The sequence below is a fragment of the Serinus canaria genome, chromosome 8 (assembly GCF_022539315.1).
Source record: "Serinus canaria isolate serCan28SL12 chromosome 8, serCan2020, whole genome shotgun sequence".
NCBI lineage: Eukaryota > Metazoa > Chordata > Aves > Passeriformes > Fringillidae > Serinus > Serinus canaria.
In genome coordinates, this window is record NC_066322.1 from 19697164 (window position 1) to 19841342 (window position 144179).

The following is a 144179-nucleotide window of genomic DNA, read 5'->3' on the forward strand; positions in this document are numbered from 1 at the left end:
GAGTACAAGACTAACACGTGTATCTGTCAACAAAATGGGTCACCTCTATACTCCTCTATATTTTCTTTAGTTGAAATCAATAAAGAAGAAATCAGTAGCATCAGACACTGGAGGGCAGGAATGACGAAGTGTTTAACATTTCTCCCTGATGTCTGTATCACAAGACACATGGCTGCTTCCCAACTATTTTATCAGTACTCACATTTTACCTGTTTGTGCATCCTCTGGCCCTTCTAATTCTTTTGCCTGCTAAGACTTTCTCGTCTTTGTCACAAGAATATGAAAAATAATAATGAAACATATTATAAATTTAATTTTTCATGCTTTGCATAAAATTAATATGCAAAACACACAGCTACAGATTACATCTCCCTCGGTATCACAAACACAGAAATCACAGTGCAGGAAAAAACCAAACATGTAAACAATGCAGAGTTAATCCTGTTGTAACTAATGTGTATTGTTTTCATTGACACATAAATGAGGGATGGGTTATAATTACTGCACTGTGAAACTAATCATTATAAACAATTTCTATTTTTCTAATAATTTAAAAGAGACTGCTTTGTGACCTAGAGTGAAAGCCAGCATCAGCATCAGATGGGTGAAGGAATATAGAGGAGTGAAGTATAAATCAGTATTAATACAAGGTAGACACAGCAGCATCAAATCACAAAACCAGTAAAGGATACAAATTTCCACCCGTTCAGAATGCATCTCCTGAGTGTGCCTTGGCTGCAAGGTCATCAACTCCAGCTATAAAACCTGGGACTATTACTCACTGGCAGAGATGTCACTACAGATGATTAGCCTGGTAACTGATTATGACACCTAGTAAGGCACAGAGGAAAGTTTCAGATTTTCTAGGTGACTAAAATAGAATATTTATGGGAGCTGGTCAGAAATCCAGCAGAAAACTGCTCGTAGTAAGATTCTTTATTAAAATGAGAACAATGGAATGTATACAGAGAGCATGTTCTGGCTTACTATCAGTTTTGTCCTGAGTTTTTCCCATAGGAGAAAACCCACATGGAAGTAACAGGACGGTCCTGCCAGAGAGGCAAGTTCATATTATACCCAAAATCTATATATCAAGTACCTATCAAAATAGATCTTTTGAAAAAATACATATTCAAGATCAAAATCTCCTAATTCCAAAATATGGTCTTGGATTTCAAAGCAGTTCAAACATCAGAGGGATTGAGATATATGCATTTTGATTTAGAGTCATCTCAATGAATGCTGAAACACTCTTAGATGGCCTGGAGAGGTTGTGGATGTCCCATCCCTGGCAGTGCTCAAGGCCAGGTTGGATGGGGCTCTGAGCAGCCTGGCCTAGTGAAGTGTCCCTGTCCCTGGCATGGGATTGCAACCACACCATTTTAAGGTCCCAAACCACTCCATGATCCATATACATGCACACCTCATTCTTTCTCCAACAAATTAACACATGGACAGCACCCACAGCATCCATCAGAATCACCCAATGTTTTTTACTGCAATGTTTTTCCTCTGAGACAGAAATAAAGAGGCACAGGGTAAGCTGCTTTCCTCAGTACTATCTGTCTGCACAGGGCTTTGGAGAGCAGAAGAGCATTGCTGGGCTGCCCTGAACTTCTAATGAAATATATGAAAACTCTTCAAAAATTGTATTTAACTGCTGAATCTTTGTTCTTAATACCTCAACATCAGTCTGAATTGAAAATATCCATAAGAAAACCTTTATGTCTCTGAATCATGTCTCAATTTAGGTGGAAATTTTCATATGTAAAGGGAAACAACCCCTTTAGCAGATCCATATTGGTACTGCTCATCACCAGCTACCAGGAGATCCAAGGAGAAAACACAGAGAGCCCCAAGGGAGAGTGTTTATTAGCTTTAAAATTTGTTTAGTCTAGTGGGACTTTTGACACTGAAGTACAGAATTCCCACCTGCTCAGATTTATTGAAAATCCTTACAAGGGTTTAGAACTAAGTACTTACATGACTTTAAATAGTTCAGTTTAAGCCCTGGAAACCTCAGCACGCTGAACCTTCCCCTCCTGACTGGAAACATAGTGCAGTGCACCTCTCATCTGACAAGAAAAGTGGCTAAAATATCTCCAAAAGATGCAGATGTCAAGCATTAATCATAAGCAGTGCACACTGCTATGGCCCAGTACCTGCTGGTACTTAATTTCAACAAAATCTCAATACTCTCTCAACCTTTTCTATGCGGCTGTGTAAACATGACAGCAACTTTAAATCTTGTTGACAGTGACTTCCCTACCTGTCAGCAGGCAGGCAGCTGCAGTTCCAACAGTGCTGCACACAAAAGCACTTCTGAATTCCCCCCCCGAGCTCCAAGCTCAACAATGCACTCTGGGACATGGTGGAATGCTAAGGCAAAAGTGTCCCTGCTTTACAAGCAGTTAAACAATTTAAAAGTATGTGTATGAAGCAGGGAGCAAAGGTTAATTAGACAGGAAGATCAACAAGAATTTGAAACAGGACAGAAAACTTTTTCAGGGATAATTAAATCAAACTTGTAACGCCATAAATATAAAGAAATTATATCTTCAGCAGTATACCCAGATTATCACAATAATTCGGGACATGATAGACAAGTAAGTACTTTTATGTAGATAAAAGCTGCTATCTAAACCCCCCATTAGTAATTGAACTGCAATTGAACCATGATTTCCACTCCCTTTACTAACAGATTAATTTGAGAAGTCTGAGTAGAGTCAAAGAATAGAAATAAATTCATTAGTCATCCTACAAAATTCTGTTGCTTGATCTTTTTTAAATGATTTATCTTAGCTTGTTTCTCTGAGTATGTGTTTCCTTTATTTAGCACCATTCTGTTGATTCAGGTAACTCCAAACAGCAACACACACACTGATGGGTTCAAATATAGAATGACTTTAATGACTTCTGGATTGTTTGTAGGCAGAACATGATTATCTGATAAAAGATCTTATGAGAAATGTCAGATAAAATGTCTCTTAAGCAGGTCTAAACAACATATTTAAGCTTACATTCTCTGTATATTTTTGGGCTTGGGTTTTTAATATATCACCATATGAATTACATGAAAGATCAAACTGAAGTTGTAGTAGGGCTGTTTGTCTTTAATACCTCAAATCTGCTGTATTTTAAGACATCTATCCCTAGAATAATTTTAGTCACCAAAAGTGCCAGTGCCTGCAGACTTCTGGTTTACAGAATTTTTGTTGTAAATAGTAAATTCTAATTATTTTTCAGTGCTCTGCAGAGAATCCCTGCACATTGTAAATGCAGCCTGACATTTGTTTCTTGTACTAAATAGAGAAACCATTACCAATTTGCTCAGTAGAACCCAACTGCTTTCCCTTTCTCATTTACAGTTTGTTAAATGAGAAGCTGCATAAAACAAATAAATGAAGCAGGTGCATGTCAGGTTCTGGTTTGGAAGACTGCCAGCTGATCAACTCCACCAAGGTTTTATTATCTAACCAGAAACATTTTCTTGGTGCTCAGATTTCTCCCTCAAGAATACCCTCTGCCAACTTGAAACAGCTCAATGAACAAAATGCTGTAACTGCTGAGGATTCAGGTAAATGCTCTGTAGCAATCATTGTGCCCAACAGGCTCTTACCCCTCTGTGTATGCATATTGACACACATATATGCAGGCTAGTCTGAAAACGTATTCCAAATTTTCTGTCAGAAAGCCACAGAAATAACAGCAGGCCATCAAAAAGAGAGACCATGTTTTTCCACAGACCTTGTGATAAACATTAAAACAATGATTGAACAGAAAATCTCATTTTTGGTAATTTGGAGGGCATATTTTCCAGCTGGAGAGCTTCCTTTGGACCCCAGTAAACAGCTGGAGGGGATGGCTAGAATATGTGGTAATACTGTCCATTTAGCCTTTCTTCTGCTTTCATCAAACTTTTAACTGGTTTGCAGTGGAAAAGCAGGATTGTGGCACCTTGTACTGGTGCCCAGTGCATGTAATTTGGAGCAAAGTCAGACAGTGATCTGCCATGCCATGAATGCTAACAGCTGTAACCCAGGCTGTAATGCCACCCCCAGCTCCTGTTAAGTAGGTGTTGCAGCATTGTTCAAGTCCTCACTTGCACTGAATTTCAGCCCCTGGGCACTGTTTTTAGCCCTCCTCCCAGCTTAGGTGGGAAAATGTAAATCCTGCAGCTAACACAGATGCTCAAGAATTTGCCATCCTAACAGGAGCTTCAGATTTGTAGAGGAGTGTATTTTTAAAGCATCAGGATTGCTACTTTCAGGAGTATTTAAATCAGTTCAGACACTAAGGCATTTCTTCCACTCCGCATTATAAAACATTTCAACCTATTTATTGCTCCTCTTCTCAGCTCAAGGAAAGTACTCATGGCATGGGAACACATAATAGTGTGCTCTCCCTTGGGAAAACGTTCTATGAATAATGTTTAAAGTTATTTACTTTGCATACTTTTAAATATATATGTATCACTAAAGGGAAAATCTTAAAAAGCATGGTTATGGTAGAAGTCTAAATTGAATTGTTCTTCAGCAAGGTATATGTACTTTTGCAAACTGCATGTCAAATTTAAAAGTAGAACCCATGTATTTTTATTATTGCAAAACAGTTTATAAAAAGGAAACCTATAACCTTTCAGAGAAAAAAAAGTTTAGTCCTGATTGTTTTCTGAATATATGGACAATGCGTGTGGAAAATAATTGAAAAAATAGTTGGAAGAGATGTCAAGCAGTCCTCTACTCTCAGACTCCTACCACAACAAAGGATTAAAAATATCTAACCTATATTTGGCAGATGGTTGTACATCCTGTTCATATAATCCCTTGGTGATGGAGATTTCATTGTATTCTATGAAAGTTGTGTGAGAGAATATCTCCCACTGTCCTTACTTTGGGAAGGTTTTATTAAGGCTATATATAAATCTCACTTTCTGCAACAGAAGCTCAGCTTCTGTTGAGCTGGGAGAGCTTCTTGGATTTTTGTTCAGTTTGCTTTAAATCATTTGAAGACCTGCCATGCCTCAAGTCCTGTCCTCTCCATTCTTAATGCCAACAATAACCTATTTCTTTTTTAGAAGTTACATTTGCTACACTTTGGATCCTTCCTTCTCTGCGTCACTCAATCCTCCCCAATTTGTCCTCACATTTCTTGAAGTTTATGGCAAAAAATAGAAAAAAGACTCCAACAGAGGCTTTATTCACACTGAGTGGAGCAGAATGATTATTTCCTATTTTTGAATACACTCACACTTTCACATCCCAGAATAAGGGCTGCCTGCCTGTTTCCACAATAGAAAAACAACAGTGATTCATGTTCAGTTGATGATTTGCAAAGGGGCATTTCTAAATCACTAGGCTTGTGACCAAGATACTGCTATCTAATGGGCCAGTCTCAAACTTTTACACATTAATTCTTTACTTAAGAAGAGTACCTTGAAATCTCCTTAATCAACTATAGCTTTTCACATTAGACCAACTTTTTCAGTTCTTCAAAATGTTTTGAATTGCAATTCTGCCTTACAAAGTGCATGGATCCCCTCCCAGCTTGGTACCGTCTGAAAATTTAGCAAATGATCCTCTGTGCCTTCAAATATCCGTGGGACAACAATCCCTTTCCATCTATATCTATCTATCTATATATCTCTATCTATCTATCTGATGGCAGCACTGAAAGGCCCACGGTGACAGAACATTCCCCAGTCTAACAGGACCAAGGTTTTCTTGTTTTGCAGAATTCCAGTTTGACGTTTCTGTACTGATGGCCCTCACTGCCCACCACGGCACAGCTCTACCCACAGTCTGCACCAAGACAAGAGTCACTGTCAGAAATGCCAGGGACTGTGTTGTACCCCAGACACCCCTCAGCTGGGAAGATTTGTTCATGATATTTACTGTGGGGTGGGGGAAGAAACCCAATAATTTTCTCACTTTCTGAAGCACTAAATTCATAAGAAGGGAAACTGTTCCAAAGACAATGTCCTGGGGTGTCCATCTGAAAACTGCCCTAGAAAATCAGTCCCAGTGGCCTGGACTGCTGAACCAGCACGAGGCCTTGAGCAGCTGCCTTTCCTCTGTCACATCATTTTCTGGCTGGCAGCCTGTTTTGAAAATGCAAGAAATGCAGTCAACACCCACTGCTAACATTTTGAAGCTACTGCTTACAATAGATTATGCTTTCACAAGGAGACAGTGCTGTAACACCTGTAGATAAAAGGTGCCTGCCCTGCCTCAGCTCACTGCCCTACACAGCTGGAGAGGAGCTTGCTCACCTAAACTTTCTGCTCTTGAAATCAAGCAAGATGCTTTCACTTTAAACTGCAAACCAATTTTATAAAAGGATGGCACAAATTGTGCCTTCAGCCACGAGGTAGGGCTTGGATGTAGCTGTGTTCCAAAGCTTTCAATTTCCCTTCAAGAAGAAGGGAGAGACTCATGCAACAAGTGTATGACTCAAAGTGAACTGGGAGGTGAAGAATGTGATGTGCGAGTGAGCTCAACAGGGAAGTTAGGAAGGATCCATAACAAAGGATCTTTCTCATAACCCAAGTTGTAACAGGGACATAACTTCCTTGTGGGAGTCAGATTTCCCTGTTACACTTGGGTATTCATTCAGGGCTGTAGCCACACTCCTTATTTTACTGTTCTAAGGAGAGGAAAAGAAAACATGGGGAAAGAAAATCTCTACCTTAGATTTATTATAAAATACTTAAAAACTTCACTTTCTAGATCAGGATAGATAATTTCTGAGACCCTTTCTGAAATGAAACTTTTCAAACTGTTGGAAAGAGAAATTCTGCTGAAAACTAATTTCCTTTGGCTTAATAAAAAAAAAAAAAATCATAGTTTTGGAACAGAACACTGTGGACACATGGGGTGGACTCAAATAGCAACTCATATGTTTCTGGTGTGATCCCTGACCAGACAGACCAAGCAAAAGGAATTCAGAGTTCACAATTTGTCTAAAATCTATAGGATGGAAAATTCACCTCCAACAAAAGTCATTACTGTTTAACTGAAGGGCACACAAACTTTTGCATGCACAAAAATGTAAAAGATCAAAGGGATGAGAGGCAAAAACTATTTAAAAAAAAAAGAGTCTCTAATTATTTACTACAAAACTACAGTAACAATTAAAGTGGCTTTTTCAAAGACATTTTCCTTCAATATTCTGGCTAGCAGTTTCCTCAACATGAATCTGATTCAGGACATGAATATGTTATTTTCAGCCATTGTAATGATCTAGTGGCTGCTAGCCTTACCTTAGTCTTTCTTTCAGAGGTGCCCCAAGCTCAGTTTTTTATAAAATTTCCTCTACCTGGGATGGAATATACCAACTGGTAGACAACAAAACCAAAGAAGCCCTTCTTCATCCTCCTCTTCTTCACAGGTCATCCCCAGGGTGTAGGACACCACCTGAGAGACCCTTTCTGACAGGCCCCAGTCAGTAATGAAATCAAGCCAGCCATGATTCCCACGGGAAGTCACAGAGCATCAACAGGGCTCAGCCTGGAGAAGTTTGCCTGCTGTTTTTTGTCATCTTATTTCAAAAGCTCCATGCCTTCTCGGTCTTTTCTCGTGGGCAGTTCCTGACAGCACTGACTCCTCCTTCACAGCCTCCAACTCTCTCCACAGCACAGCCAACAAGCCCCATCTCTCTCCTCAACCACCTAGCCCACTCTTTTATAGCACTTATCCTTATTGGACACAGCTGTGGCCTATAAAGGGCAGGCCCATTCCTAATCTTTGGGGATTAGTACAGCTGCAACTCCTCAGGTGTGAGACTGCCTTCTGCACTACCTTTATTTCCTTACATTCTATCCCCCCCACAGGTTTTGGGATGTCAGATGGAATTTTGAACTGCCTCCTTCCATCCCTCCCACTCACCCTCCCTTGCACCCCAAGAGAACACAACTAACTCTGATCTGCAGTGGCTCCATGTGGTCCCTGCCACAGCTCCTTTGCCATCTCAAACACAAAACTGGGTAAGGCCACTGGTTCTGTGCTGCCTCTGAAAGGATCAATCTGTCTGATCAATCAAACCCCAGTTTTCTGCAGGAAGAAGAGCAAGAGTCACAGACATTGCTGCTTCTCCTCCCTTTTCTATTCATGGCACTGACAATATGACATTACCTGTTCTGCATAATCAAACAATTTATGCTCAAGTGGCCCCATCGTAGCAAAAAATAAAAAAACAACCAAAACAACAAAAAAGGGATCTGGGCTTGTGAAGATAGTGGTTTGTTTAGTAACCTGCTTAGCTGTGGTTCATTTTAAGACCCATTAAAGCACCTAGGAAGGGTTGCTTTTCAAACAGAGCTTATTCCCAGAGTGCATTCATAATGCATGGTTTCATTTGGGATTTTAGCCCCCAGAGTGGCTTTAGCCAAGAAAAGCAAAGGGCAACTCAAAAACAGGCATTTATTAAGGAGCAAAAATTGCAGTGAGCAGAAACATCTTGCTACAGATTACAAGAAAATCTAATGTTCAGGAAACAAACAAATTTCTGAAGATAAGGATGAAATTAGGATGCTCACGGGAGAAGAGCTTGACAATAAACCTAACTGGCAAACAGGACAAACACACTGGTCCTCTCACACAAGTTCAGAAGAAAAGATGTGTTCTATGCTTTACAATCACAGTGAAGCAGATCAGGACTGGGATGATATTCTAAAAAAGGACTGCCCACTGTTTCTGTCACAAAAGCACATGCATTAACCCATGAATCCACAGAGAACAATGCAAGTGTGTTTCTGATGGTTTTATATTTACAAAGACACTTTTATCTATGAATCATTTACACTTGAAAACTGTCAGCCCCATAAAAGTAAGAACTTGGCCAATATGCAGGGCTGGTTTAATCCATGAGCAAACAAATGGCAAGCCTTGCTGCTCCTCCCTCAGGGGGGCCAAAAGCAAGAAAATATGAAAGAAACCAGGTGTCTGACTGAGAGGAAGGAAAGGAAATAATCTACTTTTTGTATTAGAGGCACACACCCCTATCCTAAAAATGAAAATCTGATACACATTTGTACATCAAACTGAGATCTCCTGAGTCACTTCTGCCCCAGTTTCTTGCAGATACTACATCACACAGGGCATTGAAAAAGCTTCTGTAAACTTTTGCTAAAACCACATGCTCTGCAACATTTCTTTAGATAGTCAAGTTTCAACTTCTATGTTATATAACTATTTCCTTGTGTAATCTTGGGAATGAGAGATGTTAATTGCAGGGAATGAAATGAGCAATGTAACTATTTTTAAAATTACTGTCCAGGGGCTTGGCTGTGGCACTGAAAATTGCTTGTTGATAAAAGAACTGGATAAATCTATTTACAAACACATTATCATGATTCCTGCAGTGTAGGAAACCTGCCTCCTGAAGCAAAAAAACCCCTGTTAACTGTTGGGACTTGAACAAACCAAACCCCTCCTCAAAAATTTACAGTAAGAATATCAAAAGGGAGAACAAATTAGAAGCTCATGATTAGTTTTTCTCTTCTGCTTTTCCCTTATGAAAACTCCACTGCACTTTATAAAGAATCAGAATAGCTCTGGGGCTGTTCCACCTGTACCAGTTTGTTAACAGGAGGCAGGACAGAAAAGTGGAAAGCAGGGACAGGAGCTCAACTTGTTTGCCAGATGCAGCAGAGATCCTCTTTGCCACCCCACTCTGTCTTTTGGTCAGTACAGAAATGTTTGGCTGCTGCCAAGCCCCTGCACACATTGCAAGTCCCTCTTTCCAGACTTGGTGCAGCACAGCTCTGCCCACTTGGAGCATGACAAAAACAAAAACCAGGCTCCCTGAAACTGTAAGAGTATATAAACCAGGGACTTATCACAAACACCACCATCTAGGCTTCTTTTTGTTCCTAAGCATGAAGAGAAACCTCTGATTTCTGGGTATAAAGAGAATTCTTGTTTTTTTTCTAGACAATGTTTTTATGTAGTAATGTATTCACATGGCACCAGAAACCTGATTTCTTTTTACAATCATGTCCTGTCATTCAAAAAAAGTAAATTCACTAATAGTGAGAACTGGGAATTTTCAAGCACTTCCAAGTTTGCAGGTTTTGATTAAAAACACTGTCCCTCCTGAAGGAAAAGGAGGTTCACTTCATTCAAAGGGGGAGAAAAAAGATGGAATGAACAAAAACCAACTTTATTTTCTCATTTCTAATTATGTAATTTAAAGAGAGGTGTTCAGGGGATGAGATCTAACAGTTCTATAGCTCTGATCTGAGTAGCTCAGCATAACTCTGCTAGAAAACTCCTGCAAAACAAATCAGTTTTAGCATAAACTTGTTACATTTTATCAAACTTAACTCTACATACACATCTAGATTTGTTTAACTAATAAAACAAAGCACAAAATAATTCTATAATTCCATCTCACTTTCCATTCAAATACCAATAAAAGGCAAATTAAAGAGGATTTCCATGAACAGCAAACAGCAGGAAATTAAAACATATATAAAGGCAAATTTGCTTTAAAAGATGAAAACCAAAGTATTGCAGCCTCCTGAGTAGGAAAAAAACTTCTGTTTTCTGCAAATATCCACTAAAAATTTATGTATTGGAAAGTTCTAACAAATGAGAACCTAAAATTACTTCAGAGAAGGCAAAAATAAAGCAAGCTACCATCAAAGAAAAAGGTCAAGTGAATTATTAAAAATCAAATTCCACACCACTGCTGTAATACATGATTAGATCTGAAGATTTAAAATAATCCACAGTTTACTACATATTTATTGCTTTTAAGGGACAATTAGTGGACAACTGAACACTCTAAGACTACTAAATACTTCTGTACATGAGGAGAAACAGATATGTGAATGCTGTGACATAATATTTAAACTTTCAGTACCAAAGGCAAGACATTGCCAGCCTGAAGATTCAATGCATAATCTAGAAAGTAATTAAGCATACAACAGAGATTTGTAGTCTGTTGCACAATTGAGCAATAGTCATTCTTTTCTGGAAACTCTAAGAACTAAAAAAAGCACTGCTCAGTACACAATCAATGTAAAGATGTGCAAATCCTTGCTGGAGTTCTTCCTCAGCTAAACCAGGTTTGAACTTTAAAAATATCAATTAAATCAGAAAAATTATAAAAACTTCATCTGACCTGCTTCTCTACTGGCTTTAACATTGGAAATAATTTATGTCTGCTACAAATGAGTTCAGAATACTACCATCCTCCTGGGGTAATGATTTATGGAGTGTTAGCACACAGGTGAATGTGTGCAGTGCAAGAACTTGCAGATTCAAACCCTTTGTTTCCCTTTGTTGTTATTTAATTATGAGTGAAGGGGAAGCAAAGAGTTTAAATAAACCCAGTCCAGTGTACACTGCCAAAGAAGCACCAGGGGATTCAACATCTCAGTATAACTTTCCATGTGCTCAGACTTTATTGCTTTTTACATTTGGGTACAGCCCAGATCATGCAACTTTGCCCACGCTCCCTTCACTTTGCTCCTTTCCCTGTCAGATTATTCCCTATTTATTTTGCAGTTCCACTTCCACACTCTCCCCCAGAATGAATTTCTTGCTAACACATTTCTGAAGGCAGGCTCAGAATCTGAGGGGTTTTGTCTCCCTTAGCAAAAACTGCTGCCCTGCCTTGGTTTTCAGCCTTCCCTGCAAACCTCATCTTGGAAGAGCATTCAGTGAGGCATCAAGAAGCCAAACAACCTGAAGACAACTTCTGTCTTGTCCAGATCCTGTTGGTCTCTAGATTAATAAAACTGCTGCCTTATCCTGTTGAAATAATGGGACGTGCACCACTTCTCTGCTAAGCTAATAGTCAAAATTTACTGGTATTTATCCTATAACTAACCAATTATAGATATCTCAAACTTTCAGTAAGATTTTCATATATGTCAAAAAAATTCCATTTTGAAAACCATAGAGACCAGATTTTAATAAAAAAACAACTGAACATGACAAACAACATGGGTGGTGTCATTTCATGCTTTTTTCCTGCAAGCTAAAGGGTTTGCATTTTAGATGATTTGTCTTTAAAATGTTAGGGTGAAAAATAAACCTAAATCACATTTGCTTTAAAAAGAATAAATTAATTGTTACCATCAGTATAGAAAATCATATCAATGAATCAATCCAAATTCTCTATTCCATTGCATTATCTAGGATATAAAACTGTTTTCATGTTAGCCTATAATTTTATATTCCAACAAATGTTATTTGGGAACTAAGATTGAAAGATGAAGCATGGAAGAAAATGACATTTTGTGTACCATCTAATTACCAATTATCTGCCAGTGGAACTAATCAAATTGTATAAATTTAGACAGCAGATTCATCAGCCAATTACCTTAGAGAACATGTTATACCCCTCATCAGTGATTCAACCAACAGCCCAAGTATCAAACAACTTGCTATGGATATTATAGGGACCTATTTTATACTGAGAAACACATCCCCAAGCACAGTAATTAAAAGCTGCTGCAAGTTATAATATTTCTAAAATACTAGCACTGATTTAAATGTATTTAAAATGTGCCTAATATTAATTTAAGCTTGTAACTTAACTTACAAAGAAAAGGAGTGTTTACTGTACTGGACTAAAGTGAGATTGAATTTGATGTACTATATTATACAAAATCACACCTTTCATAACTTCTGCTTTTTACAAAGTCAATGAAATGATGAAATCCAGGTCTGGCTTCTAAATAACCATTCATGCATTAATTGAGGTGCTTCATTTAGATTTAGAAGGAATTGTTTGGAAATACAACATGCCAGCTCTTATCTGTGAATATGAACTTTTCTTTACATATGAAAGTTAACAATTAAGTGTAATTCTATTTTTATACCTCCAAAATTTAACTTGAATTATCTGCAGACATTAATTTGAAAACACACCAGCTGCTGGTGAATGTCTTTCAGGATATATTTCAAAAGAAGAAAGAGAGCAGTATATTTTCTTTCTTTTCATCAAAAGACTCAAGTCCATAAAGATACTCTGGTTAAAAGCACTAGGACACCTACTTCTGCTAACACAATCTCAGCTTTCTGTTATTTTGCCTGAGCATTCTTCTGGAATTAATTTCTAATTATGTTTACAGCACTATCCCCAACTTTACTAGGAATTACTATTTCAACATCACTGAAAATATTAATACCCTCTTGAGACTCAAACAAACAACTGGAAATTTGGCTCAGAAAATAAGGTTTTAACTCACACTTCTCCTCACAAGCAATGTGAATAATTCAAAAATTTCTTATTCGATAATTTAATATGACACAAAGTATATTAAAAAAATGGCTCATGTTCAGTTTTTATTTTATTTTTGTTAAAAAGTTTTAGGTGTTTCCCAGTTGCTGCCATGCAGCTCTGCAGACTGCAGTAGGGAAGAGCATCCCACGTGCTCAAATCACAGCTTCCCCCAGGCAGGACCATTCCCTTGAATCTCATCCACAGGCCCAGGACTATCAACAGTGACAGATGAAAATTACTCAGATCAGTCATAGGGGCAAGAGAAAGGACATGGAACAGGTACTGGGCGCACACAAATGAATCCCAAAGCAGCTCAAAGGTGAAGCTGCAGCCCCATGAAGAGCAAGGTGTAGAATCCTTCATAAAACACAGAAATGACCAAGCCTTTGGAGAGGAGCATAAACCTCAGCATGATTGTCCCAGCAAAGGGGACAAAGAAACCTCCATCAGCAACATGGAATTCCTTGCAGGACCCCTGCAAGCTGCTGGCAATGCACTGCAATCCCAAAAGGACCTCTGCACCTGGAAGGGCAGCAGCAGGTTGAGCATAACACCCAAAAGCAGAAAGGTTCAGCATCCAAGAGCTCTTTTAATTTTTAAATGTAGCTAAAATGCCTACTACAATGCTGTAAATAGGAGTACCACTGTAACTGAACCAGTAATCACCATTGCATTTTGATCCTACTCCCAATTAAACTGACAATAAATTCTGGGCTTTGTATACCTGATGCATTCCCCTTCTTGCACAAAGGCAGTTTTTGAGCACAGGAATATATAGATGTGGAAAGGATATTTGTCCTGTCCCATTTTCATGTTCTAAATTTCACTATGCTGCATATAAATAAGTCCATATGTTCCCAGAATCCATTTGGAAATCATTGCTTCCTCAGAGTGCTCATTATACCCAGACAGACTGCTTCCTATAAGCATCCTAATCAGGCAGTGGTTATTCAGCTCCCTGATGCCTCCCAAAATACCACTCCTACTTCCAGTAGACCAGCTGAACTACAGCAAAGTTAGGTCTAAATTTCCTAAATCTAGGGATACAATCAAGGAATTAGATTTCTAAATATTTGTTCTGCTTTCAGTGGAAAAGCTCACTTTAAATATAATTTTTTCTCTTTTTCCTTTAAAAAAATGTGGGCTCTTTCTGGTAACAAGCAGTGCTGATGCAGCTAGTCAGCAGATATTGGCCCCCATGGCCTCAGACTGAAGGTTGCATTTGTGTTTTCCACAGAGCTGATTTAGAGAAGGTTTGGGGCTGCTAAGAAATCAGATTAAATTAACACCCACTGTCATTCCCTTTACCCAAAAGAAGAATTGAGCTCTGATTCCTTCTTTCTGAATGGGAATGGCATGCATGATAGAAGCCAGCTTTGGGAATTCCTTTCCTGTTATTACCATGAACATAATATCTTCACATCTCCCTTCAGACAATATTGTCAGTAATTCTTTGCCTAGCTATAATTCTCCCTTTGGGAGCCAAGTACACAAGGACGACAGCTTTACAATTTAATTAAAGGCAACAATGGAAAAGTATAATAATAAAGTGAGCCTAACATTTCATGAGAGTCAGACATAAAGGAAGAGATTGCTGAGCATCTCATTGATAAAGCACTGAAACCATTTTACATTTAATAAAAGAGAGAAGCAGTCACAGGAGTTCATGCTGAAATGTTGAAGGACCCAGCTTGTAGGGTGCCTTTAGAGTCTCAAACTGTATTTAGAGAGAGAGGAAAAGGAGATAAAACCAATGCTTTAAAGCTAAAAAGAGCATGAGATGCATCCTATTTGTAGCTAAGTATTAGAGATAAGACAGGGTCTATCTAGATGAGAAATTTCTCAATAACACCTATGTACTAAGAGTTTCTGAAGTTTGACTGCAATGCCAGCCAGAACACAGGATTTTAAGGAAAGGTGCTTGGTCTTGAATGTATATACTCTAACTTTACAGCTTTGTTGTGGTTAAAGAAAGTATATCATAGATAGTAATATGTGCATTCTTTAACTACTGCTGAGAGACTCTGGGCTGTGTACACTGCTCCTTTAAGAATTACTCAGGAAGCCAATTCCCTGTCATAGGTCTAGTTTCTGAGTGGGAGGCTTGGCAAAGTGAGATGTGCAAAATAGAGTAACAAGACAGATCCAAAGGGCAACAGACAACTTAGGCTAGGGCATTCTACAGGGAAAGGAGCTTAGTTCTGGGATGCAGCCTGAACAGGACAGTGATTTTCAATAAAACAAACAAGGACAGGTTAGAGAAGGCGACTGCACCATGGGCTCTCTCACAAGTAAGCAGGCAGTGCATTTTCCTGCCATGCAGCTACCTCTCCTACCTCCCTCTCCCTGGGGGCACTCCATGCAGAGCCTTCAGACAGCTTGTTTCAATGTCTTGAGAACTCTATCACAATAAACTGATTTATCTTTACTGGATTCTCTGCTATTCCTCTCCTGATCACTTCTTTGCACAAATCTTCCCCTCTGCCTATTGGTCTTGGAGGCAGAAAGAGAACTCCTTACTTTTTCTTTTCATAGGGAAGAGGTGATTTAGTGTCTTCTTCCAAGTCAGATTATCTCACTAAATAGAGTTTTTTAGCTCCTCCTTGTCAGGTGAGCAAGGACTCAGAGTGGGTCCAGCACCATCTGTGACCCTGTGTCAGCAGGACACAGGATTTCACAGTGCACTCTGGGTGGGGAATGTGGAGAGCAGCGCAAACCCACACAGCCTGACTGTGGGCTTGGAGACACTCAGAGTGGCACAGCCAAGATTTAGAGAGAAGAGATATCTGTCAAGAAATAGAATTTCTACAAGAGTGAAGTTTTACACTGTAAATAGTAAGAAGGTAAACAGAGTGTCCACAATTCCTTTTGTAATGCCTTATGATGCCTTCTATCTCTCACTACAGGCACTTACACATGACCACATCAAAAAGCTCATCCAACATTACCACTATGACATTGATCATGGAAATAGCAGCAGCTGAGGAGAGCATCCTCAGAATATAAATAGTGTCTTAATTCTGTTTGTTTAGGTTTTTTTTTTTAATCTGTGGATAATATCTGCCTGAGACCCCAGGAAATATGGCAATCAATTAAAAATTATACAAATATGTGTGATTGAAATGAGTATTTGCCAAATCCAGTATTTTCACACACCTGTTCTTTCCCAGATATGAGATGCAGCAGTTGGCAGCAAAAGCAAGTAGAGAGAGGGAAAAAATCCTCCTGTGTAATAGAAAGAATGTCCATTAGCTAAATAGAAAAAAACCCAGGATGACAAAGGGGAAATAACAGACTAGAAAGTTCAAGAATCCAAATTAGTGTTAACAGTTCAATTTATCTTGCATAATATTCCAGTAATTGGATTGTGTCTATCATACTGCTGTTGTGACACACTTGGTTTGCTCTCTTTGTTCCCACAGTTTCCCACAGAGACTGCTGTTAGATGAGATCACCTTTGCAAACTCCAGCATCTCTGTTCTCCCTGCTGCCAGGGCTGAAATGCACGTGGCAAGCTGGGCTTCCAGCACCCCAAAGTCCTGCAGACCTGTGTGACCTGGACTGCCCCTCTTCACTACAGCAACAAGACACACACAAGGTGAAAAAGTTCTCACAGAGTTATACCTTAAGACTAACTTAATGTGGGTATTAAGAATGTCAAAGCATATTTCTTGTCTTGGTGGTTTAGTCATCAGCAGTGAAAGGTAAAGGAGTAATTTTCATCAGGCACAGAAGACTGAATATAGGTCATGGTGAGTTCAAAGACAAATAATTTAAGAATCAAAGTCTCAGTGGAATGCATCAGAGGTAATGCCAAGTAAATCACTGTGTCAGTATGACTGATTAAATATTAGAAAAGAATGTGAATTGATCTTTAAAAAGAAGAAAAAAAAGAGCTTTTGTATCTATTATGCTGTAAATATTTTTTCTTCCATGCTACCATTACATTCTCCATTTTATTGTATTGACCTATGATAAAACTATAATGTTTGCCTCAATAAGGTTAAGCATTTTAATTTAAAATCCATAAATGTGAATCTCAACTAGAAACAATGCAAAGCTAGTCAACATTGTATAACACTCATTCAGAACACTGTAGTGTTTTCACATAGCTCTCACTGAATAAATGCTGCAATTCATCTTAAATCTCAAAAATAAGCACTGAATTTCATGTGACTAATGTTCAAGCAAATTGTCATATTTCATGTGTAACAACACAATCTTCAGTCTCAGTGTTACAATATTACAGATCAGCCAAAAAAAATTAATTAAGAATGTGTCCTGAAAAAAAGTGAATAGATAATGTTGATATAGTAAAAAATCCTAAACAAAATCATCCCTTATCATTTAATGCACTTCTGGATTAATATATTTTTCAAAATTCTAAAACACCCATTCTACACATTGAAGCTCAGTAAGGAATGTGTTTGAAAGTTAGCAATTTAAATTGTAAATGCACTGGGTTTTATTAGAAATGTCATCTTGTAAGGGGATGATAAGAGAAACAATCCAAATTGTAACTAGGATAACAACACCAGTCATCCCAGAAACTGGTTAAAGGGAAAAAAAAATAAATGGCAAACACTAAAATGCTTTTGGGATGTATTCTATTTGGAAAAGAAGATGTTTCTAAGCATGTCATGCATACATAAGAGAATAAGAGGGGAAAAGAAGGGCAGTAGTGGACAAGCTTTGTTAGATTTGTTTATCAGGCATTTCAAACCCTCCAGGAGGAGGATTGCTCCTCACCATGTATGCACAGCAGTCCTGGCTTTTCTTCTTTTGAAAGAACAGACAGGCTGGCCATTTATAAGTTATGACCTGTTCACTGTATAAAATTGCTTGTTCTTTACTTGCATCTCCATAGTTAAACAAATAATTCAAAGAGGATATTACCAGAAGACATCCTTCTGTGAATTTCTACAGGTTACAAAATAAGAGGTTTAGACAGACTCCTCTTCCTATAGGAAACCAAAAGATATTTAGACACCCAGAAATAATAAAGCTCATCAGCTACAGATAGAAGCCATTTTACTCTCCAAGTAAATGTGAAGTCCTTTTGTTCAGTGCTAGTAGAGCATCAAAATTCCTCTCACTCTTTGGCCATCTCATGAGATTTCTCCAGCCTCAGGGCTGAAGGAGCTAACTCTGTGCTTGAAGGTGGAGCTGCACATTAAAAACGCAAGCTGAACAATGAGAGCCCTGGCAAACTCACCTGAGCTGCTCTCAAAGCTGTTCTGGAACTCCCACATCTCTGTTCATGGTTTATTTATAGGGGCTGACCTGATTGGTTACAGCAAGGAAAATGTCCTCTGGACATTCATCAATACACCCAAGCTGAACTATTAACCTGAGCTATCCTGACAAACCAGACTTCTAAAGTCTAGTTCCATATACAATGTTTTAGTAATGAGAGAGTCACAAATTTCACCAAGACTTCACAGTGTCAACCCATGTCATAGGTCATATAAATCATATAACTGTACTTCCCAATGATTTCACCTTCCAATGTTATTCTTTTGGCATTAAAATTAAAACACATTCAGTTACAACATTTGTATTGCAATTATTTCACCTTGGATAAGTGAAAATTCTGAGCTCTTATTTAATTGCACATGTTAGTCCTCTAAATCTCATAAATAGTATGAAGACATCTTTTTTTTTATTCTAATATTTTTTCCCTGTGCTATGTTTAATCTCTGTTTCCTGTTTTTCTCTTTTTCCTTTAAAACACTGAAGCATTTGATAGCTCTATATCCTGGGGGAATAAAAAAAGTGTATACAAAGGAATATTTTTATCTAACCATAAAATGATGCCAGAAACCCAACAGGGACCAAACACCATGTTGGAACAAAAATAGTCCAGAGATACACTTTCAAAGTTGAGCACCTGCTGTAAAATAACCATCTGTGTTTAACTGTAATTTAATTATAGGTTCATTCCTTTTGTGTACACTGGAAGGATCTCATAGGTCTTCCCTAGTTGGTCTGCAATCAATTTCTGGCAGTTTGCAAAAGCAACAGACATGTTCTCTTAATAACACCTGCTAACTTTTTATATTCCTGTTGCAGCAAAAGTCTTGTGGGATTTTACAATGCTGTTGAGAAACAAAATAAAAATTATTACTAAATCTGAAATAAAAACCTGCAATAATTAATCACCTGCCCTAAAAAGTCAATATTATTGGCTATTAGATTACCATTTCCCTTTCCACAAAAGTAAATCAAGAATCAAAGAGGTAGAAGATTGTTTATTATTATTTTTGAGGGGGAAAGAAAATCAGTATTCTCCAAAGATCCAAGCTACCATGGCAATCTATATTAATTGAAAGCTGCAGCATTCTGCACAATACCTCAAAGCAAAATAAAGTTCATAGACATTAATACTTTCTGCAACTAAGCCAGTCTATTTGAATTTATTGGAATTAGAACAAAAAACAACCCAGCAACTTCTCACAGGTAGAAGGATCCAGTCAGAAACCCGAAATTTCATCTTAGTATGACCAACTCCTTAGGACAAATGATTCAAATATTAATGGCCAAAGTTAGCCATATAATAAAAAGCTTGATGTCAGAAGAATTTTTTCCTAAGACTATTTAATTGACTACTTAATTAATTACAAGATAAAGGATTGAAATGTCCTATGCTTTCAAGTGTACCTTTATATATTACTCATATATACACAAATAAATTGTTAGCTGCTGAATCCAAGTCCTGTGGATCAAACTGCCAAAAGCAGTGTTAAAGCCCTGAAGGCTTGTAGTAAAAGTTCTAATAATGCAAAGTAGCAACTTCAGAAAAAAGTGGAATTAGAACTGAATTCAGCACTGGCTCATAATAAACCAAATCTTGAAATACATAAATCTATCTATAAACTAGCTTCCCTGAATGTTCAGCCACTATCTGCCCCATTACCAAGCATTTCTATAGCTAAGAATAATGAGAAAGGTTTTCTTGTGAACAGTGGCTGAGAAATATCAACACCAGCAGGATAAAGAAACTTCCACACAAACTTAACTGTTAAAAACTCCAACACAATCAGCAAAGAAGATGCCTACTCAGACTTAGATAAAGCAGGATTTTCCCCAAGACCCTAAATCCTATCTCTACACTTCTCTGCCATTATTGCTGGTTTTTAATATCTTTGCAAATCCCTAGGTACTTTAAGCTCATACACTCATTAAACAAACTCCTGCAAGGGACAACATACTTTTTAGGTAACCTAACAGTCCCAGTCACCACTTACAGCCAGACCCACATTCTTTCCTGACAGCAAATCAATGCAATCTTCTAATGCTGAAGTAGACTTGAGGTAGTGGAGAAGAGTGGCCAAACCCACATTTGTTTGTAAACCAAGGTGTCATTGAAAAACTCCTGCACTTGGCTCGCTGAGCTGGAGCACAATTGTTGAATTCTATCCCATTCTGTGTGAAGCAAAAACATTTCATCAAGTGATATTCTCCCTTTTGGTGAACTACCTGCAAAGAAAACTAATGGAAATGACACTGAAATTAAAGTACTCAACAAGTCCTGTTCTGTCAAACTTTCTCAGTGCCACACTGATATAAATCAAGCACAAACCACCTGTGGCCTCAGATTTCTGTTTGTGCTCCCACCCCATCCAGATCCATAGGAATCTTTCAAACACCCTTCAGGAAATGCCATTCCAGTAGCACCTTACAGGCAGACAGGGTTTTCCTGCTGGAATTGGTAGCAACAGCAGAGACCATTCCATGCAGTGCAAGCTCAGACAGGATGCTCATGGAAAAAATGGGCACCTTGACTTAGATTCTGCCATGAGATGAACAAAGTGAGCAGGTAGATGCATCCTTCCAAGTGGACAAGGTTTCTTCCTTCTTTCTTTTCTTTCAGCATCTGTGAACAAACAGCTCTAGACTCACTCAACAGGAATTTCCCACCCACAAGCAGCTGTATGCATGCTTTAGTCCAGCTGCTAAACTAAATATAAAACAGGTGTTTCATTGCAAGTCTGACTGAATGATTGAGTAAAAAATTCTCTAAATAATCACTATTTCTAAAAGAAAAAATATAAAAACCTGAAAAAAAACCTTCATAAGTTTATGAAAGGTGGTTTTACCCCATTCTTTGTGGCACCCTTTTACCCATGGCTGCACAGCACAGCTCTGAGCTGTGTATCCTGAGAGCTGCAGCTCTTCCAGGGTGCCAGTGGCTGATGGAGCCCTAAGCTGACAAAACTGGAAAAGTCTCTTTGGGAAAGATCCCAGCAATGGCCAGCCCTGCAGCCTTCCCTCACCTCTGATCACCCAGGCTCTCAGGCCAGTCCCTGAATTCCCCAGCTCCACTGTCTCAGTCCAGAGAGGGTGGGGATTTCTGGGACTCAGGTCATTCCTTCAGGAGGATAATTTTGCCTCTCTCTGTTACAGAACGTGGTGGCAGATCAGTTAAAGGTCTGCTCCTGCAGGCTTAAAGGAAGAAGTATAAAATCAGAGTCCAAATGACTGCAGAGAGACAACAGCATAGACAGGGATGGCAGGAATGCCACATGAGTAATAAATTCAGAAGACATCAAAGGAGCACACACGAGAGCATCCACTGCTCTGCAGAGGTGTCTGAAATGCTGGGTTTGACCCTAATCACTGAATTCCTTCCCAAGGAGCCTTTTTTTTTTTTGCTCTGTTGAGACTTATTAATGCTGAACAGTGTAAAGAAAAGGTGCAGGGGAAAAATCATTCACAACTTTACAAATTACGCAGTAAATGAGAAACTGAAATTGCAGTTTTAGGCCCGCAGTACCCTAAATAGCACCCAAAAATATAGTTACAGAATTTTACAAAGCAGAGGTGACACTTAAACTGTTTTTCCTCTCCTAATTTATAATTACAGTCTCTTCAGATTCTGGAGGCCCAGCAAACACCACCTGGGCTAAATGGACAGTCATTCTAGATGGAGTGCTTAGTTTCATAATGTAATTTTCAATTTTTCTACTCAATTAAAGGGCTGGAGGCCTTTTTGTCTGTAAAAAATATTGCTCATAAATCACTTTTTCCTGCTTCCCTCTCAGCTCCAGAAAAAGAACTTTCTTCAAGCCTCCTAAAAGCTCAGTTATTTGTAAATCTCTCTTTTTGCCTTTAAGAAAGATCAGAGTTTTCTTCTGTTTACACCATTCCCTTAATTTGCTTACAGCTAGGATTGATTAAACACATAATAACTAAACCTTCTCTTGAAAGGCAATTTGCAGTGGCCCTGCTGCTGTGCATTCTAGATTATATTTTTAAAATAACTGTTTCCTCAAGGGTATTACCTAACCTCTAATACCACTAAACATTTAAAGGTTTGCATTTAAGAATCCAATTTCATATACAAAAATAACCCTGTTCACCACAAACCCAGTCTTCTCATCTCAGTCAAACCTGCTCAAACTCTGCCTCTAACACATATTCCTCACTCTCTGTGAAGTTATTTTTTAGCATCAGGGCCTTTGATGAAATATCAGATTAAATAAGACCTCCTGAAGTCTTTTAAAGACCATTTCTAAACCTTTTATCAAAACTTTTTAATACTGTTCATTGACCACAGGTGGAATTCTCATTACTGATAACTAATCCCATTGCTTCCATGGATATAATCTGTCGTTTGCTGCACATGCTACTCTTGCTTCCAGTGACAGCCTCAGCTAAATAACTTTTATTTACATTGTGCCTGAATGTTCAAACATATAATTTTTAATTTTAAAAAAGGGTGAAAATCTGAAGAATGAGAATAAATAAATCCCTGTAACAACACAGATGACTAACTAGCTGAATTGAAAATTCAAAAAATACATGTATTTTATTAAATGCAATACATGCATTGGGAATGTATTTTTTTTTTTGGCTTTTGCACAGTTTCTGGTGAATATTAATTACTAGAGCAATTAACAACACAGAGAATACTTATAATGGGCTGAAGTCATATGCTTTACTGTCACCCTGGAGTTTTAAAGCACCTGCCATATGTTCTCCTAATAATTGCTACTTTTGCTTTCTGAATACAGAAAGGGAATTTATTAACTTGTGAAGTTCTGAGATATATACACTTGTGACTGGAAATGGGGAAAGAATGCCAAAATGTTAGTTCATTCTTCTGTAGTCTGATTTAATATGAGGATAGACCTAAGGACTAAGGCTACATTGATGTATTTTCATGGAAAAGCAAATAGCCAGTGAAAAATTATCCTTTTGAAAGCATATGAAAAACTAGGGAGACTCTTCTGCGTTTAGCAGTCAAGGGGATTTTCAGATCAAGTCTGTCTGACTGGGTTGCATTCTACCTGTAATGCATTTCTCAGTTGTGTTCTGTTTATTACTATTTTATTTCTATCCATTTTCATTATTAACATGCCGTGCATGAAGTCCCCCATTCACTCATTAAACAATAAAGTGTTGGCTATGCTTGACATTTGCTTGTTGTAACAAGCTGTACACAAACACATGGAAATTGATACTATTTGTGAGCAGAATTTCTATCAATTTGATACCTGATGTTTAAAACATCTCAAACTCTTACCAGGAAACATTAAAAATTAATATAGCTTACAAAGCAGACCTTTACAAAAAAGACCCCTACATTTTATATATGCTAAATTTCTTCTGGTAAAGAAAAAATGAAAAGTAGTCATATTGCAAATAAAGGAACTCTAGCACCCTTAGGAAGGAAGCAGTTGATTATTTAAACTACCCTATACAACTCTCTTTCACCACATGAAAGAGCTTTATTGTTTTGTATAATTAAATATGTAATTTACTGCAGGTCCTGTCATCCAAAACTAGAACCTTAGAGACACTGGTCCTAAATTAATTGCTAATATAGCAATTTCCTTTTACTTCATTGCCAATAAATGCAGCAAACAAAGTTTTAAATTCATCACCTCTTGATATTTTGGAGTTGAAAATGGCATGAGCTATTCATTTTAAAGCCATGATATATATTTCAGCAAAACTACATGCTTTTTCTTGTGCTGAAATCTAGGTTGTATTGAAGCAAATGAAGGATTCACTATTTACCTCAGTGGAGCTGAAATCTCATACTAACATTCAAAGAAAAGAAACCATCAGTCACAAAAAAGACATATTAAAAAGATAAGTCCAACATATCAACATTTTTCTCATCAGAGGCTTCATACCAGAGTTTGTTGAGGAAATTTGCTTTAAATGGTTTTAAATCCTGCTCTTCTTCAGGAGCTGTCCTGACTAGAAACATTCAGAATACCTTAGCATTGCTGGAAAAGCACCAGGCACAGCTGCCCTTGATAAATACAAAGCAGGGGTTAACAACAGATCAGCCATGGATCTATATCTCTAATCTGCATTTTTATGTACACCTATTTGTCTTTGTGCCTCTTTATGCAGAAATATCTGAGGCCAACAGCAGAAGAGTATTCCTTTGTAGAAAGTTTAAAGTTTTCTTCAGTGAAAATTGCCAGAGCCCATTCCTTCTGAAAAACACCTGAATATTAAACAGGACATTTCCTTCAGCAAGGCACAAGTGTTCCACCCCACCCACGCCAAAACTTGAGAGCAGCAGCATTTCTGGCATCTTCATATTGCTGTGTTTAAAATATTCTTTTAGCTTGATGTTATAATAGGCAGTCCAATTCCCAGGGCTTTGATACTTGCACTCTTAGCAAACCTTTGCCCAATGTTTTTATTAACTCAATTTAATGGAACCTTTTTTATGGTGACCTTAAGAATTTAATAACTCTGCAATGCAAGGACAATACCACCTGCAGGCTCTTCTGGGATTAAACTGTGGTAGCTCAATATGTCTGCAGGAACACATAAAAGAAAAGCAGAAAAAAATGTCAGGAGCTGCACAAATCAGTCACTCATTGTTGAGGTTGGGAATTATGCCTGGTTATGGTGTCCTGCTCTGAGATGTGACATAAAACTCTGCATCTGATACATGCTGCAGCCTACTTAACGCTGCTTAATGGTATTAATCTAGCTTTGATCATGTCAGATATGGTGGCAATTTTCAATTCCAGAGTGTCTTCCTTTCTGACAGACACTCTGCATATCTTACAGATACAATCAATATGTTATTAGTCAACAACCTGAGAAGAGGCACATAAATTAATCCTTTTCTGTCAACCCAGCAGTTTGGACTTGAGTGAAACCTCACCCTTGTGGTATGTGTGAGACTGATCTTAATCCAATTAGGGTAAAATGAACTTTTTTTTTCTATGGCACTCTCCATCTATGTTAACTCAACCCCCTGAAGAGAGCTGCTCTGAGGAAATATCTTTATGCTTGACCTTTTATGGGCAAGGTTAAAATCAGTATAGATACAACTATATGCAAGGAAAGTCAATAAGTTTGCTCTCTCTCCATTCCTCCTTTAACCTCCCCTAGCACCTGTGAAATCATGCCAGGGAACACTGCTGATTTCAAAGTGACAGGGATGTATTTATTTTACTTGCATAAAGGACTCTGTCACTTCAGCTTTACACTGAGTACAGCATGTACCTTTGTTTTGCTGAGGGGCAAATTAATACAGAGTGACAGCCCTGTCTGTAGTACCATAGAATTTGACAAGTAGAGGATGTTAACAGCCTACAATATGCAAAACAAATCATTTCTTCTCTTTGTGATAGTTATCAGATATAATGACAACAGCCATTAAGGAAACAGGACTTGCTTGGTGCTATGATTTCTCCAGTAGGAACTCCAGGAGAGAGGATGGAGCTGGAGTGCATTTGAGCCCATTTTGATGGCAGTGGAATAGGGTGCAGTTCTGTACTAACGATGCAGTGCCTGCTGGATGGGGTCCTTACTCATTTAACTGATTCCTTCTTCCCAGTTTTTTTCACAACAATGTGGAATATCATGGCTATGATTGCTCTTCTTTCATTAAACTTCCTCTAAGTATCTCCCTGGAGCACACCTAACTTCCCTGTGTTAAAATGAGCTGGCTGAACCCCAGCCCATCCTGCTGACTAGGCAGGGCAAGGTGGGTTCCTGGAAGCAGGTTACAACCACAGTGTTGCACCCCTGTGGCAGGATTCCTGTGCTGCTCCCTCAGCCTGAGCTCTTGATTGCAGCCAGGAACAGAAAATAACACAGAAAAAAGGCTGCTGCCCACTGCACACACAGCAGCCTGCTCCTGGGAATCCCTGGGTGTGTCCCTTTCCCTGCCTGGCCGGTCCATGCATGCCTTGAGACAGGGAGCAGCTGGGTGACACTGCCTCTGTCCCTCAGCCCTGCCTACACCAGCTGGGCACTCACAGCAAGTGCCAGCATGTCAGAAAACAGCCAAAGAAAAAAAAGAATCAAAACCTTTACTTTGGGCATTAGTCCCTTTTCCAGTCTGGACTCCTTACATATAACATATAACATATAACATTATCCCACTAACAGACAAAAAAAAAAAAAAAACCAAACAAACAAAAAAAAACCCAACCAAAAAAAAAAGGCACAAAAATCTTGGGCTCTGAAAACTTTCCAAGGCAAAAAAGATGAAGAAGATGAAGAGAAGACTGCTATTTCTCTATGTAGAAACATGTCATTTTTAATGTCATTAATGGGCTCTGCAGTAGAGATAGCACAGTCTAAAAATCCACCCAACATGTTTCTGAACCACTGCTCTTAGCCTCTGCTTAGCCATAGGTAATTCTAACAATCATTTTGCCTTGCTTAAAACTTCAGCATTTTTATTCCAACTAAGATTTTAGTCCTGAGGTTAGTTCTACTTGATTTTTTTTGTTGCTATCTAAAACAAGTAACTCCATTAATTCAGGAAAGCCTTATTTTTCAGTATAATCAGAAGTGATAAAATTTATCAAACTCTCAAAAGTAAAAAAAGCTTTGAATAAGACGAAGCAAACAAATCTGTAGGGCTAAAGTCCTGAGGAGTTATGGATGAATAACACACTCAGAACAGTGTAAACTCTCATCCCATCACAGCATCTTGTTACTCAGTTCCAAACCTTTAAATCACCAGTGCATGCCTGTGCTGTGACAGAATAAGAACAGCATGCCAGGTTTGAGCATACTATTTGTCCAGCTCATAAGTATTTTCATTCCCTCATTAACAGTATTCCTACATGTATAACTATGTCAGATGCTGTCTGCACTGCTCCTTCCCTAAACAAAACTCTGTTGTCAAATTCAGTTCTCAAAAATACCTGCCTGGAAAAGACTCACATCCCCCTGGCACTAAGTGTCACACCATGAGGGCAGGCAAACACAGAGATGAGATGAAAGGAAGTGTCTTTGAAGAAACATTTCCTAAAGGTAAAATTGCATGTCTCTCTTTTTCCTGAACTTCCTAATCCCAATAAACTTCTTGGCAAGTTGCTCTGTGGATGTTCTCAGGCAAGAAGAAGCAAGTTCACCATCAAAGCAAAGTTCTACCTATCCCCAATGTCAAAAGGCTTTCCATGCCCAGAGAATACAACTTCAAGGAAGAAATTATTGTTTGGCAATGTTCTAGACAGCTTAAAAGGAGAGAGGAGCTGCATAACTAAAGGCTTTGTGTAGAACAAACTGACAGAAGGGGTGCTGAATGTCTGATTCTAATCAATGGTGGCAGTGATCCCTGCCTGACTGGGTGGATTTTTCAGTTCAGACATATTCAATCATACTCACCAATATGTCCTGCAACCATGGAACCAAACTATTGTTTCCAAGAGTCTCATGGCACAAAAATACTGCCTGCATAGAGATTTTCACATACAGATTGATAGTAACATTTGATTTTACACATAAACACACCTAGGCACCTTAATTTATCAAGCCACAGCTCCCAAACAGCAGCAGTCAGCAGCTCACAAGGAGATGGAGAATAATTAGGAATACTTACACATACAGGAAGATGTTTCTTCAGAACACCTTTTCCTGCTGGTGGGATGCCAGTGAAATATATGATAAAAGTAGTGTTGATACTTCAAAATAGCATGTAAGTGAGCACAATGAAATTAAGAAATCAAAACAAACCTAACTGCAGTAAGGCCAAATGATTAATTCTCTAACCTGGAGCACAGGCCCTTCCAATCAAGGATCATGTGGCAAGGTGTAAAGTTTGGTTGCAAGATCATATTTTTTATTGCAATATATTCCTGCTTATTGTTTGAAGAAAGACTGACTTTAGTATGTTGGTACAACAGAGTTACTCACTCTCTCATCCCCAAAATGCTGTGCTCCTGTCATAGCAGGAAACTCGCTGAAATATTTGTTCAGTATCAAAAACCTGTTTGGTATACACAAGATACTTTACCCCTTTTATCTTGAAATGCACCTCAGACTAGAACTGGGAGTCTTTTGTAACTGGAATAAAGACTCTGAGAAGTACTATCATGCACTGAAAAAAACCAAGAATCTGAAGTACTTTAAAGTCAAAAGCAGATTTTAATAACATATAAATTAAAATACTCTACAAGCAATAACGGGGAATTAAATGATGGAGGGCAAAGAGTAGTCATGAAATGAACTTCAGATACTGGTTATTTCTTACCTAACAAATGGAATGACAAGCAACACAGTGAGCAATGTATTGTAACAGTTTCATAGTTGTATTTTTGAAAGCACTATTCACAATGGCAGAACTCTTGCAAATCTTAAAAGATTTCAGCAATCCTGGGTTTCTCCCCAGATACTTTTTCTGTCTCACAGATGAAAAAGTTAAGTATTCCAAATCTTAGAAAAGGCAATTTTTGCCCATTTACACTTGAGGAGCATTAAATACAACACTTAGTAGAGGAAAAAGAAGACACACAGAGCCATGCCTACATCTCCTTGGAGATGGCCAAGGCACAAGAGACCAGGTCTCAGAAAGGGCAACTATCACATTTCTGCAAGCTTCAAAACACAACAATGACTTTTTTATTAATAATTTCCAACCTTGTCTTAGGTTTTTCATCAAGAATGAAGAAAAAATAAACTCTATCTTTTCCCTAATGGCATTTGGAACTTTTACTGAAAATTTCTGATTTTGCTCTGTGCCCAGTAAAAAAAAACAACTAAAAAAACCCCAAAGAAATATGTTTAACCTTTTCTTTCATTTCAGTTCACATCTGCTCTAACAAGGTTACTGGAAGCATTCTAATATCTGAGCCTATGCCTCTGACATGCAATAATGAAGTATTTTGTTTATATACTACTTGAACACAAGCAGCTGCATAGAAGAACTCACAGTTCAGGAAGATGCTCTATTTTCTTATATTTAATTTAGTTTGATCAAATTCTCATGAAACTTCTGACTCCTCCAATGGGGCAGCATTGGGTAGATGCAATCTGAAGATTACCACACTTATTTTTACAGGGACTGATAATCACAGTTGCAAGCAATGACTTGGTCTTAATTCTTAGGGTGTTTTTACTTCACTGCAAAGAAATACTATTTGAATTGTGGTTCTCTCTCCCATTTCCTCTTGTCTCTCTTTCATTTAAAAGAGACTGATAGACAATATAATGAAATATTGACAAGAAAGTAAAAAAAAAAACATAGCAAGGGGCAGGGGTGGGTGAAGAAAAACACACAGGGCTCAAGAAAAGCAAATTCTTTAACATGGGAAATCTTACTTATATTTGCTTTGCTTGTGTGCATGGCTTTTGCTTTCCCTATTAAACCATCTTTATTGCAACACATGGGTTTTCTCACTTTTCCCCTTCTGATTCTCCTCCCCATCCCACGGGCAGGGCAGGGAGTGAGCAGCTCTGGGGTGTTTAGCTGCCAGCTGGGCTTGAACCATGAGACCTACTCAGGACCTAACCAAACCACACTTGTTGAAAGCTCAGCTCACACTGAAACCAAGCCTAGCTGCCAACAATCAAATGTGCAGCCTCATTGCACAAAGAAGAAAAAAGCCCCAAATCCAAATATTGGTATGTGTCTGTCTCTCCCACTCAGTCCTAATTAAATATAATCTTGATAAAGAAAAAAATTTGAATCACAGAATAGAGCATTTCAGAAAACAATATTATTGTTTCATATAAAATGCAGTGACACTGCCTCAAGCCAAAGCAAAATCTATTTCCAATCACAAGTTTAAAGGAGAAGATAATCACTCTATGTCAGCAGCACTCAATTAATTCCTCCTCAATAGTAGCATTTCGAGAAGCTTAAGTGAACTATTTGCTAAAGAATAACAAACTGATACCTGGTATCTACCCTCCCTCATGAGTTGTGCTAACTGCATTAAAAAGGAATAAATAACCCCTGGAAACCTTGAAGGACAGAACAAAACCATGTCAAGCAATTTAATAATCAGCAATTAACCCAGTTCTCAATTTTGTTGAAAACATTAATGTTTTTCCATAGTGTGCTCTGAAATGGCCCTACCACCTTTTTTGTTGGTAATAAAAATTCTTCAAAAAAACCCAGAGAGCCACCAGAGAAGTTTCTCTGATAGGAGTTACAGGTGAGAGCATATTCTGGACAGCTGAGAACTCATCTGCCAAGAGCAGAGCCTGGACAGCTGCTGAGGTCTGGCCTTCCTCAGCGTTGGAGTGCTCATGTAACGAGTCTCAGCAACGGTGCTGGATGAAGCCTTGCCACTGAAAGAGCTCTTCATCTTTCATTCTGCCTTCAGAAGTTATTTTCCCTTTATAAAGACCAGCTCAAATACCACCAGTACCTTAGAAATTGCTGGGAATAATGATAGAGCATTCTGTAATGAAAAACCAGTTTGTTGTCTGGGACACCGGGGCAGAGTTTGTGTCACTGTTCAACCAAGACAGACAGAAACAAGACCTACTAGGGCTCAGGGCTCCCAAATGGAGTCTGAGCATGTAAAACAATGTGCTGTGTCTTGGGATCCCATTTTAACCTCAAGTCAATATTAAAAAACATTTTAGCTTAATTTAGAGTCAGGTTTTTGCTTATCCAGATGAGCTATTGGTATGAGCATTCCCTTAGTTGCCTATGTGTAAAAAGGGCAGAAGGATCCACCTCACCCCACCTCTGAGCACTGCCCCCTGTGCTGTTCATTCCCTGGCAGCTCATGGAGAGACTAGGCAGCTGATCTGTGTCAGACTTTAATTTTGAATAAAATGAATAGTTGCATGGGAGACTAAAACCCAAACCTGATGTACAGATGCCTTTGCTTAGACTGATGGGTCCTACCTTGCTCACCCAAATAAACCTGAGATTTTGGGAACACAGCACTAAGGTACAGAAGGTCACCTAAGATACAATTTGAATAAAAAAAGTTCTGTTTTGTTTTGCTGTAACTCTGTAATTCTCATAATTTTTGGGATTACTAAAATTGAAAATCAAGAGACAAACTAATGGCAACTATCCAAGTTAAACCACAATAAAACACTTGCTAGAAACTGAAGTGCAAGAAGATGCAGATCAATCCAAAATGGATGGCAGAAGGAAAGAAAGAAGGCCCAGTGGTCTTCTCCATCTGTATTGGCAGCATAAGGTCGAGAAGGTCAGAAAACAGGCAAGAACAAGCAATTTTTCTCTTTCTCTTCCACTCATCTCTTTCCCTTCTACTGCACAGGATCATACTTCATCTTCTGAGGCTAACAAAATTTCAGTTTTTGTGTACTCCTAATGAATTTAACATGACATCATCACACCAGAACTTCAACATTTTCTGCTGTAGTGAGCACTTTTCCCAGGAGTGATTCTCAAGGATAGGTCAAACCCACAAGATTTCAGCAAGTTCTCTCAGCAGAAATGTCAGCATATTATTACTGACCAGGAAAATTTATAGCAAAATAAATATCTCAAGGGTAATTTCTTGTTCTATTAAGCAAGAGAATAATATTTTCAACAAGAAGGCTGATGTGACAAAATGCAGTTACAGAATTATAAAATGAATGAAGTCTCCAAAAATATGTTTAAAGAAGTGACCCAACTATCAGTGTTCTTGACATGCCAGAGAAAATTCCAGAGCAAGTATTTGATATGCTAACATGTTTAAAATGATTGTTTTTATGGTTTATGTTATTACTGACAACTTGAAACCAATTAGCAATGAATAATTGAGAAACAAAATGCCATCTTCCTGGTAAAATAAATTGATTACTTTGCTAAATTCCTTTCTAGGAAAGATAATGATTTCTGAATTCAAAAGTGCAGTTCAGAGCATTCTGTAACAAACTGTGGACTACAAGATGTCTCCAAAAAAATACTTTATCATCGAAATAAAATAACAGAAAAGTTTAAATTCCTTCCTTATACATGTAAATCATGCTAATATATGCCTGGCAGGGAAAAAAAAAAAGGTATTATTTTACATGTAATACAGACTTATCATAAAGATTTCCCACAGTGTTTTCTAGGTGCTATGAAGACACACAGAAATAAGCATCCTTTGCTCAGGGTACCTGTCAGCCATCTGTGGAACTGCCCCTGTGCAGCAGCAGCTCAGGCACAGCCCCTTGCTCAGAACCCCCTACACACACCGAGAAACTCAGAAAGGAAGCACTGCTCAAAAGGTTGAAGCCAGATTTGGTTCTTCAATTGAACAGAAGAGTTAGAGCTTTGCACATCTGGCCTGCAAAGACCAGCTTCAAAGTGTGATCAGGTTACTCAAGGCCTTGCTCAGGCAAGATTTTGAGATTTTTCAATCAACTCAAGATTTTGACAACTGCAGGGTTGGAGTTTTCACATTCTCTCTGGGCAACCTGTCCCAGGGCGTGACCTAATCGGCATCTTACCTTACAGTTTAAAAAAACTCTAATTTCTAATGGTTTTCCTTTATTTCCACCTATGCATTTTACAATTTTCTAGCGCTACTGGAAAAGAATATGAAAAAGGTGGCAATAAAAGCTATCATGACACCACAGATAAGTGTGAAAAGCTTAAGTATAAAATGCACATCAGAACACCCATGTTTATTAATTTCATTTCAACATGCCATTGTATCAGCGGCCTACACTGATCTTCACCAAGCCTTTCACTTGCTTCAAATGTCAGATACTACACTGCAAGGAATTTGGTTTGTTTGGTTTGACAGACACTGGAAAGAGACTCAGCAAACAGACAGCTGACTATTTGCAAAGAACAAAAAAAGCCTCCCATCCTTATCTGACTGAAAGTTTCTCTGATGACCAAAGTTTAGGAGGGTAATACAAACAATTTCTCTGACAGTGACCTAGTAACACATCCAAGTCTGCTGTGAGATATTGCTCCCAGGAGTGTGGTCAGCACACAACTTGAAATGTTCCTTCAGTAGCCCCATGCCCAGGTGCCATCTTGAAGGTCTCTTCCAACCTAAAGATTCTGTAATCTTCTAACTGCTTCTGTGCTATTGCTAATGCAAACTGACTGCCAAAGCCCACATCAACATTCTCACTCTTTTCCCCTGACTCTTCTTTAAGAGTTTCATATTATTGCTTTATTTGACACTGATTTTTCAAGAGCCTTTAGCTCATTCCCTTGGATATAATGCTCACATTTGGCCAACAGTCAATAAACATTGACACAGAACTGCTTTCAAACCAGAAAGGGCTTACCAGGCTGAAGGGATGGCTATGTGGTTGGATTTCCTGGTTTTCCAGCCAATTTCCATAACTAGAATATTACAAACTGGCTGCTTCTCCTCCTGCTTACCCTCCTCCATATCTAAGATAAGAGAAGAGCATACATCATTCTCTCCTGATAATAGCAAGACTGTTGTTTCTCTGGGGGTTAAATACTTGAGTATTTTGGATTTCTTTAGTCAGAAACTTCATTCCTTTAAAGCTCTTGGATATGTCAGACTTTCTGACTATAAACCTGTCAGGTGCAGACTTATCCAGGCACAAGTGACTAAGAAGCTGTTCTTTATTCTCTTCTACCTGCTGTATTACTTAGCACAAATAAAAAGACAAGTGACCACACAGTAGGTCTGCAAGCTGAACTAATGTGCTTCACTGCCTCTAATCTCCCCAATTACTGCTGAATTTTCAGTTAAGAACCATGACTGATTTTATAACTCAAATACCATTTTATTTTCTTTAGGTCTTGTATAACTGTGGTTATTTATTCTTTAGTACTTGAGAGTCATTTTTCCATAAAATCAAAAGAGCAAACTGAACATATTGCCAGTAATCCAGTGCAAAAAATCATAGCATTAATTTAATGAGAGCCCTGCTATTCATTTGGCAAATGAGAGAGTGGAGTGGCACTGACATTATGTAGAGCAGGGCCCAGTCTGAGATGAAGTGGCAAAGAGCAGCTTAATGTAACTGGCTGATAAAACTGCCACTGATCTTGCTCTCTATCTAGGATTCCAAGAGAAAATGATGGGAAAGACATTCTGTGCCATTAATGATAACTGAGTAAAATGTGCCAATGAGAGATAATAATACACCTACATGACACAGACCATTAAGCAGCCAGTTACAACTGTCTCAAATAACACAAACAAATGAAAATAATACTTACGGTTAAACCCTTGTCCTCTTTAGCAGTTGAATGGTTTTCAGAATAATTATTATGACCTGGAACTTATAATTCAAAAATTTAAACTACTGCTCTGTTTTCCCTGAGTTAATAATTATTTAATCCAGCAATGTCAAGACGTGCAACAGTGACAAGCAGAACTGTGCTGAAGGAAAGGCTTTTGGCTGTAATTCCATCTGCAGAAATAAACAGAAAGGAATTCCACCCATGAAAAGCCACTGCCAGTGTCTTGTCCCTGGTATGTAAGTAAAATTTCCTTTGAGGTTAAAAGCAAAGATGAGTAAAATTGAAAAGCACAAGAGTGAGAAATCTCCACAGCATCCTATTTATCCTCTTCCCACTGCACTGGAGAGGTACATGGATATTTTTTGCTCTATTTTTGATTTCTTTAAATATGTGAATTATGGGGTACACTTGTCCTTTCTGCACACATAGGGCTGATGCAAGATGTGGCTGAAGGAATTTAGAGGTACCACTCCCATGGTACTGATCACCTTTCTTATGTCCTTATGGGAATGTCATGTTCACTCACAGGAAGGGAAAAGATAAAGGGTCCTTAAGATATCCTCAAAGGCCACTTACACATGCAAACCCAAATGGGAGCTGTGTGCACAACTATTGCATCCTCATATATTATACCTTTTATGGACACTCAGATGAGAGTGTTGGCAGGACCCCAAGAGCCCTCCTCCTCCAGCTCCCTGCCCTGCCTTGGCCACACAAAGGACACTGCTGCTCCCTTACCAGTGAAGGGTTACCAGCTGCTGCTGGTCCCATCCCAGGGCTGGGAACATCAGGCTGGTAACCCTGGATCAGTCTCAGCATCCAGAGCAATGAAGGCAATACACAGCTGACACCATCAAAACAATATGGATTTAACAACTCTGGAACGCTGGGGACTGAAGGGAGCTGGGTCACAAATGTTTTCTCAGATGTGAGACCCAAGCTAATACTGTAACAAAACAAGGAAAACCCCCTAAACTAAATGAAATTATATTCTTTCAAGGATTTTAAACATCATTGCAAATATGTTCAATCTTGCCCTGTAATATTTTTTGATTTCTTTTTGCATAACTCTGTTCATACTTATTAATATCCAATATCTTCTTGCAGCAGACACCATTTATAAACCAGAAGTGGGGATAACTAAATGCCCAATTTTAATATTTCCTGCCCTGAAATTTAGTGCACAGTTTTTAAACACAGTTTAATTTCAACACTTCTAATTATTTTTTTTTTGTGAGTAATGATAAAAGATTTTTATTAGGAAAGCCTAGATCTTATTTCATGCCAAAGCAGATCAGGCACAGTAATGCAATGTTGTTTCTTTAAGTAAAAAACTTAAAAGTCTTTATTAAAACACTTTACTGGTTACCTTTTAATTAGGAAAAAAAGTTTGAATCAGAGCTATATAAATTTCTGCAATAATTTCTTAATAAGAATAGTCGTTTTGCTTCTTATTGAGGCAAGCTAGGTTGGTGAGTGTCTAGATTCTGGAATAAAGCAACCAGAGAACAAATCTTGCACATGTTCCTTAAAACAAGGAGATAAAATTCAGATATCTTTTACTGTGCAGATTCCTACAAAACATAACCTACTGGATTCCCACTTTTCCCTTTTTCATCATTACCAAAGTAATCTGTTAAGTGAGAGACACTCTGAACAACTCTCTTCTTCCACTGTGATGTCATCTACTTAACTTTGTTTAGTTCAATCTTTACCATTCTACTTAAATGCAGTGGCCTTGGTTTTTTCCCTTGACTTGTTGCCTTTTTTTTTGCTTTTGTCAGTCTGGTTGCAGATTCTCTCAGGCAATGACCAGCTGTTAATATGCACAGCATCTCTCTCTGTAATCAGGACTTCTGAAAGGTTGTTGCTAATGTTCTTGGAGAACTACCACTAACCATGAATAAACAGGATGCTTACACCTTGCTTATTTGGTCACATCCTTTTCTTTTCCTCTCTTTGCACATCACTTCATAGACTAGTGACAAAACCAAACCTTGGGCACATATACACCATTTAACCCAAGGATGTTCAACCACCCCGTCCTTTGATTCAAATGGGTATTTTTTCCTTAATGTTGTGCTCAAATCACTGCATTCTGCAAAATGAAAATGAGCTCATCTTGCTTACCTACTTGTCCCCTTCAGGGACACATCTCATTAGAAGCCTTTTTGGTGCAGGGTACCCTTTCACAATCCCTCCAAGAAAATGTAAAACTTATCTGATACTGCAGCTTCTGCACTGTCTCAAAAATCAGTACCAGGATTCCTGATATTACCTGACACGGAAGTAAATCCTTTTATTGTGCCAAGTATTTTATGAATTATTAATTGGTCCATTAAACTTTTGCCTGCAACGGGAATAAATTTAAAAAAAGGACAAAAGTACTTTGAAAGGTGAAACTTCAAGTGGTCCTGCCTGCTAAGCCAAATTCCTAGAGCTGCATTTGTGCTTACAACCTCTCTGCTAGTTTTAGGTTTGAAAGTTTATGGTATCAGTACAATGCATAGCTCAGTGAGGAGATTCAAGCAGCAAGAGGAAGAAGAGGGTAGACACATTTTGATGAAGCATAGCTGCAGTGTCTAAAAATATCTCTGCATAATGCTGTTAATGGCTTACTGAATTGATCTGTTCAATTTGTGCTACTTAATGAAGCAGGGCACCTGACACTTTATCATAAGCTTGTACTGGTTAAAAGTGTTTAGCTAAATGTCTGGATTGCTAATGGTGTTTCCATGCCATATTTCACTTTGCAGGTTTGCAAAAATAATACTCTGGATAAATTCTAGGTATTTCAGACTTTGGAAAGCACACTTTGGGAGGCAAAAGGCAGACTAGTAAAGAAAAGGCCGAGCAGCTACTCACAAAGAGTGTGAGTAGCAAATAATTGTGCCATAATTAAAGAAAATAAACCATATTATACCTTTAGGTGGAAAAAGCTGCAAACCAATCACATCTGGCTTTAACAGCTCCAGTGCTCTTGTGTAGTAGAAATCTAGCAAAGTAGAAATAAAGGCTAGAGTTCCAGAAAGAAAACATTTAGGTGTTCACATTGAGACATTGCTTCATTCTACTCATCATTTTTTAAAATTTAGATAGACCTTTAACAGTCTTGTAAAAAAGCATTTTTCAGTTCAGTGTTCACTAGATTGTATTTGTCTTTAGTAAGATCCATACATTGTGTTTATAAGGAGAAAATTAACTTTCCCAGTTCTTGGTGGCAATGAATAAAAACAACTGTAGGAACAGAACACATTTTGTACAATTAATAATCTGAAGTTGGCATTGGACACAATTAGAAAGATATCTTAAAAATTGTCAGCAACTTTTTTGCCCAGTTGGGTCCTCTGGAGTTTTAAGCAGTTTAATTTGTAAATGAATCAAGAAGGTCAAGGCCAAAACCACATTTCACTAAACACAACACATTGTGAAACATATGTTCATCAGGTGGGCTGGTTCTTGGTTTATGTCTTCTGTATAAAATATACCTTGAGACTTTCACTCTGGTTTAATTTGGACAAACTTTTAATTATTCTTAGCGAAATAGACAGGGTCAAAAAATTCAAGGTTAGCCTAGTATATGATCCCACTCAGATGGTAAAGAAGTAATTCAGAAAAAAACATTAAATAAAGCATATTTACCAATGAGAGATTAAGCCCTACAAATTGCTACATAAATGCTACAGAAATTCATGGTTTAAATGATTCTTTTTCACTGGTGTACCATCCTGCCTTTTAAATATTTCTAAAAGTCTGGGAGTAGAGAAGTGCTTGATAGCAATGTGATCCCAGTAAGCTGTTCTTTGGGGTTAGTATTTCTGAGACTGGTTTACTGGAGCCACCAGAACTGACTCAGTTTGCATCAAGGCCCATGGGTAGCTCAACAGCTCAAGAATGCTGCCTTAAGCCTTTAGCCTTCCACGAGCCTTATCATGGAAAAGCACTTAATGAACACCAATAATCCATCCTATATCACATAACTCAGTCCATATTATATGGATTATATTATACTGATCACAGCCAGGCTGAAAAGATTTTCAGTGGGAACATTCCCTCACCTCTCAAGCTGTTTTTTTTTTGTTTTTTTTTTTTTTTTTTTTTGTTGTTGTTGAGGAATTTTAAAATCTGCAGTCTGGAGTAAGAAAGGACAGGAAAAAGTTGTTTCCCTCAACTAGAAAGGGCATCATGCTTACAACACTAATTCCTGACATGTTCAGTTCCCAAGATGCCCATCTTGAGGAACTGAAGCACTTGCACAGAATGATACACTGTAAGAGTGGCATGGCTTAGCCCAGGTTAAACAGAGAAGTAACCCTATTTCTTCCCTTAAGCACCAAACAAGGGAAAGCCACCACTTAATCTTTGGCATTTGCTATTTACCTTGTAAATCATGGCTCAGCAGGGACACTTGCTGCTTCTCCCCTGTAAAGGTAACTTGGTTGGAGCAGAATGAGCTCATGGTTGTCCTCTCTCTATAAAACTGGTAGAAAAGGACTAAAAAATTCTGAATTTTTTTATAAATACATAAAGATCCCAAAGGACATTGACTAAATAAAATACCATTTAAAAAACACAATAATTTCAAACACTCTCCCTTTGAAGTAATTGATCAAGTTTTTGCCTTTACATTTCTCGTGGAGTAGGTTTCAGAACTGAAACAAGCTTTTGCAAACTAATTCAATTCCTCTACCTGGTGTATGAAAGAAATATTTAGTATGGTCCTGCCCCAATCAGGGGCACTGTGTAGCTATTCCTTAGCCATTTTGTGTGCACCTGTACTCACCAAACCAACATGGATTTTACACTTTACAGTTACTGTCGTTCCTCATCCATAATCCCATGCTGTTGCCAAGGGCAGCCAAAGCCCTGTTTTCTCAATGAGCAGTTTTTGGACATTTTTACAGGTTCCAGTGTCCTTCTTCTCCCACTAGGAATAATAAAAAAAAGAAAAAAATCTTTCAACAAGTGTTGGAAGAGAACTATGCAGGAAACAGCAGGCACAGTTACATTTGTGCATATTTTCAAATAGTTCAGTTAAAATGTATTAAATGGAGTTTAAAATATTCCCAGTGGCTTCTGTGAGGGTGTGACAACATTACAAACATTACTGGTTTTTTTCTGTTGTTTGTTTTTTTTTAAGCAGGCACCAGATTTTCAACCAAAGTTTGTCTGCCAAAACAATACAGCCAAAAACCCCAAAAGATCTCAACTTAGAAATGTTGCCACAACACAGCAACATTATTTTATTGATCATTTTCTCCTAGTGGAAGAATCCAGTACTTTTTAAAGGATGCAACCTGGCTCAGAGATGAAGCTACTAAGCTGCAGTGATTGAGAAACAGGACAAAGAAAGTGAAATGTATTCTTTTTCAGAAACATCTTTGACCAATTCATTTTTATATGGCAAACTATTCAAAATTAATCACAAGGAGATTATTCTAGGTGTACACTATGACAAAAATTTTTACTTGTGTTCAGAGTATGTTTGCTATTCTTTAAAAAGCTGCAGTGAGTGCTGAAGATAAATTATACCTTAACAATTCCTAACATGTTTTTAAAAAAGTTGTCCTATAGCTTCTATGTCTAGGAGCCATGAACTAACTAGTAAAGCTTCCAGTCAGCTGCACTTCATGTAACTCTAAATAAATTTTTAGACTAAAGTGGAAATCATCTCCTGGAAGTCTTTCTTACCCATGCCACGCAGAGAGGTCTGGGTTGGCAATGCTGCAGGTGTCAGCCCAGAGAAGTGACCAGGGGCCCTGGAATGAGCTCTCTCTGAGCTACACTCAGAGCCCAGCAAGGAGGATCAGGCAAGGCAGGGTCTGGCAACCCAGCTATAAAAAGTGCTGCTGCTGGGACCAGATATGCCTAAACTGCACTGGCAGTTTTACTACAACTAATAAAACTTTTATTAGCTTTATTTCCCTAATTTATTTCCCATGATTTAAACCACTGGTCTGTGCTAGGACTCTGGAAGAGATCATTGCAGTTCATCTGAAGAGAGCCTTCCCATCTGCAGTACCATGGCAGTTCCCAAATATCCAAACCAGCATTCTAAAATCTCAACACAAAGAACCTACATGCCTTTGAGTCCCTCTTTTAAAATTTACCATTAGAGAAAATTTCTTTTGAAAACTTTTGACTTTCGAGCATAAACAATTTAGGATGTTCTAGGTAAGCATTCTAGCAAATATTGCAAATTCAGCTTTCACCAAAAAAACGATGGCCACTCTTTCTCCCTTTGGTACAGTTTGATGCATCTCTCAATCCCCTGACATGGAGAGAAAGTTAGTTACTGGCATGGATGAATCAGTGACATCAGAAGATACAAAGCTGTTATTACAGCATTTAGCCTTAACTCAGCCATTATGCAACCATTAGGGACACAATGCCCTTAACAGAATTAGCTCATTTTCACAAATGCCAGCACATAAAGCAGATTGCAACTTTTCTTAAGCTCTGCAATAAAATCAGCTGAATTCACATACAGGATTCTTTTCTTCTGGATCTGGCCATTAGGGGCTGTACCTACCATTTAGATCCTTGTTCTTATAAGAAATGCCTTAATGTCAAGAGATACAAGGGACTTGGAAAATTATTATTATTATTATTATTATTATTATTATTATTATTATTATTATTATTATTATTATTATTATTATTATCTTATTGATTTACTTTGGAAAACTTTTCAAGAAGTTGCACTCACTGCCTAAAAAAATTAATATTTTATTACCATCTCCAAGTGGTTTTGGTGGTTTTTTATCATATCTTTCTGAAGATAAGGCTTCATAGATCTGGAGGAGCAAGATTTGGGATTTTTCTAACTTATCTCTGAAGTATTTTAAGGTTTTTTTCCCCTCATTTAAATTAATACCCCCTTTAAATTTAAATTCTAAATGGAAAATGGCTACAAAACCAAAAAAAATTAATGAAAATTAATTAGTTGTGTTTGCAATTACTTGAGAACACCCCAAGTCAGAAAGTTACATTAAATAATGTAATCAATTTGCATGTAACTTAATCTAATTAAATTAATGTAATTAAAAATGTTAGCACTTAAGTAAAGAGTGACAGATCACAAATGTATTTATAAGTTCAATAATTACTCTCACTTCTAAAACAAGCAGCAGTTCATTTGGGGGTGCTGCAACTGTAAAGTCAAGCCACTGAAAGCAGAAATTCAGCCTTGGATTCTCACCTCTTGCCCCCAAGGATAACACTTGAGGGCTCCATTTCCCTCAGCCCTCTCCTGTTCCCAGGCAGATTGTCATTCAGCAGAAATGCTGAGCTGCTTCAGGTCACACATTTCACTGAGAGAATTCTCAGGAAAAGAACCATACATTTTATTTGGAAAGGCTAAGAACCAAGGTCATCCTGATCACAGATGGCACAAGTTAAGAACTGCAAGTACTTGACTAGCACATCAACTACCAGTGTGCATCTCTTTAAAGTACAAGCAAATCACCATGAGCCCATGGAACCTTTGACTCTGAAGAACCTTCATAACTCCAGCTAAAACCACCTCGGAATGATGGGAAAACATTCTCTTCCCATTTATCCATCCTCTGTTACTGCAAAAGTATATCCATGGGCTTGAGCAAGCAACTGACTTTGCACCTGGGCTTGGTGTTTAACTGGGACAAATGAGAATAATTTCCCCCTGGGGCAAGAGTTATGGAATTTGGAAGTCCTTTTGTTATAGTTGCATAAGTGGATGACAGAGCAGTGCCTGGGTGCCTGCTGAGTTCCCTGGATGGCCCAGAAACTCCCCAGCAGTCACGGGATAGCCCAGCTGGAGCCAGGAGTGAACTCCCAGCGATCCCCAGGCACAGGATAAATCCCTGCTGCAGGGGGCTCTGCAGGAGGCACCTCTGCTGTGTGCTCATTACTGTCCCTTATGCTAAACCCCCAACAAACTGGGGGGTTCTTAAAACAATCACTCTGCCCAAGAGTGTCTAACATGACTCAGAAGGGCAAAGTGAGTCATTCCCATGTTTGTGTGTCTGCAGCAAAGGAAAATAGAATAAAACCTTCTCACTGAGGTGATGCCAAAAGCTTTCAGTGTCCTCCAAAATAGCTTGCCAGTTCTCTCAATATTGTTGTTTGCCAGGAAGCACAGTATGGCTCTGAACAAGGGCTATGAAGGGTTTGCATGTTAAAAAATATTTAGATATTGGCAACATGTTTCCTAAGGAACAATGGCCAAAAATGCACTTTGATTAATTCTTCTCTTTATGTAAGGCTAGAACATAGCAAGTAAATATCTATTTGAGATGACACCATTTGATATAATAATGAACTACAGAAAAAGAAAGGTATTTATAGAACTTGAATTTCTCTTAAAATAAAAAAAAACCAACAAAGTAAAACAAAACAAAAATACCCACCTGTTTTCCTCTTCATTTTACAAATAGATGTCAAATGCTGTTAACCTTCACTGAACTCATCTAAAAAAGATTAAGTGTAAACAAAGGTTAACAAAAAAAATGCACAGAAGGGAACACAAGCATTAGCACACTAGAAGTAACAAAGAGAAGCAGGGACTGAATAAACTGAAAAATTAGTACCTCATTAGACTCTTTTATTTCTATTTTATTTCCATTCTACTAATAAACAATTTAAAGAATTTTAATATAAAACTTAGGAAGCAAAACTACATAACTTAGGTTTCAGGGATATTTTAAAAATCCATCAATCTGCTAAAAATGAAAAATAAAGTTTAATAGCACTTGAAAACCCTCTGTTTCTACAGATCCTTATAGTCCTTCATGAAGTAAAAATATTTTTATGTAATGGTAAGAGACCACATTCTTGGAAGGTAATTTTCAAAAGTTACAATATGATACTACTAGAAGAGTAAATTTACTGTGCTGAATACTTGGAGAGAAAAACAATACCCTGGTTTCAGATTTAGTGAGCCTCTTGCTCCAGTAGTTCTCATTTGCAATTCCCACATGAATTAAAACAATCATATTTCCAAAAGTCTAATTGGAACACAAATCCTGAAACTTGACTTATTGTCCTATGCATTTTCCACTCCTTTGATAAAACTCTGGAAAACACTTTTACAAATTGATAATTTTTATTTAAGGCCACTTGAAGAACTGTCACACTGAATTTAAATTTCCTGGGCATGCTGCAGCAGCTGTAGCACACCAAATGCCAGTGCTACCAGCAGTGCAGGATGAAGTTCCTTCAGGATTATCTCAGCCAGAGAACACCATGCCTTGCTGTATCCACCACGTTTGCCAGAACAAGTTTCTTATCTCAGTCTAAACTGGACTTCTGAACACCAACACACCTTTTCAAAACCAACATTTTTAGTTCCAATTGTCCCACAAGATCAGGCCCAGATTAATATTTCTAAGAAACATTCATCTTCCTCCACAACTCTATTTTTATCAAACTATCTGAATGCTTTCCATCAGATGCATATATCCTCTACTGTGCAAATGCAGTGTCTTTTGTCCCCTGATTTCAGGAAGGGACAGAGAAGTTAAGCAGTAGGTGTAATAAAAGTGCCTATAAAACAAAGAATTAAATAAAGATATGCAAACAAAACCTGGAGCCCTGAACATGGGGCTGAGGCTCTCAGCAGACAGCAATGTAAGAATGTGGCAAAATTCACTTTGGGTTGCCCTGCAGATGCTGAGCTGCTCAAACACTCTATTTTCTTCAACAAGCAGCAAATAAATACAGAGTGCTGCCAAGTGTCCTGCCCCTGAGGAGGAGCATCTCTTAGTTCTTCATGTCCACATTTCCTCTAACATGAGGTGCCTACTTGCTTCTCATCTTTTAAAAAACTGAAGGAAGTTCAGTCTGCCTTTTGTCTCTTTCCAGCTGACAGTACCTAATGGTTAGAACACCCATGCAGGAAATAGGAGCATGAGGACTCATTTCCTCTGTTTTTCTAAGAAAATACAGTAGTAAATATCTTCCTGTCATCTAGCATAGCTTGGGTGAGGGAGTTGCAGTTTTTTCTGCTGAACTGAAAAAGCAGATGACAAGTTGTAAAATGTAAAATTGTTTTCATATCCTGAAATGCATTCATTCTCATATGCAGGGCTGGTTTGTTCTTGTAGTATTGTTTGGGTGATTATAGAAAAGTAGGAGAAGGACAAAAATACATCTATGTTTTTTTCCACAGAGCCTCTGCCCAGCAAACATGAAAAAATACCTACTGAGAGTCTCCTGCTTTAGCCAAAAAGCATATCTCATCTTCTCTGGAGCTGAGTGGTCCTAAAGGAACACATTCGAACAGAGAGTGTTATATTTAGCTCCTTAATACCAGATCTGAGGTAAGGGTGGTTGAAGGAAGCACCCAGGTTCTCACACTGAGGCTGCCAGACAGGATAGTTGGTTTAATTTTCAGAGTGTCCTTGCTGATGCCAATCGTTCTCTCACAGCCAGCATAAATATGACTTGAGTTGTCTTGTTCATACGACCTCTGCCATGGCCAGAGGAGGTCACAGGTTTGCACTGTCCTGGAGAGCAGAGCCCCAGGAGCTCTCTGGGCTCGTGCTGGGCAGAGCTGACTGGGACTTGTCCCATCTCTGGTGGCCCTGTGCCCTTGGGCTCCCTGGCTTTGGCTCTGCCTGGGCTGGGAGGCAGCTGTGGGTGTTGAGTGACAACCCACAGCCCACTGCCAGCTCAGCCAGGGATCCACTGGGAGGGCAAATAGTGATAAATAAAAATGTGGGAAAACACATAGCCATGACTGAAGGAGATCTCCACCCTTCCCAAGGTACATTATGCACTTTTAACAGAATAATGCTTTTGAAAATGTACATTTTTGTATTGGGAAAGCAGTGAAAGTGAGTTAAGAACATTTTGGGTTGATTTTCCCATGTCTCCTGGGAACAGAAAGGAGGAAAAGAGGTGAGTTTGTTTAAATGTCAGATCTGTGTTCAGAGTCTATTTTCTGTTCAAGAACACCAACTGCAAGAAGCAAAGGGGAAGATCTTCAAAATGCCTTTGCATCAACTTGGTTTCAAAACTTACTGGAGAGGAAAGCTTCAGTTCCCAATTGCCCATGACATCACTGTTGAAATGGGCCATCCCCCTTCCCAACATACCAGAGCAACTACAAACTTCTAAGTCGGTCTTTTAAAAGTTTCTGTAGCAAAACACCAGAGTGGCTGGAAAGAGATGCTGTCCAAATTGCCAAAAGACTGGTCAGAGCTGGTGTTGCCTGGACTTTGGGGCAGGAGTTCACCCTTTGAAGGCAGGGAGTGCCATGCAGAGCTGCTGTCTTCTCAGCACTGCCTCAGGTGCTAAGGTCTATCTGACACAGCAATTCCTGGGTCTCTAGAGGATTCTTAGGTTACCACAACAAAAGTAAGAATTATGGTATGGCTTGTATCCTAATGGTAGGTTAAAATGATACAAAAGTCTTTTTCACAAGATGTGACAATCATCTTTATCACATACTCTGAACACAATGGCATTTCTGTCATTTTGATAACGAGGTGCCTCATTACCACTGAGTGTTGAAAAACTCTGGTAACACTGCAGAAAAGCTTTAAACAAGGAATTTTCATCCAAATTAAGCTGTCTTACTAAGCTTTTGAAAGCTGCACTGCTATGACTCTGCAAAGACAGTTAATTATGAGATGCTTTTAACCATAAAATATGCCTACTGAATTTTACAAATGTGACATAATTATTCCTGCAACTTCTTCTGACACTTGAAAGATTTGTCAGGTTTTAACCTGAGAGCACAAGCTGCCTTTGGAGAGGTAGGACAGAGGAGATAAGTTTCTATATTTTAATCCAGGGTGGCCTGGCTGGCAGTGGCCCAGGCAGCCTCCAGGCCCTTCCTGAAGGAGCTGCCCTTGCAGCCAGGGGGAAGAAGTGTTGTAGCTGTCTCTTCATGCATGAGAGCTGCTTATGTGGTTGGCAGCAATGAACTGTGCTGCTAAATCAAGTATTTGGGATGTGGAATTGAGTTGTCACTCTAATGACTTATGTGCAATGTTATCTTAAATTTAATAGATTTTAAATTCCTTGTGAACTTAAAATGCAGCGTACCTCAAATTACTCAAAAGCCTGTTCTGTTAATTAAGAGCTACAGACCAATATAATGTGCTAACTTAGGGCTGGACAATTAGCTTTACATTATTATACAAGTGGAGTGCTGCTAAATGAGAGAGAAGAGCCCAGTATTTTGTGCTACATTGACACCCCAATCTATTTTCAGTGATCCTGCTGTAATACTGCATTCAGTGATTTTACTGTAGATTTACACTGGTGTTAATTAAGATCAGAATTTGGACTTTGAGATTTAATCTACCTTGGTTTGTGTGCATGTCTCATTATAACTGAGAATAAACTGTTACTAAGTTATTTCTATTATACAGCACTGGTTAAAATGTTTGCAGCTTAGGTACAGATTTTCACTGTGCTGCATTCCTCTGAAAGTATTAAACAATGATTGAATATTTTATTTTTACTCACACTTGAAAAAACTGTCCAAAAAACAAGAGAAGAAGCACTTAGAGAGGGGTAATTTCTCACTCTAAGGTTCTTGGTTTCATTTCCTGGAGCTCAATCCTATCCCTATTAACACAAACTGAGAATCCTTGAAAGTAGAACTAATGGCATCTTTTCAATATTTAAAAATGTTACACAAATATTTTGCTCTCTTTTTCTCCCATTGAAAATAAAAATCAAGTTCTGTCATGACTTTTAAGTGAATTGAAACTTAGAAAACAAAATAAGATTTAGTATTATACACTAATTTGGCATGCTAGTTTGAACTTGCCAAATGCAAGATCAAGCTTTTAAAATCACATTAGTGTAATTTTATAAGCTTTCAACTACCACTATGAAAAAGATCTTTATGCTACACAATAAGTTTAAATAGTTTCCAACCATGAGTTGGGATTTTTATGGAAGTAAAAAGCTCATTCTGAGGAAGCAGAGGCAAGGCATGTTTCATTTCACAACGTTGCAAGTCTCTGGCAAGTACTTCTGACCTAAAATGTGGTAGTTTGGATAAAAATACAGACAGTAAGCAACACCTCTATCCTTGCAACCTTTAGGAGAGCAGCTGGCATGACTTCCTGGGCAGATTCTTCGTTGGTTCCATGTCTCAGGATCCAGGCCAAGGCTGGAAAGTGATGGTCTGGGAGGCTGCTCACAGGCACCCAGGGGCAGCACTGCAGCTTGGCTTCCCAAGCAACATCCCAGGTCCCACATTTTCACTTGGCCTCAAATGCTCACAGCACAGACTGAATTTCCTTACAAAAGAGCAAACAAAAGGAAGAACTAGCACCTAAGGTTTAACTTAGTATTGGCCACATAAGCAAACTAGCAGGTATCAAACTATTGATATGAGGAGACACTGAGCTACTCACAGAGCATTCAAACCATCCATGATCACTGCCTGCAGGGCTGTAGTGAGGAAGGGAGCAGTTCAGGCTGCACCCAGAACATTATTCAAACAATATTGCTGAAACTGGAGGAAAAGGATTTAATTTCTTTCCTTAGATAAAAGAAAGCACACAATATAGATACAGTCAGAAACACCAACAGGAACGTGTACTCACATTTCCCTTTAAACTGAGTTTAGAAAACAGGCTAAAACAAAACTTGCTCAGTTAAAAGCCTAGAAATTCTCTTTTCTGTGAGGATATCAATAGAGATAAATGTACATTGCTTCTAAAAGCTTGAAGAGCACAAAAGTGCTGTGATTACAATGATGACTTTCCCTGTGATGTGGAGGGCAAAGGTCATGCAAAGGTCCCACCTGCACAGGTACTGCTGTGACTGCACATGGCCCTGGCCACTGCACAGCACACACAGACTGAGGCTGACTCACAAAGAGCAATTTCTAGCAGTGCCTGCTCCTTTCACACAGTGCAGAGCAGAATTCAGCCTTGGCTTAGAAGCTCTGTCAGAACTTTGTACCACTGTGAGCTGCCATGGGGCCTTTAAACAACCTTACCATCCAAGGATTTGGACATCCTCAGAGCACAACTTGGAGGCATGTGCTGCAAATGTTTGCTCAGCCCAGGAGATATTATTAAAGATATCATATAAGGATGTTGATTGTGTATTATTAGATGATACTGAGATAGTATTACACTTATTAATCATTCCCTCAAAATCTATGGAGATATAAATGTGAAATAACACAACTTACTTTAGACCATATATTATGCTTTGGGATGCAGTTTCAAAGCCACAGATCAGTAATTTGAAAACCAACCAATCAATGAACTAAAAAACAGTCCTTCAAGAAAAATATGATTTCTAGGAATCAGGGCTCAGTTGCCCTGGGTAATCAGCCCTACCCAAATGAGCAATATTATGTGCTGAATCGAGTTTACCCTGAAAAGATAAATTTTTAAAAAACTGCTTCTAAAAAAATAACATCCAACTTTTGAAAACTGATGAAAAAACCAAAATCAAAATCCAAACACAACTTTTTTTCCCCCACTTAACCAATCAGAAAAAATAATCTCTCATAAATTTGATGCAGTTGTCTTACAGAATATATGAGATAATTTTCCTTAAACAAAGAAAAACCAGCAAGATTTTTCCTAATACTGTGTGCCTGAGAGTCAGCATTAAGCCTCAAAACAGCCTCCTTCTTTTCCATCTTGCTTTGAAACATGGCACTGCTGCTGTTAATTCCCCATTACTCTATCAGCCTCTCAGAACTCCCTGCTGTTTTCCCCCATAAACACATACATCTTTAATCAGCACCTAAATCTCATGTTTATTTTATCAGCCTCCAGACCCTGCAGTTCAGCCTCAGTTCAACCCTCACACTTTGTGTTCTGGACAAGTCTGATGAGAGTTTTCAGCTGTGTTTGCAGAAATGGATGGGTATCCCTGGGCTCACCCAGCACATGACAGCAACCCACATACCCACCCCCCTTCTCTGCTGATGCTCATTCTATTGCCACGTCTTTCCAGCCAGTGCAGCTGGGGTTTCAGAAGCATGCAGGGATCCAGGCAGTTCAAGGAGTCACATTTTCCATCTGCCATCCCTACCAGGGGATGCTGTTCCTTCATTCATGCCCTGCCCTCAGTGACTCCACAACTGACAGGGTACCACAAAGACACAAGCCAGCAGTCAGAGATCAGGGAAGGGACAGAGAGGAGAGCCAGCAGTGGGAGATCCTCAGTTTGACACTGCTGCCAAAGGCTCCCAGCTACAGCCTGCAGCATGAGCAGCATGCTGCACACCTTGACTAGAGGAAAAAGGCATTGCACTTCCCACCACAGAGATACAAAATCCAACTTCATAGCAGCTCATTTAGCTTCAGGTCATTTTGATGTTCTAAACTAGACCAGGTAGCAAAAGGCATGCTAAGGTCAAGCCCACAGAAGAGCAGTTTCCTGCCTCACATCCCTGATAGTCCCTCCTCACCTGCTGAGGACTCCCCACACTGGGAAACTTTAAAGTAATGAACCAGTTCCTTGCTGATCCTCATGAATCAGTACAACAGGCTACATAGCAGAATATGGATTTTTAAGTCCATATGCACACCTAGATCAAAGCCAAGAGAACACTCACCTCACAAGTTTTAATTTAATGTCTTAACTCTTAGGGGTGAAGCACTGTCAAGGTGATTTCAGCTAGACTATGCAATACCTCCTCTTCTACATCAAGGTTGTTTTTCATATTAACTGAAGTGATAAAAACCATAAAGCAAACCAAACTCTGTAACAAATTAGTAATGAACTTCAAGCTTACAAAGAGCTTAAAATAACTAGAGGTTGTTCTTCCTTCCTGCCCAATACACTTCACTAGCAAGCAAAAAGGAAAATTAAATCTATGTAAATGTGCACAGCTTTCAAAAACAACAGCAAAAAGATATTGTTCCCTCTTCTGTTTGTGTGTGTGAGGGATATGTACTGACTTCATGGAGCTACTCCAGCAAGCTGTGAATGATGATGCATGAAATGAAAAAATCTCAGTCCAGTGCACAGGAAGAATACAGAGAACAGCAGGCTGTCAACAATATACTTTTTGGAGGAGAATGGATATACACCACATCCTCCTTGGATGCAACTGCTGCATTCATTCAACTCATGGTATCATATGATATGGGGGGGCACTTCCAGGTTCCATTGGACACATGCCAGTTCTGCAAGACAGCACTGTCTTAAATAATTAATAATTAATTAAAAATTAATTTTTTATCTAATTGAGCAATATTTTCTGTCTCAATTGCAGGCAATTGTAAACAGAGTCAGAGGAGACAAATGACAGTCTGACATTAGATTACTGGTCAGAACAAAATATATATTTATGATCTATATTCTCCACATCTCTATTTTACTCATCTGTTTGATTGCACTAACAAATTTTAGATAACTGAGACAAATTAATAAACCCTTTTTGCAAACCTCCAGCCACTGACTACAGTCTCAGTCAGGATACAAAGCTCCAGTTCACCTAAAAAAATTAATTCATAGAGAAGATTAAACTTTGCAGCAGCCAGACATCACACAGAGCTTCAGATTCCAAGATACAGTGCATTCCCTCCTACTAGTCCACTCTTCAAGAAGCAAGATTACTCATAACTAAAGTCCTGCCAAAACCAAGGTAGGCTACTTTAAATTCATTGAGTTAAAAAAAAAAAAAAAAGGCAAAAAAGCCAGCCCTGCCTATGTAAGATGACAGATTCCAGAGCAATGACACTGAAAGAGGCACACCAGTGTTTTCATTCAGAAAGAGAAGAGTTGTCACCCTTTGCCTCCTTTGGGGTGTAATGTTTTCTGGAGATAGAGCTGCCTCTGATGGAACAGGGCTTCAGCACAGCTGATCTTTGTGCAGCCTAAGGGGTCAATAAAAGGTTCCCTGTATGTCCATGTAACTGGTACACAGGGAGTGCTGGATGTGGAAATTGTGAGATTAGATGCAGGTTTAGAGCAGCTGACAGCAGAGGTACTTTTCCCCTTTGCTTTGGAAGGCAGTACACGGGAATGCTCACTGACTAAATATAAACATTCATTTTAGGAGAAAAAATACTGTCTCTTACTACTTAAGCATTCAGAAATTACACAGCCTTCCAGGAAAGGTTCAAATATATATATATGTATATGTATTGTATATATATATAGATATATATATATATATATATAGATAGTTATATATATATATATTATGTATATATATATATATGTTTTTATATATATATGTTTTATATATATATGTTTTATATATATATGTTTTATATATATGTTTTCATAGTACTATGTGTATTATATATATATCATAGTCATATATGTATATATCTATATATATATATATATATACACACATATATATATAAATGCCAAGTACAGCCTTGGACACCACGAGGGCACAGAGGGCACAACTGTAGCTGCAGGTCCAGCTGCCCTGGGTAAGGGGTACAGAGCTAAATCAGCATTTCAGTGTCCAACCCTCTGCTGGGGATGTGCAGTGAGACACAGATAAATAGCACTGCTTGAAAAGCCAAGCAGATTATTTCCACCACAAAAATGTTTCCTATTATTTCCATGCAGTACATAAAGAACAAGTTGAAGTAATTTAAAAAGAAAAAGTAACATGTTTTTAACTTGCGTAAAAGCAACACAGAGAATAACAACGGCAAAGGGCTCTAACTTCTAAAATTGTTTGTTTCTTTATCCTATATAATAATCACTGTCCGAAATTTCCACACCGTTTTGCCATGCTTGCAAATCAGGCAATCACCTCTCAGGAAATCTGCTAACAAATTTCAAAGGCACAAAACTGTTTATTTAGAACCAGCCCAGTGCAAACTTTGTGTGAGAAGAAAATTAGCTATTGGTTACAGGTCCTGTTTAGGACAAAACCTGGAGGACGGAGAAGCTCAAAATAAATGAAAAAATGCATATCTAAACAAACAAGCTCTAGACTGGAGTCTTTTAAAATATTATTAAAGGGAAATTATTCCCCTGAGATGTTTCAATATATACTAGTAAATAAGATGTGTGTAGAATCCCACTAAGCACCCCATTAAAAATGTTTCTACTGCATTAAAATAGCAGTCCTTTCTCTCCTGGCTGAGATGGATGAGAAAGTATTCTGCCTGATGATGGTGGTCATTACTGTGCAACTCCTCCAGGGCTCCTGTGACATCATCCATCAGCTTGTTTTTACAGACCTGTCCAAGATGCTAGAGGAGGGCCAGGAGTTGAAATTTGTCTGCTGCATTTTTTTCCCCTAAAAACACTGTGACAGAGCATCTGTCAGAAGGCAGAATTTGCTAAAAGTTTTATCAAATGAGCTGAGCAAATACCACCCATGAGTTTCCCATATCAAGTGAGTATGAGATCACTGAACAAGCAGAAGACAGGCAGTGGAGAGTCAACACCCACCTTGGTCAGACTAAGGAAATATACCTAGGACCAAAGGAACAAGGCCTGAAATATGGCCTGAGTTTTTTTGTACACTTTGTAGAACAATTTTTATAAAAATATAGAAAAACAAGCACCAGATGGGGAGGTGTCACTCTAATGCCAGCTTTTTGATCAACCCCTCACATGCCTTGAGAGAGGAGCACTGTTCATTTCCAGTGACCACTGAGAAAGTGAGAGGATAAATCCTGTTTAGTACATAATCTGCTTCAGAAAAGAAAATGTCATTTAAGCCAGTTAAGTAAGGGTTAAACACCGTTAGCAAAGACTCATTATCACTGCACCAAGAGTAACTGTAATGCTCAGATTAGGCCTCAGCTGACACCTGTTCCTGTATAAGGATGCAGATATGTTCTCTGAAAGCATTCTCTCCCTGGGGAACTTCTCCTTGCTTGATGATCAGGAGATAGTGACACCAGAGAAAAGGGATTGGGACACCCTTCAGCCACATCTCAGTGAAGAGTTGTGTATTTAACCTTACATAAGCATTAGAAGCAGCAGATAACAGCTTATATATAATTAATTAATTGAACAAAATAGAATATTCTACTGTGCTTCTTATTTGGGGCTATAATCTATGTTTGTCTTTTTTCTTTGGTTGGCACTAGTTAAGGCACAAGTTTGTGAAGTCCTGGGAAGCTGCCACAGATTTCCAGCAGGGAGATGATCTCCAAGCATCTTCTGAAGCCAAAGCAGCTGCAGGGCTGTAAGGATGTGGCCGAGGGCCCTGCTCTGTCCCCCTGGGCCAGGCTGCCCTGGGACTGCTCTCTGAGCAGACAGCTCCTGGCAGGAGCAGACACCTCCCTGGCTGTGCCCCCAGAGCCACCCAAGGGAAGCCTTCTCACCACTGCCACTGACTCTGGACAGGCTCCCAGGGCACTTCAGGAGCCTGTCAAGGAGGATTGGGGTCATGGCCAAAGGCAAAAATCTAGGTTTCCAAAACTATCCTGGCACAAATATGGCAACCTTCAAAGTCTGGCACATGCTTTCTTTTTTCTTTTTCTTTTTTTGCATAAATTTGAATTACTTAAATGTTGTACTTGTCTTCTTGCACTGCTTTTGCCCAGGCTCTTTTAGAGGAATGTTTTCTGCAGTATTAATGAAAAGGGCTGGCTTATTTTATTTTCCCATAAAAGTAAGAGGAACACATTTAGCTAAAAAGAAAAGTGGATAAGTGAGAGGTAATAGAGGATGTGAAGGCTAACTGAAAGATTGCTTTGCATCACCTTGTTTTAAAAAATAACTTTTTTTCTGTACTACCAAGCAGGAAAAATTTCAAATAAACCCCGACAGCTCCATCTGTTTTTTCTCCTGTTTCCTCTTCACTGCATGCCCCACAACACCTCTGACATGATCATTATACCTGGAGGTAGGTGAAGAGCAGAGCAGAAGTAGATGGGACAGCAGAAAGTGGCCCAGTTGTGCTCCCCAAATTATCATCACCTGCTGCTGCAAGCACAGGCTGGGTTAGACTGATAATTTATCTGACCTGTGTAGCAGAGAAAGGAAATTAAACAAAAGAAGCTGAATGGTCAGTCCTACCTCTAATGTTATTAAAACTTCATGGAGTTACAGGAATTCCTTCCATTCCACAATAACTGAGAAGTTCCAAGTTCAGCAGAGCCATGCAATTTCTACTGAGCAAAGTTTACAGCAAAAAAGCAAACCTGGTAAATGCAAGCTAGGATTTTCCTCAAGCATGCTGTAGCCCAGAAAAAATAAACCCAAACATTTCCACCACTGTGATCTTTTCCAGTGGAATCTTGTGACCTTCCACATGCAGCAAAATAAAATAGAGCTTTTGGGGTTGGTTTTTTTTTGTATTTTTCTCTAGTGAGTTCTTAGAGAGTTTCAGAGTACCTAAATTGCAATTTGTGAGATGCCATTATAAGTTACTGACAGAAAGACTTGTTTCCTCTGCATTCTCAGGATTCTGGTTAATCAGTTATTGATCCATTTAGATTTCCTATTCAACATCTGAAATGAATGAAAAACATACTGTTTCAACTGCCTAGTATATGAAAATAATTCCAATACACCTAATCATTAAAGAGAAAATTGCAAAATAATTTCCATATTTATTTCTGGAGCAATAAATATAATTACTTGAATGTTTAGAAATACCAGATATACTAAATTTTGTATCAATGTTTTAACCCAACATGGCATTGACACTGCAATACAATAGTGCCACAAATTACTTTGCTAAGCAATTAAATACATGTGAAATATATGTGTTTTCTAGAACTAAGAAATCAAGGCTATGCATACTTAAATTAAAAAAAAAATCTTCCAGACCAAGATGTTAGCCAAATATAAAGTGGAGCAATGTATTTATCATCTTTTATAGCATTTCTCCTCTCAGAGCCTGCCATGTGTAACAATCTGTCCTAAAAGGCTTCTTGCTTTTAAAAAGAGGTACTGATAAGCTGGAATCTCAGAAATTTTTCATTAGAATATAGAATATTTTGGGTTGGAAGGGTCTTGCAAAGATCTCCAATCACACACACCCAGCTCTGCAATGAGCCAAGACATCTTTAGCTGGACTGGGGGGCTCAGGGCCCTGTCCAGCCTGGCCTTGGATGTTTCCAGGCATGAGGCATCCACCATCTCCCTGGACACCCTGTGCCAGTAATTCACCACCCTGATCACAAAAAGAATGTAACCTAGTCTAAATATATCCTTTTCTAGCTTAAAACTGTTACCCTCTGTCCTATTGCACCAGGTCCTGCTAAAGGCTGTCTCCATCATTCCCATAGGGCTGCATTAACCATTGGAAGGCTGAGCTAAGGTCTCCCCAGAGCCTTTGCTTTTGATTCATTGTAATTACACGGGAATCACTGGGATAAAGTCCTAATGACAGCAGAGAATTTAGAGAAGAATAACCTGAAAAGTTAACATGATTAAATTTCCAAAGATCAATCCTAACCCTGGTCATGTCACAATCAAAACTATTACCATCAAATCTGAATTTCACCCTTACTGTTTCCCAGCTCTGCAATATGGACTAAGGGCATCCACAAACACCCTTTGTCTTTTATAATGTCAAATCTGCATCAGTCACTAATACTAATTTGAGCAAAAGGAATCTTTTTGTTTTGTTTTGAGAGGTTTCTCCAAAATGTTTCTCCCTAGCAGTTTTTTTTCTAGATTTCTTCAGTCAACAGTGTTTCCCTGAATTCTCTCAGCTTTGGATCAACTATTTAGTAACCTACATCTCATCTACTGCAACTAAATCATCAAACTCATGACTACTATTAGATAATCAAAATAGGTAGATGCTGATTAGAATAACCCTCACACACACTGAGCTTTCTGCAGCATCAACAGTGGTGCAAAACCTATGATACAAACCAAATTTTAACATCAAAGCAGCCCCCACATGTAGAAGATATTAAAAATGTAAACCAGGAGTGGAATGGGGTGTTGAAAACACTCAGCAAACATTTAGTTTCTCCAAGGTAAAGCATGTAGGGAGGTAAAGTGACAGAACAGGTCACATAGCTCACAGAGAGAGGAATTCTACAAGAAAGGGTCAAATGGAAAGATCAAGCTGTTGTTCAGTAAACACAGACTAATCAAAAGCAAACTATACTGAATGTGACATTTCACCAGTTCCAGTGTTTGAATTGCATCCCCACCCTGCAATATGACCTCTAAATAAAAAAAAACAAAAAAACCCAAAGAAATCAGAAATATGAACTAATAAAATCTTCTAAAGTGCAACAATATATCTATTTCTTTATAAGTCACTGAATATTGTGAACCACACACTACAGATAAACTGGATAGTTTGTAACAGCAGGGTGTTCAGATATGGCCATTCATGTTCCTCCTTTAACTTTTAAAGCAGATTCTGCATAGATGTCTTACATTGCAGACAGGCTGAAAACAGTGCTGACCATCCTCTCAAACCCCTACAACTTCCCATGAAAGCTTCCCTGCCTGTTTGAGCTAGATAACTGCCTCTGTAGTAATGAAGGGGGAGGAAGTTTGAAAACTCTCTCTCCCTTGGGGCATTCAGGTTCTGGCTAAAAGTCAGCAGGTACTACACCTACAGGAGAAATAAGGAGAAAAAGAGAAGAGATATTAACTAGAAAATCCTGTACTGCAATCACATTCTGGACTTGACTTCAAAGAGACTGTTCTAATGGAATTACCAGCAGTTAGACTCTTCTACAGAAAAATGTCATTACTTCTTGATATGCCTTTTACATGCAAGACATCTCATTTTCTGATGTAGACTTGCATTTCTATATATGTATATCAGATTCAAGGGTAGGCAGTGATGAGTAAAAAAGTGCTCTCTAGAGCTGCAGGAAGTTGGAGGCCAGTCTCTGTCTGCAGAGAGGCTGCAGGGAAGCAGCTCAGACCTGAGCTTTTTGTTAGGAATTTAAGAACAAAAATTCTCCCTGTTTTTTTCCCTACACTTCTTTTAGCTCTACCTTCCCAAGTCCCATGATTTGACATTCCACTTCTAGCTGATATCTGAATAACTGAAGTAGTATTAGTTTCTTTTTTCTGTAACTAAGGTCAAACATGGGCTACAGTTATGGAACTAAACTATGGAACTAGAAACATCTCTAGGTTAAACATTGTCTTCTTTCTGACAGTTACTGAGGTACAAAAATTTTGCAGGAACACATCCCTAAGGGCTTGGAAAAACCAAGCAGCAGAAGGAAGACACTAGTCTAAGAATCTCTGTGTTTTTAGTGAGTTTCTGAAATGGGCCCAGGTGGCTCCTGAGCAAGTCTGTCCTGGAGAAATGTCCCTCAGAGCAGGGTGGTGCTCAGGGAAACACAGGGAGAGGTCAACTTGCCAGAGTGACTTGTTGGCATCATCTTTAGCCCTACCACTGTTCTAGCAGGGTGCAATGCTCTGCACTTGTGCTAGATGGGTCCTTGTTCCCTCTGGAGTTCAGAATTCAGCAGGGCCCAAGGAGTTGGGGCTGGCACATTTAACCTCCAGCATTTCCCACGTTTCTTGGATGCCTTCTGCATTAATTCCCAGGGGGTTTTGACAGGTGGTTCATTTAGTGTGGAGTGGCAGTATTCAGATTATCACCTACTAGGACCAAACTGACAGAGATTAAAACAGAGATCAACAGGATTAAGACTGTAAATCATGCCAACTTTCCATTAACTGTAAAACCTCACATATGAATAGTGAAAGGAAGAAATATAGAAACTCAGAACAAGAGGCAGATTGAGGCAATTAAACACCAAAGCAAAAACTACTGCCATGCTTATTAAAAAAAATCAATATTTTTTCTCTACTTTAGTGAACTACTTCAAATTACTTTAAAGTGTCTGAATTAGGTTTTTAAGTTATTAAGAAAACAAAGCAACAAACCACCAAATCCCAAACTTTCAATTTCAACAAATTTGAGGACTGGAGATTTAAAATGAGTTTATATAAGCAATGAATTGGAAACTTACTCCTTTTAAAATTTACATATAGAATTTACATTATTATTCATATGACAAACAGTGACATTAATTCATCATGCCAGAAATGCATGTCCTCAAATAAAAACCAGCCTTATAACATCACATTGCACTGTTTATTTGTTTGGTTTTGTTTGAACACAGTGCCTGTTTCTCCTCCAAAAAACCCATTGAACTTTGATTAGGTTCAAGACAATAGGAAAAAACAGCAGATTGCATCATTTTAATTAAATCTGAGCACAAGGATTTAGGTCAGGAAATAGCTGTTTCAGTTACCAGAATCTTGGAGTGATAGCAATTAATTTTGCAGGTATCCCACACCTTTTCAATGGGATCAGGTCACAGCATATCGGGTGGCAGAGCCAAAGGCAATAAAAACAGGGACAGCATAACAAGTACAAATTGAAATCCTATTTGCTAATCTACCTATTAGAACACCAAACCAAAAGCAAGTCACCTATATAGAAGCTGTAAAAAATGCTTATATAAGTCATTACAACTGCAGCTTTAAAGATGTCACTCCTTACTTCTAACTCAGGGAAAAAATGACAAAATAATTGGTTTCAGTTCAAGCCTCTTTAAATGAATTAAAAACCTCATAGAACTCAAAAGTCTGTAAAATTGTTCACAAGTCCATGAGAGGGATGCAAAATAGAATACTAAGTAGATTGGGCCATAATGAAGCCTGTTGATTTTTTGACCTCCAGCAAATTGCATTGTTCTTTGATTGTATGTGCCCATTCCCTGTGGAACTGAGTTCCTGGTCAATGACAATTATTTGTTCAAATACTGAGAGATGCAAGTGATGTGGTCCTAAATTCCATCTCATGGATATATAATGTATAATGGAGTACCCAGCAAACTTTCAATGAGCATCCCACAATCACAGGGTTCACACTGGTTCATTGCATTAGTAGTACTTTCCCAGAAAGTTAAAGAATATGATTAAAATCCACTTCCCTGGGAAGTGGAGTAGGAATGATATTAGGTAAAATGCTGAGTAGGAATCAATTATTATATGTGTATGATATTAGGTAAAATGCTGAGTAGGAATCAATTATTCCTACTCAGCATTTTACCTAATATCATACACAGCTGCCTTGAATTACTAAATTAATGCTTACATGGAATCAAAATCTCCTGCAATTAAATATCCTCTTAAGGTAGAAATATTTGCATTGAAAAACAAATGCAATGGCACAGCATGTAAAGAAAACTAGGCTGGGATGGGATGGGGGCTGGCAGGGAAAAGAAACTTACAGCAATAATTTGATTATTTTCACCTGCAAGGATTTAAAAAAAAAATAGTGTGACTTCTAGGTTTTCTTAGTGTTACTATGACAACTTTCTCTATGTTCAATGAAAGTGTTCCATGGATGCAAAAAAGCTCCTTGACCTTTGGCAAAACTTTAAATTCTCCAGAAGTGCTCTCCCTGTAGTATCCTAAGGCTCACATGAAACTTAAATAGATGAAATTCTGCCTTTTCAGTTATTTCTGTTGAATTTCATTTGGCTCACTACTACTACAGGCAGGAACAAAAAGTCCTTGTCCAGCAGTACTTAATATGAGTAAACCTCAAGTTTATTTATATATACTTAAGTGGCTTAGCATTGTCATTAGAAAAATGTAATTTCCAACACAAATTAATTTTGACACTGAGGAGCCTTGCAGTTGGCAATGCCTTTATCCCTGGAGCTAATTTTCACTGATTCTACTGCCCCTCTGAAAGTACACACTCAAATATGAACATGACCGCTGTCCTCCAAAAAAAAAAAACCCAAATAAACAACAAAACCCCCAAAAATTCACTGTGCAACAGATTGTCTTCAAGAGCATGCAACGCTCTAATTAAAGACTTAGATGAACCTGGAAAACAAGGTGCAGCTCAATGTGATTTTGCCAGCTATGGATCACACTAGACTAACTTGACAGCTTTTCTTCAATAGATTTTCAATACAACACAAGTGAGGTACAAAAAAAAATCTTATCTAACAGGATTCCAGGAACACATTACAGATGGTGCCACATCAGAGCTTGCATTAAAGTCAGAAAGCCAGGATTAGCAGCTGGATTTAAAACATACAAGGAATTTAGGAGTTGAAGGGAAGGGAAATGACAGCAGTGAAAGGGAACACATCTGGTCAGAAATAGGTAATTTCAAATTTCCCCAGGGTTACTCTCATTAGGTATTTCATTTAGTACTCCTATCAATGGCATGGACACAAATAGGTGTGAGAAAGTAACATTATCTTTAATAAAGATGAAGTTATCAGAGAAATGGAAATCTCGATGACTGAAGTAGGAGAAGCATCAAAATTAAATTGCATAAAAAGAAAGTAATTTTCTTAGCTAGCCTGGAATTGAGGCCTAGAAAGCACCTGAAGAAAGCACAAGAAGGAAAGGAAAGATGATCATGAAGCTGTGATACAGACCCAAGAGATTATATTATGGCCTTAGGACACACCAAGTAAGAAAAATAGAATTCTACAAGATATTCTCTGAATCAATGCATAATACACTCATCAACTGTCTTCAGGAAAGAGCTATTTAAACTAGAATTGGTACACAATGAGACCCTCAGATTGAACAGGAAAACAATGAGCTGAAAGTAAAGGGGTTTTGGGTTGGTTGGTTGGTGTTAAATCCAAATATCTAAACAATAGAATTGCAACAAGTAGAGCCAAAACTCTGAAGAACTACTTTGATGCTAGAGGATAAGGTTAACAAAACAAAAACCAGAACAAAACCAACCCAAAAAACCAAGCAATTCCCTGCTGTGAGTAAATGTAGACTAAAAATGCGAAAAATCCAAACCATTAGATCAATGATGTTTTTCACAATTTTCCTGATTGCTTTAAACATAAAACTCACTAAATTAATGAAAGGAATTATTGGACATGGAATCTGCAGCATTAGGAACAAAACTTGACATTAAAAGTTCTCTCCAGTTTGGAAGGAACCTTACCTCCATCAACTTACATCATTTTATGAAAGATGGGTAACCTTTTTTTACACCTAGAAATCAGAAAGCAGCAGATGTAGCTGATTTACATTTAAAACCTGCCTTCTGCAGTAGAGGTCAATCTTTCTGTCCATAACAGTGACCTCAGGGAAAAAGCTTGTCATGACACGCAAGGAAAACACACTGTTCAGACACAAACCCTTTGAATTGGCTGCATATTTTCAGCCTCATCAGTTCCTCATTATTTTGAGACTACTTGTAGACATCTTTTAGACTCTATCTATGGCAAGAAAAAGTCATGGGAAATACAAAATAAAACTTTTCCTGATGAGAGTTGCTGACCTAAAATTTCATAGTCTGTAGCATACTGAGCCTTCCTAATTCACAATCCATTATCTACAGTATATTCCACAGTGTCAAGTAAATACAGTAAAACAATGACTTACTGAATGAATTACAGTTCTTGCTCTGCAAAAGGAAGATGTTGGAGATAGATTAGCAACATCATGCAGAGATATTAGCACTCAGCAATAATCCCAGGAGTATAATTGAATGTGTTTTTAATGGATACATCACCTGATCATTTCAGGGAAAAATAGATGCTCAAAAGAAATTTTTCCCTGTTTCCTGTCACTATTTCTTTATTTAACTCTTAGCCTCCTCTTCTGCTGCTATTCACAGTTCTCTGTCCTCAGTGCTCATAGCTCTCCTTCTCCCAGCCCATTCCACTCTGCATTTATGCATGTACTATTAGACAATATTTTAAATGCCACACACACTCTGCACCCACCCACCCTGCAGCTCATCCTTCTCAACAGGGTCCATATATACACGCATATGTCACTGTTAAATTGCCCTCCCCTGATTCTGTGACACATACAGACCTTGGAGCTTAAACAATAAAGAGTTTACATCAGAATTTATAAAAACATTGCAGGCAGACCCACTGCTGTCACTACCAACAAACTCCAAGCCACAGTGAAGTAAGGCAACCATGAAGATTTCCACACCAGCAAGAGCCTTTCCCAGGAAGCCTTTCCCATTCCATACAGGCAGGAATGACACTGCATGTGCAGCTGCCATCTCTGCCCCAAATGCCACTGAACACGTGCAGGAGGGCTCTGCTGTAGAAAATGTTCCCTTCTCTCACCAGACCCCGAGGCCTGGAATCAGCCTGGCTCTCTGAGGGTTGTTTCCACACTAGCATTTCCCTTACCAGGGCCCAGGCTTTCACTGGGAACACTTTGCAAAGCAATCATGCTGTCCATGGCAAAGAAACAGCCAATCCACTGGTCTGCAAAGTGAAAAGCTGTCCCTGGGTCTCTATCTTAGCCTATGCAAGCAAACATTGCAAACAGAATGGGTCTCCATTCAAAAAAATAAAAAAAAAAAGAATAAAATACTGCCTCATTTGGAGGTTAACTTTCAGCTGGAAAAAGCATTCACCATTATGTTCAACCTAAGAAATAATTCATTAAGTGTATACCTTGCTCCAAAATATGGAACTTTCTGGTACAGAAGCACAGACCTCCTGTTTCAGATGCTGCAGTGACACTGTAGGGCAGAGCCAAGCAAAGCAAACAAACCAACAGGGCAGCTTTGCAGAGCATGTTTTCACATTCATGCTCTCATTCCAGGTCCACATCACAATCCTAGCTGATTTTAAGCAGCGCTTTACGACTAAACTCATTTAATAAACAAATAACTTAAAATCATTTACCAAGACCTAAATTGCTAAAATGCCTTCTATTGGCTTTCTGAGAACACTTGATGTAAAGGCTGCCTGAGAAATGAAAAGTGCTGAGCCTCTAATTTGGAAATTTTGTTCCTCTTGAGCTGATGCACTACCCTTAATTTCAACTGCTGGCAGTAAACAACTTCAATGTGAGGGCTATTAAGAAATAATCATTCTGAGTGAGCCTCATGGGTGACAGAGCCTGTGTTTCCCAGATTCAGTTTAAAACAGAACAGACACAAATATGGAGAAAATGCAACTCAGTGGAATAGATGGATGAGCCAGAAATAAAATCTGGGTAACAAAACTTCATATTCTGATTTAGGTGTGTGTGATTTTAACAAGTGTGCGTTGTGAAACTTGTGAGTAACCTGTTAGAGACCCCTACGACACATGGACACATTCCTGAACTTTAAAATCATTCCTAAACTGTTTTTAAGTCCTACTCCTAAAATGTTCTAGTATTAAAATGGATGTGTTCTTTTCACCCACCATCCCAGTCTCTATCTTTTCATCCCTATTTCTTTTATAAAAACCCAAAGAGATTTTGTAAAAGAAAAACGAAACCGGTTTAGATATGGTAATGATGGAATGCCTTTTATCCTATATGTATGCAGAAATACCAGAAGTCAAACACTTCTAAGCCTTCCCCCCTACTCCCCCCAATACTCCCATAACAATTCTTTAAAACTCTGCTGTGGATTTTGAGGCAGACTAATGCAGTGGCTGTTTCATGGCATAGCCTGAGGCTACAAATGCTCCCAGCCCTCAAATGTTATCCTTCAAAGTTTTTAGAAGTTTCTCAATTCTTTGTTTAGCTATCACATGGAGTCTCAAACACAAGTTTCACACAAGCTAACACTGAAAAAAATTAAAAATCCCTCTGCCTTTATAAATAATTCAATACAGGAAATACAACATATATCATATACTGACTTCATTTCATTGTCAAATCAGAGGTGTGCATTTTGCTCATGGGGAGCAAAAGCTTGTTTCACAATGAGTGCATAATCACTTGACTTCAAAAAAAGATATTCAACTCTGATTTATCCCATGTCAGTTTATAATTTTGGACAAACCAATTAAAAGTTTACAGTAGGGTTCCACTTCATTACATTTCTGCATTCTCCTTAAATATTTAGAGAAAAAGTAAGGAAAATTAACACAGCTTTCATAAAAGTCAGGAAATTGATATTTTTGACATAGGAGCTACTTGATATTAAGGGCGAATGAGAGTCCACCAGTATTCTGGGAACAGCTATCTGCCTGTAAAGACACTTTTTTTTTTTTGCACAGAACAGTTATTTCTCTAAATTCAGAGCAAAAATGTAGCATGAGAGTTAGAGAAGGAATTAGTTATAAGACACATCAACTATTGATGAGAACAATAATTTTCAAAATAAATATATGATTTTCAAAGTTTTCATGTTCTAAAAGCATAATTATCTAACAGATATGAAATACTTATATTTAGAAGCACGCTTTGAAAGCAAGCTTGGTGTGTAGCTGGACAGCAAAACAAAAAATCTATTACAAAGAACTAACCAAAAACCTTACATGCAAAATTAAGCAAGCAAGCAAATAACCTGCACATTTTCTTTCTACTGCACACTGTTTCTGAGTTAGGGGTTGTCATGACACAGGGTGGACTCATTCTGCTGACCTGCAGCACCAAAAGAAACTTCTCCAACTTCAAGGGTTTCAAACCCTCAATGCTGCTCACAATACAGGCTTGGAGAAGGATCTCTAATAGTGCAGATTGATAATGAGTGCTTCTGATAGTGCTTCTACATTTCAATATAAGAGCAGAATGAATCCAGTGACATGGGTCTGTTTTATTATTGCCATTCAGAGCTCTGAGAGCAGTAAAACCCTTAAGAATTGTATCAGTTCCAGGCTGCTACTCTGAAAGGCTACCAACAACAAAGGAAGACTGAGATATAGATTAAAAATATTATGTTTCCCCCTCACTTCAAGGCAATGAGGATAAAATATCTTAAATAGGGTGCATCCCCTTCTCACAATAGTCAGAAGAAATAGACAAAAGAAGTAAGAAAATATCTCAGTAAAATGCCTCCCTTGAAGTTTGAATGCAGGCAGACATGAAAGTGGGCAGAGACAGCAGATAAAGGAGGGCGTGTGCAGAGCTGTCCCCATCCACACTCTGCCTGAGATGTCCCACTCTGGCCTGGAGCACAGCCACTGCCTGGCCACAGCCCTCACCTAAGGGGATGCTCTGCAGCAGCTGATAAACAAGCAAAAGCTCTGCCTCCAGCCTTGTATCTAGGACCATGGATAGTTCTGGCTGTCAACCTGCCTATGGAAGGAGAATTTCCAATTGTCTCAACTCTAAAAAAGTCACCATTTTGTGCAAAGTAACCTTCACAACCAAAGTCCTACCAGCAAAATTAAATGTGGCTCATCAGGGACACACCATGCCAAGTGAAACAATAGCCAGGGCAGATTTTAACCTCAGTTATTATGGAATGATTCAGCTCTAATTTCACTGTCTTACACAGTCTCAGAATCATTCATTAGATTCCTGTGGTTGTGTTCCAGCATAACCAAGGTTAGATTCAGGGTCACCCAAACAGGGTATAACAAGTCTTTCACAGGGCTATGGTAGTAACCATGCTGATTCCCTCTGAGTTACTCGAAACTCTACATTTTGACTTGGATATATGTGCACCCTATAGAGTCCTGCTTGCTTTTGTAGGATTGGAAAATTAAATTCTTTTTCAAAGACCTTCCTTTTGAGCAGAAGTAATGTTTTAGCTTTCACTAATCTTAAGCTTTCAGTTGTGATTAAGGAGATCAGCATCAAAACCAAATGAAAAATTGAGCAATTTTACTTCCTTGAGCTTAATAACTTCTTAATTTAAGATAGGGTATTTATTTTCACATAAAGTATGGACAATTTTTTGGCTTTGAATACCTTTCCTTTTAAAAATGAGGGAAAAAGCACTTCACTTGTGATTGCTTTGATGTTATATTACCCCATCACATAGAATAACTCAAGCTCTCCAGACCCATGCTGACATTTAGAAAGCCAAATGATCAAGCCACATCAGTAACTTAAGCTCAGTTTCTAAACATTTGGGTATTCTGCTTCCTTCTGTGTTTTTAATTGGACACAAAGACCATGAAACCTTTCCTCATTCTTTTTCTGCTTTACCATTTCAAAGAGAACTTCTTCACATTTCTAATTATGATTGTCCAAAATGTTAATTAAATGATGGAGTCCAGGAATTATAAAATTATCATAACATTGATTCAAGAAAAAACCAGCTGTGAAAGGAAGCAATTCCAGTGTCATGGGATGAAAAGAAATGATTGAAAATGTGATGCTGAAGGATGATATGTTGCTAAGCAGCCTCCCTGGCCCAGCAGCACTGGTGAGGCTACAGAGAGTGCTGTGCTCAGTTCTGGGCCCCTCACTACAGGCAAGACACTGAGGGGCTGGAGTGAGTCCAGGGAAGAGTCTGGAGCACAGGTCTGACCAGGAGCAGCTGAGGGAGCTGGGGCTGTTTAGCAAGAAAAGGAGGCTCAGGGTAGACTCATCGCTCTCCAGGACCACCTGGGAGGAGGGTGTGGCCAGGTGGGGGTTGGTCTCTTCTAACTAATCAATATCAAAGCTGTGCCTTGATTTGTTACTGCAGATGCTTCATTTAAATAAAGTTCTTATAGTCTTATTACTGTGGCTAAGAAAATGAGAAGCAGTCCTTCTGAGAGCCTTTGTCAGGTTTCATTCTCATCACAAGCCAGCTGGTGCTTAAAATTAATTACAATTGGTTACCTTAGTAACACTAAATCATGCTTGAAAGTTTCAATATTGTTTACCCTTATAGGTTACCACAGCAATTTCAGCTGTGCTAAGAGATTGAGGCCCAAAGTTCAGCAGAAAAAGCAATCTAAACTGACCCCACCACTGAACCAGCACCCCTTTCTCTCTCCACCTCTCAAAAATGCATTTATAGTTTGTTGCATTCTGTTTTAAAACATCTGATCTTTGAGTATCTGGCCTTAAAAGGCTGTTCATAAAATGCCTACTGTTCACATCAGATACCTACTGCTCAAGCCATAGATTCTTAGATCTCTGCTAAATTGATATTGATTTGTGATCAATTAAAAGCATAAGGTAACTGTGCTGAAAGCAGAGACTGAGAAGCTTGTTTTGCTGTTTTCAAATAGAGGAGAATAAAGCTCCTTTCATACACATCAGGCCACTCTCAGCAGTTCAAATTCTCTCTATACTTAGGATCAAGAAGTGTCAGAAAAAAATTAAGTCTTACTCAGTTGCCTAGGCTTGAAAATGAAATTACATTTTACTGGTAAGATGGGCTTTGCACTGGACAGATTTTGCTGCAGGGTGAGGGGTGGGGGGCTGTAAACTCACCACCTAAGTGCTTGGGTATATTTTGATAACCTGTACTTTTCTACCTTAGGTTATAAAAGTTTTGAAGATAAAGATCCTACTTGCAATGCAATTGCCAATTTTTTACCTTAATGTTCTGCTCACTACTGACCTAGTTTGAGACTTTCCTCAAGCTCTGTACAGTATAAAACACTAACAGCTAGGAGTTCTGAACAAAGCTTCTTCATATTACTGCAAACTGATGACTTTGATCAGAGAAGTATCCATCTCCCTGCAAAGCACCAGCTGATGCAGTCATACCCTTACCTGAATTTTATCCTCTCCACCATGATACATGCCTCCTTCTCTGAAGTACAAGGAAAAAGTAGTCTTTTGGGGGTAAAGAACTGCATTTGTCCTTCTACAGCCAAGGCAATCCTAACTCCCTCACCCTGCAAGTTAGTGTTCCACAGTTACTTCTCTCTCTACAGCTTTTATCACAAGAGCTCAGGGATGAGAAATTACACTAGTTTAACATAAACTCTCTCCTTGCAGGTTTTCAGGACAAAACTGGGAAACAAAGCCCACGGTCTGAGCAAATGATGAGTCCTGAGAGCTCAGATACATGGCAGGAGAGCACAGAGCTAAGGCTCAAAGCAAGAAGAAAATCAGTGGTTAACTTGTCAATAACAAACCTTTCAACTCTCTCTTCTGTGTCTCCCTGTGACACTGCCTGTCAGTCTCCTCTTCCACACTGCTACCAGCTAAAGCATTCCCAGGGAGATGCCTGCTGTCTTTGCCTGATCCACGTGCCAACCACCCAATGCTGGACACCTGGAGTGGGAGCCACCACTTTTGTGTGCTGGGGAGAGCGCTTGGCAGAGCTCACACACTCAGAACAGCAGAGCTTCTCCTCCAGATCCTCTGCATGGCCTAACTTGGACTCACATGCCCACATCATAAATACCCAAACTGGGCATTGCCCTGCTAATGGGATCCAACACAGGCAGGGTATGCCTTGCCTCTCCAGAAAACTGTGACAGAATTTCACTGAGCTCTCTTCATGTAGGGCCTGGGGTGAGACTGTAGAGAGAAAATTGACAACTGCTGAGCTGAAGAATACAGTGACCTCCCTTGGAATACCAGCATATCAACTGATGCAAAATAATGTCTATTCAGAAGGTGCAGAACGTGGTGCAATTAACCTCTCTTTGCAATGGAGGCATGGGCACAAGCACAGCTCTGGCACCCATGACCAAAGCAAGTCAAAGGCATTCCTTGAAAAGTACTATTTAAAACATATCCCCTCTTTCACAGCAACAAAGGAAAATGTGCTCTTTTCACTTTTCCAGTGGCACAGAGGATTAGCACCACAGAGACACAGGGGTCCTGATTGGTCTAGAGCAGCACATGAAGCACATGAAAATTCCTTTCTTTTCATGCATGATATAGAAGTTTTCTTCTTTACAGAAGGTATTTCTTTTGCAACTAATATGACAAGTGCAACCAGAAGGCGTGACTATGAAAAACTGTGCATTGAAGGGCAAATGTAGAGTAGCTGAGCACTGACCTCTCCCTGCTCCTAGTGCTGCTCTGACTGGCACAGCCATGGAGAAAAGAAAGTAGGCTGGTCAGCACAGAGCTGTAAGAACAAACCCAAGATGCTCAGGGATAGAAAGCCCTCTATGGTCCTGCAGGAGGAGGAAGAGGGGAAGAAAAGTGTACAGGTGAAATAATGGATTGCTCCTGAGCAGAGACAGAACCACAGGAGTACCCAGTGGGTGGTTTTGGGTGCACCTTTTCTTTGAGAGTTCTATCCATACAGCAGCCTGCTGCTGGCTCATTAACTTTGCAGCTCTGGGGCTGAGATGTACAGCACTGCTTTGCCCCTTGGATGCTGCTCCATTCCAAGGCAATCATCTGCCACAATTAATATTAGTTAAGAACCAATCAAGAAGAATAAAGATTGAAGAACTGACTCATTGGAATTCACATACTGTGATTCTGCAGGTTTCAAAGGTTGACACAATTTGTCAAATCCCATGGAGTTAATTAATTAAGTTCAAACCCAGGCCTTTACCTAAAATTTTTCTAACGCCTTTCTTTTCCTTATCTCATATTGTCCCCTCACATCTTCTCTTGGCTAAACACAGCTTAAAGGAGTCAGGAAAGCAACAGGAATGCAGAGTTTTACCCCTACAATACCTGGGCCAGTGCAGGGCTTACAAACAGAAGTAAATAAACAATGTTTAAAAGCTGGTCAATGTTTCCCACAGCTCTTATGCACTGATAGAATCCACCAGCTGCATTGCTATTTCAGCCAGAGACCATTCTGGAGGAGAAACCACCAATCAAGCTCAAATTTCTACTGAGGGGGATGACATCTCAAAAAATTTGTCCCTGCTAACAAACTTCAAAAGTGCAGCTTGTGCTCAGATGTTCTGTGTGACAGGCTAATGCAGCACCTCAGTGGTCTACCTGGCTCTCTTTTTTTTTGTTCTTAATCTTATGCTGCAGGTATGGCTATCTGCCCTCTGTGTGCACTGCTCATCAGATAACACTGGGTTGCTATAGTGATTGCTTAAAAAAAGAGAAAAAAGTGAAAGCTGAATTGTGGAGAACCCTGAGGCTAAAAGATGGATAAATTACCAATCCTGAAAATGAAACTTAAGTATCATTTTTCCTGAATTTTGCTGGAACTGTTTGTAAGGGAGTATATTCTCCTTTATGAAATAAAACCAATTTGTTTCTTCTACTAAATCTTTCTGATTGGTACCTGTGTTAAAGTCACATCTCACAAAAGGTTAAGTAAAGTGAAGTGATGAAAAAAAAAATCTGTATATTAATTTAGTACTTACCCAAGATTTTGGTTTCAGGATCAAATGGAGTTAAAATTATCTTTATGTAACACAAAATGATATGAATCACAGGGAAGTTAAATAAGATGCCTAAGGCTGAAAAGGGTCATTACGTCCTGAAACCTGAACTCAATCATTCTACTGTTTCAGGTAAAGATTTATATATTAAAGTCCTTAACAAAAATGTGGATGCATAAAGACTAACACACTTCCTTAGGCAAGGAAGATTTATATCCTCACAGAGTTTAGAGAGAGAACACAAAATTAGAACCAAATATCTAATCAAAATGAGCATTTAAGCCTTACAATCCTTAGGTTTAAAGCCTAAACTGACTCTCTCCAGTGAGGCTGAAGAGCCCAACCTGCCCTGGAGTCAGGCTGTGTACAGCTCCTACACAGCTCTCCTTCACTGCCCAGCCCTCTGCCCCACCACAGCCCAGGAGAAAGGAAAGAGCCTTCCTCTGACAGACCCTTGGGAAGAATTGAGAGTCCCACAGTGTTCAAAACAAATCAGTAAAATCTCAGGACAGCAAGCCTCTACTCAACAAGAGAGGGAATAGAAACACAAGCTGGGACCCAAAGTCACTGACATAAAAGGCAGCACCAGCATCCCCTCAGGGAACCCTGTGGCTTTAGAGAGTCCAAGAGTTAAAACAATCACTTGAAAGCCATGACTCAAACTAACTGGCTTGCTGCAAGTGCAATAATTAAGAGTCTAGTAAAATCAAACACAGAGACAGACATGAGAAGTAGCACCTACTTATAACATTTTATGCTTGTTTTAGTCAAACATTCACTAGTGCTCTGAACTTTCAGAGACATAGCTATCTCTATATCTCTACAACACCAGGTGGGTGAATTATTTCAGGAATACAGGCATATTTGAAGCGAGTTCCATGGACAAATATGGGAAACTAATGCCTTCATTACTGACCTCATTGCTGTTCAGTTCCATATACCAGAGGATTTAGCTGCATGTCACTAGCACCTTCCTCAGTGATCTTCATAGCTCTAATTTTAGTGGATTTAATCATCACACTAAGATTCTTTTTGCTTTAGAATTTCATCCACTGGGATATGTCAATGCTGGAAGAAAGTGATAAACACTCCAGCATCTGAAATTTATACCAAAAGATCAAAACACTTAAATGGTGTGCTTGGAAACTGCTGGATGTTTTTGGAACTTCTTTAGTCCTCATTGGCAGGAAATTAAAGAGGAGAGTTCCTGCTTTCTGGGAGATGGGAAATCTGCAGCAGCTTTCACTTCATCCTTCTGTTTTCCTAATTAATATTTAATGGTGGGTACTCTGTCTCTCAAGATACAGAGCCTTGGTCCTGATCTTTGGCTGAAAGAAGCAGCTCTAAGATAATGCATAAATTATCTGATAAATAGCCATCCCCTCCCTGTCTGTAAGGCTAAACCAGCACTGATTTAACCAGGGCATTCACACAAAATTGTGCTCCTTGGGAGAATATTCAAATACAAGCACTTTCTCAGATACTGAGAAAAGCCATTGAAATTTCTCCTTTAGATCACACAAGAAGCCTGCCAGCCACTGGGAAATAAAAACTGTAATGAAATGAAGGAACCTAGTCTGAAAGATATTTAGGTAAAGTTTCAGGTAAATGACAAGTTTTTGTCATTTTCTCATTAGCTAATTTCAAAGCTTAAAAAAAGGTGACCATTTAATTTTACTACTTTATCTGAGTGGGGAAAAAAAAAATCAGTCTCTTCATTCTGTGAAGGCTTAAAAGCCTGAAACAGGGCAGGTGAGAAGGCAAAAGGAAGAAAAGATACTGGAAATGAGTGAAGACTGTGAAGTCAGTTACAATTCCAAGACAAAAACTGCTACATTTTAAGCAGATGCCTTAAGGTACCTTGTGTAATTTTTGGGAGAGAAGTTTAGAAGCATGTATGACAGCCACAGAATTCCCTTCCTATAATGAAGTTAACTAAAGGCATTTAAAATGTAATTTCTTAATCTAAAACTGAATAAAAGCCATAATTTCTCTTATGGGTATTTACACATTTGAGATAAAGTGATTACACAATGGAAATTCTGAAAGTAATTACTTCCCACACATTTATATTCCAGCCCAGAGATCAAGTACCTGTTGGCTGCCTTTCCTACAGAGAATTACTTGAAAGTTTTTGCATTCCCTCCTAGGGCTGAAATACAATAGGAATCCACAGAGAACATCAATTTTCTTTGCTTTTCTAATGTTTACGGCTTCCCTGTAGTATTTATCAAGAAATATACAACTCCCCATAGTTAGAGCTGTGCAAGCTAACAGTAGGAATTCTTGGTGCTGATGGGCCTATTGATCATCCAAACATTAAAATTATGTCTCCTGCAGTAAATGCCAATAAAGCAGAGGTACATTAATCAGGAAATCAATAGGCTTGTCAATAGAAGGGCTAACTCTGACAATGTAATGCAGCAGGCAGGCTGACTGGATGGTGGACCCAAACACAAGTAACCCAGGCAGTGACCTTTTTGTTTGACTCCTGGCTGTGCTGAAGTAGTGTAGGAGTAACTGGAATGCACAGAATGAAAGGAGAGAAGTAAGGAGTTAGCTGTTTAAATTGTTCCATAGAAACAAAATTTATTGCTACAGTGACCTTTAGTTGTTCACTTAGAAAAAGAAAGAAAAAGAAAAAGGAAAAAGGGGGGAAGGGGAGAAGGAAAGAACTGCAACACCACAAACTGAAGGAAAAAGTCACCAACACCACCACCACCAAAAGCAAAAAACAAACCCAACACCCAAATTCCAAACTTCTAGGTCATGCTTTTCAATTTTGTTATGTTAACACCTTCTTCGTGCGGGTTAACTGAAACTACACATTCTGATTCCTGACTTTAGGAGATGGTACAGCTTCACTGAGCCCTGCACTCTGAACAAATATTTTTAATGTCCTCAGCCTGAGCACTGTGCTGCAAGGTACTTTGAAAACCAAAGTTGTTTTTTCTATTTTTTGAAGGACACATTTACTGAACAAATATTTGAAAGTTTATACATGAAAACCAGAATTATATACAAGTTAATGAGGAAAGTTATTCTTCTAAGTTACGCCTAAATATTTTACCAAGTATTTGATGAAAAAGCATGCATCAGAGAATGGAAAAGCAGGCAGCAAACAGAAGCTTATCACAGACAACTTGTAATTTAAAAAAAATATTGCAAAAACTTCTCTTATTTGAGCTATCTACATGCAAATGCAACTTTGTAAAATAATAAATTGATTTCACAATCACAGTCATAGAAGATTCCTGGCATTCTGCAGTTCCCTTCTCACTTGCATGTCTGGACCAATAGCTGCAAAGCAATACACTTTGCAAACATTCATTACTACTCCTGATGGCCAAAATTAAAAATCATTGTTGCATCCAGGCAGGATATTTTCAGCTACATGAAACTGACTGCAAAATCCAAGACTACAAAAATAACCCTCCCCATCACCATCTTGAGTGTTCTCTAAATTCAAAGCTGTCCTTGCTGTCTTTTACTTTCTCACTACAATCTGGGCAAGAGCATCTAAATCAGAATTTTCCACAATGCAGATCAAGCTTTTAATTAATTTATTTTAAGCATTCCACAGTGGGGCAAAATCAATTCTCAATTTTACAAATGCCATATACGGAATTGTTGTAGCCTGGCCATTGCAGACCTGGCCACTTCATCCTGCATCACTGCTGAATATATTGATTAAACAAAGACCAGAAGCTGACAGGAACTAAAGAGCCAGTGTTTGAGTATGGATGATTCTGTCCATCCCATTTCAGATCAATTACAAAGCTTCTGTCAGTGAAGTATTTGTTTTGAGGAGGAATAAAGAAAAGAAGAGATCTGCTCACTGACTTGCTAAATAGTATTGAATATATCAATCAGGCACATTTATAACACAACAAATGAGCTCCATGTGCTCCCTAGTGTAAACAAAGGGAAAATAAATTTTACAAAAAGATTTTTAGCTATCCAATACAAAAGCAATATCTACTAGGAAAGCAGCCCGCAGGTGTATACACTGAGGTATTAAATAGGCCCCTGATGTGGTGTGCAACACAAGGCACCAGCATTCATAATAATATCAACATCATATGAGTCAGCCTCAAATGTGACCTCTCCCCTTCAAGGGAAAAAAGGGAAAGAAAAAACCCAATGAAAGAAAAAACTCCAGCTTTCATAAAGAAGCATGTTTCATCTTGGACTTACCAATTACTACTCACTGCAGTGAAAAAATTAGCAAAAAACTAAAGCACAGAGGATTCACTTAGAGGTTCTTTTTGCATTCATGCTGAAAGAAAACCTGATGTTGTGATACTCTCTACAGTACACAGCAACAGTGCAACATGAAGTTAATCATACATCTTGCTAATTATTTCTATATGGTGGCGAATTTTTGATTCTTAATATGACAGTGCAACATCCTCAAATTTTATTCCAAAATGAATTATTTTCTTTTTCTCAACTAAAACAACTTCTCTTTTTGTCTCTCTCTCACAGCTCTCATTTTCTCTCTTTACCTGTGCTCCTTTTCTCTATTTGTGCAAAACATTACCAAGGTCATAACTGGTAAAACCCCAGGCAACTACTTTTAGGGCAATTTCAAGTATTTATAAACCTATAAAAACATCCTTATGTATCAGAAATCCATTGCTTGCCTCTTATGTTGTTCCACATTCTTCTGAGGGAAATCTGGGGAGAATTCAGACAATCCCACTTAAACAGTAACTCCAAAGTCAATGCTTGATTCAGCAAGAAAGTATGACTTATTAAAAAAAAAAAAAAAAAAAAAAAGTTTGGCACATTTGCTTCTTCAGGTGCAAACAAACTTCATCACAGTGGAGACTGACCCAGTAGCCTGATCTGATTTATCAAGGATGCTGCTGATTGCCCAAGTACTGCTGGAATACAAAACCATTCCATGCCACTAGAAATTAGCCTTTTAACAAAGATTAATGTTGACCATTGTGATAACTTCTCTCTAATTTTATCTACTTTTCTAACTGTGCTGGGATGTGGGACTGAAGTCATGCAGTTTTTAGTTTCTTCAGTATTTTCTTATTAGACATGTTCTTCTACTTTATTTTTGGTCACCTCCCTTCCTTTTTAGTTATATTTCCACTTACACCTGGAATATGTTAATTTTTGTTGAAGATATTTATGGAGCAGCAGTCACTACAAAATCTAGGTGCTATAAATTTATTTTTATTCTTACCACATTATTTTCTTTTCACACACATCTATGACCCAGTTATAGTGCAGAATATATATTTCATAGCAGAAAATAGCCCTGGTCTTGGGAGCCAAGTTACACAGACTCACAATGGGAACAAAGGTTGTACAGTTTTTCCCATAACAGGTAATTATAAGCATATTTATCACACATCTCACCACAGAAACATTCCAACAACACAATCTACCTCAGCAAGTCATCAGCAGGACTAGAACCAGCTGACTCCTCTGCTCAGCACTGGCCAGGCTGTATCTGTATCTGTCTGGACTACTTCATCTTTTCCTGCTCCCTCCAATTACAGAAGACTGGACAGAGGGTCCAGAGGGGGGTCACAAATCTTCCCAAAGGGCTGAGAAACCTGAGCTTTGAGGACTCAGATAATTCCATCCCGGATAGAAGGCTCAAGTGGGAACAACATCAGAGTTTTCCAGTGCTTAAAGGGCAGCTACAACATCAAAGGAAGGTCTCTCCTCACAGGGAGCCACATGGAGAGAGCAAGGGACAATCTGTACAAGATGCACCATCAGACATTTCACCTTGATATAAGAAAGAATTTTTTACAGTGAGAGCAACCAGTGACTGGAACAACCTTCCAGGTAGAATTCCCATAATAGAATTCCCATCACTTGAAGTTTCCAGGATAGAACTGGACTGACATTAGATGATGTCACCTAGGTCCTTCTCCACAAAATGCTGCCCCAGGTGATCCTTCAGGGTGTGCCAAACCTGGGCTAGTGATTCTCTGCTCAGAGCTGCAGCATGTCTGGGGCTGAGTTTGGGAGACTTTAAGACCTTTTGGCTCAAAGGAAAAGCCTAAATGCAGCTTCTGATTTCTCAATGTCTGTCACAGTGTCTCTACAGATTCCTACCTGCATTTTAGTGTCATCCTCACTGCTCAGCACAGGAGACCCCATAGGTGTGTCCAGGGGACCCATAAAGCCAGAATGATCACCTGAGCTTAGCAAAACCTCACCTCTTGCTGTCCAGGCTGCATCCCCTGCCAGGAGCAGCACAGAACAGAGTGGAGGACTTGCAGTTGGACACCACAAGGATGTTTAACTCCTGAAACAATCACTTCAGCCAATGATGAGTTACCACAGTTAATTGCCTATTAAAAGCTACATATAAAACTGCACAGTATGTCTTGGTAAAAAAATAAAATAGTGTATAATGATACATACCATCATCATAACACCAGACTGTTCAGAATTCCAACAAACTTGAGGTTAAAGATTAAAAAACCCCAAAAAACAAAAAACCCAAGAAACAATTACATGCTCCCAGTGTAATTGCAAGGTTATTGAAGTTTCCTAAGAATACTGATCAAATTGTATGGAAATATTTGCCTCAGAAAGCAGAAAATGAATCTGAGAAAAATGGGTAAGGAGCTAGGTTTTCTGGGTCCAAAAATGAAAATACTTTTGGATGTAAGGGGCAGAGACAACTGTCTTACATGAGGGAGTCAAGATGACCTGAGGAAATGCTTCAGATGACAGGTTCTGGAAGAAAATATAACCAAGAAAGAAAGGTAAGTAGTTTGAAGTTCATTTTCACTTTTCCTTCTGTGCTCACAGAGTAAGAGGATGAAAAGAATTTCATACAAGGCCAGGAAAAGAAAAATTTCCTTCTTGTCCCAATTTTTACATTTTCTTTTTTCATTCCATAGGATAAATTAAAATTAAGAAATAAAAAGAAAAACCTAAAAAATTATTTAATTATCGTGCATATTAGTTAACATATATTACTGAAATTTGACTGTGATGTACCCATAAAAATGGTTTTTCATATGAAATATAATAATTTAATATAAAATGAAATATTTTATCCTTTTAGTGTTTTATCCTTTGAGCATTTGCTCAGAATAGGAGACAATAAACATTGCAATTTGTAGTTATGCTTCCTTCATAGGAATATCATGTGTATTTGCTCAAAAACCAGTCTTTGAAAATCAGAACTGTGTGTAAGCAGGATTTTTGCACCTTCAAATTTTAAGGCACTGGTAAATCCTATTCAGGTTTTTATTGTTTTTTTGGGGTTTTTTTCATCAACTATACAGCTAGAAAGCCCATGAAAATGAACTTCCAGCTGTGTGTGAGCTCTCACTCAGAAATGCACCCATTGCAGAGCCAACAGCTGACAGCAGCAGAGATCTCTACAGACTGCTCTGCACACTCCCCAAAGAGAAATGGGAAAGAAGACTCAACGTCCCTCTTTGTGCAGGACAGCTCCTTCTTCCTGCATCTTCATTCTTCAAAGCTCCTGGAGGAACTCACAAAACCCCTCTGTAAATTGAGGCTTTGGTCACATCACACTCCTGCTGACAGGTAGATGTAATTACCTGCAGAGCACCCAAAGCCTGTAGAATGAAATCTTGACTGCAAAAACTGCTATTTTTATTTACTTCATCAAACTACCCTAAGAGCTGAGCATCTGTCAGCTGCAGTTACTGGGTCTGTCCTGCTGTTTATCATGGAAAGATTAAGGGCCATAGACTGCAAATTCTGGGGGTTTTGTTTTTTTTTTTTTTTTGTGGTGACAGACTGAATCATCTTATGAAGAAGGGTCTGTTTGGTGGGTTTAGAGTGAAACTCAGGAATTAGGCAGAAATGTGTCACTTTATAATGTCTTACAGTACTTACATGGAAACATATATCCTGAAGTGGATAAAAATTATGAAAATGTATCAACTGGTTTTCCCTATTTTTTAAGTGCATTAGAGGACAGAGAGGTTTTTCTAGATAGTGATTCATCTAGAGGCTGATTTAAAACCTACAGATGACATTAACACACACAGGCCTTGGCTGAGACAGGAGTTCTGCTGTCCTTGACACTGTAGAAATGCATAGAAAAGACCAGTATATTGGGAAAAATTATCTTCAACCCTCAATTTCTACATATCAAAAAGTAAAGGAGACATCAGGGGGCAGCAGAGGTCTCTAGGCAGGGTATTTTCTCTGCAGTAGGGTCTGAGAAATGAAGGGGGGAAAAAAGTGGTTTATTTGTTTCTTCTGATTCCCCCTTGACCTCTCCAGCTGCTTCCATGCACTAGATCCCTACTTGCTATGTAGGAGCTGTAAGCCTGGAAAGAGGAATGATGCTATTTGGTCCAGTCCTAATGTATTTTTGTAGCCTAAAGAATTTAATTCCCAGATTAGCACAGCTGAGTTCCCAACAAGTTATCTCACTTTGAGATCAGTCAGGTCAGTATTGAGTCAGGCTGCATTTTCAACTATTAGCATGCTGTAATCAAAAAGGAAGAGAATTCATTAATAGCAGGAGGATGCATGGCACCAATCCTGCACTGTGTGCAGCCAGAGCCCACCTTGGGAACTGTGACAAAGCTTGTGGTTTCCAATTACAGTGTCCCAGGGGAAGATGCATTCCCTCTTAGCTAAAGCTGTATTTCAGAAGCCTTTTTGTTTATTACTATTTTTTATCTGATTTGGGTTCTTATGACCAAGAGATTAATGGCATTTAAAAATATTAACCTGCCCACATTAGAAGGTCTGGTGGTAAGTACAAAATGCTCAACTGGTCTGCTGTCTGTGTACAGCAAAACCAACCCAGCACATGCACACCATGTGCACTGGTGTAACTCAATCTGACCCAGTCAAATGGAGTGCACATCAGGGCTAATCGTGGGTGAAGCCCTTCATGACATTACACACCATGAAATTCTTCATGAGGGGCTGGTGGAAAGAACTGAGTGGGTTTTCTTACTTATTTCAGCACACATGGATACTCATGGATTTTTAATGCTCTTCTGGTCAAATCCTGTTCAAGTGTGTGCCAGCTATTCTCCATAAGGCTATCAAAAATAATATTTCCAAAGGAAAATTGATTTAAAGCTGAGGTGAAGGGACTAATCCACTGTCATACAGCATTGGAGACTGCAGCACAGAAGTAAGATTTGTTTCAGAAAATAACTGGCATTTATAATCAGATCTGATCTGATTTTTTTTGTCTTATTTAGACAAAAAAAATCTCATCAACATCAAAAATGCTTTCTGGAGTTATCTTGATGCAAGCACTTTGGTGCTACAACCAACTTTTCCAAACTGGCTTGTGGTACATAACAGATAAGAGCAGAGATCCCCATCTTAATACCTCTTCACAATCTGAACTATTTTATCTTCATGAAATATTGGTTGAAGGCAAGTGCAAGGTGTATGCACAATATTTGCTGTTGTAGCAGTTGCCCTGAATCCTTAAACTTTCATAAACTTAAATATCTGAAAAAGAAAAGAGCTAGGAACAAGAGATGCTATACTCTCATGATGAAGAGGATGTGCCACCAAGAGGTGCTTTACAAAAAAATAAAAAAATAGAGAGCAGGTATTGGCTCATATGGAAGCTGTGGAGGATGGAATAGAGTCAATTTCATCTCCTGAAAATAGGCCCACTTTGGCTGATTAGAGACCAAGGCAGTTATCTGCAAATGACTGTCTGGATTTATGCTGAATTTTGCCTCATCACTATTCTGCACCCTATCTGTAGCCTGAGAGGAAAATGAAAACGAAAGTGGGGGATAGAAAACAAAAAGAGATCAGAGAGAAGAGAAAAGGCATCCCTTCTTTATGACAGAGATGTATCCCCACCAACCTTTTCTTCAAAACTATGGAGTTTATTTTGCAGGCCAATTATCTGAAATAAACTTGCTGAAAAATAAGTCTAAAGAGGGTTTATTTAGTCAAAAGTTTGAAAATAACCAACTGATTTACACAACAGACCTAGTGCAAATTTTCATTTGTGCAAAAAGCAAGAAAAGCCCTCCTTAGACACATCTTAAGAATGATATAATCATTATATAAGCTTTATAGTAAATGCCATATGAATCACATCTCACTTAAAATACCTGTACTTGGTTCTGTGATGTTTAAATGTAAATATTTTCTTTTCAAAATAAATTCCTCAAGCATAAGATTTCCTCTCACATCATATCATGCTGACAGTTGAGCACATTAAAAAGATAAGTATTTTCTAAATTTAACAGACTAAATCAATCTATTTTATTACCTGACCGTTTCTACAATAACTTGTTAGCAACAAAGCTCCCCACAAATCCAGTTATCAATGGAAAACCTAATCATCTGAGCACCTGATGGTGATCCAAGTATCAAATCAGCAAAATTGTCATAGTTTGGGTTACTGTTATTGTTGCCAACAATTTCATAACTTCATTTTTAAAGGGCAATTACTCCACAGCTGTTGATTGATACTAAACTAACATAATCTTTGTGCAGTTTAAATAATGTTGCACCTGTTTCCAATTGAATTATTAATGGCAATTTTCTATTGCAGTTATCTTTTCATTTGCTTCAGTACAAGTGAAGAAGACAACGGCAAACAATGTCTGTCTCTTTTTAACTTTCATGCCTCATCTTTTAAATTCTATTTTTTCTAAATTATTTTACTTAAGATATGGAGACTTTACAGATTTAAAGAAAAATATCTTCGTGCTTGCACCTACTCCCTATCCTTCTCCAGCAGGTATTTTCTGTGTACCTGAACCAACCAACTTTTCCAAACTGGCTTGTGGTACATAACAGATAAGAGCAGAGATCCCCATCTTAATACCTCTTCACAATCTGAACTATTTTATCTTCATGAAATATTGGTTGAAGGCAAGTGCAAGGTGTATGCACAATATTTGCTGTTGTAGCAGTTGCCCTGAATCCTTAAACTTTCATAAACTTAAATATCTGAAACAGAAAAGAGCTAGGAACAAGAGATGCTATACTCTCATGATGAAGAGGATGTGCCACCAAGAGGTGCTTTACAAAAAAATAAAGTTCTTCAGGTTCAGAAGCTGGTTATTAGTAGCAGGTGCCTCTGCAGGAAACAGATCCTCTAAAGTCCAACAAATTTCTGTTCTAACACATACCATTGGTATGTGCTCCAACACACACCCACCAGGACAGACTGGACAGAACACAGTTGGGTTTATGTGAACAGCTAACACTGCATTCATGCTAAAGAATTAGTTCAGCCTAGAATAGACTCAGAAATAACAGGGGAGGAACCAAATGCTCCCTTTGTGCCTCTCCCAGTGTACCACCTTTAGTATAATTATCCAGTAAAAGGAATTTTGCATCTTCCTTCTGAGTCTGTATCCCCCACTGTCAGAAAAGATGGGAAGGCAGTAACGGGAGCTACAAGGACTGCTGCACTGGACTGCCACAGCCATGACCCACTCACTTGCTGGTTCATTGTCACATGCCAGTGATCTTAGCCTTTAAGATCCAGAAAACATCACACAAATGGTGAAACTTTGATTAAGTTGCAATAAGATATCATATTGACCCCGGCAATAGCAAAAAAAAAAAAACTTTAATAGAAAAAAATGCTTTGAATGGATTGAGAGGTTTTTGCCACAGAGAATGGAATGCCTCAATAACAGTAGACACTGAAGTAGAAACCTCTTAGCAGTTCCTCTTGGTTTAAAATTTACAGAAATATATTAAATAGCTACCACATTTGTGATGCATTTCCTTGAGATCACCACTTTGGTACAAAATTATTTTGCTCATGTTTTATAGGCTTAAATATTTTGGATATTTCAAAACTCCCAAAGCCAGAATCACTCTACTTCTTATTAATCTAATTAATTTAATAAATTGAAGTTGCTCTACAACTTGATTGAATAATGGTAAAACAAATAATTACATACATTTCAAGTGACTGCAATCATTATTTAAGTTTTAGGTAGTGTTCCAGCACAGTACCTAATCAAGCCTGTCAGTACTACTAATTTTTTGAAACAAATGCCATTGCACAGACCCCTCCTTTACCTAAATAAGTTAATGAGGATGTTCTTGTTATCTTAATCTTCAGAAATGAAAATGAACTTGTCAATCTCTGTTAGCTGAGTCAAATCCCTATAATCTTGTGACTTTGCCTCTTAATGGCTAGGTATATTTTAAACCTCAAGAGTAGCCAAGCTAATTCCACTGTATAATAGTCACTGTGGTAAAATTTGACTTTTACAGCATTCCAATTCTCAGAACCAATTAGCAGACTTTATTACCCCATTTGGAGCTGTTCCAAGTTTACAACCACCTCCCTATACTTCATTATTACTTTATTTAAACAGTCTGACTTAGACCCTTGCTACTGTAAGGTGGTCTGCTATCAAATTCTGGAAGTATTGCATATATTAAACAGATGTCAACACTACAGATTTTTAATTAGCTGCTTTTATTTTGTAACATTTACTCAGGCTCCCGAGTACTGGCACAACTTGGTGCCAGACAGATGTGATGTCCTTCAAATTGGACAAGAGGGGAAAAGAGGTCATGGGAATGAAAACAGTAAAAGGTCAAAGTCAAGTTTAAATGTGGAATAGCTACAAGACACTTCAGGTAATAGCTTGACAGTGTCAATGTGGCACGCAGTAGAGAGGTTTGCAGTCCATGGAAATCATGTAGGTTTGTCCTTGGCTTTCAAACCCACAGAAACTCAGATTTTGATAAGTACCTTGATCCTGTAAATTGCAATCCGCTGCTGTGACAGAAATAAATAAATCAAAAATAATTAATGAAATCCCTTTTTCAGTAAGGTTCAAGGAAGTAGTCAGAAGAGCTGATTAAACTTGCAGAGGAGGAGTAGCACATCTCACCTATCCTTTTCCTCAAACCAGGAGTGATTTCTGTATTGTTTACTCCTGTGAAGGCTAAAGAGAAGAACAAACCAGATCATTCAGTGGCTCAGAATTGTTGCCACTTATTCAGGGGATTGTTCACCATTTGCAGCTGTGGTTCAGCTAAGAGTCAGCAGCCCAGTGTCATGGATATCCACCTCTGATAACCCTTTCTGAGAAGGAAAGTGTCCAATGGAAAAACAGCCTGGCACTCAGCAAGACATTTCTGGCAAATTCACTCACTGCTTTCTATGTTTTGGCTTTGTCAGTCCAAAATAACTCTTCACTATAACTTATGTTGCAACATTTCAGAGCAGTTTACAATAATTTCTAGAAAATGCAGTCTCAAGTCTGCCCATTGGAAAAGAAACTCAATAAAGAATTTTGCTGAGCTAAGTCAACATCAAAGATATGAAATATTGCATCAAGAAGTAGAAGTGAAACGTTTCTATTTTGCTCATTTTTTTTAATGGTTGTACTTCTCTTTGCATTTTGAGGGAAAAACATTCTGTCACCAACAAAGGATCTGAAGATCCAGCAATTGCACTTTCCTAACAGCAAAACTTTTAGGAGCCTAAGAGAAATTAAGCTAGTTATTATTGTGTAGCTATTGTGTAGCAAGACAAAAGTCTGGATACTGAATGAGAAAGGTAGTACAAGCCTGATTCCTGACCCATTGCTAAGGCAGCCAAGCTGAAACATTTTTAAATTGGGGATTATAATGTCAGAAATATAAATAAATTCATGGGGTACTATTTTCTGTGGGCTGTCAGATGGGGTTTGTGGTTTTCTTGCTTTCACATCAAAGGACTCTACTTCCAGTCATCATGATGAGCTTCTACAGAAAACAGCAAACATATCTACTAATGCCATGCTTGATATTTTTTAAGTGAGGAGCCAGTTCTGACTTTTCTCATGCAGGATCCTGAGAGACAGTAAAAACAAAGGCTGGCATCCACAGGCCATCCCACCCACACTGAGATCCCTCTTCTTCCTTCCACCTCCTACTCTGAAGCAGCCACAGTGGAAAGGTCCCTGCTGTGTAGCGTTTCATCTCTGAAAGTGGCAAAGTGCTGGAGACATTATGCAAACCTCAGGAAATTCCCAAATCCCTCTAAGGGCCAGGTGGTCTTTAACAAAACATTCAGTCCCAGAACTGGAAGGATCTAGCACACCTGAGGAGAGGAATAAGAATCTGTGTGATGTGAGCACAGAACAGAAGCTGGAAGGAAGCTCAGCCCTGTCCCTGGATGGGGACAGACAGAGCATCACTGGAAGAGGCTCCAGCCCTGGGGCCTCTTGAAGGCAAATGCCACCACAAAAACAACAGCCTCTCCTGAGGTGAGAAAGCATTAGCTCCTTCTCTAGGAGGAAATTTTAGCAGAGTAAGAGATCAATGAACTCCAAATAGACAAAATTCACCAGGAAAAAAGGTGGGCGAAGTTTGAAACTTCTGTGAGGATTTTCAAATTACCTTTGCAGGTTTTTATCTTCCTACTAAAATTCAAGAGCATGTAAACTCTGCTTCAAGTTACATTTTGAAAGACCTGCAGGGTCTGACTGAATGCTACAAAGAACCAGCACAATCCAGGTAAGCTTTTAAACACATCAGGATGCACAAAAGCTAAAACTTTCCTCTTAATTTTAATCTATTTTCTGGAGTCAATAAATCTCACATGACTGCACTAGGCTTACACATGCTTCTTTCTCTGCCTTTCACCTCCATTTAAAAAAATCACCTTCTAGCTTGGCAACACATTTTTATCAAAGCTGAATGTTCTTTGAGAGAATAAGGTATTTACTGCTGTTGTGAAAAACAGGTAGCCTAAAAGACTGGTGACTAGGCCTGAGCACCCTGCTAGTGGAAAAATCTTCATGTGTGAGTTCTCATTCTGTCAGACCAGATGAACATCATGGAAAATATTTCATAAAACCACAAGCTGGAGGAAAAATTGAATATTGAGACTATTTTATCACGAGATACAAATACACTGGAATGTGTGTAACTTTCAGTGCTGAGAGAACTCCATTTCCCCATCTAAACTGGTTTTTTTTTTTTCATACCAAAGACCTGACATTGACCATCTAATATGGATACTCTATTCAAGTTCTCTCTATTTATGTTGGTTAACCTCACTAGTGATACAGTTAGTTAAAAACTCTGAAAGTTGGTGTGGCACATTACATTTTCAGAGACAGTAAAGAGACAGAAGTATTTCTCAGAATTATAGCCATTAAAATCTATGGAGATAGGGTTTTTAAAAATTTTCTCTGTTATTTTGAATATTTTCTCACTTTCTTAAAGAAATTAATTATGTCATAAAAAGTGTCAGCTGCTGACAACTGCAAAGATTTCAAACAGTACTATGGCATAATATCAGCTTGACTGCTAACTTGGTGGAGTATGAAGAAAACATGAATAAAATCACTATTTTAAAACAAGAAGCCCTAAAGAGGTTAATGTATTATGCTTGTAACCTGGCAACAAAACAAAACTTTCAATGAATGTGGGGTTATCTTCACATGGGAAATATTTCTGACAAATTTGATTCTGTTTTGCTTGATTATGAGGTTACTTATCTTGGCAATGAAATCTTCGATGCCTTTATTTAATTTTAAAGATCTCTTTCTCCCCCATCCCCCACACTTTAGTTTTGTTTAAAGTGACATAAAAATTATTTTTATCCAACAAAGCTCTCCAAGTTTAACACATCAGCAGTCCAATTTCATAAGTCTATACATATATTCAATTTTTCTTTTCAATCTATCACGTGCCCATCCTATCTATCTCAATTCCTAGAAATACAATAACAGCACGCTGCACCTTTTCTGCCAGGAAAATTGGATAGCATAAGAAGGAAAAATTCAGGTCAACTTCAATTTTTTCGTTGAGAAATATGTAATGTGAAATTGGCAAGGCAGCAGTGAGGAAAACTATGGGGAGACTGAGGAAGTAGGCCAACAAAGAAAAGTAGGTGTACCTCCTATAGGTGGTGAAAGGGTCAGGCAGAAGGTAAAGTGGGCAGAAAAAGATCAAAGGGTAAAAAGCAATTAACCCCTTGGCACTGGGAATTGGGATTTCCTGACACCAACTGCTAATACTGGCCTTAGGGGGTTAAAGGATCAAATAATAAGCCAAGTCCTGAAATAAAATCCATTTTATTGTAAGGGAAGGCCTTTCAAGTACATTCTGGGTTGCCAGACTGGCATGGTACAAGGGGAAAGGCATAGAGGAGAAACACACTGAAAGATAAATGGTAAAAATAGTTTTCCAGATTTGGACTCAAACAGATTTCAACAAACCATTTTTTCCCCCCCTTTCTGAATTAAACAGAGATTTGTCCTATATATCTGTGATCTGTGACCTCACCCAGCTCTTTTCTGATACACAGGGAGATTTAACCTCCATTTTTTGAGTAAGTTCCCTCTCATTACGTGACTAACTTCTGAACATTGTCCATACTAGCTATCTATCCTAGCTGTAGGTGGTTTACTTAATTACCTCAAACATTATAGTTCTTTTATTTCCTCCTTCACAGAAGAGGAAAAAAAAAACCAGAGGAAAAAAGAAGGGAAGTGACAGCAGAGGAATTCCATAACAAAAACAACAACGATAGTTAACCAATCTATGAATTCACACAAATCTAACAGCAATAAAACTATGGTAGTTATTTTAGAGGGATTGTTTGGGGGGTTTTTTGTCTGTTTTAACAAAAGCTATTTATTTTAGGACATTTCAGGAATTACACTTATTAACTGTTTAAAAAGTTACTAATTAAAAGCTTTAAATTCTTCTTTAAAAAAAAAAAATACTGGATTTTTAAACCAGTTGATGATTTATAGCATGGAAACTCTTTTTGAACAGAGGATGAAGCTGATTGGTTTTCTTCTGTGCAAACCAAGCACTCAGAAACTGCTATATAAATGCTGATCTTATCACAAAACTTCAGTGGATGAAAATATTCTATCCCTAGTAAAATCAGTGAAACTTCATTGATTCCCACTAGCTACAAATCCAACATGACCCCATTCTGAAATTCACAACATTTTCAATGGCACTCAACCTCTTACCACTTAGAAATATTACAGGAAAAATAAACTTTGACATCAGCTTCAGTGTTTTGTTTGAAATTTTGCTTATAGGTGCAGGAATCATTGTCAGCTACCTGTCTTCATGGAGGGGTGACAGAGATCAGGTACCAGGAGCCTGAGGGCAATTTTAAAAAGGCACAGACTCTGTTATTGCCCTGCAGTTGCTTTTGTTTGGCCAAACCACCTGGGGGGACTATTAATAACTGCCCACAGAACAGCTCCTCACAAGATTTGGGTTTCAGGGAGGAGATGCCATGGGCTCGGTTTGTCCCATGGTACATCCCTCTGCTCAGTCATGGCTTCAGCTCTGAATTGTGCTCACTGAAATCAGTGCAAACATCTCCATCAGAGGTCCTGCTCCAGGCTCTGAGAGAGAACTGGAAACAAAGACTTCTACAAAGACTAAGAGCAGTGGGAAAGAGAAAAAATGATAGAAAAGATACAGCAAGACATGACACAAAAGAGAAATGAGGAGGAAAAGAGACCAAGCTGTAGACTGTAGCACAGTCACACTGTGTTACAGTACCATACAAACATGAACATGTACCTGTAACAAGCTGCTCTACCAAAAATTAAATAAAGATATAATAAATAAATTAAAAAGCACTCCTAGATGGCAAGACCAACACACCTTGCAGTTCAAAAATCAAAAGCAATATGTGACATGGCACTTTGCTAGGTAGCCTGGAAATATGCAGAGAGTGTCACGTCATGTAAAGCTATAATGTGACTCTTTGGAACACCAATCACAAAATGGATCCCTGAGGAAAAGTATTTGCCAAGAGCTTCCTCTGCCAAAGGGAGCACCCAGCCAACACGGTATGTTCCTTTGAAGTGCTCTACACAAACATCCTCTCAAAGAAACATCATACCCAATTCTTTGCTTCCCCAAACTTTTCTAATCAAGCCTAAAATAAATTATTTTCCTGCTAGGCCAAAACAGAGATGAAAAGTATGAGTTTTATAAAATATTAAAGAATACTCAGGTTATTATCAGGATCCTACCATTCTTCACTGTATTCATTCTCCAAATCATATTTGAGAAGAACAGAAATCCTGACCTTCTAGAGCCTGAGAACATAGTGTGACTCCTTTCAAGACCAGATAAAGTTATTAGAGTATAAACTCTACCTTTGTGTTGCCACCAATTGACACCTTTGTTATGAATTCAATAGCTTCCTTAAAATCAGGGGAAGAGGATGACAAATGGAAAAGATCACACAGTAAATGATCAAATAAAATTTAAAATATGGAATGCATATTTCACAAATATGTTAAGCTGATTTGAAGTTTCCTCCAAATAACTTATAGCCACGCTATTTTAAAAAAGTCTGCATGGAACTAAGACTAATTCTTTTTTAAACTTGTACTATGCAAGCATATTGATATTCTGATAATGCAAAACAGCTTTTCAATGAATATTCTAGGCCCATACTGCACTGCTGTAGGAAATTGCATCAACACCCTGGTAGCACTATTTAAAGTCAGTTACCTGTTCTTCCACTGCCCCCATAGGGACAGACAGTAGCCAGCATGATGTAGAATTTAAATTCTGTGAACCAAATGAACACAGGTACAAACTGACCTAAAGCTGCATCTTGATGTGAAGCGTTTTGGAGGTGACCTGGAACCCTGTTCCCAAGGCATTGTTCTCTGTCTGTGCATTATCTTTACTCTTACCTGTTCATCCTAAGGAGGTCAGTGATTATAACAGCCTTGTTCTCACAGTCCACCACTCCCTCCTCTTACCTCAGAGAAAATTCAAGGCTGGTGGGCCACTGCTGTCACACCAAGCAAACAGGATTGCTGCTCTCCTCAGAAGCTGCTGCTGTGCAGACAGAGCTGCCTGGCATCTGCAACAGACAAAGACAGGATGAAACTCATCATGACTCAGTTAAAGGATAAAAAGTTCCACCTGCGTGCTGGTGATTGCTTAAAAGGGCTCTTCCTGGGGCAGCATGAGCATGCACTTGCAGAAAAGAATCAAGAAACTTAAAGGGGAATTGACATCATTATCTCTCCATACTTGGTCTTACACTAATTTTTTACTTTTAAAAAAAATGTTATGGAAATCTAAGATGGTCCTGCTGAAGTTGTCATTCTTATATCCACTACAGTCACAATCCCTCCCCAGGATTTTCAGCTTCACTCCCCACAACATCTCAAAACCATGCCTGCTCATCCTCTTTGGAGACAACTCCAGGGAATTCCATATACACACCGTATGCTGAAAATAGGTAAACTGGTGCTCATTGCACCAGGTAATTAAACATATACATCACTAGAAACATGAAGATTAATTGAAAAAAAAAACCAAATTCAATCACAGCTTTGGCACTAAGACTGAGATGTTCCTGTCAAGTAATCTGCAAGCCTAACTTCTGCCAATAACTTCTGTCCCCCCTAAACCTTTTCTGGTTTTGAAATAATTTCTGCAACCTATCAGAGGGCTCTGATGTTGCTTGATGAGGAGACTAGTTAATCCTGCCAAAGAGCATCTCTCCAAGGCATATTTCAAACAGAAATGTAAGTGCTTTGAACCAATTTTTGAAGGAAAGCCTTCTTCCTTGCCCGCTGCCTATGATGACACACAATCTGCCAGGAGCTCAAACCAGGCCAGAATGCCATTCACTGCCACTACTGAAAGCCATGTCCTACACCATTTTTTTACAACTACACGTCAGTGGGGTAAGGCCTCGTGACAAGATGAATCAACTGCAGTCCACAGACGGTTAAGAAAAGTAGCTGATCACAAAAACACTTTGAACAGATGTTCATAGAAAAGCAATACAAAGAAATCAAAGCTGGCTTTCTTATACCCTGGGGTGCAGGGTGGGGAAGGTGGGAATTCCTTTTTCATGTCACAATTATTAGTTAACAAACCAGGTGGTTAATGACAGACAGAAAGCTCCCAGTTTAGACTTAAGTCAGTTCCTGGACTTGTAAAAGTATTTACCACCATAAACACTTCTCAACTTCTAGATGCAGTGCACAGAATCTTTTTTATCACTGATAAATCTTATATTCAGAAAGATACCTCTTTCCCTGCCTGAAGCTCTTCTTTCCATGGCTTTTAATGACTCCTTCATCTGTTCAGGGTTGTGAATAATTGGAAAACATGCTGTACTTGCAAAATATTTGTCATATGTAATCATAAAATAAACAAAATATATCACCAGTTTCTAATCAAGACTTGTAGATTAGCAATTCTGAAGTTTTATTCTTGAATTAATAAACCTGTAATTGCACAGTATAATTTGGCAGGGATCACTTAGGAAGGATTGTTTGAATATACATCATATTATCCTAATTTCATGTAATATTTTCCCAATTATATTGGTATTCCTTCAGAAAGTTCAAAGCAAAACATAGCATCCACACATATCTGTTTCAATATACATTTCCTTTCATATGAATTCTGCAGAAAAGATTTCTCCCCCCCACAGTTATCCTTGGATTGCTGCAAAATGACAGCTATAATTGTACAGGAGAACCTTCTACCTTCCCTGAGGGGCAGAAATTACAGCAGGAAGCAGTCTGAAAACCAGCCAAATGCTTGTTTAAAACTGCTTGAATGCTTTGCAAGTGAGGTATTTTTCAGCTGGGGCTCTTCTTTCAGCCACACAGAACAATGGCTCATATAAATGCAAAAGAGGTATGAGAAACAGGCAGCATGGTTTCCCCAATCTGAGGCTATTAACCATCTGACCCAGCTCTGGCAGGATGCATCTCAAGAACGTCACCACTCCCTCTGACACAGCCCAAGGACCAGGGAACATATTGTGAAAGATAAAGGGGCAAAACAAAAAGCATAAAGTCCTCCATCCTCCTAGGCAAAGAAACACATAGCAGTAAAACTTTTAAAGTATTTTTCCCTGTTTTACACAGCCAGCTTTTTACATAAAGGAAACAGGAGGACAAAGTCCTCTCACACACACAAAACCTTGAAAAGCTGTTTGAAAAGCTTTACAATTTCAACAGAGGCTTCCTGCAGCCCTTTGAGAAGGCAAACAGTGCTTTTAAGTGCGATATTCTTATTCTTTTCAACTTGTAGATAAAATCCAGGTCTGATGGAGAGCATCCCCCACATGCACTAGTTTTGCAAGGGAAGTTAAATTTATCTCACTGATAGCGTCATAAGCATGCAGTGGACAAGAAAACATATGTCAGAAAATCACCACAGTAAAAGGAAGTCTGCAGATGTGAGCACAGCATCAGGCAGATACATTTTAGCCAAGGTTATTAACACAACCTCGTTCAGTAATAGAACAGTGCAGTAATCATGCAAGCTTCTCACATGTGGATAAAGACAAGCAGATGATTAGAAAGGTGGGATTAAACACCCAATTCCCATCCCAAATAAAGATATTTTCCTCAGTTAGTATCTAAATTACCAGAATTTAATCTCTAATCTCAAAAAACCCAAGGAGTTTCCTTGCAAGGATACAACTTTTTCTTGTGACCCTTTTTCCCCTGAATGGTTTCCATTGATGCAGTGGAAACCAGGATGTGAAGATACAGAAAGGGACATCTCACACCTGAATATATGCAAGCATTCCAACCGTGTTGGCATGTTCAACACTGCATTCCACGTGCCTAACTGCAAAATGCTAATGATGGGTTTTGACAGTAGAGAACTACAAGAGGTGCTGAAAATGTTTACTCATTTTTCTTCTTTCTGGCCAGGCAGTGTGAGTCTTACAGGCTGAACTCGGGTGAAATTTAAGAAAAGCATGGGGGTGTCACCTCCTGTAGCAATAATCAGGCAGAACACCTTTCAGCAGGAGTTTCTCTGCTGCAGATCAGAGCTGGAGCTAAGGGAAAGGTTCAACAAAACACATTGAATCTATGAGCCTTTATTGGTGTAAACTGAAACCATAAATTGCCAGCTCTTCATTTCAACTGGCAGCTAGGCTGTGCTTAAACTTCAGCTCACAGGGTGAGGACTGTGGTTCTTAACCATGATTAATTAATGAAAGGATGAAATCCACCAACACCTCCATCCTCTGTGCACTCCTATCATGTATTTAATATGAGCTCATGCTTTCAAGCCTGTTGTTTTTGCTGAAATAACATACATTAGATGTTCTAAATTTTAACTTCCATTCAGTTCCAGGTCTGCATTCTCTGGTGTCTTTCACTGGAAAAATAGGTATTTTCCTTTACTGCTCCCCATAAGAGCCATGAAATAGGCTGAGAAGGCACCATTTGGTTACATACCCATATTTGCAACTAGAGAAAATTAAAAAAAAGAAACCCCAAAGCAAGTTAAAAATATTGTATATAGTATTTGGGGGAAAACAGTATAGTATAGTATTTGGTCACCTGGTCTGTGCCACTGGCACTCATTATTTAACACAACTGCAGGCCAGATCAGGAAATAATAAAAAGGGATGGATTTTTAACTGAGCATTTTTCAACTGGGTTTAAATTCAATATTTTCTGAAGAAACCAAAAACAGACATCATGTGCTGGTCCCAGTGGCAATTATTCAGGTTTGAAATAAAAAAATTATTAACATATTAAAATACATCATATAAAGGGATAACTATTCTGTTTTAAACATTACTATTTCCAGCCAGTATTTCCACCTTATGTAATGCAAGTTACCTGCTGATTAATCTTTAAGGCCCAATTCCAGTTTTAGCTCTAAGGGAGACATTTTTGAAGACATTTTCTTAACTTATTAGGGTAAATATGATGTATGGCATTAATCTAGCAAGACATGAAATGATTTTAGGCATGCAGGAAATGAAAGTCAATTTCCACATGTATCAAAAATGCATGCAGGTTAAAACTTGCACAAAACTCACCTTGGAGAAGGCTGAAAATGAGTTACTCAGCTGATCTGGGAATATGAAATTAGGCATTGGTGAAATATTCGAATTTATGTTTTGAAAAATCTACATCTGACCAAAGGCTAAACATTATTACCATCCTTCTTGAAGGAATTCTCATGCAAGGAGTTTATTTTGATCTGCAATAAGCATATAACACATAGGTTTGGGATGGTAAGAGGAATTATTCTGCATACATATGCCAGATTTTTAATTACTTTTACCTCTGAGATGATCTTGGTTGGCTGGAGCATGGTGCTGATAACACCCAGGTGTGGGTTTGATCCCCATATGGCTTTTTCACTCATGAGTTGGACTCCATGGTCCTTATGAATCCCTTCCATCTCAGAATATTCTTTGAAGCATTTTAATTTTTAATTCAAATTCTGCCTGGATCACTTTTGAATATTCTAAAATTCAGAATACAGCAATTTTACCTAACCCACACATCTATTCTTCTACTCTACAGTTGCACAATACTTCTCAGACCAGTTATATATTAAATTTACTGACAAATGCAACAAAGTTTAACTAGACATCGTCTAATATTTTGTGGCCAAATTAGTGAAAATTTTCCTTTTCACCTATTTTCAGACCAAGGACAGAAAAAATTTGCACCCATAAATATGATAAAAATCTGTCAGAAAAAGAGATTAGGTCCTGAAAAAAATAAAACAGCACACTGAGTCAAATGGAACAAAAGAACAGTACAGACTTTTGACAAGAGGTAGATATGAAGACTACATTTTATTTATTTCACACATTTTCAATGTGGATCTGATTTTCTATCAACCAGCTGTTTGCACACTGACTGGTTCCTACACTCTCCTATTCCACTGGAGCAGGAGAACAGGTCCTTGCACTTTTACCCTTGGGAGCAGAACTGCCATTTACAGGGAATCTAAAGCAGCTGCCTTCACTGAGACCACAGCAAGCATTACAAACAGCACGGCAGGGCAGCACACCACTACCTCTTCCACTGGGCACAGGGCCTCTCACCACAGGAAATCCATTATCCTCTACTCTGCTAGGCATGAAAGGGTCACGACTTTCTGCCATGAATCTGTGCCCTCACTGAATTCCTACTCCCGTTTCTGTGCTGTGCCTGGATGACCTCTTTACACAGGCATATATCAGGCAGTTCTTAAGCTCCATAATTATTTTTTTTACAATCAAAATTCTACCAGTTTTGGTTCTTCTCCAAGGAAATATCTATCCACATTTTAGGAGTAGATTAAATCATTAAAGATATGCTTAAGAATTTGGGCAGCTCCTTTCCTTTCTCTCTTTCTACCATAATCATCCTTGGGCTACCGAAAACACCTCCTTACATTTCCTAGTTCATATTCCTATTTCTGCAGAGAATTGCATAAGGAGTGATGCACTTCACTCACAAGACAGAAACATTGGTATATTTGATTGAGATAAGACAGTGAGTTAACAACCTTCAATAGTAAAGGCAACCCTGGTTTGACAAGATTTGATGGCAAGGTACACAAGTATTTACTGCATAAAGGACTGCATAAACACCTTGTGTGTTCTAAACACCTTCTCAGAGAGCAGAGTGATGCAGAGAGTCCCAGAGGTCAATGTCTGTGTCTTTACATCTAAAGGTTCATATAGGCACAACCAATCCTTTCCATCTGTTAGCCAAGATTTCAGAGTTTCAGTGCTGTTATTCCCACTTTGTTTACTGAGTAACTGATTAGGATTCTCTCAAGTTTGAGAGGCAGAAACCTTGAGAGGCACACCACCCCAGCTCCTGGTGTGCAGCCCACTGCTGGGCAGGGGAGCTCAAGGAGCTGTGGGCTGTCCACTCCTCCTGGAGTAAGGTGGCTGAGTTGGGATCAGGTATCATACCTGCGAGGGCAGGACAGCCCTGGCTGCTGTGCTGCCATCAGCTCCCTGAAGTCCAGCTGAAGGTGGATGCACATCCTTGCTGCCACTGGTGGGTATTGCTGAAGGGCAGCTCAGCACCACAGTCACTCAACTGTTCAGGCATAAGAAACTCAAAGCAGGGGATCAGCAACACAACCATTTATATTCCTGATGATTTTCAGATTAAAAGTTTGCTAAACCATTGATAGTTCTCATTTTTTAGGCTTTTATGCTTGTCCCAGTTTTATCTTTGTCTTTGGTGGGATGAGGTGGGAATTGCAATATGTCAGATTAATACATCTGTACACCAAAACCCAGCCTGAACCAGCCAAATCCTCACTTTGGATCTCAATGGGGCATTTTGCACGTACAAGTAAATGAAGCTATTCATTAAGCTAATATTACCATTAAAAAAGACAAAAGCAATTTTGGTATATCTACTAAGACTAAATGATCAAATACAGGGATGTATGGTAGACTTGTGGTAAGCCCAAAGATACTCTTCACAGCAAAACCTGATAAAATGCTTGCACCAATACTGATTCAAAAAGTAAAGTGAGCTTATTTACATATTTCCTTATGCATTTCCTGCTGAAACTTATTTACACATGAAACTACTTGCAGTCCAGAAAAGAGTATCTTTTTACTGATTAAGATAATAAACTTTCCAAGTAACTTTAATTTAACATAATCTGATGACTTTCTAAGCTAAAACTAAACCCTGCCCATGCAGATAAGTGGCATGCCCGTGGTTTGCTCTAGGTATTTATGAAGGTGCATGTCCACACACAGAGTTCAATGCAAGGTGGTGATCTCAAGCATGATCATATAGTGAATTAAGAGTTGTAAACTCCCAATTTTGTGCTTAAATATACTGTTTTATTTAATGGGAACCCACTTGCCAAATTGAATATAGAATCTCTGCAAAGTGCTCATTTTTGTTCAGCTTTTCACATCTTCTCTCTCTCTATGGCAAGAGCGACTTAAAGAATTTTCAGTAAGTGGTATCAAGTGGGCCCAAAATACCCATTGACCTTGAAAGCAGAAAATGGAAATGGTCACTTCAAACGATGTAATTTGTATTCTCCAGTAGTGTTAGAGTGAATATCATCCAGCTAATCTGTACAACTCTCAAACCATTATAATTTACCCAATGAAACAGATCATTGTCAGAAGAAGAGCTGGCAATATTGGAGAAGTACTCTTTACTCAGCTTTTATACAAGAGTCAAGAGATTTCTGATGTTCTCAGGGATGTAACCACCACAAATATCCTGGGAATAAAGACACATCTTACATTGTTTCCACAGATCACAACAATACAAAAACACCTCCAGACAGTGAGCAACAGCAATTTAGGAACAGTGAGGTTTTTTTAAAAACCTTGGAATTTCAAAATATGAGGGTATTCAAGACTTAAGTAGTCCAAAAAAAAAAAAATCAGGGACAGGTCAGTAATTTACATTTTACATTACCAAAATGCAATAACAAATTTAATAGGTCAAAACAGCAAACTAAACAACCTTCCTAAGCACAGATGAGCAGCACTGGAAACTCATTATACACAAATGGAAGGAACAATCTTATTTCTTGAAGACAATAGTGGTCTCAAAAAGAAAAATCCACCACCCCCAGAACCCACCTGACCCAATAAATACAAAGTTCATATTTTAGAAGTCTGTGTTAGAGGCCATGAGCACTTAACTACCAGTAACAGCCTTGCAATGTAATCCTTCCTCTACCTCTCAGAGGAGTATTGAACATATCCCTGTGTTAGCATGGTAACAAATATATGCTTCTTGTAGTTCCCAACCTAGATATGAATATTTTAAAATAAATTACTTCATCCTTATGATGCACACTGGACTTTCACCTTTCACACAAAGCCCCTTTTCTTCTCCCTCTCTCCTAATACAAATCTATTTCTAGAATGCAATCATATTTGGATTAGCATTTCTCCCAGCCTAAATAAAACAGGTTTTCATCTGCTCTCAGAGCACCAGCTCTCCCCTTCCTAGAAAGCACTGGCAGCACAACAATCCTCCTTTCCCAGTGGATCTGGCTATGCAGTGCTAATGTGGCATGGAAGGCAGCACACTCAGGGAATGCACAGGCTGTATTTCACACATGGATCTCTGGATTGAATGAAACAAGTATCATTGGTACTGTCAAATGCAAAGTACAAATTATAAGAATAATAGTGATGATAATAACTCCACAATCTACCTACAAATGTTGCTGTAAGTAGCAAATTCCAGATGTTACAAAGTCTGGGGCAAGCATCAAAATATTTTAATATAAATTCCTAAACTTCATCAATGAAAATATCTTATCTGATTTCGGGTCAAATTCTTCAAGACTTCTAGCTAAATAATAATTTTAAATTATGACCACTAATATATCTTCATTTTAAAAAAGAAAATACACAATTTTCTACAAAATCTGTATATAAGTGTCAAAAATTTTATCGTAGCTAAGATAAAGACAGGTCAGAGATTCAACTCAGTATAAAGAAATTCCAGTTGGTTACCTTCTGAGATGTGCTAAACTGTGCAACTGAGGATGCTCCACAAAAATCACTCCACTATGGAATGAAAATACTATCACATTGAAAAATTATGAAAATCATTTACAATCAAGTTGGCTTGGTAATAAACCAAGTGATAAGCATCACCTGTGGCAAAAAAACCTGTTGGTATTACACAGAATTTATACTCTTGTTGACAGGAAAGAAAAATCATTCCTAGAAGAGGTAAAGGAAAACACTGTACACAGAGTTCTAATGAAATATATTGAAAATATTTATGCAATAATTAATTTTGTCCTATGTACCACTTGTTGCTATGATCATAATTTCACGATTTATTCTATTACTTTTAGCTCTGCTGCATTAGAGTTGTAAATTTGAAGTATTCTCTGCTCTTTAAACAGAGAAAAGGCTATATTATGACTACTGCAGATTCTGGCTCAAAGGATGATTGTTACAGAGAATATTTGATCTGGGGGCATGTAAGGAAAGGAGATGAATAATGTTAACACAGGAATCAGCAATGCTCAGACAGAAGAAAGGCTTTGGGTTCTGCACACTAGTCTGCAGTACAAACTGGGAAATAAGTAGGTAGTACCTGGCCCAGAGAGAGAGGGTTACACTGCCTCATCAAGTCTAGACTGTTCCCATCAAGCAGACATGACTATCTCACAAAATTTCAAATTCTATTTAAATGTTGGTGGTTCCTTTGTCAATAGAGGGATGACATAAATTTTGCGATGTAGTTTATGATGTTAAATTCCTCCAATCCTGTAAATAGATTTTAAACCTTTCCTTTCATAGTTTTTAGCTCCTAAAACAGTGCTACTCACAGCCATCCTGCATTTTTTACAAAGCACTTTCTTTATGCCATCACTTCTATTTTTTTCCAGGGTAGTGATGGGCAGTACATTGGAGCAATATTTCTCACACATGAATGGAAATAAATATCAGTTTCTTCCCAGGTAGTATCGTACCTCACTAAATACATCACATTCCTTACCTGTCAAAATGACAGCAGCTGCAAATGTCCCTCACCTATAAGCTGCTATGTCTTGAATGTGAATAAAAACAACTAAACTCCTACATCTTACCAGATGTAAACAAGGTAATGTGCATGTTTGATGCAACACACTTGGAAAAACATTCAAATCATTTAGGCTCTCTACAGAGAGGTCCAGAAAAGCCTTAGTCCAGCTGCCAAGTCTAATCCAAGATCTACCTTTTACAGACAACTCCTCCTCAGACATAGTTGAATTTGGGTCCAAGTTTTGGTTTTGTGTTATTTAGAATCTAGACTGGTGTTTGGATATGGGGAAAATGCAGATATTTTACAGTCTTTCATAAGCAAAGTGCTATTGACCACAAACAGCCCAAGCATATGACTACAGGAATTTTCATTGCATAGATTTTCTTCAAAGCAAAACAATCTTATGGCTGTTCATTAAAAACTACTTAGGTTTGCCACCTCTTTATATTCTGCCCACATTCCTTCCTTCTTTGACTAGGGCAGATTTATGAATGAGCATAAAAGCATGGATGTGACCTTAAAAAATATCTAAGCAATTCCTGGTGAAAACATATATATAACTTTTGTGCTTCTTCACTGGTTTGGATTAAATCTACTGCATTTTTAGGAGAAGACTTGGAAAACAATTATTTAAAATAACTTTCATAGAGCTCATGTCACATCAGAGGTGGGCCTCAGTGAACCTAATTCATCAAATAGATTTTAAAACCCAGTCAAATGAAACTAAGCAGCCTGGGTCCTAAGAGACATATGGCAGTAAATGAAATACTTAACAAGGAATGAAAGAGAGAATAGCCATCACAAGAGTACATTATGTTTAGATGCATATAACATACAGAAAAGGAAATGCCTTGTGCAGTATGAATAGTAAATTACAACCTCAATAGATAAACTGATAAAGCAACATCACCTGAAAGGTTTTCATTTCAGAAATGACAACAAAAATCTTTAAGTGGGAAGAATATGCGGTTTAAAATATGTATTTCAAACATCTACATATGTGATTGTGATGCCAAAAAAAAAAAAGAAATACGTACAATAGAAAAAGCAGATGGGGTAAAAAATGATAGCCCAAGAACTGTCTTTAAAATTATCTTTTGTTCTCCTCCATGGGTTACCATAAACCTCACTGAGATCAGTGGGATCAGTTCTGAAAGGCCCAGGCTGTTTACAGATTATGACAATTTCAGGAGTTTGACATAAATAACAGCATGAACCAGCACCTGCAACCACTTAGTGGCAATTTGATATTATCTACAAAATATGTGGCTTTAATACAAGTAATAGATTAATGTCACTACCTGACAGCACAGTGCAAGTGAAAATATTAATGCCAGGATAAATGCAGCTTCAGAAATTTCTGACATTTGAAAAATAAACTACTTGACACTTGAACTCCCGAGTTAGTTTTACAATTTGTATGAGGTGTCCAGAGCAGATGCACAGTTTATTAAAATGCAAAGATTCAAATCAAAGATTAAACCAGTTCTGCAGACATTATAATTGAATTAGAACTCAAAATATTCTTCTGCCACACAGTCTGAATGGCTGTCATGTAAATTACCTGGTTTAAAACAAAATGAAGTAATAATAACAATCTGCAATTTGCTAGGAGGGACATTTTGATTAGGCATCAAATATATTTTGCAAAAAACCCCTTGACTTTAGGGCTTTTCTCTCAGTTACCAGATGGGTTGGGATTTAACACTGGTGTGATAGCAAAGGAACTGGGCCAATAAGGAATAAAAAAATACAATGATAATAGCAAGATAGATGTGTGACTGACCCAAATTCACAGAATTCTCATGACTAACAGCAGAGCATCCAGCAGGAGCACACGCAGACATATTTCAATGGTTTTTTCAGTGGTTTCTCTTTTTATCCTTTTTCTCTAAAGACTACACAAAACAATCAGGTTTGAAATTAGGTGCCTGTTTTAATTACATTTTTTTTTCACTGTTACAGATATATTCTCTCACTTGGCTTATATTTTAGAATTTTTCATTCATTATTTTATTACTATTGGTCCCTTAAGATTGTCATATTGAGTTTTCCTAGTCTCTGAAGTAATGAATATTGTAATTAAATCTTGGTTAAAGGTAGTTCAGAGCCAAATGGTGCTCATTTCTTCCAAGCATCTGGTTGCCAATTCAACTCTTAGTTTGCTGGCTTTGATAATTCATTGACCCTGATCAAAGAACTTTTTAATAGAGCTCTTAGTGGCTATTTATATGAGAAGATAGGAATGAAGAACAAAACTACAGAAAAAGCTTATTAGGAACTAAAATGATGATGGTTTTTACCCTGTCTTGCTCTCCTCTCCTTCAGAGCAATCACAAGGATACAGAAGTGAAAACAGGTGGAGTTCACTAAAAAAGCCTGTTCATTGTCCCAAAGGGACTACAAATTACATTAACAGTTCCATCCTGTCCTCCTCAGCCCCGTGGAACTCAGAGGTGGTTTCAAGTAAAGCAGAACTCAACCTACCTGGCAGATATATTAACAGAGCTGGAATGTGAATGCCTAAATTTAGTGAGAGCCTGCTGTGCAGATGCTGAGGAGCAATTACCACGTGAGAGATGAGCTTTTGTTGTGATGTGCTTGTAACTCTTTCAGGTGCCATGGAATCCGAGTCCCTTTACACCTTGCACAAAAATACATCAGGAGAGGAGAGCCAGGAATGAGAGGGGACAGAGATTGTTCCATAGCACAGAATCCAAGGAGGTGTGCATAGAACTGCAACAGGGAAACAGCTGATCTCCAGTCAGCCTCACAGACAGAGGGAGTGGCCTGTGAGAGCAGAGCTCTTGTTGGAAGAAAGTTGTTTCTCCAGAAATGACAACACACTGAACAATCACATTCTGTTTTCTTGTTGAAAGTGCATCTATTTCCATGATCACATAAACAGCAGAGTGTTACAGCAAACTGAAACAATCCCCAGTCAAGTAACAGAAAATAATCAGTTCCACCCATGGGCTGCTTCCACCAGTGACAGCACTCACAGAATCTCTGCCCCAAACCAGCAGGAATGTACCTGCAATGGTAAATCCAGGATCCTTGGACAAATAAAGTCTTATCATCTACACTGTTAGAGATGTTTGCAGCATTATCAGAAAGGACCTGGTGGAAGTTTTGGTTGTTTGTTTATTTCTTTGGGGCTTTTAATCTTTATTCAAAGAAGCCTTTTGAGATCCATTTTTAAGGGATTACAGTTTGACAAACACTCCATCTGAATACGAGTTTCCCATGTATAGAAACCAAACACATGGACTTCCTTCTCAGCATGAGCTTTGCTTTTCCTGTCTTTTCAACTCCTAAATTGTCTTAAACACAGTGATACTGAGAAATAGGAGTGAAATAAATTATGCCCTCCACCACCAAAAAAAAAAAAAAAAAGACCCAAAACCCAAGCAGCTTTTGGAGCAAGATTTTCAAGTGGGAGTTTTGTAGTTCTAGCTAATTAATGTGCAGTAGTTGTGCTTTCCAGCCTTGGAGGAGTTACAGCACTGTCAGTGGGATATTGCTGCAAGCCCAAAGTACCTATCTTCCAGGATTAGCTAAATAGCAAATCATGCTGTGTGCCTCTGGTATCTGGAACTGCCTGCAATGGCACTGTACCAACACTTCTGATACATTTCATTACAAGCACAAAAACTACACTATGGATATACATTATACTCTTTCAATATTCCCAAGGTACTCCATCCACTTCCAAGCATGTTTGTCTTTTAATAACCCCAGTATTTCAGTAAGGATTAAACAATTTTAAATAGCAAAGACAGTGACAAACTAAAAACAGGGCTCTACTGATAAAGAAACAGCCTACATTATTTGGGAAAAACCATAGCTAAATAAAGCATGATAGAAAAGGGTCTATAACAGATGAAGGCTTGTAACAACTTTTGGCATAAATAAAAGCCAACTACAGGCAATGAAACACCTGAAACCTCTTGAAGTGAGTTTTTACTGTATGAACAGAGTAAAAATAGCACTATGTAAGATCTTGCTCACCATTCACAACTAATGCATGGAAAAATTTATTTCTCCATTTCACCTATTTGTTTTCCTGAGATAATAAATTAAAATTCTTTTGTCTACAATGGCTGATCACTTCATTTTTATATATAATAATCACAATAAAATATTACCAAAATATATCCACTTCCATAGAACCAGATAAGCACACCTTGGGCTGCTGAGATTGACTTGATTCTGGTGGCTGACTAGGTATATCAGCAGCTTCTAGGACATATGCCAAATAGTCATCACCTATTGGACTTTTGAGAAAAAAAAAAATCAATCCTTTATAGAAACAAAGGAATTTGAGCCTAGTCTCTCCTTTTTTCAAACTCCATAAGATATGAGAAGAATCCCACCCCAGCTTTGCATCAGTGCAGTTACAACTTTAGGTTGAACAAGCTACTGAAAAATGAGAACAGGAAATGAAGCTTGGAACTCCTTATTCCATCCTCATTTTCCTTCTGAAAACTCTCTCCTAGAACCCAAATGTCAGCTTTCTTGTCTTCTTGACAAGACTGCAGCTGCCTTAGATGCCATGTATTAATTTCTGTTCCATGGGATTAAAAAAAGCTTCCTTTAAATGTAAGGATGAATTTAAAACGGAACATGAAAACTATGCAGAAATATGAAAGTCAGGTTCACTGTTGACATTTGAATCAACATCCCAAATCAAACCACCCAGCCTTAGCCCAATTTACAGTGATAAAATATTTATCATGCACACATGTGCTGTAATGACCCGAAGCAGTTATGTTTTCAAAGAACATTAAGGAGAATATGATCCCTTCTGGTGCAATTGTTGTCTCTCTCCTATTAAGACTAACGAGAACAAATTCTACCCAATCCTAGACCAAGTGGAAAACTCAGTTAACTTGACAACTGAATGACAATGATATAATTAGCAACCTTACAGCTTCCAAAAGCTCACAATCCCTTCCATGCAATAAATAAAGGAAATTATTTTTAGTGCCATGCAGAAGACATTCTCAAATAGCATCATAGAAAAGTGACCTTATAAAACAAATAATAGTAAAATCACCCTCAGAAAAAAACTCTTGGCATTTTTTCTAGCTTTCATGCAATGGCTTACTACAGTTTATAGTCCATCCTTTTGGTTCTGTGTTTTTATCTCAGTAATCAGGGGCAGGGGAGAAAGGAGGGGGTCTTTTACTTTTTTTCTCTAACACATACACTATGAAATGCTCAGGAATGCAGAGAATGATGTCCTAATGGGATTTTTTTACATTCTCACACACTGTTTCTCACAAGACTAAACCCAAGATGATGGATGGCTCTTTCTCTACCTCATTGATAATTAGATTCCAACTATCTATTCTGTTTGTTGCTCCCCTTTAATGGTTTTGAACATCAGAATTTTTGTCAAATAGCAAGACAAAGAAAAGAGTCTGAGCAGATGTTGACTTTTCAAAGTCAAAATAGCAGTAAAAACATAATTTGTAAAGAAGTTTATCTGAAAGGAAGCAGGATTCTAGGTCCTTGTGGATCAATTTTACCCCAAGCAAATATACCCCAGGTTCCCTGACTACCTGGGGAATACTTCCCAGGAGGTTAGGAAAGCAGGAATTCCTCTATATTTTTTTCAAGTTGTATTCAAATCTTAACATTTTCCCTAATAATACATTATATTTTGTTATGTTCCCTTCCTGCTTTCACAAGATGAGGAAAGAACACATAACTTGGGGAATTGGATGTATCCATTAGGTAGGTAATTAGACCAAAAAGAGAGTATAAAAAAAACCAAACTGAACATGCAGTTAATTGAAGCCATGGGGTTTTGGTGCTGGGACAGACAAACTGCTGGCAGAAAAGCGCAATTAGAGCCAAGGCTGAAGGCTTTTAAGGTAACAACTGCACCCACAAATTTCTCTTAAACCAGAAAAATGCTGGATTTGCTCGTTCTATCAGAAAAAACACAACCCCCTCCACACAGCTGAAAAAACAAACAAGACCTGAAGTCTCATTATTCTCAGTTTCTGTTACTAATTCTCATACCTAAGGATTGCTTCACCAACACATGTTATGCCTTTTTATTCCAAATCATCATGCTGAAAAGTGTCCAAATTTGTCTCCCTCAAGATTCCTGCAGAAGAAAAAGTGGCAGAATAAAATTTTATTTCCTATCTTTCTCTCATTTAGCTTTATTACTTAGAAACAAGATTTATTTCAAATTTTACACAGAAGTTTTTCATTTTGGGATAAGGGATGAAGATATTTTAAATGAAAGCATGTTTCTCAAGATGTATATAATCATATACTCCCACAGAGCAATGGTACATTCAAGAAAAGGCAGAGCAGTTTAAAAATTTTCAAGTTAAGAAGTGCAAAGAACAAGAAAAAAAATATCATTTGTCACACTGGAATTTGGCTAGTCAGTCCCAGTCCTTCCCAAAAATATACACGTGATGGGAAGAGGAGGGTATACTATATTACATGTGGTCAATTTGAGCTTAGCACTTCACATAACTAAACCACAGTCCTTTTAAAATTGTTGCTCAAGACATCTATACTTTTTAAGATTTAAAAAATATATCTCTTTAGGAGAGATTACTTAGTTTTGTTTGAAAACCTGCATATGCAAGTATGTAAAAATTTTTAAGTTTTTCCATGGAAGCAGTAAGGAAATGACACTGAGGAGTTTGACTTTTTAATTGTATTTGCTGCCAGCCTTTGAGAGTGATACAATGCCTTATTCTGTGAACCCCATCCTCATTATAATGTCACACTTGGGAGTCAAATGTTTTAATCATTACAGAGGATGTAGCAATTCAAGTGGTCATAATGAGATTAATAAAGCAAGAAGGTCCTTCAGATAGAACCTTATGTCATGTTAGGCCTTATTAGAAGAAGAAAGTATCCTGCTGCTGTGCAGCCTAATCTGAAGGGAATGTCAATAACTGATGCATGGTTGTTCATTAATTGTGATTCACTGCTTTGAGAAATTTATTTTATGTCCAGGAAACCAGAACCTTGGAACTTACTTCATTTAGGATGCTGTAAATTGATAGCATGCTACAGCAAATTTCAGGATGCCAAAACTTTCTGGAAGGTTCCTCTAATTAAGGTGTTCAGTACTGGGTGGGAATTCAGTTGGCCACTCCTGACCTGCCAGCATAACACACTTTGCTGATCTGCAAACAGATAATGTATTCCTCAGCTGGCTCTGGGTCCTGAAGCCATAAATCAGCTTTTCCTCTGCTGGGAAGAACACTATCCTCACATTAATTAATCCCTTTAAAACACACTCCCAGTACACAGGGCCCTGGTTGGCTTATTTGTTGTACATGCACAAGCCCGTGAGTGAAAATATTTTCAAGCCTCACTAAATTTCCAGCTAGCTGGTAATCCATGTGTCTGACTTGAACACAGCTACAATATTCCAATGGCAGCTGAGTGAATCTCGTGGCAAAATGAGCTCTCCCCCAGTGCCATTTTTGTCCACCCAGACAGCAATACCAGCTGTGCTGGTCAGGGCTGGGCTGTGGTGCCTGGAGGCTGGCCAGGGCCATGGAGGCAGGGTCAGGCAGGGTTCCCTCCTGCACCCACTGACCCTGGCTCTGAGATGCACCAACGCCCCACGGCTGCCAGCCCTTCCAGCTCCAGCACTTGCAGAGCCAGAGCTACAGCTGGGAAGGCCACAGGCACAGGGAAAGAAATCCCAGCCAGTGGGAGCCAAGACAAAACCAGACAGCTCTCAGGGCCCTGCCTGCACAGGTCAAGCAGTGGCTGCTCCTGGAAACAGCAACAATGCTGGGCTTCAAACGCCCTCTGCTCAGTCACTGAGAAGCACAGCAAAGGCATCACAAACTCCACAACCCCTCAGCATTCTGCACCAAAAAAAAGAGGAAACTATCTCACCAGTGTGCTTGTTTAATTTTCTGTCTAGTCTTGTCTCATGACAACCTGAACAGCTTCAAGTGAGGCTCAGACTCACATTTCCTTCTCATCATGCACGGCCATCACTTCATCTGGTAAGTGATTGATTTTTACAGCCAATGCAATTTTCACAATCAGGCACTATGATTGTAAAACTTACAACTAAATGCTGCAAAGTTAAGCTCAAAATTCTTGCAATTGTTCAGACCACAGCATTGCATTTCAGGGCTCAATACACAATCCTAGCTTCTGGCACAAGGGCATGTCATGGGGCAGGTCAGAATAAGTTTATAACAAGTTCTAAGCAGTGAGTAAATGCACAAATATAACTATTTTCCACATACATGATTACAGGTTGATTAGAAAATACCAATTCCATAAATGAAGTTTGAAAACCAATACCTTCATATATATCATACATGCATTAAGCTTCTGTTTGTTGGAAGGTTATCTAGCACCAGTCTGGAAGATTTCATTTGGAGAGTAGCTCTTTCTCATAGAGAGACATCTCAGAAACATTACAACAGTTCCAAAATTAATAAATCAGACCCTTAGTAAACAAAAAGAACTGCTTTTATCATATTAAAAACTATTCAATATGATATTGAATATGTAGAGTTTTGATATTTCCAGAAGTGAGATTTTGTTTTAAAATATCTTTTAAAATTTTTTCTACTGCAGGTATATTTAAGCTATTAACTTCCATTTTCTTCTGCCAAACTTTCCAGGCTCCCTCTTTTCCAAGATTTTTCTGAAAAATATGATTCTCTGACATACCTTAGTAAAAACGAAGAGGAGAGCCCATGGTGCTCTAAGATTAGTTCCTTTTCTACCCTCTATTTCATGATTGTACTCAAGCCACTAAAATAAAATTGAAAAAAAAATTGCATGATAAACTTGTCTTGTATATATGTGATTCTTGAAAAATTAGCAAAATATCAAACTGTTCATACTATCATTGAGCAAAAGTAGCCAGAAAGGTGAAATAAACTTTAAAAAGACTGATATTAAATACTATTCTGTAAGTACTGTAATTGTACCAGAGTACTAAGCATTTTGGCTGTCAAAACTACAGATTCATGGTTCTTTTTTTCTCCCCAACTTTTCTTACCCTATTTATTGTGATGAAATAACAAGATTTTTAAGAAGTCAGCATCCAGTTTTAAATAGAGAAAAGATCCACCATAAATAAAATACACTGAACAGACATCTGTGGCAAGACCAGCTTGAATCCTTCTAACCCCAGAAAACCCCAGAATTAGTATAGAATAACTGCTACTAGAATGTAGTTATTGCATCCCTACCATAGAGTGTATACATTTATGTTCTATTAAGATGGGTAAATGAGTAAAACTTGACATTTATACATCTTTGACTTCAGTAATATTAAGAGCAACAAAATTTAAAAAGGCTTTAAAACATGCTAAATTTGGAGTTTGAGCACACAAGGAAAATTGAACAAACACTTTAATTTCATTTATTCCACTTTACCAACAGAGTTTAATGGTTCTAATAATATTGTCAGTAATGCACATGCTTATAATAACCAGAGCTCTATCTTCTACTTAATCATCAGTATATGAATATTAACATTACAAAATGCTACATTTAAACATTTCTAAGTATGGTTTTATTTATTTATCTAACCTTAATTGCACCCAAAACCACACAGAACTCATCCTGAGATGAGTATATTGCAGACATCAGTACAGTCCTAAAAACACAATTCTGATAAATTTAAAACATTAGGGCTGAAATGGGAGGGAGGAATAAAAAAAAAAAATGAAAGAATCACACAGCTTTCATTTACACATATCTTACTGCCAGACTTCACAGGTACCCATGGATCCACCATCCCAGGTGCACAGTACATTGTCTTTATGGTTTATCTGTCTTGAGCTACCGGTGATTGATTGGCCACATGGGTTTTGAAATATTTTCAGTCCTAAACATCATTATTATTGTCTGTCCCAGCACGTGTCACAGTCCAGACAGCCACAACAAACAGAGTGCCACTGTACAATTCAGAGAGCTTCAACCCACACAGAGAAACACCTTACCTCATCAGAGGGCTTCAGGCATCTGCCCATGCAGAGCAACATCCTAACTTCAGAAGGCTGCAAACTCTGCTCTTCTTGATCTTCAGCCCAGCCTTTTATCCCCTCCTGTTGATGCACTGCCCCTGTGTGCCCTCTGCTCCCTTGGGTGGTTGCTCAGTGCCCCTGGGCACTCCATGGCTCGTTGCTGTCAGTGCTGCTCACCTGCTGCTCACAGCTGTGCCCACTGGGGATGAGGCTGGGCCAGCCCCACTCCCAATCACCACACACTGTGTGCCTGCAATTGTCTGTTGTCAAGAAATAATAATGAGCAACCAACAAGTTTGCCTGAGTAACTTTCATGATAGTGAGGTTTTTTCCCCTCAAATTCAAAACCTACTGAACTAGACTTCTGCTTTAGAATCACTCAAGTGATCCAGGCTCTCAGTTAAAGTGGTGCAGAACTACTGAAGACAATAACTAAATTAGCAAGTCTCTGAAAGACACAAAAGCAAATTTCTGTACTGGCAGTAGCCAGTATAAGGTTCATGGTTCAGAGTGGAGGTTACTGTGGATATGTGGATGTTCCTGTGATTCAAAGACAATGACAAGTCTAAATCATTACAAAATGAGCTGTGAGCAAAGACCTAACTCTGATGCATATCCATATTACATGATGAAAATAAACATAGGATTACCTGAGCTGCTGCCAGCCACAGCAACCTTCCAAAATTGTCCACTGAGACACAGCTTCCCTGCTTTTGGATCTGAGCTCCTGCATCTGGATACCACATCTCTGCTGCCCCAGGCCCTGCCCAGTGCTTGCCTGGTGTTTTGTACCTGTTTCCCTGCCACAGAAGAGGTTTGGTGAATGCCACAAGCAGATGAGACACCAAATAAAGGTCAAAGAGCTCTCTGTATATTTTTAATCATGAAGGCAATTACTGATTTCTAGGCATTGTTGTACACGAACTCTGATTTGAAATTGCAACCTAGTGGTTTTTTACATTCAGTTAGACTTCAGTCAGGTAACCTTGGTTCTGAGGAGATGCCTGAGCCAGAATACACTGCTATACAAAGACAGATACTGGATTCTCCTTTTCCCCTCTTTAATATTTCTTCTCTTCTTTGGAATTCATCTGTCAAAAAAATTACAATAAATTTCTTCAATAATTTGCACTTCCCACAGGCAGTTCTGACATTTTTGCTAGGCAACACCGTACCTTAACACATAATTTTCACTAGAACATCATTCACATCAGTATAACAAAAAAAGATTGTTTTTAGAATCATTTTTCCCTGAATTGTATACCATAATCAGAGAAAGGAAAAAAAAATATATTAGAAGGAGATTAAAAAAGATTCTCTTTTCTGTATCTATTCAAACATCAAATCTTTCTTCTAACATTTTCTACCATTAATTATAGTATTTCATAATTTTTTTGTTAGCAGTATGGTTCCAGATTTAGACTTTGAGATGCTACAGAGAGGATCAACTGCCTGCATAATTTTTTTTAATCATTTTTGACCTTGTGAATCTATACCTGTCCAATGTGAACTAGTTTACCTGGATGTGGTCCAGTGAAACAGTGAACCCAGTGGGTTCTGGACTCTATTCAGTTACTTCTGCTAACAAGGTTTCTTTTGAATCAGGACTGGTTGTGATTGTGCTTCAATAAAAGGCAGCTCCTGGACTTGGACAGACAGCCATTTGGGAAGTAAGCTGTGAAGTGCCTCCTTGAATTAGGAGCTTCAATGGAAACTGGTATGGAACTGTGTATTTGTTTCAGAGTGAAGTCATTAAACGTTTGTGTCCATAGAAATTGCCATGAATACACACAATGCAGAAACCATCTGCTGGAAGAGACTTATGAAAGATTAAATACTGAGTAGACCAGAAAAACCCTGTGAGAATATCTGGCACAATTGGAAGTTAGCATTCTAGTGTCCACAGCAGTGTGCAGAAAAATAAAAAAACCAAAATCATGGCACAAGCTCTTTAATCATAAATCCTGTGAGTTTTCAACAGAAATCTTGCATATTGTCAATTTATATTGGTCTGTTTTGTAAACAGTCTGCAATGCCAAGAAACGGCCAAGCTTTTTACTTATCAGAAGAACCCATGGACTTCTTTTGTAATCAGAAACAAACCCAAAAGGAAAAGCTCAAAGTGCACCTCAGTAATTATCTAGGATTCCCCTTTATCAAGGTTGTATAAATCCATCCATGTTACTAGATAAACTAACTTCCAGTAGCATCCCCCCTCAAACAGTACTTTCAGTAACTCTTTGTTCTCATCAGCCTATATCCCAAATATTTCACTGGGACTCAAAAAATCTGACATGTGTATAATATAAAGAATTAGGAAAAAAACAACAAGTGATGAAGTAAACTGCATTTGCAAGGAAATGTTTTATGATTGATTTACAAAGTCAAGTTTTATATATAGAAGAATGATCAAACTGCAGAAAACACAGGCACTTATGTACAAACCAGACATTCCTAGTGATCTTTTATTCCTTACACACAAAATTAATCTCATCAAACTTTACATGCAATATTGCTCCTACTCCAGATGGCTACCATCTAATAACCATTTATTTGCATTAATTTGAAGAATTATACTCCTTACTGACACATACTTCCTGCAAGAAAGAAGATCATCCTGTTTTGTCAAGTGTCCCTACATCAGCAAATTCTGCTTTCTAAATTTTGCGTGCTTTGGGTTAGCTAAATAATGTTTTGTTGTTTTTTTTTTTTTTTTTTCCTATTCCAGAAGAATAGCAAGAGTTTTGATACACAGTGACCTTAAAAATTACTCTTCTTTTTCCCAAAAACCTTCTTTGTGAACTATGGAATACAACTGATTCACCTGAGAAACACAGCTTTTAAGTTGCATAGGATGTTAAAGAGCTGTTCAAAACACTGGCCAAAGACTCCATCAGAACTGGAAGCAGAAAAAAGAACTTGTTGAACTTGTGTTTTGGCCAAACTAGAAGATTTCTCTTGCTAAGAAATGCTGTAGGATGCCTTACAAGAACCTGAGCTCTTAAATTTCCTAGGCTATAGTTATGATTCACCTAGATACAACAGTGCAATTTCACCCAGAGAACCCAGCCAAACAAAAGGGACAAATAAGCCAACAAACCACCAAAACCACGCAACAACAGCAACAAACACACACACACACACAAAGGAAACCACAACTCTCCCACCCTTAAACAAATCATATAACCATATAACCAGCACACCCCACCAGGCTGGCTGGCCTTTAGCACACAGCAATCCCAAGCCCTGTGCAGGCAGCCACAGGCTCAGGCCAAGGCTGCCAAGGAAATGTGGTTGCAGCATGCACAGCGCCTTGCTCCATGGTGGAAGCATTGCCTACAGGAGCTTCACACTGACAGCAAAGCAGACACACCCCATCAAATCCAGCCTGGGGGTCCCTGACACTGCAACAAATGACAGCGTGGGCGCCACCTGTCAGAGCACCACACCATCGGTAACTTCTGAACTTTTGTTTGACCTCTTCACCCAGGAAAATCCCTCAGAATTTCTGACCCCTTTTTTCTCTAAAAAGTTACCCAGGGTCATTGTGCCTCAATGTACTAGACATCCAGGTAATGGGCTAGACACTTCTACTTATGGTTTAAAATAGTGAGGTTCCCAAGTCTGTTTGATCTCATTTCTACTCATTTCCAATCGGAGTCTGTGCCTCATATAATCCAGCCCTTAATAGAAAACTTCCCTAGGATCACCCCTTTGCCAGTTAAGGTATTTGGCATTAGAAGAACTTCCCCATCTCATGCACTTCCCATTGTCATTCCAACCGTGTCTTATTCTGATTTTGTGTCTTCTGTTCTTGAAACAGAAGGATTTTTCTCAAAGACACAGAAGAAAAACACTTTTCGTAGGAGCGTTAATCTTATTCAGCAGTAAAAAAGGATTTGCACCTATACTCTGTTGAAGCCATTCAGATATTTTTATTCCAAACCCCTTATCTAACTTCCTTCTTGACTGTATTTTGAAACACAAAACAAGAGAGATTCGCTGAAAACAAGAGCCAAACCATAATGAAGTCTGAGAAAAAAAATATCAACCATATTAGAGCTCTGCAGTTTGGCATGACAGGTAAGTATTTCTTTTCTTCAAAGACCTCAGTAAATCAGAGCAGTGGTGCTGATGGCATGGGATAATTGTCTCTGATATGCTGCAGTGAGTGTTATTTATGGTTGTTTATAAAATATGCTGTCAGAATGGCAGGCTGCCTAGAACCTCAGCCTTATTTATGGATTCTCCTGTCTTCACATGCCCTTTTGTATGCCAAATTAAAAAATCCCAAAAAGTTTCAACTCTGTGCTCTTGAAACAAGAGCTCTTCATTCAGAACACAAGATTTGTTACATTACAAAGCTGTTATTCTTAAGTTATTCTGTGAATGCCTATTGGGGAAAATATATGCATCTCCAGTAAAATACTTCCCACATTCTCTCTCATCAAAAGTCCAAACTCTGCACTGAGTGATGATACAAGTAATGATACTTATGCCATCACCATTATACCTCAATTAATTCAGGAGTCTGGGCTTTTGCTTGGGGTTTTCACAGATGCCCCGAAATTTTAAAAATATGGCTCTAAATACCCAGTACCTATAAGAAATCTTTGAAAGCTACATAAAATGTGTTGCACAAATTTCTTCTTCAGTATAGCAAATATCTACTTTGCCAAGTATGACTTTCATTTAAATTGGAAAAAAAAAAGCCCCAGGCCCACCAAGTTTACTTTTTTTTGGGGGGAGGCTCTTCAAAAATTACCAATTAGCATTTAGCATTACCATAAAGCATGGCTTGTAGAAAAGATGTAGGAGAGGTGGAGTTGTTTGTTGAAGTGTTAAATAGCAGAGTGCAGGCATTCAGACAAGGTAGATCTGCAATCATCAGGGTAGATTTTTTGATTGTTCTGACCCCTAAAAACCTGCAGTAATGACAGACACTTAAATCAGAATCTAAGAGTGATGAAAGAAAGCAGGCTGATATATTCTTACATATTTTTATATATTTTTGGCACACTGAAGATTGCAGATATTGTCTAATAAGGTGTAATTGGTCAATTACATAATAAGAATGAAAAAAATTAATTAAAATTAAATAAATTGTTTCAATAAGAATATTATGAAGGTACCTGAAATATAAAATAAAAAATAATATATATATATATGATCAAATAATAAAATATAAAACAAACAAAAAATGTCCCAGTGCTTTAACTCCAATCTTTAGTTGCAGCTTGCATTTCTTAGCTTCATTAGAGAAGTGAGTTACACAGTAACAGTGTGAAAACACCTCTAGCAGTTTACTAAGAGTACTTCCCAAAATATAATGAACTGAGCTCCTGAGTTGATTTTAATTGCACTATTTCTGGCCATATTTTCAAAATACTATGTGAATAATACTCTTTAAGAATGCTTTAACTGATTCCTACTATAAAATAAACTGCTCCCAAAATTCTCAAGGAAGTTGAATAACAGGAGAGATGAAATTCTTTCTTTCCCAAGAAACTTTTCTGTCTTTGGGATTACTTGTTTATATTGCAAAGAATTAAGTATTCCCTGGCTGTTGGACAGAAATTCAAGGAGCAGATTTTGTTACAGAACCTAACACCTGTAACTTCAATGACTAAATCCAATTTGTAGTTGAAATTGGAAAGAACTCATCTCCTGAAGTTTCCTTCCTGTTGCTATAGAAGTAGCAGATATTTGGAGCAGACTGGTCTTTGCAAAACAAGACATTCCCCTCATCATGAGACCACACAAATTAATTCATAGAAAAAGGGAATCTAGATTAAACAAGCTGTCAGCTACATGCATTTGCTTAACTTGTAACAGAACACAGCACAGCCATGGCATGCAATCAGGTACATTTATCCCAGGCTTTTTGCCATTGTTTCTGCCAGCTGCTGTCCTCCTTGCATCATTTCTTGCTGATCTCAAGCACTATGTGGGGAGGATGTTTCAAACTTTAACCATTTGTGAAAGGCAAATGTAACTACTGCCCCTAGCAACAGTAAGAGGCTGTAAATTTTACTAACCAAACAGATCTCCTTAAGATCCTCCCTTGTGAAATTCTACTGGGAGAAACTGATGTTTAAAATGTTTGAATTGCATCAAAACAATCAAAGGCTACACAAAACACATCATTTAAACTATAGAAATCAAGTGCTGGCACTGGCAATCACACAAAATTTCAGACCCAAAGAATGGCTGTCCACACAAGCAGTGCCTAGAGCAGGAGCTTTCTGGGCTGAGTGGTCATTAGAATAATGAACAGTGCTTAAAGGTCTTGCACTCATCCAGACACTGCTGGAGTACAGAGCTCTTGCAGCTTCCAACTCTCAAAAAAGGCAACAAACAATTTTGATTTCTTTCTGTAAACGTAGACATGGTCGATTTTTGTAGAGAATAAGGTGGAGAAATAACGGAAGACAAACAGAGGTAAAATGCTGCATGGCATTCACATAAAAGACACCAAGGTCTTGAATTTAGGAGGGGAAAGGCATCCACAGCGGGAGAGAAAGGAAAAGAATTTGAAAACAATTTGGTTTTAGCAGGTCAAAATTCGTCAGTTCAGAAATCAAGTTCTTCATTCACTAAAGCAGTAGGAAGTAGAATAAAATGGGATTCAAAGGAGAAGGTGTGCACATATACTCATCCCTCTTTAGAGGGATTAGGAAATGGATAGAGGTTACTGAGGAAAGCAGACACACATATAATGATGGGAAAGAACTAAATTTTTTCTGCTCATTTGTGATATGACCAAGAGCATGCAATACAGCTTGATCAATCTGAACAGAAAAGAACTGCAGAGTCTTAATCAGAAGATAAAAGACTTTTTTATATAACAGAAGAATCAGGTAATTCCAGTTCATTGACTAAGATCCAGAAGCTGCCCAGAATCATGCCTGAACTTCCCCTTACCCACTGATTGTACATCATCTAGTAATCATGTGTTTTTTGCTGCTGGCTAGCTTTCAGCACAAAGACAGATGCCATGAGCTTCCTATTAGCACGACACAGACGGCAGCAGCACTTGTAAATCAACATGATGGATTGCTCCAGGAAACGAGATCCTTCTGATCCTTCTGATGGCAGCATTAGGCAAGGTAGAAAGAACAGAATGGTTTGGGTTCAGAGACCTTAAAGATCATCCAGATCCAACCTCCCCACCATGGGTAGGGATATCTTCCACTTGACCAGGTTGCTCCTAGCCCCATCTAACCCAGTCTCAAACACTTCCAGGAACAGGGCATTCACCAGTTCTCTGGACAACCTGGTCCACGGCCTCACCATCCTCATAGTAAAGAATTTCTTCTTACACTCTAATTTAAACCTACTCTCTTTCAATTTGAAGCCTCTCCCTGCTATCCTATCACTATACTCCCTTGTAAAAGTCTCTCTCCATCTTTCTTGCAGGCTCCTTCAGAATCTGGCAGGATGCCATACTGGAAGTAACCCCAGAGCAGTCTCTTCTCCAGATTCAACAAGCCCAGCTCTCTCAGCCTTTTCCCATAGGAAAAATTCTCCAGCTAAGATAATGCCCTCCTCTGGACCTTCTACAACAGGTCAATGTCCTGCCTGAGCCAGGAACTCCACCAGGGTCTCAGAAGAGTGGAGTAGAGGGGCAGAACCAGCTCCCTAATTTCTCCTGCTATCTTGTACAATTATTTCACACAGTGTTCTAACTAACTGCCTTCACAGTAACTACTCTTTCTTTCTCTGCAATGCTTGCAGAAAACCCTTGTTTCTTGTTCTGCTCTTTTTGAGACTAGACATGGAAAGCTAAGACTCAAACTACTGCCATACTCTGAAATCAAGGGCTATCCCAACGTCAGGATAAGACAGCATACCAGAGACAAGAAGTGCCACTAGCCATTTCTGCTTACAATGAGCCTAAAATATATATCAAAATTAATTTGATAGGAATATTTATGAGCTATACAACAAACATATATGGCTCTGAAAGTCAACAATACCTTTCATTAACCGTAAAAGGACCATACAAGTGTTACTTGTAAAATAACATTCTGGCTGCTCTTCCAACAGCATGCCAATATCATAGCATCCCACAAGCTAGAAAACTGTAAGGATGAATTAACATCACACACAACAATATGCTATATACAACTCACAAAATGTTATGGAGGAATCAAACTACATGAAGTAGGTTCAAACTTCCCAATGCCTACAACTGCATTACCCTGCTGCTTGTTTCTTTCCTTTGTAACTGAAAGGCTGCAGAGTGAAAAGAAAGGTGTAGGTGCCAATCTCTGCTGCCTTGTGCTGCATTACTCCTTAGCAGAGAGAACATACTGAGTTACAAAATACATTCCTATGTTTCTTCTGAGGAAGGGTTTTACTGTACTAAAATCCTGACCTATTTTGTGATTAATGGTCTAGTTTTAGCAGAAAAAATGGTTCCAGTCACCTTCAGTGTATCTTTAGACATTTTTATATTATCACCTGCATTGCAGTTCTCTGTAAGATCAAAACAAAATGAAGCATCATTGAAATCCAGTCTATTTATATACAGATGGAGCCTCACACTGAGCATGGCATGAATAGCTTCTAAACTGTCCAAGCTGACTGATTAAACTGTAAGTGAACCACTTGATGAAGTGCAGCAGCATAAGGAATCCATACTGCACACTTCCTTCACTTCAGAAAGGTGTTTCACCAGTGCCAGCTTAAAGGCCTTTTCTGAGCTCTTTTAACTACTGGCTTTAGTAAACAAACCTAGGAAGTGAGCAATGTGCCTCATTTCCTGCACCTATTTTCCCCACCTCTTCAGTGGCACATGGGTTCCACCTTGGTGGCACTAAAAGCAAGTGCATCAACAGCCTACCAGTGACCCAAAGGATTACACATGCCCCCCACAAGCAGCACCACAAGGTGCCACAGCCCTGTGCTTCAAGCCCTTTGGCACAGCTGCTCTGCCTGTCAACTAAGTACAAGGAAAACTTACAAGAAAACCCCAAAAATATCCCTGACAGCTCCCAGCAACAAGGGAACTAATTCCAACAAGTGGATTTGTCCAGTTGGCTGATTGGTTGGGAGTTTTTTCATCTATTAAAGATTTGCTGATCCACAGATTTAAAGGGATGAAAAAGAAAACCTCTTCACCTTTAGAGAGCGTGAAGCTTCCTGCCAGACTAAGAGCAGTTACAGAAAATACATATTACTGAAAGAAGCCAACACTGTTCTTCATGAAACCACAGAAGACTTCCATCAACAAAGGAATACTTGAGCTTTTGGCATCATGCACTACAAACACCTCTAGGTGATGGGAGTTTTATCTTCTGTCAAAGTATGACCTGATATTTTCTTTCCTTCCAACAGAAGCATTTCTTTAATATTAAAAAAATAATAAAAATATTAGGTACTTATGATTCAATCAAATTTATATCTTATGTCAATTTGTCATGTACCCCTTTAACTTCAAAAAATCAGCTCTAACGTGTCCTAACAACAGAAGCTGTGGTGTCCTCTGTTTTAGAGATATTTTCTTTGATTTAGTCAATGTAAATAACATTAACATACTATAAATGCCTCCCTCTTTGAGTGAACTCTTTATGAATGGTTCTGTAAATGCAGCCTTTTCAAATGAAAACTTGAAGCTTGATTTTTAAGACATGCAAAATTTCTAATAGTTGATAGTTTCAGAAACATCACCATGAACCCTGCAAATGTGACTCAGTATGCCAGCATTTCATTATGTCAGCCCAAGGCAGCTGGACCACACTGACAAACTGCTGAAGAGGGATGCACATACTCCTGTAAGTTTTCCTCAGGTTTCTTGTCTATAAATGCACATGGCATTTTATCAAGGGCTGGGGACATGCAAGTTACCATAAACCCAGCTGACATTGCTGTTGTGGAAATCAAGATCTTTTTGGCAAGGGACCAGTTTTACCACTTCTGTTGCCATATTCTCCAAAGAGCCTACATTAAAAATTAGCTTTCAGCACAAAGAAAGGTTTGCTTGCTTCTCTTTTATGATTCCCAAGTGAAAAGGTTCACAAGAGCTACCCACCCTCCTAGAAGACTGCAAATGTTATTATGGCAAATTTTAATACTCCAACTCCAGCTACAGGCTAGAAAGAAGGAAAAAACTAATTTACTTATACTACAGAAAAACATTCTCCAATGACAAACCTAGGAGGTTTGATGTTGTCCAAGACACTTTTTAAACTGCCTTGGAGATGAATTTCTGACAGATTCCATCCTTGCAGCCAGGAAGGACAGATTGTTTAAATCTGCATTATTTCACTAAGCTATTGAAAAAAAATGTACATTTATTCAAAGGATCCAGATTTGTGTCTTCCTTTTCCAGCAAAACATAAGAGGGATTGAAAGATACTTGATAAATAATTTGAGCGATATATAATTGCAAATTAGAATATTCAAGTAATAAAACAGCATTGCAAATTCCTGTAAGATCATTATCTTATTTTACCACTGACAGGCCTCAGACAAGCTCCAGAAGGAAACCTGTCCCACAAAATATGGCCACACTCAGCAGTGCAGAGTGCATTAACACATTTATAGAAAGCTTCCAGCCATTTCCTTTATCTCCAGAAGACCATGTGTACTGCCAACAAGCTTCAGAATCAACTGAGGGTTCATCTGCACCAGAGCTCCCACCTCACTGCACCTGATCCAGGTGATAACAGCCATGGAAACCTGTGTTTTGTTTCTGGAAGTGCACACTTGGCTAAGAAGGGAGAGTGCCACTGCAGACATGGGGCTCCATTATCTCAGCACAGCCCCAGGGGCTGCTCCTGGCCCCAGCCTGCCACAGGCTGTCTGGAGAAAGGCAGGATAATGCTTTCACCTGTCACCCATCCTGCCTGGCCAGCTCACAGCTGGGGCAAACTGAAAGCCACAAACACAATGGACTATTTTCTAACAAAAGGAGCACAGCATGGCAGAATCAGACCTCACATTTCTTCTCTGGCAGGTACAGAGACACAGAGAAAAGTTTATTGTACTTTATTAACTGAGCAGTGAAACAGAATTACTGTATTTTTGCAATTTCCTCAAATATTATTAGTAGAATATTCTTGACAAGTTGTTTCAGTCCAGGACTTTAAGAGGCACCATGGCTTGCTGACACTCAGCATGGACCATTTTATCTTTCACCAGGAAATATTGGCACATTTTACATCACTTTCATGGCTTTATGAACCTGTCTCAATTTACTTGCAGCTTTTTGAGCTGGTGACTCCAGAACTAAATACACTATTCTGTTTTGATTATCAAGGTGACAGATGCAATGAAAATAATTTCTCTAATGTAGTTTGTTTGGATTTTTTTTCAGGACCAAAAAATATATTATCCTTCAACAAAACATCACCTTAGCAGTGTACATTGAACTGTCTATGGATCAGTTATATCCATATATCAGTATAATTTTGTAATAATTAGTCATCATTCCTCCAAATACCTCTTCACTGCACTATCACTTTGGATAATTTAATATTTTCTGCCCGGTCAAAGAAACAGGTGGTCCAACTACTAGCCTGAAAAAAAACCCCAAATAATAATACCCCAATTACTGTTAAAACTACTAATTTAGGAATTCCCTTTATTCAAAGTTCACCACTTAGCTTAGCACCTTACATTTTCTTACCAGAACAAATGCTTACAACAGTCAGTCCTATAAAACACCATTATCTGTATCAGCCAATCTAAATCACATAAAAAATTATACCAAGCCAACTTGGTGAGATTTATCTTCCATCAAGCCTTTTCAGGAGTTGTTAATTATACTTCCCAATTGCAATTCTAATATTCAAGCCTTTTTTCAATCACTCAATTATTTTGCATGGACTGAAGTAAAGATGAAAATTCTAAGTCAGAACAAATGGAATGAGTGTTAATTTTTTTTTGATCTTTTGAAGGAAATCTTTTTCATTTTTCTGAAAAAGAACTGACAAAATGTCGATTTCCAAGTTCTTCTTAAAGAAATCTTTAGACAGAAGTATTTGACAATTAGGTAGGTTTTCTGAATGGTTTTCCAATTTTGGTCAAATTTTTTGTGCTCATTCAGTTATTTGCCATACAATGTTTTATGTATAATGTTCTTAGTGTATTTACATTCCATGCATTATTAATTATATCATCAATCACAAGAGTGATACAGATGTGTAATTTAATTCATCCTCACCTGGGCTGTGGTAGTTGTACACCTCTATTCCACTTCTGTGGGACAAATCATGTTAGTTATTTTAAGCACATTAATTCAACTCAATACCATTATCAAACTATATCCATTTAACCAAAACCTCCAGATCTTAGATATTTTTAACATCTTTTTCTTTCCCATCATCTTATTTTCTCCAATTATTAACTCTTACTTTGTAATTGCTCTAGTTTTGTACCTTATTTGACATGAAGGATCGTTTTCCTCCCCTTCTGCCACGTAAGTCTTCCCCAATATGCTAAATATTGAGTCATGAGAGTCAGGCCAATGGCTTCAGTGTTGCCCTGCTGGAATTTTTTGTATTGATTGTTTTTTCTCTGAGGCTGCTGAGCAACTTTTAGAACACCCTCTAAATACAGTCTTCTGTGATAATGTCATAGAAACTGTTTTTGCATGAACCATGTTTGTTCAGTTCACTTTTTAACTTTACAGCCCTCACTCTAGTCTTGTTTACAGGAAGGAATATGTCAGAATCATTGGGATGGGCTTGAAAATTGTTCTACTCCGTGGCCCTCCTGCAGCATTCCTTCTGATAGCTATTTTGATAGAAGTATGCTGCCCTCTCACTGAGACTGCATTTACATCCCTTGTCCTTCTGCCCCTAAAAGGCATTTCCCCAACCACAAATAAAGCCTCCTCTTCTGAACTGATGATTAGGCTGGAAAGGAGCTAAACTACATTTGACATAATTTTTTCCTTAAGAAGCTTTGATTCTATGCAATGGAATTTCTTTACTCTCGGGAATAATTTCCTTGTTAGACCTTTACACCTTATATCTGTTTAAAGATTTGGTTCAATCTTAGATGATTTCCTTCTTTGAACAATTTTGCATATTATATTTTAAGACTTTCTTGTGTCAATGAGCATAATTTGTTTGCACAGAATTTCTTTAGGTATTAAAAAAAAAGTAAATTCAGGGTTTTTATCCTCAATCCATTTGCAGCTTCCAACCTAAATCTTCAAGCTATTCTCCAAATAGGATCCAGATGTCTCTGTCTGTACATGTTAGTAACATGGGAATATCAAAAAAAGTCAAATCACTATTGATTTACAACACAGATAATTAGGGATGAATGTGTAGTAAAGCTTTTTAATAGAATCCTGTCAATCATTTCCAAGCACTGCTTTCTCATTATGTATTTGCTGAAACCATATGATGGAATTCTGCTGGTGACATTTGAGTGATAGTGACTTTGATTTCAAAGGAAATGTTTCAGGTTCATTTCATTACCTTGGAAAAGTAAAAGCAAATTTGCCTTATAAAAAGCAATTACTTCTTAGCTGACCAGTGCACACTAGCAATATAAAAAAAGATTTCTCATTCCACTATTCAAATCCTAAACTAGCAAACTAGTGTTTGATTTTGCTTTAAACCAATTTTACCTTGTTTGAATTGCAAAACCATTTAATCTTCATAAAGTAGGTTATTATAATGGAGATCATATTTTATTGGTACAGTACACCAGCCTGGGACAAACAGGGGGTTTTTGTGTTTTGAGTTTTTGTTGGTTTTTGTCCATTTGCTTGTTTTTATCTTTGAAAGGAATGCCTAAAACTAATATCCACATCCTTGAGGTGTGCAACATTTTGAAACTCTGTAAAAATACCTGCAATAAAGAGTATTCGATAATACAGAAATATAGGTATTCATGTTGTATGTGTCATATAGCCCTCATCATCTCAGATGATATATCAAATATAACCTCTCTCTTCCCACAATTGTTGTATTTATGACCCAGTATGTCCTATTTATTGTTGATCCAAAATAAGCAGGAGCTGAATTCTTCACTTACATTGTTTCTACAATGAGTTGTCTAAACTTATCCTTTGTTCCCATGCTTAATAACCATAATTTGCAATTACATACATGGCAAGAAAGGTATAACATTGGAAGAGGATTCAACATAAAGAACTATAACTGCAACCATTTCAGGTAATTCTAGTACCAAAAATTCTCTTCTCTTCCACATTTAAACACAAATTGAGAATATTGTGTCTTATGTTACTTACTCGTCATGTCTACCCATTTAATTACAATTTCCCTGGAGTTGTCAACATAAGGTTACTGAGCATCATCACAGTTTTCCTCAGCACCTTCTATTATAAAGTCACACTGAAAAATAAATAGATCGATATGCAATTATAAACATCAGCAACAAGCATATCATTCAGCAGATCTACACAGTTCATTAGGAAAAAATGAAAGAAAATCACAAGAAGCTGCCATATTTTCTAACCATGTTTAAAAAGTAACTAAAATAAAATCCCTACTTATCTCTGTAATACAGCATGTCTAAATGTATGACAGGTAAGAAGCACAATTCCAGGGCTTTTTAAATCTGTCCAATTGAAATAATCTAAAATTAAGATGCATAAACTGAAACTAAAATAAAGTGGAGAAACCATTAAATCAAGAGTAATAAAAACTAGAAATCCAAGAAAAAGCTTTAGAGAAAAAGCAACATGAAATATTTTAAAAGCAGAGCACTTTCTCTCTGCATTTGAGTGCAAGGTGTGAACGGATTTGTGTTAGCAACTGGAAGATTTTACGAGGTAGTCCCAAACTAATTTCTGCCTTTAAAAGGTAATGCAGAATGAATCTGCAGCTTGCACTTTGGGAACAAAGAGGCATTTAGCACAAGCATGCACTCCATGGCTGAGGACTGTACAGTGTGAGATTAACTCGTAATTGTTGCACTTGTCAAAAAGGTTAAGGAGAGACTGCACTTGAGCACAAACAATGAAAATATTTCAGGCAGTCCATGGACCCACTGAAGCCTCTGTTTTCTGCCTGCCTTTTGTGCATGATGCCAACATAGGGGCTACATTAGGACTGAGTTTATGATCTGATAACTGATAGAGTTAAGCATTATCTTGAGCTTTAAGTGGTGCAATTTGTTACCAAGCTGGAGTCATTTCCTGGCCACACAGCAACCTTCCTATTAAGAAAAGTTCAGATTATGCTGATACTTTGCACATAACCCAGTTAATTTCTCCCTTTGCACATGTGTAAACCCAAAATATTCTGGGACCAACAGATACTATAAGGAACTGCAGAGCAATGGAGAAAGAGCAAGCAAACAGACTGTGTTAGTGATCATGGAAAACTAACTTCAATTGTGTACCTCAATTTGAAAGAGAAATCATCAATGCCATGGCCTTCTAGCAAAGGACTTGAAAGGTTGAAGAATCATCATAAGCATAGACAGAAATCAACATATAAAAATACTCTTCCTTGACAAAAAGTATGTCTACACTTCTATATGCTAAACCTAGACTTAGCAGAAAGAAAACATGAATTTTAGACGATCAGAAAGTGAAAGGAAAAAACATACTTCACAAATATTTTGTAAACAAAGACAACTTTTGAACTTGCCTGCTAATAAACCAGCAATGCATAACCCAGAATCTGAAATAAAATTATCAACAACATAGTGTCATGTAAAGGAAAACTGAAAATCCTTCAATTTAAAAGAGCATTATATTGCAAGTCAACAAGTGAGTTTTGCACAGAGGTGCAGACAATCCCTTCCACTGAATAACAGACATTACAAGGCCGAGCAGAAATGAATTAACACTGTCCTTGGATCAAGATAAATGTCAAATGAAATTGTACATCATCCCCAGGAAAAGAAAAAACAAAGTATGATTCTCAGATATAAATATTAGATGAGGGGAAACAGATATTTCTGAAAGATTGCTGTGTTCAAATCACTGTATAAAACAAAATTAGTACTGTGAGATTCAAAGGGATTAAAACCACTTAGCTGCAAAAATATATCAAAGAAATAGTTAACATAATGTTCTGGCTACATAGAAAGTAACAAAGATACTTCAAATAGAAAAGCAATTTCATTACTTCATTGAAGAAATTTAATCTCCCCATAAAAATAATCAAATCTTTTTCCACCGCTCTTTATTCAATGGCATTCCTGTTTCAAATGAATGCCACTGCATTTGCCAGAATTTTTTGTGAGAAATGTAAACATTTTTCATAATAACATTTTGATTTTCCAAAATGTTATCCCCTCTTCTTAAACAAAATGACAAAATCTTACTAAAACAAAAATAGAAATTTGAGGTTTTTTTCTATATTGAAAGGTATTTTAATTTGCGCTACCTAGCAGTTTCCTTCTATTATTTCCCAAGAACAATAGCAAATAATTTTAACTGGGCTATCAGAAAACTCCCTAATATGCTGTTGCTTGATCTGTACTATGCCTATGATGACTTTTATCTCATAAATTATTTCTTCATAATGCAAACATTGATTTGAAGCCTTTAATAATTTTGTGGGTAAAAATCCTCAACAAAACACACACCACAGATTTGTAAAAGGAAATTAATATAAATGGAAATCAAAGTAAGACTTTGTTGTAATAGAACAGCAAAAGTGATTCCAGCAGTAACAGGAACTCTTTCTCTCAAATTCTTGTCAAAAAAGGAGCCTTAAGAGCAATTCCTCTTTAGCAAAGATATGTGGTTTTCAGCTATGCAAATCGTGGCACTTCCAGCAGTAAAAATGCTGCAATAATGTTGGTTGTCAAAACAGATGATACCAGCTAAAATAAATCAAGGGGGAGAGTTACAAACATCTAATAAAATTCAACCTCAAAGCTGCCAATGAGGACAAATCCTTTGACATGTTACCACGAGCAGGTCTCTGTAAGACTGCAGCTGAAATTCTACCACCAATGGATCAGAGAGGCCACAAATGTTCACCGCCTTCCATGTTCCTTTTCACTCCTGTAACTTCAGCCTGAATTACAAAACATTTTCCTTACCTCTGAGGGAAATATATAACTCACACAATTTTTACATTTTTACAAAACATACACTACATCAAAGTGGTTACAGAGATTTCAGGAACCTCAGCACAGTAACAGAGGCACACAATTAAATCCCTATCACAGCAGACAGAATAACCTGCTGCCGCTTGAGTAGAATCAGATGCTCATTAAAATCTAGAGCTGGAAGTTAAAAGGAAAAATTTGGAGAAGTCAAGCTGTCCTCAGGTCTGACACACTTTTTGATGCGACATAGAGGTGATCAAGTCAAATTCAATCAAAGGAAAAAATGAATAATCAAATTATTTAAAAAGATACAAAGGGAAAAAAAATCACCACATCATAACGGTAAAGATTAAGGTAAAGCATGCCACAAAACTTTTTTTTTTTTAATTGAATTTAGTGCTTCTTAAAAGGAGTCAGATTGAGATCAGCAGAAACCAAACCCTTTTGTTCCCAGAACCAGCTCAGTACAATCAGCATTAGAAAGCACAAACTCCTGCCACTGTCCAGCCACACAGCTAAACCCAGACCTGGCAGGGGCAACCTTCCTGCAGGGATAAAACAGAAATTCATTTTCTGTCTTCATCCTAACCTTGTTCTCTCCTGCAAGACTGTCAGCTAGTGAAACAGCTAGTAGGGGTTGGTATGACCTAGTTTATATATATCCATATCACAGAAGACAGAGAAAATCAGCAGCTGATTTACACAGGATATTAAAAATAAGCATCAAACCTATTTACAGCCAAAGGCATGAATTTTTGTTATAATTACAAACTTTGAGAGAAATGTGGATTCAATCAGTGACCACTAAATCTTACACACACCTGCATTTTCTGATGAAGTATATGTTAATTTTGGCCTACTTGTGGCCAGATACTTATAAAAAGCCAAGTAACCTTTGCTTGATGGCACAAAGGTACCCTCTCTTATCTGCAACGTGGAAATATCTACCTATAAACTGTACATGGCCTGAGCAGTGAGTTTTCCACACTGCAGACCTCAGTTTTCTCAGTCCTTCTGCAATTGCAGAGCTGCGCCCTCACCTTGGCAGGACACTGCTCTCCCTTCCCCCAGTGACTCCAGAGGGATCCCACACTCACATCCTCACGCCCCAGGACATGGCCTTGGAAAGCCAGCCCCTTGTCTGTGTCACCTCCCTTCACAAAGGGATACAATTACAGACTACTATGTCAAAAGCTGAGCCAGCAAGATGCAGAAACATGAGTTTTCATCATTATATGATAAACAAAGCCCAGGGTCACCCAGACACAACCTGCTTGGTCCCACAGTGCCAGAAAATAATGCCACTCACTCCCAGGCACCTCTCTCTCCCTCTCAGCATGTTAACCACTGCTTGTGTGGAGTATTACACTGGAGCACCTGCTGGCAATGAAATAGTCTGCCCTGGCAATCATTTGGCAGCATTGTGCTCCTTCAAATGGCCATCATCTCCAGTGACCTAGTGAGAAAATAAAATGCATTTTCTCCTCTTTCTTGGTTGTTCAGACAGAATATCAATGAAATTTGAGAAGAATTTATACACGCTTCAGGTCAACAAATCCACTTGCCTGGGAGCAGGCATTACAAGCACTGACAGAAGCAGGATCCAAGTAATTAGCAGTCTTGACAGAAAAGCCCTGATTGGGCTTTGTTAGCAATATACTGCAGCTTACAAAGGCACCAGAGCTGCCAGGACCCTGCCACATTCCCATTGATGGAAGCAGACTTTAAAAATTTACTAGTCAACACGTGGCTCTCCAACCTTCCAGTATAAACACTTCACTCACAGTTTGCAGCTTTTACTGATTTTGCAAAGAGATCTTACAGAGGCTGCAATCAAAGCAGCACTTGTCAGGAAAACCTAAGTCATTAAGAAGTGTTATACAAACACACGGAGCCAGGCTCCAGATGTCAGAGATCACTATTAGCCTCTTACATAAGCTCTTGAGTATTTTGCAACAAATGCATGATTACCAAACTACGGCAGATCACACAGTCATGGATACATATCACACACGTATAAATTGTCTTACTCTCCAGGCCAGATTATTTTGATTAACTATGAGTTATATTATTACTCATCGATACGCTATAGAACAGATAATTTAAGGTAAAAAGGGACAAACAAGATTTCTTTTCATACTTAGCTCATTTTCACTTTGACAAATTTTTAAAACAATATCCACCTTCTGCAAACAAATCTTCTATTCTTGCTACCTGCACTTATTTATTTACTAACATTGAAAATAAATAGTGATTCTAAAATGCAAGGTTTTAACTCTACAAATTCTCAGCTACAAATGTTGAACAGTCAAGCAGAAAAAAGGTCTTTTGCAGTATACAAATTGTTTTAAGATCACTTTTTTCCCCTCTTTTTTGCAAAGGAAATACTAACCTTGCTTTAATCTACAATATTCATGTTATTATTTGTAAAAGTATGCATCTGAACTTAGAACCTGAATGTGTTTAAATCCATTTACTCTTTGTTTTCTTTAGCAATATATAGACAATTGGCTTAGTGTCTCTTAAGTTTCTGCTAGATATCCATGCTCATTAAGCCTTTTGTATCTCACACAGTGTAAGTATCTCCTTGGCAATTATCTGGCTCTAGTTCATGCCCCTCTGCAGCTGCAGGTGCAGCTCTCCGCAGCAATGTGCCGCAGCCAAAGCAAGAGCCCAGGGCCTGAGCTGTGTAATAAGGCCCAAAGAGACCCAGACAGCCAAGGAACACTCTCTTACCTCCAGGTCTTTGGGCACTACAAAGGCTCCTTGCCACAGATCTCAGGGTAAAAATCCTGACTTCTTCCCCATCCTTCCACACTGAAACATTTGTCTTGTGTCCCAGGAGCCCAGTGCAAGGCAGGAGGGGCTGCCTGCAATAGAGGGTGTAGGGCTGGGCAGAGGGGAAAAGCCTCATACAAAACAACTCATAGGCAGGCTTAATTTTTATTATTTCCCCTTGTGCTGCTGTTAATGAAAAGCAAATATGCACCATCATGAACATTAAGAGGCCTGGGAGACACCACAGCCTTAAGGTTACAAAGTGGACAAAATAGTTTTCAGGGTCTAGAAAAGAAACTGCAAAGTACAGCTACAAAGGGGGAACTCATTAAAGTTAAACCTGTTCAAGGTAGCAAGAATGTCAATGAAAGAAATACCCCTACAAATTCTATGCTTCATAAACAGGTTGTGCTTGGGCAAAACAACTCCCCATGTTCTCCTCTGAGGAAGCACATGTCAAACTCTGGGCTGAGAGCTCTTCCAAGCAAGAGCTGGCAGCATGAGCAATGCAGGTTGTCAGCAGCAGTATGTTTCATGTTACAGCATTTGCAAACATATAAATTAAATTCATTGTAATAATTTTTAGTGGTGAGCTGAAGGAAAATAATGCATAAAATCAGACATTTTTTTGCCTGGTATTGACAGCTCTACCAAGCTTCTCTTACTCCTGAGAGGACCAGAGCTCAGAGCATACAAGGCTGACAACACTGCTGTGTAGGGCACAGTCAGACTTGTTTCTGCTCCTGGGTCTGAGCTGTCTGAGGGGCTACCACCTCATCCCCTGAAACACTGAGACTCTCCACAAGAGGAAGAAGCCCTTAGTTTTAATTGTCACCAAAGGGATTGAAAGCAAATTCATTGTCTGTCTTGGACTAGAAGCATTGTGAAGGATTACTGGCTGAAGGGAAAACTGAACAGCAGAAATTCAGACAACTTTCCATTCAACTGTAAGAGCAGATTTCACAGCACTCCTTCTGCAATCATCAATTCATATATGAGGATTTCCCTTGGACTCCAAACTAGAATGTTCAGTGAATAAAATGGATGAAGTTCAGTGAACAAGAGTATTTTATTGCGCTCTATCTCCATTATTCAATGTGATACCTCAGGTCTTTAATATCACTTCAAAAACATGCCATTTCACCCCATTTTTAACTCTTCATAAGATTTTTTTTTCTGTGAAGTTTTCTGCTGTACCATGTGAATGATCAACAGCCACCAATTAATTTATCATCAAGATGTAAAGTTGTGTTCCCTCAAGTCTAGTGGAGAATTAAGGTATACAGGGAGTACCTGTTCCCTGCTATCACAGGGTGACACCAATGTGTCATAGAGGCATTCACAGCATTTGAACAAGCCAGGAGCAGTTTGTCTGTGACACATGTGAATTCACTTTGGACTATTAACCCTGCTGCCCAAAGCTAGCTATGCTCCATTTGCTGGTGCTTTGGTTGTCCTCATAACTCAGTGTCCCCACAAAGGGTTTATACACACTTGAGGAATCTGCTTTAAAGTAGTTCCTTTTTTCAGAGTATTTGGCATTCCATGGCACTTTGAAAGGCGTGATTGATATCAGGCTATGTGGCAATTCTGCAAAAACAGCCTTTGGATTCAAGAAGAAGTTTAAGGTCTGCCCCTCTCTTGAAGAAAGTAGGGGCACAAAAAAAAAGTTACTGAGAGATGACAAGTCATTTAATTCACAGGAACCTGGCTACATAATTATATTAATTACTTTAAGCAGACTTCTATTAATAGGTTAAATTTATCATGTGGCTTCACGCGACAAAGCAGAGAATTTCCAAGGTGACTTCTAACTGCAGTGGCTTGCCTTTTCATTACAAGATACTTCAACAGATATAAAAAACACCCTACATGCAATACCACCCTGATATTTTTCACCATATATCCTCATAATGAATACAGCAACATACCTTTGAGGAGTTGGAAATTACGTTACTCTCTCAATTTAAGATCATGTCATCGTTTAAATGCACAAATAAAGGATTTGCCAGACTCTTCATATTAATTTGACTGTGAGCTGCCCAAGTCACAAGTCTGCACAGTTAAGACACTTTCCAAAAGAAGCCATCATCAGCCTACTACTAGAATTCTTATAAATCATAAATACTATTTTTAGGGTTTAGCATCTGTAAAAAGCACATAGCAGCTGCTTGAGAGCTGTTAGCACTGGGAGGTGCACAGTGCTGAAACAATGCAAGGCAGAACACAGAAGGGATAAAAGAACTGCAGGTTCAGTCTGGGCTTCTTTGCACCAATCAGTAGACCTTGAAAGCCTTTTGGGATGTGTGGCACCCAGTGGAACAATCCTAACTGTAAGAGACAATCCATGGGGAATGGAATCCCAGGCAAGCTCTGACAGAAAGGCGCTGTTTCAAATCATCTAATACTTTTTAAAACCATATATTTTTTCTCTAATGATTTTTCATTTATGAACTAAGTCTTAAATACAAAAACATATATTCAGGTCCCTCAGGATGATAAGGGAACATTTCCTATATTATGATGAAACAAAGGTGATGACTCACTGTCAGCTTCTGTAGGTACTTTTAAAAATTGGTTCTACTGATTACAGGGAAAACAAATTTCCTTCAGCCATCTGCTTTTCCTTCTACTGAATAAGATAAAACATTTGGCATATATTTGGGATGCATAACTGCATTTATTACAGTTTCATACTTTATTATGCAACCAATTTGTAAAAGTCTCAAAATTATGGAAAATGCTCTGATGTAGTCTCCTCTTTTGAAAAGATACAGATTACATATATATGTAGACTACTGCTGCAATTGAATTTCTTTTCCTAATGACAATACAGTGATAAAGGTCAAATTAACTTCCATTCTTGTCTGCTTTGTTATTTGTAAAATCATTTTTGTCCTAGGGTTTTCTGAATAATGGTTTAAAAACACTCTTTAAATATTAAACATACCAAAATATTGATGGATTAAATGAGACCTAGTTTTATAATCATAATGCACAGTGTTTAGTGCACAATGTTTTCTTTGAGTGTGCTTTGTACTGGCTTTCAAGAGGATCCCTTGCATTTTAAAATAGACTCAGTTTCATTATCATAGATGTTTCCCTCTTTTGAAAACATTTAGTCATTCAGATTTTTTTTTTTTAATTTCCTGGATTTCTAAACTCCTGGTGGGATAATCCCTTACCAATCCATATGGGGAAGGCAGTTTTGCAGATCAACAAATCCTACCATTATTTGATTTGATCTAAGAACAACTTAATTGAAACAACACAAAGTCATTAAGGAAGGTTCTTAGGCATATCCCAGTTCATGTAAAAGACAGACAGCTTAAAATAATGAAAATTTTGTTATGACCAGTAGGTGACCCCATTCTCATAATAAGTAAATACAGGATTTTCATATAAATATATAGAACATTCTGGCTGGCCCCAGGTACTGGTTATTTTTGTACCAAAGAAATGGACTGGTCACAGTGATACTGCATGAAATGCAGCCCATATCTCTGGAGCATGAAAGAATGCTGCTACAAAACAGGCACGTGCCATAAGCCAGGCAAAGGATTGAGGCAATGGAAATTCTCTTCTGAGATTTTATGGTGAAGGAGGTTTTCAGTTCAATATATGCATCCAAAATAATTATTTTGGGTTATAAAAATAAAAACAATGGAACTGCAGTAACTCATCTAAAAAAAACCCTGTACAAACATGAAGCTTTTATTGCCTTTGCAACTAAAGCAAGTATTTAGCATTCAGCCAGCATAAGAGAGACTTATGACAGAGAAATTAATACACTACTGAAATATACTCAGGACCACAAAAAAGTCTGTCAGATTCAGAGACCTTCTTTTTTCCAAATGTGCAAATATCTTACTGAAGCTACTTTGTGCTTTGAGTCTTCTGAACAAACTGTTTCTGAAAAAGTAATTTCCTACCTACAAAAAAAGAATAAATTTTAGTACTAGGCTCTAGGCAGCCAAGGCTCCTAAAACCTCATTATGGACTTGTGGATATTTCTTAGTGGAAAGCAAGTTTTTGTGGTAGAGAGAGAAAAAAATAAGGTTTTCTGATGTGTTTTTACTTAAATCCTTCAAGGTAGAAGGATTTGCACATTTTTTAACCTTATTTCAGAAAGAACAGAAAACCTGCACTTTTGAAGGAGGGAAACCCCATGCCCTGAAAAATCTGCCAGTCAAAAAAACTGGTGGCTGTTCACTCTGAAATACAGTGAATCATTTCGCTCACAAAAGAGTGTCAATGCCCATTGTAATTCACTTGTTGTCTTTAAACAGCTTTGTTGATACTTCTGACAACATTGATACAATTAAGGTTTTCTTCAGGAATGTCTACAGAAGGAGAATTTCAGTATTCTATTAACAAAAGATCATGACTAAAAATACTTGCAGTGCCTATAGCATTTGCACACTCAAGGAGGAGTAGGAACAGGATCCCACAGCGTATCCAAGCAACTGTACCTAAGAGGATATAGACCACAACTACAAATTATCCCTGAATATCTAGAAATGAAATTCCAGAGTGAGAATTTCATACCTTTGAATTTATCTATTCAACTCATAAAACAAAACCAAGGGCTAAAATAACCAACTTGTTTTCTGCAAATTATCCTCTCTGTCCAGGTACTTTCTCTCTCATATGTGCAAATCTCTTGGTAACACAGGGGAGGTGTTTTGTGAGTTAGAGAAATTGCTGCTCCCAAATAGTGAGTTTTTGTTCTTGAGATAGCAGTTAAGTCTTTCTAATATGCCACAAGCTGGTGTGTTCCATGCATGGAAATGATGAACCCACCCCTCACATCTTCACTGGCAGATTTTCTACACAACAAGCATCATGCTTACCAACATTTCCCTGGAATGTCTCCTTAATGCACAAAATCAGTTTGCCATTTATTCTAGTTTATACTCTGATGTCCTGTACAAAACCACATCCTTGATGGAGACCCAAATAACCTGTGTTCAATGTCCAACACAAACTATCATACTTTGTATGTATTTCAAAAATATTGTTTATACTTCAAATTATTGAAGTAGTATTATTGCAAACAGAACTGTGCTCCTAAATCTAGGACAGACAACTGCACATTGTGTTGACAACACTCACTTGAGTTACTGAAAACAAACTGCAAAATTGGAATGGCTCACAATTAGTTTTTCTGTACTCTACATTACCTTTTGTTCTTTGAAGCAATACAGTTTCTAATTCTGCATCTTTGTTATCCACCCTATCTATCTATTAAAATCAGAGCCTAATTATAGCAAAAGAATAGTTGTTCCTCATTGGAGTAAATGAGAATACAGTCTTGTCAACAATACATTGCTCACACAATGGGAAGTACCATGACATTCAAAGCCTCTGATTTCACTGTTGTTATCTAGATGGACAAAAAAACCTAGCTTCTCATTAAAATGTACATTGGGTCATGAAAATATGCTGGGTTTAAAGGTTTATATGTTCCTTAATAGAAATCATGATCCACAGCTGCCTGTGAGATCACAGCTGGTTACTGGGGGGATGCTGACAGTGCTGCAAATAGAGGATTGTTACTCCAGGTGAGGGGAAAAAACTGCAGGGAGAGATAAGCTGTAATAAGGGGTAAAAATCCTGTTATTTGTGAAGAAGCTGTAGAAAAAAACAAACTAGAAAAAAATAGGCTGCAGGTAATACATACAGACAGAATTGTTTAATCACACTGTTTTCTACAAGGCTCATGCAAACAAAAGAGTATCTGTGTTATGTTAAAACATCTGGGGCTTAGAGTTAGTGACAAAGGGTCAAACTCTCACTGTCATGGAAAAAAACTCCTAAATTTCAATTCATCCTGAAGGGTCTCAGGATTTCATGGCAAGAAATCATTTCTCAAGTTCAAAGAAAAATTAATTAGATTTAAGGCCATGTTTAACACTGACAACAAAATGTACCCATACCGATAATTCAGACTGTAACAGGATTTCTGCAAAAGATACATCTGGATAGATTTACCATTTAATTATCTGTCTTATTTCTCTATCTCTATTCACCATTTCATGTAAGTGTATGTAATCATAAAGGAAATCTTTAAAGGACTAATTTCTATCTTGCTCTATTACAGCCAATGCTTGAAAAACTCAACAAAATTTTTCTTACTCTCTTTGAGTAGAGCAGAGTAATAGATCACCTGCACTGACTCCTGATTCTATCATCCAATCTGATGATCCACCAATCTAGAGAGATTGTAAAGGTGATATTTTAAATTCACTGTCACTTCTGAGCAGATGATTATCACATAGAAGAACCTAAACTTCCCCAAGGGCAATGCAACAGATCATCTGCAACCATGTAATGCATCATTTTCCCTAGGGACACGGAGTGATTGATCGACTGATTAACTGTAGTTATTAAACCAGAATATCCACCCTCTGCCCTGTCACATCTCATTTACAACCTGGTTGTTGTCATAGGCAAAGCCATTTTATATAAATCTTTGTTTCAAAAACATATTTTTGTTGTGGATGGGAGAATAAAAGCCAAAAATAAATCACAACAGCAGAATCCCAAGCTAAACAAATGGAAGGAATTTTAGATGTAATTAACTGTGTTGATTGTATCAGTCACAAATTATTTGGATAGTCATTGCTGTTGAAATCAGTGACAGCAGAATGAAATCACCATTTTCTGGGAATCTGATAAAACAGAAGATCAATCTGTGCTTCAGCCACGTGTTGCAGTTGTCCTGCACGGCCACTAAACAGATGTCATCTCCCCATCAGTGCAGTGTGACCTGTGATCAGTGAGCTGAGGTCTTAGTGCACTTCCTTCCTTTTAATAAATGTCCTGAGGCTGAAAGGATCAGTACCAAAAACTATACTGAGAAGCAGCTGAAGAACAAACTTGTTTCTGCTCCTATTTCACTTCCCCTGTTCCCATGTTCCCAATTTCTCCTTTCTCCTTGGTTTCTTACATCCATCACAATTCACTGCCTCTTGTTCCACTTTTCATACAAATCCTTACTTAAAAATTTCCTCCATGAAGCTCAGAAACAGGAATCCTTTGCAGCCCACTTTGCTACCATCCATAAGCAGTTATTTGTGACAATTACTCAATAAAGGTTCCCTTTAGGTCTCTCACGGGGTGTCATTCTGTTGTATTTGTGTTCTTTTCTGTTCACACATGATCTTGGCAGTCAAACTCACTTTTCATTCAATAAAACCAGTGAGAAATACTTCCTTGAGAAACTTTTGAGATTGTTCAAGGTTTGATTGCTTTTTTTTGTTGAACACAGCAATATTAGAAAAAGGTGGGCCCAAAACTCACTGACGACTGAGAAATTTCTAATGTGGTCAAATCACATGATTTATTCAAACCACATGGTTGATTTACATCAATCTCTGTTGAACTGGGCCCTTCCTACACACAGTGCCTAAAGAGACTGGAATCTGCACCATGTTTTGATAGGCTCATAAGATCTGTGAGATTTCATGGAGGTGACATTTTTTAATGCATATTGTTTACTTTGAAATTTTGACAACAAATTCCAATGTCCCATGCACATATTCTAACTATCCTAACAGACAAAAATAAACAAACTAATTTACACTGAATCCATAAGTTGGGAGTCCTTCCCCACGATGAGAGGCTGAGATTCTTTTTAGTGTCTATCAAATAAAATCACCCTTTTCACACAATTAGGCATGTAAGAGTCAATGTGTGAATTACTACCAGCAGCCTAAAAAGTCTCAATTAGAAAGACAGCCCTCTTCTGCTGGCCATTAGTGGTGAGAGCATAATGGAAAAATGAAGCTGTTTGAAAGACTAGTATCAAACACTGTCCAGATACTTCAGCATTTGTCAAAGCCCACATAAAGTAAACCTAAAATCCAAGTTCATCATTACTTTATGTTACATTTGCTGACATGGCAAAGTATATCCCTCCTTTCATTCAGAAAAAGGTGCCAAAATATTTAAGTCTTAAAAAACCAAAAACCTCACCTTATTTTCTGAGCCTTTCTAAGCAGACACAAACACTACTGGGGCAGAGAACTCTAGTTTTACATTCTCCGAAAATCACCACCCACATAAAAACAAATTGACAGTTTCCTTTTCCATCTGATCACAGGAAATAGTCCCACACAGGCCACATTACAATGTTCTCATCATACAATGATTTTTAAAAAAATTAAAAATTGCATACAACCAGAACTACACAAACTGCATCATTGCTCCAGGACAGAATCAGTTTACCTCAGCTTCACCAGCAGAATGCAGTAGCCTGAAAGAAGAAGAAAATACTATCTCTTTGAAATTTCCTTTTTCATTCAGGCTCAGAAAATAAAAACAAACAAATATGAAATATTCCAGACTATTGTACACAAGCTCCAAGCAATACTATAAGCAAAGAGTCTCTAGAGAGATTAGGATGCTTATACTAATTGTATTTAACACTTTAACGTTTTATAAATAAGCCATGGGGCAAGTGAATCATCTTGTGAAATTATGGTGCTTAAGAAAAATTCCCAAAAGAATAAACAGTTGAGTTTGGCAAGTCCTTTACTTGGATTGCCTGAGGCACCAACAGGTTTATGCTTCACATGGCTGGAGTTGGGATTTCTCAATATCTTGTAAAGCTCATGATGCCCTTCAAGAAACATAAATCAACCTACTCTTGCAAAGTAAATTTGTCTAATGCAAAAAAAAAACCAAAATGAAAAAGATGTTTTTCTTCTTCTTTTGAAATTGTAGGGAGTAAGATTGGTGGTTCACCCTGTTTAGATTGGGGTAAAAAGCCAGGCTATGAGGGAGGGGGTGGCTGAGTGAAAATCTTTATTAACATACAGGCTTGTTTCACCTTTGTGGGCAGAAATCCTTTAGGCTATGCAGAGCTTTATCAAGGAAGAGAATATTAACCAAGGGGAAAGATTAAAACAGAATTATGCAAATAAGTTGGCAAACAATTTCTTTGGAGCTAGAAGAAAGAGCCTCAGAAAGAGTAATAAGACAAAACAAGGAACATTAACAAATAAGCATAAATCTTATTATTACCCACAACTTACAGCCTGTAAGTGTAAGTGTGGTCAGGAGAGAATGAGTTAAAGACATATGGTGGATGAAGGATTTGGGGCAGAACAGGCTATGTCTTCATCACCAGTCTGGGAACTTGTAATTAAGGGGATCTTTTCCCTGGAAAGATCAAATAAAGGTTTTATTTTTATCCTATTCCATTTTGTGAGGGAACAAAACGATTCACAGTTGGGCAGAACAGTTGCACAGCTTCTTCACTGACCAGATGAACACCCTGGAGCAAGCAATATCATCTGTGCACTTATCAATAACCAAAATAGTTTATTGCAAGTCCCTTGGAGCAGAAGCTGTGCTCTGTGTGCCTGCACAGCTCCTTGGACAGTCTCACTCTGTAGTGTGGTTCACCAGTAGCAGCAAAGACAGAACATGACTGTGAGCCCAAGGCTTTCAAATCACTCCAGCAGTGAGAGGTCACAATTTGAGCAGATCTCTTTCTTTTTTTTTCCCCTACATAACTAAAGAGGTTACAGTTCAAGAGATGCTAAAAGATCCTTTCAGACAGAGCAGTTTGGGAGATTTTGTTTGATTCCAAAATGTTCATAATACTACAGGCTGCTGAAAAGATATGGGGTGTTTGATGTCAGCAGAAGAATGTCCCTCAGAAATCTGAGTTACTAGAAAAAGAAAAATAAGGAAAGAACTTCAGATGCCTTTTCCCAACATAAGTATTTTCATTCCCAGTATCAACAAATATCCCCAGTATAAAGAATTTTTGGCCCAGTGCCTGGTTATTTCCCCATCTCCCCCCATCCCTATTTCAGTAGGGTTGATTCTTCAGTTCTTAAGCCATACCAGGGACAATGACAAGAAGACAAGAAATGTGCAGTATGGCATGTTACTATTTCTGAGGGTTGGCTGCCAGCTCATGAAATGGGGCAGAATGGTGAGAGATGCTTTGAAGCAAACAGACTTTTTTTTTTTTAGTCCAGTGAGCCAATATTTCACTCACTGTTTGATTGTCAAGAAAGGATCTTCTAAAGAAAAAGATCCTATTAGAAACAGTGGAAATTTAAAATAATTAAAAGCAAGAAGGCACCTCACTGTATTCATGAACAGGTTAAAGAGTCCTTAAGCAAAGTCCAATTGCTTGGTTTTAGAAAGAAAACAAAGAAATACAGATATTCCATGTTTATTTACCTTTTTTATGACAATGGATTTGGAATTAAGTACCTAACAGAGGAGATGATCTATAAGAGGTAACAGCTTCCCTATGATTCTTCTTCTCAGAATACATTTTAGCTGGAAGAGATCAGAAATAGAAGCAGAGCCACAGATGGGGGGATTGTATTTTTCAGAGTCATTGGTCCAAGCTGATTTGGAGTCAGTTATTCTGTTACGTTGAGGCTCTGGACAGAATTCAGATCTGAGCAGAACATGCCTATCCCATATCCCCTATCTTACTGATTGCTGGAAAAAGATTCAGAGGCAATTGCATGACCTAATAAAGTCCTTAATGGACTAAGGGAGAAGGCCAATATCTAGTAGAACTGAAAAACATCTGTGAAAATTAAGGCAATGGCTGGGGAATGTTTAAACAGTGTTTGGCCCTAATGCACAAATAAGTAACCAGTGAAATAAACTAGAATTTAGTCACAAGTAGTTACAGAAATGTGTAACACTCAGCACAATCTTCTCCTGAGCTCCAGCTGCTGTTAACTGGTGGAGAAATTTGAGAAGTTGCCTTTACTTTGGCTTTTGGGGGTTTTTATGGCCACAGCAGGTACTTCTCAGAATTACTTGGAAAGACAGCTTTTCACAAATCACTGGACAGGCATGCCAATGGTCCTCTGGGACTGCAGAAATGACACACCTAACCTGTCTCATTCCATTCGAATTTTGTTCCAAAATTTCACAGGCACCCATCTCTCTAAAACTGCCTTCAAACCATCTCAGGTCCACATAATGTGGAGCAGCCACATTTCTCTAACATAAACAATCACCTCAGAAAATATCATGAACAATGAGAACAGAAATGGTATTCATGGCATTCCTACTTGGAGTGTGTGCTCCTCAGTGTCTGAAACTTGTCTTCTTTTGCTGTCAGATATTCAGAATACAATATAACACTACCTTGTAATAACAGTAATAAAGGCAATTCTGTTTGATGAGCTTCTTTCATCCAAACTAAATTAATTGGATATCAAAGCTTACAATGCAAAACTTTCCTTTTGGAAAGATTTCCTGCTCTTTTCTGGTTGTGTATTTCCTATCCACAATTTGAAATAAGCTTTCTTGAATATCTCAGGTCTGTAGACAATTCAACAGTGAAAAGAGTTACAGCAGTTGTATTGTTATAGTTTTACTGTCTGCAACCAAATAATTTTTAAAATGATGTTTGTGAAATCTTAACTCTTTAAAGACAGAATAAGCACTATTACAAGGACTTAATTTGAATGAATGGCTGCAGAAGAACCCTGGGTTAGCAGAGAGCAGTGAAAATAAATCATGTTCCCACACCTGGCTGAAAGTCTTCCTCCCTACTCACCTTCTCACTGCTGGTTGTCAAAGGCAACAACAACAGTAAATAACTTTCCAAAATCAGCTTCCCTGCTTGCCTGAATTGGAGAAAACTGGTCCTTGCAAGAAAAATGCAGTGCAACACATATCAGTAACCCACAAGTTTCTGCAGAAGTTCAGGGAGAAGGGGAAAGAGCACCTGGGAAATGTTGGATGGGCTGATACCCTTATTTATGAGGTGACTCACATCTATGGAAAGCTCTATATACCCTCATCAAAATCATTCTCTTAAGAAGCACATACAGAATGGAGCTTCAGATGGCTTCCTCAGTGCCTTGAAAAGCACTTTTCCTACATTACTGTTCATTTAAGTGCAGCCAGACATGCTGATAACAAATACATTGTGTACATGTTTCAAGTAAATGACACAGCCAGACCATGCATAGCTTGACAATATATCTGTTTTAAGAAGCACTTGGTGAACTGCTGCTTTCCCAGAGCATTTGATTCTTACAGACATGCTCCCTGCTTTCTAAAATATTAATAAATGCCACAATTGATATTAAAATGGAACATTACTTGCTTTCTATAGCTGTCCCTGTCAACACTAGTGGGTTTAACATTATAACAAAACTCTTTTATCACTGAGGTAAATGCCTTTCTAATTACATATGCCAGGATTTTCCCTATTAAAACACATAGTTTAGGATGATTTCTGTTTGCAGGGGTGCCTCAAAATAACCTCTCCTTTTTTTTTTTCTTTGGTGGAATGGGATGCTCTTTGCTAACAATTCCTGAGAGAGCAGCAATTACTACCTATAGGGCTTTTTGTTCTCCCCAACCCAAAATATCTCTCTTCTGATGCATCACAGATAAACTACTGCTGGGAATCTATTTAAGAGTGATTTAAAAAAGGAACTGCAAAAGGAAAAACTGGGTAAACATGGCAGATTGTGCATTTATGGTACTTATAAGATGATTTTATCCTCACTGCAATACAGCCATTACATGGATTATGCCTGAAGTGAGGCAACAGGGTCTGTTTCAGAGCTGCATTATCTAAAGTACCATAAGGCATTTTCCTCCTTTTACAGCTGGTGATGAAAATGGCTGAAATTAATTTTTCTCTACACATACACCCAGATAATGTGTCATTTATCTGCATGCACTCTCATATTCCAAGAAGATGGTAACTGCAGTTTAATATATGATGATGTTTTAATTTACATTAAATATTTTAATAAACCTACAGTCTTAAACAGATCTGTGGGACAGACAAATCAGCATTTAATCACACAGTATGCCAACAAGGCATTCTGTCTTAAAACACACAGATAGAAAGAGCAGGCTAAGATTTAACCAAGTATGTGTTATATATTAAAACTATCACTAAAGCACAAAACTGGGATATAATACAAAACCTCCCACTGCATCAGATACAGAAAAAAAATTCGTAAAAGAAAAGAAAGAAATTAAACAAATTATTCTAATATCTGGCATACTGACACCATTGACTTTTTCATGTTTACGTTTTTAAACTTTATTTTAATTACAGTTCAGGGTATGGATATTACCACAATGGAAGTTAACATTTTATGGCTATATATTAAAAATGTAAGATCAAATGCAAAACTTTTATGTATTGCAGCCCTTGGTGAACAATCAGGGTCATGATATGGCCCACTGGTTCTGGGATTTTGTGTTCTATAATGTTGAGACAAGAATGGGGTTGAGACATAGGAGTAAGGAACAGATATTCACAGCACTTCAACCTGGTCTCCAAAACTGTAAGAAAGCCATTTCAGCACACAGCACACCGTGCTTTAGCATGTCTTAACTCCTCTGGAAACTCTCGAGTCATGGAAGCATTTTACAGTAAGTCTTAGATGAAGAGAGGGAGAAATGAACAATTAGGTGAAACTGTTCAGCACATGGAATGCATTCTGGGGCAGAGGCATTCTGGCTTCTTCCTGAATTTACCACTGCAGTTCTCTCCTGGGTTACCTGAGCCATACAACTCAGCCATGATCATGTTTTAGAGATAGGAAAACAAACTGAATAGAGGTGCTGACTGCAGCAGCATAGCCAGAAAGAGATTACCACATAGGAGAAAAAAAAAAAAAACACCAAAAACAAAACCAAAAAGAGAAACCACCAAAAACCAACAAAACCAAAAAAAAAAAAAAAACCAAAAAAAAAACCAAAAAAACAAAAAAAATACAGTCTAAAAACCTCCTTAGCATAAAACTGTTATTTTTCATGAGCAAAAGTAAAGAGTAACTATAAACAGAACTCCTCAACTTTGTGAGCTGAGGTTTTGTTTTCTGGAATGTTCACTTGACAGTGGATTTAAGTCAGCCCTCATTATCAGATGGCCTGTGAGTCACATGGGCAGCATGCAGGGCAGCACAGCAATAGGTTCAAAAAACCCAACTCTAAACAATCAGCAACACAACAATAATGGCACCAAGAGAAAAAGAAACAAACACACCAGCATTACAATAGCATGCAGTACACAGCCTGAGGAGGAGAGCTAAAACTAAAATGGATTGAGAAACCAGTGTTTTCATACCCATGAGTTGCTCCACTTTCTGTTATACTGCTTCTATAGACAGAATAACCTCCAGTATAGTACAATTGATACACTGCAGAAAAACCAATATATTTGTAAATATTTGCTGAAATGGAAGATTCATGTGGAGGTAAGAAGATAATAATTTAAACAGAGTCAGTTGGAGGTCAGGCAGAGGTAATCAAGTAGGAGGATGATGCTGCATTCCCCTTCTATTGCATTAAGTCCACACTGCTGTAACAATTTCACCAGACAGACCAAGGCATTCTCTCACTCTAACACAGTACCTTTGTCATGTATTCTCTTCATGGTTGAAAAAGAAAACTCCAACTTCTTCAAATTGTTTCAGGATGATTAAGACCCTGAAAACCAGAAACAAGACTAGAATGTGAAGCATCACTAGAGATGCAATAGGTGTTGACATTCCTGATGGTTGACACGACTAAGCCTTCAGGAACTGGGGAACCCCAACTCATCTAAAAACCCCTCTTCTCACATAGGCTACAGCACAATTATCAAAAGAAACTCACACACAACCTATGATGCTTTCCCTGCTGACAAAGTAGATGATAATTTATTCTGAAAGAGGGACAACCGTGTTCAGAGCTAAACCTTCTGTATCACAGAAAAGTATGGAGAGGAGCAAGAGAGTCAAGAAATCTGTTTTTTTCCTTTTGTACTCCAAAATAAGTTTTGTAGACTAAGAATAAACCAAGGGGAAAGGAAATAACTTGCCAATGAATTTACTGCTTTTTAGCTGGAGTTTTTAGAGATTCTTATATTTTATTCCCTAAAGAATACAGGCTTACATACACAGCCCAAAATATCTGCAGTCTCAGCCTCACAAATGATGAAGAAATCACCTAATCATATCTGCAAAGAGCAAGTGTCCTTGCCATATAATGCTATACTGAAAAAGAACAAAAAACCACAAAAATAAATTCTGTGACTATTAACTGGTAAGTGCCATCTCCCCTCATTAAATCCAAACCTAGCCTGTGACAATGGCCCACACCAAGCACAAAAGCACAGTGCAGCACACTGAGCAGAGCTGCCTGCAGCAGACATGGGAAACTTGGCCAAGGGAAAAGGCTGGAACCACGTGGCTGCTCAGGCACTCTTCACTGATGGATGAGGAGAGGCTTCATTTGTAGCACCCTGTCTGAAAACAGCCTCTCTCCAAAAAGATAAGCAAAACATAGACTACTCTTTAAAAATAGAAACAAAAAAAAGCCTCTAACAAAAACCAAAACAAACAAAAAAAACCCAGCCAGATGAGACAAAAGTTTATTGAGCATACTTCTGTCAATACTTCTATAGAGAAAATGACCATGCAGAAGAGTATAGAAAATTAAAATGCACTTTCTCTGCTGAAGGAGACAGTTGCACTGCCATCATCCCACTGGCATAACAGAGAAACTTAAGACATAGACTACAGGAAGGGAAATTTTGAGCACCTCAGTCTCCTCTATAAATTAATGTTCTTCAAACAGCCCTTGGAAGAGGGATAGTGCCTCTGCTGTTTCTCCTTAGTTGGAGGAAGAGGCACATCCCTTTGCTTTGAGACACTCCTGGCTACTGTCACACCCCCTCCTGAGTGTGCTTGGCATGTAGGGCCCTACTTCAACCTTTCCTTCCAAGGGCTGCTGGAAGGAGTGTGGTTTGCAAACACAGAATAGATTTGCTTTAGCAATAGCAAGAGGTCAGTGGGGT

At 38.2% G+C, this 144179-nt stretch overlaps 1 long non-coding RNA gene across 1 annotated transcript; it reads right to left on the reverse strand.

The window, feature by feature from the left end:
- Nucleotides 1-33668: 33668 nt before the first annotated feature.
- On the reverse strand, nucleotides 33669-89139 carry LOC127059845 (uncharacterized). The gene is made up of 5 exons (XR_007778046.1): nucleotides 89070-89139; nucleotides 42997-43056; nucleotides 39390-39533; nucleotides 34583-34776; nucleotides 33669-33778 (listed from the first exon to the last, which is right to left on the reverse strand). It is a non-coding gene; the product is annotated as an uncharacterized LOC127059845 (long non-coding RNA).
- Nucleotides 89140-144179: the final 55040 nt, after the last annotated feature.